Source organism: Neofelis nebulosa, chromosome 3, assembly GCF_028018385.1.
Source record: "Neofelis nebulosa isolate mNeoNeb1 chromosome 3, mNeoNeb1.pri, whole genome shotgun sequence".
In the NCBI taxonomy this organism is placed as follows: Eukaryota; Metazoa; Chordata; class Mammalia; order Carnivora; family Felidae; genus Neofelis; species Neofelis nebulosa.
The window spans coordinates 718,288-862,466 of record NC_080784.1 but is presented as its reverse complement, the minus strand read 5'-3'; the positions used below and the strand labels follow the sequence as shown (position 1 = coordinate 862,466).

At 43.5% G+C, this 144,179-nt stretch overlaps 1 long non-coding RNA gene across 1 annotated transcript; it reads left to right on the top strand.

The window, feature by feature from the left end:
• The first annotated feature begins 49,249 nt into the window (after positions 1-49,249).
• Positions 49,250-131,971, top strand: LOC131506288 (uncharacterized). Its single transcript, XR_009258833.1, has 6 exons — positions 49,250-49,723; positions 112,403-112,681; positions 114,926-114,949; positions 120,719-120,808; positions 129,350-129,487; positions 131,753-131,971. It is a non-coding gene; the product is annotated as an uncharacterized LOC131506288 (long non-coding RNA).
• The last annotated feature ends 12,208 nt before the right edge of the window (positions 131,972-144,179 follow it).

The following is a 144,179-nucleotide window of genomic DNA, read 5'->3' as shown; positions in this document are numbered from 1 at the left end:
TCCTCCTCTGGGATACCAATTATGCGTATATTATTTCTTTTTAGTGTATCACTTAGTTCTCTAATTTTCCCCTCATACTCCTGGATTTTTTTATCTCTCTTTCTTTCAGCTTCCTCTTTCTCCATAACTTTATCTTCTAGTTCACCTATTCTCTCCTCTGCCTCTTCAATCCGAGCCGTCGTGGTTTCCATTTTGTTTTGCATTTCGTTTAAAGCGTTTTTCAGCTCCTCGTGACTGTGCCTTAGTCCCTTGATCTCTGTAGCAAGAGATTCTCTGCTGTCCTGTATACTGTTTTCAAGCCCAGCGATTAATTTTATGACTATTATTCTAAATTCACTTTCTGTTATATTATTTAAATCCTTTTTGATCAGTTCATTAGCTGTTGTTATTTCCTGGAGATTCTTCTGAGGGGAATTCTTCCGTTTGGTCATTTTGGATAGTCCCTGGAGCGGTGAGGACCTGCAGGGCACTTCCCCCGTGCTGTGGTGTATAACTGGAGTTGGTGGGCGGGGCCGCAGTCCGACCTGATGTCTGCCCCCAGCCCACCGCTGGGGCCACAGTCAGACTGGTGTGTGCCTTCTCTTCCCCTCTCCTAGGGGCGGGATTCACTGTGGGGTGGTGTGGCCCGTTTGGTCTACTTGCACACTGCCAGGCTTGTGGTGCTGGGGAGCTGGCGTATTAGCTGGGGTGGTTAGGCAAGGTGCACGGGGGCGGGAGGGGCAGGCTTAGCTCGCTTCTCCTTAGGTGATCCACTTCAGGAGGCGCCCTGTGGCAGCGGGAGGGAGTCAGATCCACTGCCGGAGGTTTGGCTCCGCAGAAGCACAGAGTTGGGTGTTTGCGCGGAGCGAGCAAGTTCCCTGGCAGGAACTGGTTCTCTTTGGGATTTTGGCTGGGGGATGGGCGGGGAAGATGGTGCTGGCGAGAGCCTTTGTTCCCCGCCAAGCTGAGCTCTGCCGTCCGGGGGCTCAGCAGCTCTCCCTCCCTTTGTCCTCCAGCCTTCCTGCTTTCTGAGCAGAGCTGTTAACTTCTGACCTCCCAGACGCTAAGTCGAGCTTGCTGTCGGAACACAGTCCGTCCGGCCCCTCCGCTTTTGCCAGCCCGACTCGGGGGCTCTGCTTGGCTGGCGAGCCGCCCCTCCGCCCCGGCTCCCTCCCGCCAGTCCGTGGAGCGCGCACCGCCTCGCCGCCCTTCCTACCCTCTTCCGTGGGCCTCTCGTCTGCGCTTGGCTCCGGAGACTCCGTTCTGCTAATCCTCTGGCGGTTTTCTGGGTTATTTAGGCAGGTATAGGTGGAATCTAAGTGATCAGCAGGACGCGCGGTGAGCCCAGCGTCCTCCTACGCCGCCATCTTCCGGAACTCCTCTCTTATGGGGCCCCTCCCTGTTTTTATATTATTTTTGTTTCTCTTCCCTTATGTTTATCTGTTTTGTCTCTTAAAGTTCTCATATGAGTGAAGTCACATGATTTTTGTCTTGCACTGACTGACTAATTTCATTTAGCATAATACCCTCCAGTTCCATCTACGTAGTTGCAAATGGCAAGATTTCATTCTTTTTGATTGCTGAGTAATATTTCATTATATATATATATATATATACACATATACACATGTACATATATACATATATATATGTATATACACCACATCTTCTTTATCCATTCATCCATCGATGGTCATTTGGGCCCTTTCCATACTTTGGCTATTGTTGATAATACTTCTATAAACATGGGGGTGTATGTGTCCCTTTGAAACAGCACACCTGTATCCCTTGGATAAATGCCTAGTAGTGCAATTGCTGGGTCGTAGGGTAGTTCTCTTTGTAGTTTTTTGAGGAACCTCCACACTTTTCCAGAGAGGCTGCACCAGCTTGCTTTCCACCATTCATTCTTTAGTAGGATGTTCTTTTTTCTCCAAGTATTTATCTTTCCAAATTTTTTCTTGTGGTTGATTTCAAGTTTCATAGCGTTGTGGTCTGAAAATATTCATAGTATGATCTCGACCCTTTTGTACTTGGTGAAGGCTGATCTGTGTCCCAGTATGTGATCTATTCTGTAGATCTGTAGGTCTCTGTTAAGTCCAGAGTCTCACTCAAAGCCATTGTTTGTTTGTTGATTTTCTGTTTAGATGATCTTTCCATTGTTGTAAGTGGGGTGTTGGAGTCCCATACTATTATGGTATTATTATCAATGAGCTTCTTTATATTTGTGATTAGTTCATTTATATATTTGGGTGTTTTCACATTTGGAGCATAAATGTTTACAAATGTTAAGTATTTTGGTGGATAGACTCCCTTAATTATGATACAACACCATTCTTCATCTCTTGTTGTAGTCTTTATTTTAAAGTCTAGATTGTCTGATATGAGTAAGGCTACTCTGACTTTCTTTGGTGACCATTAGCATGATAGATGGTTCTCCATCCCCTTACTTTCAATCTGAAGGTGTCTTTAGGTCTAATGTGGGTCTCTTGTAAACAGCATATAGATGGATCTTGTTTTTTTTTTTCCCCACTCTGTTACCTGTGTCTTTTGATTGGAGCATTTAGTTCATTGACATTTAGTGTGAGTACTCAAAGATATGAGCTTATTGCCATTATGTTTCTTATAGAGTCGGAGTTTGTGGTGGTGTTTTCTTGTGCTTTCTAGTCTTTGGTGCTATTAGTATTTTTTGTCTTTTTTTCATTTTTTCACCCCTCAGAGAGTCCCCACGAAATTTCTTGAGAGCTTGTTTCGTGGTCACGAACTCCTTTAAGTTTTGTTTGTCTGCGAAACTTTTAATCTCTCCTTTTATTTTGAATGACAGCCTTGCTGGATAAGGAATTCTTGGCTGCATATTTTTCTGATTCAGCACATTGAATATATCTTGCCACTCCTTTCTGGCCTGCCAAGTTTCTGTGGATAGGTCCACTGCAAACCTGGTCTGTCTTTCCTTGTAGGTTAAGGACTTTTTTCCCTTGCATCCTTCCTGATTCTTTCCTTGCCTGAGTATTTTGTGAATTTGAATATGATATGCCTTTTCATGGTCAGTTTTTGTTGAATCTTACAGGAGTCCTCTGTGCTTCCTGGATTTTGATGTCTGTGCCTTCCCCCAGGTAAGGAAAGTTATCCACTATGATTTGCTGATGTAACCCTTCTACCCCTTTTTCTCTCCCTTCATCTTCTGGGACCCCTATGATTCTGATGTTCCTTTTCAATGAGTCACTGATTTCTCTAATTCTTTTTTTTTTTTTAATTTTTTTTCAACGTTTTTAAATTTATTTTTGGGACAGAGAGAGACAGAGCATGAATGGGGGAGGGGCAGAGAGAGAGGGAGACACAGAATCGGAAACAGGCTCCAGGCTCCGAGCCATCAGCCCAGAGCCTGACGCGGGGCTCGAACTCACGGACCGCGAGATCGTGACCTGGCTGAAGTCGGACGCTTAACCGACTGCGCCACCCAGGCGCCCCTTCTCTAATTCTTAAATCATGCTCTTTTGCCTTAGTGTCCCTCTTTTTTTCTGCTTCAGTATTCTCCATAAGTTTGTCCTCTCTAACACTGATTTCCTGATCTGCCTTATCCATCCTTGCCGCCGTGGCATCCATTCGAGATTGCAGCTCAGTTATAGCATTTTTTATTTCATCCTAACTAGATTTTACTTCTTTTATCTCCGCAGAGAGGGATTCTAACCTATTTTCGACCCCAGCTAGTATTCTTATTATCGTGCTGCTAAATTCTGGGTCAAACATCTTGCTTGTTTCTATGTTGATTATGTCCCTGACTGTCGTTTGTTCCTGCTGTTTCTTTTGGGGTGAATTCTTTTTTGTCATTTTGAAAGAAGAAAAGGAATTAATAAGGTAAAAAATTAAAATTAAAAAATTTAAAACACCACACACACACACACACACACACACACACACACACAAATCAAATAAATGATGATAATAGATCCTAGGTGTGTTTTTGTCTGGCTATTAAAAGTAACTTGGTAGATTAGATTAAACACGGGGGGAAAAAGGAAAACCTTTGAAAATTCGAGAAAATGAATACATTGAAATAAAATAAAATGAAATGAGGGATGTAAAATAGAATTTGAAAAAACTACAAAAAATTAAAAAATATAGCAGAAAAAATACAGAAAAAATCTTTTTAATAAAAAGTGACAATAGAAATATATATTTCTCTTTCTGTATTCAAGAAAAAGAAAAGAAATTAAAAAAAAGAAAACTGAATAGGTGGACCAGAGAACAGACTGAAATACGATTGAATTTACATTGCTTTCCCATAGAAGTCAAACGATGAAGCACTTTGTAGTCCATAAACTAAGCAGGTGGAGAGATTTGTTCAGGTGATCCTGAAGAGTGAGTTTGGCCCAGTCCAGCGGGGCTTAGTGTAACGGATCTATTCTCCACTAGATGGTGCTGCTTAGCTTACTGGGGTGGAATGTTGTGGTGCTGGTTGGTGTGTATGCACGTGAACGGGAATGGGGAAAATGGTGTCACCCAGCTACCCAGTTTCTAGTATCGGAACTCTGTGTTCTCCTTGACCAGCAATTGCACACCCATCCTTTGTCTCTGGTTTCTCTCTACTCCCCACTTTAACACTGTCCATGATGAAGACTGTAAGTTTCCAGGCGCCAACTCCTCCTGAATTTCATCAGTTGTGGCTGTGTTTCCTGACCCCTCACTTCTGAGGCACTGTGGGTTTTATCTGCTCAGATCCTCTGGGGGAGGGTCTCACTGAGCAATGGCTGGGTTCCAGGTGCACCCAGGACCTTGCTGCTGCCAATGCCCAGATCTGTGGCTGGGTGCCAGCCCGCCCCAGAAAATGTTCACCTGATCCTGTAGCAGTGGCATTTCAGGGATTATGGCAAATCACAACACACATCTGGCACCAGACTTCACCCTCAATGACCTTGTTCCAGCACCAGCGAATGTGGTTGTTCACTGGGGTCTGCTGGGACCAGGTGGCCACACAGCCGCTACCAAGTGTCCTTCCAGCAGTGGAACCGCTTCTCCATGGATGGCCTGAGGACCTCCCAGACCCCACTCTGCTCCTGGGGATTCACCCTTCCCTCCTGAACGTTACCAGCTATTGAGCTGTGGAGTTTCAGACTCTACACTCCCCCTGTTTATAGAGTCTTAATGGAATTTAAGCCTCCTCCTTTCTCCCTTTATAGTTCAGCCCCTGTGATGGTTGACACTTTTCAACTTTCTCTCTGGCTGCTTTGAAAGGGCAGCTTTTCCCATAATCTCCCCCCCCCCCCATCTCTGTCCTCTCTTCACAAGCAAAAACAGCTCCCAGCCCTCTGCGGCTTCTCTCTCCCCGTTCACCTATCTGCTCTGTGTACCTGCAGAGTTCTATTGTTTAGGTTATACAGATCATTGTGTTAATCTTCAAAGAAGTTTTCTAGGTGTTCAGGATGGTTCAGTGTTGATCTGGCTGTATTTCATGGATGCGAGACACGAAAAGAACTTCCATGCTGTTCCACCAGCTTGGCTCCTCCCCTACTTGGTTAGGTTTATAGAGCAAACTATATATTTTTTTGGTCATAAGCATGAGTTTTAGATACCACAAAGCCCATATCTCCACTAAAAACTTTTAGCCCATCATGTTCTTACCGACCAGAGTTTTCATTCTTGCAAGCCCAATTAAATTATGCCATTGCCCTGCTTGACAAGCAGGATTAGCTTCCCTTTATCTTGTAGGTTGGAGGATAAATCCTTAATAGGGTTTTTATACTGTTAACAAATCTTCCAACTCTTCACTCTTGCCTCTTCTGTCCCTATCTTTTCCAGCTGCTTGGTCTCATTGAAATTCCTAAGTGCTAATATTAAACTGGTGGTGGGGCCGCCCTGCTATCCTACTGCATTTCTCTGGTCCACCCACCTACATGACTGCTCCATAGCCTTCCTTCCCTCCTCCAATCTCTAATACATCAGTCTTTTTTAAAAATTTTAAATGTTTATTGATTATTTTTGAGAGAAAGTGAGAGAGAGAGCAAGCAGAAGAGGGGCAAAGACAGAGGAAGACACAGAATTTGAAGCAGGCTCCATGCTCTGGGCTATCAGCATAGAGCCCAACACAGGGCTTGAACCCATGGACCGTGAGATCATGACTTGAGCCAAAGTGGGTCGGTTAACCAACTGAGCCACCCAGGTGTCCCTCTAATACATCAGTCTTGATCATTCGTCTCAGCTGATTCCTTTGTTCTCTATTTCACTGAAAAAGCAGAATTAGTTAGTAGGTATATCTTGCTGCTCCTAGAGAGGAAGTGTCCATGCTCCTGCCCAAGGCCAGCCCCTCCAGCCTTACATTAGATCCCATTAGATTCACGACCTTCAATTCCTTCCCCCTTCCTTAGGATGTTGGCAACTCTCACCTCATTGGCATGGTCAATTTTCCCCTATTGACTGCATCATCCCCCAGAACATATAAACATGTTATTGCTTTTCCCCTAAGAAAAATATTCCTCTCCTGATCCCATTGGTCATTCTTAGATCCCATTCCATGTTTCTGTCCCCTTTCTCTGCCTAAACCAGAGATACATTCATTTTTTCCAGTTTCTCTCCTCCATGACCTCTAGAAGCTACTCAAATTAGGCTTCTTTTTTTTCAACGTCACCAAAGACCTCCATATTGCTAAGTCCCTTGGGCAATACTATTGGGCTTCTTTCTTTATTTTAGTCTTCATCTTACTTGACCTATCAATAATATTTTGATCAATGCAAATGTTCACTGTTAGGGACTGAATGTTTATGTCCTACCCTAAATTTATATGTTAAAACTCTACTCCCCAATATGATGGTATTAGGAGGTGGGACGTTCAGGAAATAATTAGGATTAGATGCCCTCATGAGGATGATGTCCTTAGGGATGGGATTAGTGCCCTTGTAATGAGTCATGAGAGAGCCTGCCTCCTTTCTCTGCTTCCTCACATGAGGAATACATGTCGATTCCTCGCATGAGATTACAAAGAGAAATCTGTACCCCAGAAAAGAGCTCTCACCAGAACCTGACCAAGATGCTCCTTGATCTTGGTCCTCTAGACTCCAGAACTTTGAGAATAAGTTTGTATTGTTTATAAGCCACCCATATGTGGTATTCTGTTATATTAATCAGAACTGACTAAGACACTTTCCTTGAATTAGCTTCATCACTTGGCTTGCAATATACCACATCGATCAAGTTTCTTCTACCTCAGTGTTTTCTTTGCTGGTTCCTGTTTCTCCCCAAACCCTAAATATTGGAGGCTCCCCATCTCAATCCTTACATCTCTTCTTTTCACTGTTATCACTCTCCTAAATACCTTTTCCCCTGATGATCCTCAAGTTTAAATCACCAGCCCAGACCTCCCCGTGAACTGCCATCTCTTATTTATCCACTTGATGCCCTTGCTTGTATGTCTAACAAATGTCTCAAACACATTATATTGAAAACCAAAATCATGATCCTCTTACAACCTTCTCATTCCACAGTCTTCTTCCCATAGTAAATATAAATTCTGGGGCACCTGGGTGGCTCAGTCGGTTAGGCGTCTGACTTCAGCTCAGGTCATGATCTCATGGTCATGAGTTCAAGCCCCACATTGGGCTCTGTGCTGACAGCTCAGAGCCTGGACCCTGCTTTGGAGTCTCTGTCTCCATCTCTCTGCATCTCCCCCACTCGAACTCTGTCTCTCTTTCTGTCTATTTCTCAAAAATAACCATTAAAAAATTTAAAAAAATATATGAATTCTACTTTTCCAGGTGTTGAGTTTTAATATCTTAGAGGTTTTTTTTTTGACTCCCCACTTTGTTTTATACCCTATCCTCATATCCAGCCTGTTATCAGGTACTGTTTGTCATACCTTTATAATATATCTAAATCAGACTCCTTTTCATCCTCTCTGAAATGACCAACCTGGTCCAAGCTACCATCATTATTCATCGAGAGCATTGTAGCTGCTTTCTCATTGTTATCCTGCTTTATCCCTCTTTGACTCATAATTTTATCATTATTATTTTAACCCAGAAGCTAAAATGGTCCTTTAAAAACTGAAGTATGACTATGTGACTGACTCTTCGACTCACAATTCTGCATTGTCTTCCAGCTCTCTTGGGGTAAAACCCAAAGTCATTACCCTGTGGCTTACGAGATCTTATATTATCTGCCCCCATCCTTGCTAATATTTGACCTTAGATGCTTGACCTGAGTTTTTTCTTGCTTTATTGAGATATAATTGACAAATAACATTATGTACAATGTGATGATTTGGTACACATATATATTGTGAAATATATATTACCAAGTAAGGTTGGTCAACACATCCAACACCTCACATTGTTGCCTATTTGTGTATGTGGGGTTGGGGGTGGTAAAAATACTTACTCTATTAGCAACTGTCATGTACACAGTACAGTATTGTTAACCATTGTCTCCATGTGACACAATCCACAGAACTTACTCATCTTATACTTGAAGGTTTGTGCACTTTGACCAACATCTTTCCATCCCTAGCCCTTGGCAATCACCAATTTGCTCTCGGTTTCTATGAGTGAATATGACTTTTTGAGATTCATAAATAAGTGGTATTATACAAGACTTGTCTTTCTCTGTCTGACTTATTTCACTTAACATTTTGTTCTCAAGATCCATCCAGGTTGTCACATATGGGAGGATTTCCTTCTGTTATGGCTGAAGAATATTTCATTATATATATGATACTCATATTACATATCATATATCCATATGATATATGATATATCATATGATATCATATGACGTATCATATAAATATATATATATATATATATATATATAAATCACACATACACATATATATATACACACACATATATATATGAGTGTGTGTGTGTGCGCACACATACATACACATATACACATACGTCTTCTTTATCCATTCATGTATTGGCTATTTTGAGTAATACTGCAGTGAACATGTAAGGGTGGATATCTCTTTGGGGTAGTGATTTTGTTTCCTAAGAGAAAAACAGTTTCGGTTGTATATCCAGAGTGGGTTTGCTGGATCATATGGTAGTTCTATTTTTTTAAGTTTGTTTGTTTGTTTCTTTTTTTGTTTGTTCATCCCATCTCTACACCCAGCATGGGACTCAAACTCATGACCCTGAGATCAAGAGTTGGGTGCTCCACTGACTGAGTCAGCCAAGTGCCCTGGTAGTTCTATTTTCAATATTTGGAGGATCCTCCATACTGTTTGCCATAGTGGACATACTAATTTATATTCTTACCAGCAGTGCACAAAGGTTCCCTTTTCTGTACATTCTCACCAACACTTGTTATTGCTTGTCTTTTTTAATAATAAGAATCCTAACAGGTGTGAGACAATATCTCATTATGATTTTGATTTGCACTTTCCTGATGTTAGTGATGTGGAGCACCTTTCATGTGCCTATAGGCCATTGTGTATCTTTGGCAACATCTTTGGGAAAATGTCTATTTAAGTTCTTTGCCCATTTTTAAATTGGGTTATTTGTGGGTTCTGCTATTGAGTGATAGGAGTTCTTTATATATTTTGGATATAACCTGTAATTGGACATATGATTTGCAAATATTTCCTCTTGTTCTATAGGTTCACATTTGATTTTGTTGACAATTTCCTTTGCTGTGAGATGCTTCTTAGTTTCATGTAGTTCCACTTGTTTATTTAATTTTTATTGCTTGTGCTTTTGGTGTCACATCCAAAAAATGTTGTCAAGACCAATATTAAGTGGCTTTTCCTGTTGGTTTTCTTCTAGGAGTTTTACAGTTTCATGTACAACATTTAAATCCTTTGAGTTAATTTTTGTGACTAGTATAAAATGTGAGTTCAATTTCATCCTTCTGCATGTAGCTAGTCAGTTTTTCCAGCACCGTTTATGGGAGAGACTGTCCTTTACCCATTGTATATTCTTGCCTTCTTTGTTATAAATTAACTGACCACATATGCATGGGTTTATTTTTGGGCTCTTTATTCTGTTGCCCTATGTGTCTTTTTTTATGCCAGTACCATAATGTTTTGATTGCTGTAACTTTGTGATACAATTTCAATCAGGAAGCATGATGCCTCTAGCTTTATATACTTCCTCAAATTGATTTGGCTATTTGGAATCTTTTGTGGTTCCATACTGTTACAGAACCAGGCTGGAAGGCTGGAGAAAAAACCAAGTGGCACTCAGAGATCTTGGTGGATTGGAGATTTATTTAACACCGGTGGGCTCAGAGGAGACCGTTTCTCCAAAAATCTGAGCGCTGAATGCCAGTGGGGAGGGTAATTTATAGTCATCAGCTTCCACATCTGTGGGGGCTTTCCCGTGAGCAGCAAAGGAAGAACATAGAGGAGGGGTCTCCAAGCCAGAGACCAGAGTCTGTTTTAGCCCCATTGGCCATCTTTGGCATACTTTATTCACTTCTGCAACAATACAAATTTTAGAGCTGTTTTTTTTCTACTATGTGAAAATGCCATTGGAACCTTGATAGAGATTGCATTCACCTACAGATGGCTTTAGGTACTATGGACATTTCAATGATATTAATTCTTCTGATCCATGAACATAGGATATCTTTTCATTTGTTTCTGTCTTCATTAATTTTTCTAAATTTTTTTTTCAACGTTTTTTATTTATTTTTGGGACAGAGAGAGACAAAGCATGAACGGGGCAGGGGCAGAGAGAGAGGGAGACACAGAATCTGAAACAGGCTCCAGGCTCCGAGCCATCAGCCCAGAGCCTGACGCGGGGCTCAAACTCACGGACCGCGAGATCGTGACCTGGCTGAAGTCGGACGCTTAACCGACTGCGCCACCCAGGCACCCCTGTCTTCATTAATTTTTCATCAAAGTTTTATAAGTTTCCATGTGCAGCCCACTGTCTCCAGAAATGTGGGTGCTACTGGGTCCTATAAAATATGTAGATCCTTCAAATGCCCCCACTCTTATTTGTGTTGTGGCCCCTGTGGCCTATAGAGGAAATGGGGGAAATATCCTCTGAAGCCTAATATACAGACAGGTATAGTTGGGGAAACCCACACAAAGGAACTCAAGTTGCTATTCAACCCAACACTGACATCATCTAGATGGAAACAGGAACAAGCTAAGCAGTCACTGGGTTGAACTCAGAGGGGTTTCACTAGTGGTCACTCATGAGCTCTAGTAATTAACCCTTTGCACTGAGAAGTAGACTGTTCTAAAGAGATTAACCTAGAATTTAGACACTGGGAAGCCAAAGGGCAGATTATCATAACTAAGCCCTGTGGTATCAGGATATGGTATCAGGATATTTGGGCTCACCTGCAAGAGCCTGAGGTGACCCCAGCCACTCTTCATGGAATTCCCTAGGCCCCCTTATAGTCAGGGACTCTCTCCCATTCACTTTTGGATCAGTCAGACTCCACCCCCTCTGTAGCTGGCTTCTCCTTGTATAACCAGGAGAGCCCAACACTGGGCCTCTTTAGGCAGGCAGCAGGATCTAAAGGGAATGCAACACTATTGGTTTTTCACTCATGTTTTGTTTTGGTTTTGGTTTTCGTTGTTTTGTATGCTTTCTTTATACTTAGGTTGGAGACCTTGCTTTGCTATTTTAGCAGTGCCAGAGTGCTTCCTGTTACAACTAATTTACATAACAATAAAAGTGAAGGGATTTAGAACAATGATTTTCAGATGATTGAATCAATCATTGAGTCAATCATGTAGAGAAACTATTTAGGAAGCTCAGCTCAGGACAGAGCCCAGGAGAGATGATCACGGTAGGTTTGTCTAGTCACCTGGGCCCCGGTGCCTGCCCACGTGCTTGGCTCTCCCCGCCCAGCACACCAGGCGCTGCCAACAATCTGGGTGTTGTCGCGGGTCCCCCAGGAGAGAAGCTGATGAACTGTTTCTCTTAAAATGCTGTCATTCCTGGAGATCGCAGGAGATCCCTATTGAGTCAGCTGGATTTCTTCTCTGACGACCCCCCCCCCCCCGTAAGTTCATAATGTACAGCCCATGCCAATAGGTAGGAGGGTCACACAGATAAGTGACGGATCTACCACTATTTGTGGTGCTAAAGTGTCTAGGTCAATTAGAGATGATTTGGGGACCAGACAATCTTCTCCCACCAATATTCCAGGATATTGCTGACCAGGAGATATTTTGGATTACAATTTTATCATGCTTCTATCATTCAGGTCAAATATAGCTCTGTTTCTTTTGGATTTCTTGACTCATATTCTACTTCTAGAGGAATTTCTCAATTTCTTTTATTTTTAAAATTTTTTTTTCAACGTTTTTTATTTATTTTTGGGACACAGAGAGACAGAGCATGAACGGGGGAGGGGCAGAGAGAGAGGGAGACACAGAATCGGAAACAGGCTCCAGGCTCCGAGCCATCAGCCCAGAGCCTGACGCGGGGCTCGAACTCATGGACCGCGAGATCGTGACCTGGCTGAAGTCGGACGCTTAACCGACTGCGCCACCCAGGCGCCCCGGGAATTTCTCAATTTCTAAACATATGGGAATTTCTAGTTACCTCTTTATTAGTGATTTCTAGCACATTCTAATACCAAACCATGCTTTGTGTGATTTCCTTCCTCTCAAATCATTTCATTCCTTTGAAATTTCCCTTATGGCCATAATAAATAGGGTGAATGTTTGTAACTGTATCCTCTGTGCCTAAGGTGAATGTGTCGTCTGCAGTGTTATGGCCATGTGTACACATATATGGATATAGCTGTGGGATTCAGATGGTTTGCTATCTAGATCTCTGTCTTATGGATGTTCCATCTGTTTTGACTTACTGAGAGAGGGTTAGACCTTCCTGTCTGTTTGCATATTTGATTGTTCTCGCAGTTCTGTCCTCCTTTACTTCCTCGGATGTTTAGCTATTGCCCATGGGAGATGGGAGTTCAGAAAGGAAGTAGAGAGCACTCAGAAGAGGTCACAGGTAGCTGGGTTAGGAGGTCCCAGAAACCAGAAGGTCAGCCAAGTTTCCAGAGAGGAACTGTCGTTGGGATGGCATGTGGTGGTGCACCAGGTGGGAAGCGGCTTTTTAAAAATGGGGTCACATGGGGTGTCTATATTGCTCTACCAGGCTGGTCGAGAGAGAGTATAAATGTTCCGAGTTGCTAAGGCAACATCCAGACAGGTGAGGGCTTGGAAGAAGAAGGATCTTCCTCTGCTCCACCTGCTCCTGAGAGTCCACTTCACCTGCTGTTTGTGTCCTGCTCACCTAGTGATTTACTGACCTGCTAACCTACTAACCTGTCTGAACCCTCCTCCCTCCCCTCTTGTACTTGATCTGATCCTGGTACTGTGTCTGACCCCCTTCTTCTCTTGACACTTCCCTTCCCTAACCCCACCCTGTTTTTATACTCCTCCCACATCCCAAATTACCACCCTCCCTCGTTTCCCACCCCTCCCCACTCCTCCCTTGCCCTCCTACACCCTATCCCCCATGTCCCCCTCCTGCATGGAACCCTAGAGTCCCCTTAAAGGACAGGGACACGAAGGTGCAGAGGCTGTGTTTCTAGCTCCTTGTGCTTGGGTGTCCTGGTTCCCCAAACACAAATGTGAGTAAACATGGGACATTGGTGGATTCTTCCTTCCTATTGGGTTCTTTCACACAGGTTAAACAACAGCTTTTCTATGGGGTTTTTGATGGGAACTTCAGAAGAACTTCATTTCTTCCTGAAGACTGAGGACCACAGGGCAGGTTTCTCCACCAGCCTGGAGTGGTTGCGGCCACAGCTGTTCACATCAAATTCTGGGTCCTGTCTGTGCTGCTTGGTCCAAAAAGAGCAGTGTTGACAGGATGTAAACCCGAATATAGTAGGTTTATAGTGTCAAGAAAGAAGGATTTGTGAAGATACTATAAACTTTTGAGCTGATTGGCCGAAATAGGTGTTTCTATGATGTGAGAATTATTTCATTAAAGTGTTTTTTAAAAATGTCAACAACTCTTATTTAATAGGAACTATGGGGTATGGGACTGGCTCCTGGAAGCCCTGTCAAAATTCTGCTTCAAGCTTTGAAAGCTTAGTGTCCATCTTATATGTAGTTCATTTTCCTATCAGCACATTGTTCATATTTGTGATGTTTGGTAGGCCTGGGAACAGTGATCACTGGATTGGGGTTAGTACTAGAGTGTTAAAAAGTGAAATGTCTTTGGTATCTGTACTTCCTGGTTTGTTGACTTTTAGCAACTTCTGTGTCATCCCTTTGCCTCTGGTCTTGGAAGCTGCCCCCAGGGACTCTGTGTCCAACTGTGTTGTTGGGAACCAAGTAAACACAGCAGAAACTAAGTGACTGCATCTTGCTTGGACATTTACGATAAGAAAATCACTAGGAGCAACATGATCAGTAAGTGAATATATTGTTGTCCTTTCTTTAGCTAAGTATGTGCAGAGTGTTTACTCAAAACAAGAAGGGTTTTGAATGTCCTTGGGATTGTCCAAATAAAATGAAATACCTTGTTCCCATTGTGACTAATCAAAACTCATACCCCTTGGAGAGTGAGAGAGGCAGACAGACAGGAACACCATAGAGATAAGTAGATTTCTTTAGATTGGCATGAACCAGATCCTTGGAGCGGGACCTGAAAAGTCTCAGTAGTCAGGAACAACCTTAGCACTGAGGCAGAATCATTCCACATGAATGCCTCCAATCTAAATAGAATCAATTCTCTTTCTTTTGAGACTGAAGGAGGAAAATTCTTGATTGTCTTTATTAGAATTTCCCCCTGTACCTAGGCTGCCTCTCACAGATTGGTTCAACTCTCTATCCCCACATCATCTCTGAATTCTTCCACCAACTAACTTGTCTTGCATTTCCCACCTCCACCTACTCATGGCCATTAACTGTGAGAACCTAGTGTTATTGGCCCCATTGGATATAATCTAGTCTAGTGTCAATTACTGATATCAGCAGCCAGACAGCTGCCAGATGCACCAAGAGTGCCCACAACTGAAGATGTTTTACCTTCATGACAAGGTGGCCTGTGTCTTTGGTGCATTTGAGCCCCATGACCAACCATTGTGCTGACAGCTACTGCTTTCTTTCAGACAGTGGCTAGACAAAGACAGTGTATACTGCCCACCATTACACATTTTTGTGACCTCATCTGTGAGAGCTGAAGATGAAAATGTTACAGATTTCAGAGGCTACTTTCTAGACATGTTCATTTGCACAAAATTAAGCTTGGTATGTGAATTAGTGTGAATTGCATTGTGAGTGTTTTGCTCCTAAAGTGCTTCTAAGTCCAGTTTTTGTAGAATGATATGTGTTCTGTTCTTTTGGTGACCATATCCCAGAATTTTGTATTCTTTATTTATTTTTTATTAAAAATTTTTTTAATGTTTATTTATTTTTGAGAGACAGAGACAGAGTGTGAGCAGGGGAGGGACAGAGAGAGAAGGAGACACAGAATGTGAAGCAGGCTCCAGGCTGTGAGCGGTCAATACAATGCCCGATGTGGGGCTTGAACTCACAGACTGCGAGATCATTACCTGAGCCAAAGTCAGTTGCTGAACCAACTGAGCCACCCAGGCGCCCCTGTGTTCTTTTAGAGATCAATTTTCAGAGTTGCTATTGATTGATTTTGGCACAATGCCATGAAATAGAAACATGAATTCCTTTCACTGGCTATTTGGAGATGTGTGTTCAGGTAACTTAAAATCCCACAGATATTATCAAAATATACAAGATCACCTGATTATGCAAATCTTTTTGTACCTCAGAAATCTGACATTTTGAGCTGTGATTCAGAATCAAAGTGAACATTGAAAGAAAACATCAAAAAGTGAATGCTAATGTGTAATTCCTTTTCTTGGAAAAATAATCCCATATTATTATAATAGCAGTTGCCCATTTCTCTCAGATATATCTGTATCTGTAAACATCTTTCTCTAGAACAATCTCATTTGTATCTCTAGTACATTTTGTGTTTTTACTTTCTTCCATTCTTCCATGAATTTTGGGCATAGTTTGGAGATATTCCAAAGGATTTTATCCAGGTACTTCGTGAATGTACAATAGAAGTCATTGACTTCTTATCTACTATAAATTTGCATTTTCTTAATTATTCTATTTTACATTGGCTTACAAATTCTTACTATTAAAACACAGTTGCAATATGTTTGTTAGCAAAATAAAACTTCTCAGTGTTGCCTATTACATCTTTCCAACAGCTTCAGTGTCGTATATTCCCAAACAAAAACTGAAGGAATTCGTCACCACTAAACCAGCCTAAAAGAGATCCTAAGGGGGGTCCTGTGAGACAAAGTACCAGAGACTTTGCTACAAGCATAAAACATACAGACATCACAATGACTCTAAACCCGTGTCTTTCTATAATAACACTGAATGTAAATGGATTAAATGCACCAACCAAAAGACATAGGGTATCAGAATGGATAAAAAAACAAGACCCATCTATTTGCAGTCTACAAGAGACTCATTTTAGACCTGAGGACACCTTTAGATTGAGAGTGAGGGGATGGAGAACTATTTATCATGCTACTGGAAGCCAAAAGAAAGCTGGAGTAGCCATACTTATATCAGACAAACTAGACTTTAAATTAAAGGCTGTAACAAGAGATGAAGAAGGGCATTATATAATAATTACAGGGTCTATCCATCAGGAAGAGCTAACAATTATAAATGTCTATGCGCCGAATACTGGAGCCCCCAAATATATAAAACAATTACTCACAAACATAAGCAACCTTATTGGTAAGAATGTGGTAATTTCAGGGGACTTTAACACTCCACTTACAGAAATGGATAGATCATCTAGACACATGGTCAATAAAGAAACAAGGGCCCTGGATGATACATTGGATCAGATGGACTTGACAGATATATTTAGAACTCTGCATCCCAAAGCAACAGAATATACTTTCTTCTCAAGTGCACATGGAACATTCTCCAAGATAGATCATATACTGGGTCAGAAAACAGCCCTTCATAAGTATACAAGAATTGAAATCATACCAGGCATACTTTCAGACCACAATGCTATGAAGCTTGAAATCAACCACAGGAAAAAGTCTGGAAAACCTCCAAAAGCATGGAGGTTAAAGAACACCCTACTAAAGAATGAGTGGGTCAACCAGGCAATTAGAGAAGAAATTAAAAAATATATGGAAACAAACGAAAATGAAAATACAACAATCCAAACGCTTTGGGACGCAGTGAAGGCAGTCCTGAGAGGAAAATACATTGCAATCCAGGCCTATCTCAAGAAACAAGAAAAATCCCAAATACAAAATCTAACAGCACATCTAAAGGAAATAGAAGCAGAACAGCAAAGGCAGCCTAAACCCAGCAGAAGAAGAGAAATAATAAAGATCAGAGCAGAAATAAACAATATAGAATCTAGAATAACAATACCTTTTTAAAGAATACAATTCATTGATATTTGACAAATGTAAGCAGCAATGAAACCATGACCACAGTAACATAGCAAACACAGTCATCACCCCCATAGGTTTGTTCCTGCTCCTTGGTAACCCATCTTTCCTTTGCTCTTTCATGAGGAGATATTTGAGAGGTGTGCTTATTAACCTCCTGGAGGCTGGTAGAGGGTTCTTGTTCCAGTGGGTGTCATTGTTTGGTCTCATGCCAACAGTCCCAGGTGGTTACTAGAGGGCACAGGTTGTCTCACAGTGGTGACAGGACACTGATTCCCTCAGATGCCCCAGCCAGCAGGGCTTTTTGGGTCTGTCCCTTGTGTGTGGTGGAGCTCACACCCCTCCACTGACTGTGGGCCCCCCTGCAACCTCCCGGTTACACTTAACTGGAGAATGGGTGCTAGAATGATCATGGGTCAGCGCCCTTTCCACCTTGAGACAATGTTGAAGGCTTTTTCTTTTGTTTCACATGAATAACGTGAACAACAGCATGAATTGGAGGCTGTATGTCCTGATGAGCTTTCTTGATTTCCTTTTGGATAGATGCCCCATAGAAAATATGCTTTGTATAAAGAAAACAGACATTTCTTCCTCTGTTTAGAGGTCCCTTTATTCTTTAATTATTTTTTGTATTGTGAACTATAGTACTCCATTAGTAAAGTAAACTCTTGTGAAATTTCACTCCTCTAATGTTATTTTATTAGTGTAACTCTGAAACTTTGCAGGTCATTCCACATAGCATTAACCTTTTCCTTCTTCATTACTATAGTATTAGTCCCTTCAAGGTCATTTCTTTTCATGAATACTTACATAATCCCTTGTCAGATACATAAGGCAGATGATATATACAGTACACCACTTGAAAAATCTCACACATGCCTTGTAGAAAAGGACAGTGTGCTGTTCATGCTGACATTTACTGACATTATCCTAACTAAGCCATTCATATTTTAATTTCTAATCTGTGATAAATTGTCATTTCCCATGATGTGTATTAGGAAACCCTTCTTTTAGTGTTGATTTCCAATGAATTGAGCCCTGACCTGTCTGCAGTTGGTTGATTACCAAATATCCAAACAAAGCCTTTTGGTGCCTTCCTCAAGGCTCCCTTGAGTCCCAAGGGGTCACCTTAGCCATGTGGAAAACCCTCTGTTTCTGGTAAGGGACCTGACTGTAGGAAGCAGTGCATGATGGTGGAGGAAGGCACGGAGGTTTTTTTTTTTTTTTTTCCACCCAGTCTATGCAAATCGGAATAAACCTCCATCCATTCTTTGGCCTCTATCACAAACGCAGAACCTGGTGCAGCTTCTGTGAGGAACAAGAATTCTGTCCCTACTATGGACACAGAGAAGGTCAAGGGAGATGAGGTGACCATTTTCAGTTGTAACTCTCTCTCTGGAATCTTTTGTCTCTTTATACAGCACTCTCTCCTGATCTTGTCTCTAGGTTGTGTGTTCTGAGATATATCTATGGTGTTATCTACTTTACAAGAGTAAAACTCTTTCCCAAGAGCCTGCAGGCATCTCTGTTGTTAGCTTGTTTGTCATCTTTGGTGGTGCCTCCAGCAGCCAAAAGCGTTTAGAGGCTGAGGACCACAGGGCAGTCACTGTGTGTTTGTGGAAATAACATGAGGAGGATGGCATCTCACTCCACACTTACATCTCCTGGCCTGGCTCACTTTCTCCAGACCTCCTTTCATGGGAATATTCCTGAAAACTGAAACAGTATTATTGTTGTTATTTTACTCTTTTTTTGTACAGAGTTAGTCATTAACCTGTTTAGAACATTGGTTGCGATTCTCACTAACTGAAAAACATGAAAAGTCCTACTTTCTGAGATGTGTTTAGCAATTTTGAATGCTCTTATTCAAAAGTTATTTTTTCCCAAATTTCATAATTCATCAGTTTTCCCATCTCTGGGAAATGTGCTTTTGCAGAGTCACTGCAGCTGTTCATGTAGTAAAAATGTTATGAATTCTCAGGGAAGACATGTTTGCAGTAGAACACTGCAATGTTTGCAGTGAGGAAACCCTGCATTGATCCAGATGTTGTGGACTTTTCCCAACTACCAGCTACCTCGCAGTAGCACCAATCCAGGTGGGAGCTGAGGTAGACTTATGGTAGTAGTCTTTGGGGTGAGACTTATGAGGTCTCATATTCCTCCCAGTGTTTTCTTTATTTTTTCTTTTCTTTTTTTTTTTTTAAATTTTTTTTCAACATTTTTTTTTTAAATTGTTAAATTTTATTAGATATAAATTTATAACACTATGGCAAAATAAGCATAAAACTGATGACTACAAATTAAGATAATTCTGAGACTAACTTGGAAAAGGTGCAAATGGCAGAAACCCAATTTGAACTAATTTAAGCAAAACAGGATTTCCAGGTTCATTAAGTGGGTTGTTATTTATCCCACTCAATATTGTGATTCTCCCATCTAAAGACTCAGAGTGTTCATTCTGGCCATAATTGCTGATTAGTTCCAGAAATTATTTTGGTGATTCTTACAGATTATAAATGATTATTTCATTTGTGAAGAAAGACCAGTTTTTCTTCACAATCTATATAACTATTTCCTTTTTTTTGGCGGGGGTCTTACTGCATTGTTTGGACTTGTAGTATGATGAGTATGATGTTTTATTTATTTATTTATTTATTTATTTATTTATTTTTTAATATATGAAATTTACTGTCAAATTGGTTTCCATACAACACCCAGTGCTCATCCCAAAAGGTGCCCTCCTCAATACCCATCACCCACCCTGCCCTCCCTCCCACCCCCCATCAACCCTCAGTTTGTTCTCAGTTTTTAACAGTCTCTTATGCTTTGGCTCTCTCCCACTCTAACCTCTTTTTTTTTTTTTTTTTCCCTTCCCCTCCCCCATGGGTTTCTGTTACGTTTCTCAGGATCCACATAAGAGTGAAACCATATGGTATCTGTCTTTCTCTGTATGGCTTATTTCACTTAGCATCACACTCTCCAGTTCCATCCACGTTGCTACAAAAGGCCATATTTCATTCTTTCTCATTGCCACGTAGTATTCCATTGTGTATATAAACCACAATTTCTTTATCCATTCATCAGTTGATGGACATTTAGGCTCTTTCCATAATTTGGCGATTGTTGAGAGTGCTGCTATAAACATTGGGGTACAAGTGCCCCTATGCATCAGTACTCCTGTATCCCTTGGATAAATTCCTAGCAGTGCTATTGCTGGGTCATAGGGTAGGTCTATTTTTAATTTTCTGAGGAACCTCCACACTGCTTTCCAGAGCGGCTGCACCAATTTGCATTCCCACCAACAGTGCAAGAGGGTTCCCGTCTCTCCACATCCTCTCCAGCATCTATAGTCTCCTGATTTCTTCATTTTGGCCACTCTGACTGGCGTGAGGTGGTATCTGAGTGTGGTTTTGATTTGTATTTCCCTGATGAGGAGCGACGTTGAACATCTTTTCATGTGCCTGTTGGCCATCCGGATGTCTTCTTTAGAGAAGTGTCTATTCATGTTTTCTGCCCATTTCTTCACTGGGTTATTTGTTTTTCGGGTGTGGAGTTTGATGAGCTCTTTATAGATTTTGGATACTAGCCCTTTGTCCGATGTGTCATTTGCAAATATCTTTTCCCATTCCGTTGGTTGCCTTTTAGTTTTGTTGGTTGTTTCCTTTGCTGTGCAGAAGCTTTTTATCTTCATAAGGTCCCAGTAATTCACTTTTGCTTTTAATTCCCTTGCCTTTGGGGATGTGCCGAGTAAGAGATTGCTACGGCTGAGGTCAGAGAGGTCTTTTCCTGCTTTCTCCTCTAAGGTTTTGATGGTTTCCTGTCTCACATTCAGGTCCTTTATCCATTTTGAGTTTATTTTTGTGAATGGTGTGAGAAAGTGGTCTAGTTTCAACCTTCTGCATGTTGCTGTCCAGTTCTCCCAGCACCATTTGTTAAAGAGACTGTCTTTTTTCCATTGGATGTTCTTTCCTGCTCTGTCAAAAATGAGTTGGCCATACGTTTGTGGGTCTAGTTCTGGGGTTTCTATTCGATTCCATTGGTCTATGTGTCTGTTTTTATGCCAATACCATGCTGTCTTGATGATGACAGCTTTGTAGTAGAGGCTAAAGTCTGGGATTGTGATGCCTCCTGCTTTGGTCTTCTTCTTCAAAATTACTTTGGCTATTCAGGGCCTTTTGTGGTTCCATATGAATTTTAGGATTGCTTGTTCTAGTTTCGAGAAGAATGCTGGTGCAATTTTGATTGGGATTGCATTGAATGTGTAGATAGCTTTGGGTAGTATTGACATTTTGACAATATTTATTCTTCCAATCCATGAGCAGGGAATGTCTTTCCATTTCTTTATATCTTCTTCAATTACCTGCATAAGCTTTCTATAGTTTTCAGCATACAGATCTTTTACATCTTTGGTTAGATTTATTCCTAGGTATTTTATGCTTCTTGGTGCAATTGTGAATGGGATCAGTTTCTTTATTTGTCTTTCTGTTGCTTCATTGTTAGTGTATAAGAATGCAACTGATTTCTGTACATTGATTTTGTATCCGGCAACTTTGCTGAATTCATGTATCAGTTCTAGCAGACTTTTGGTGGAGTCTATCGGATTTTCCATGTATAATATCATGTCATCTGCAAAAAGCGAAAGCTTGACTTCATCTTTGCCAATTTGGATGCCTTTGATTTCCTTTTGTTGTCTGATTGCTGATGCTAGAACTTCCAGCACTATATTAAACAGCAGCGGTGAGAGTGGGCATCCCTGTCGTGTTCCTGATCTCAGGGAAAAAGCTCTCAGTTTTTCCCCATTGAGGATGATGTTAGCTGTGGGCTTTTCATAAATGGCTTTTATGATCTTTAAGTATGTTCCTTCTATCCCGACTTTCTCAAGGGTTTTTATTAAGAAAGGGTGCTGGATTTTGTCAAAGGCCTTTTCTGCATCGATTGACAGGATCATATGGTTCTTCTCTTTTTTTTTGTTAATGTGATGTATCACGTTGATCGATTTGCGAATGTTGAACCAGCCCTGCATCCCAGGAATGAATCCCACTTGATCATGGTGAATAATTCTTTTTATATGCTGTTGAATTCGATTTGCTAGTATCTTATTGAGAATTTTTGCATCCATATTCATCAGGGATATTGGCCTGTAGTTCTCTTTTTTTACTGGGTCTCTGTCTGGTTTAGGAATCAAAGTAATACTGGCTTCATAGAATGAGTCTGGAAGTTTTCCTTCCCTTTCTATTTCTTGGAATAGCTTGAGAAGGATAGGTATTATCTCTGCTTTAAACGTCTGGTAGAACTCCCCTGGGAAGCCATCTGGTCCTGGACTCTTATTTGTTGGGAGATTTTTGATAACCGATTCAATTTCTTCGCTGGTTATGGGTCTGTTCAAGCTTTCTATTTCCTCCTGATTGAGTTTTGGAAGAGTGTGGGTGTTTAGGAATTTGTCCATTTCTTCAAGGTTGTCCAATTTGTTGGCATATAATTTTTCATAGTATTCCCTGATAATTGTTTGTATCTCTGAGGGATTGGTTGTAATAATTCCATTTTCATTCATGATTTTATCTATTTGGGTCATCTCCCTTTTCTTTTTGAGAAGCCTGGCTAGAGGTTTGTCAATTTTGTTTATTTTTTCAAAAAACCAACTCTTGGTTTCGTTGATCTGCTCTACAGTTTTTTTAGATTCTATATTGTTTATTTCTGCTCTGATCTTTATGATTTCTCTTCTTCTGCTGGGTTTAGGCTGCCTTTGCTGTTCTGCTTCTATTTCCTTTAGGTGTGCTGTTAGATTTTGTATTTGGGATTTTTCTTGTTTCTTGAGATAGGCCTGGATTGCAATGTATTTCCCTCTCAGGACTGCCTTCACTGCGTCCCAAAGCGTTTGGATTGTTGTATTTTCATTTTCGTTTGTTTCCATATATTTTTTAATTTCTTCTCTAATTGCCTGGTTGACCCACTCATTCGTTAGTAGGGTGTTCTTTAACCTCCATGCTTTTGGAGGTTTTCCAGACTTTTTCCTGTGGTTGATTTCAAGCTTCATAGCATTGTGGTCTGAAAGTATGCATGGTATAATTTCAATTCTTGTAAACTTATGAAGGGCTGTTTTGTGACCCAGTATATGATCTATCTTGGAGAATGTTCCATGTGCACTCGAGAAGAAAGTATATTCTGTTGCTTTGGGATGCAGAGTTCTAAATATATCTGTCAAGTCCATCTGATCCAATGTATCATTCAGGGCCCTTGTTTCTTTATTGACTGTGTGTCTAGATGATCTATCCATTTCTGTAAGTGGTGTGTTAAAGTCCCCTGCAATGACCACATTCTTATCAATAAGGTTGCTTATGTTTATGAGTAACTGTTTTATATATCTGGGGGCTCCGGTATTTGGCGCATAGACATTTATAATTGTTAGCTCTTCCTGATGGATAGACCCTGTAATTATTATATAATGCCCTTCTTCATCTCTTGTTACAGCCTTTAATTTAAAGTCTAGTTTGTCTGATATAAGTATGGCTACTCCAGCTTTCTTTTGGCTTCCAGTAGCATGATAAATAGTTCTCCATCCCCTCACTCTCAATCTAAAGGTGTCCTCAGATCTAAAATGAGTCTCTTGTAGACAGCAAATAGATGGGTCTTGTTTTTTTATCCATTCTGATACCCTATGTCTTTTGGTTGGCGCATTTAATCCATTTACATTCAGTGTTATTATAGAAAGATACGGGTTTAGAGTCATTGTGATGTCTGTATGTTTTATGCTTGTAGTGATGTCTCTGGTACTTTGTCTCACAGGATCCCCCTTAGGATCTCTTGTAGGGCTGGTTTCGTGGTGACAAATTCCTTCAGTTTTTGTTTGTTTGGGAAGACCTTTATCTCTCCTTCTATTCTAAATGACAGACTTGCTGGATAAAGGATTCTCGGCTGCATATTTTTTCTGTTTAGCACACTGAAGATATCGTGCCAAGCCTTTCTGGCCTGCCAAGTTTCAAAGGAGAGATCAGTCACGAGTCTTATAGGTCTCCCTTTATATGTGAGGGCACGTTTATCCCTTGCTGCTTTCAGAATTTTCTCTTTATCCTTGTATTTTGCCAGTTTCACTATGATATGTCGTGCAGAAGATCGATTCAAGTTACGTCTGAAGGGAGTTCTCTGTGCCTCTTGGATTTCAATGCCTTTTTCCTTCCCCAGTTCAGGGAAGTTCTCAGCTATAATTTCTTCAAGTACCCCTTCAGCACCTTTCCCTCTCTCTTCCTCCTCTGGGATACCAATTATGCGTATATTATTTCTTTTTAGTGTATCACTTAGTTCTCTAATTTTCCCCTCATACTCCTGGATTTTTTTATCTCTCTTTCTTTCAGCTTCCTCTTTCTCCATAACTTTATCTTCTAGTTCACCTATTCTCTCCTCTGCCTCTTCAATCCGAGCCGTGGTGGTTTCCATTTTGTTTTGCATTTCGTTTAAAGCGTTTTTCAGCTCCTCGTGACTGTTCCTTAGTCCCTTGATCTCTGTAGCAAGAGATTCTCTGCTGTCCTGTATACTGTTTTCAAGCCCAGCGATTAATTTTATGACTATTATTCTAAATTCACTTTCTGTTATATTATTTAAATCCTTTTTGATCAGTTCATTAGCTGTTGTTATTTCCTGGAGATTCTTCTGAGGGGAATTCTTCCGTTTGGTCATTTTGGACAGTCCCTGGAGTGGTGAGGACCCGCAGGGCACTTCCCCCGTGCTGTGGTGTATAACTGGAGTTGGTGGGTGGGGCCGCAGTCCGACCTGATGTCTGCCCCCAGCCCACCGCTGGGGCCACAGTCAGACTGGTGTGTGCCTTCTCTTCCCCTCTCCTAGGGGCGGGATTCACTGTGGGGTGGTGTGGCCCGTCTGGTCTACTTGCACACTGCCAGGCTTGTGGTGCTGGGGAGCTGGCGTATTAGCTGGGGTGGGTAGGCAAGGTGCACGGGGGCGGGAGGGGCAGGCTTAGCTCGCTTCTCCTTAGGTGATCCACTTCAGGAGGGGCCCTGTGGCAGCGGGAGGGAGTCAGATCCGCTGCCGGAGGTTTGGCTCCGCAGAAGCACAGAGTTGGGTGTTTGCGCGGAGCGAGCAAGTTCCCTGGCAGGAACTGGTTCTCTTTGGGATTTTGGCTGGGGGATGGGCGGGGGAGATGGCGCTGGCGAGCGCCTTTGTTCCCCGCCAAGCTGAGCTCTGCCGCCCGGGGGCTCAGCAGCTCTCCCTCCCTTTGTCCTCCAGCCTTCCCGCTTTCTGAGCAGAGCTGTTAACTTCTGACCTCCCAGACGCTAAGTCGAGCTTGCTGTCGGAACACAGTCCGTCCGGCCCCTCCGCTTTTGCCAGCCCGACTCGGGGGCTCTGCTTGGCCGGCGAGCCGCCCCTCCGCCCCGGCTCCCTCCCACCAGTCCGTGGAGCGCGCACAGCCTCGCCGCCCTTCCTACCCTCTTCCGTGGGCCTCTCGTCTGCGCTTGGCTCCGGAGACTCCGTTCTGCTAATCCTCTGGCGGTTTTCTGGGTTCTTTAGGCAGGTGTAGGTGGAATCTAAGTGATCAGCAGGACGCGCGGTGAGCCCAGCGTCCTCCTACGCCGCCATCTTCCGGAACTCTATCTCCTCAACATTTTTTATTTATTTTTGGGACAGAGAGAGACAGAGCATGAACGGGGGAGGGGCAGAGAGAGAGGGAGACACAGAATCGGAAACAGGCTCCAGGCTCCGAGCCATCAGCCCAGAGCCTGACGCGGGGCTCGAACTCACGGACCGCGAGATCGTGACCTGGCTGAAGTCGGACGCTTAACCGACTGCGCCACCCAGGCGCCCCATTTTCTTTTCTTTTTTTTGCAATGGTTGTTTATTTTTTGAGCAGGAGAGAGACAGAACACAAGCGAGAGAGGGGCAGAGGGAGAGAGGGAGACACAGAATCCAAGGCAGTCTCTAGGCTCTGAGCTGTAGCCCAGATCCTGATGAGAGGTTCAAACTGACAACTCATGAGATCTCGAACTGAGCCAAAGTCAGACACTTACCTGACTGAGCCACCCAGGTGCCCCTCCTCCCACTGTTTTCTTAGTGATGGATGGGCAGGGCAGAGGTCGAAGACGTGATACCCTTTCCTCCCTCACTACCAAGGAGGGGGTTTGTTGTAAGCATCGGGCTCTGTCCAGGTCTTCAAAGCCCATGCATTCTACCCTTGAGCCCCTGATGCCTGCAGGGCCCTCCTTCCTCCCAGGTTGTGGAGGCAACCAGCCCTCCAGCAACTTTGGGGTCATGGCTGGGCCACCAAGGCGTCAAGGTCTGGCTGTCCAGACGCTTCCCAGGAGTGGCTTGGAATAGCAATGCTGAAGTACAGGTCAGCATGAGCAGCTTCTGTAAACAGGATTCACATACACTGCGATCAGGGCTTGAGCTAAAACATGACAGGAGACAGGGAGACACAGGACATGTGGTGCCATGCTTCATGGACAGGGCTGCATAAAGCAGAAGGATGAGGGCCTGGGGAGGGGCAGAGAAAGAGACAGGCAGGGAGAGAGACACTGAGTCAGTGAAGGGGGAATTGGGCATGTCTGAGAGAGTGAGAGGAAGAAACAGAGGGAGACAGGAGTAGAGAGAAGCAGAGACAAAGAGGAGACAAGGAGGAAAGGATGGAGCAGGTCACAGTGTGTGGAGGCGGCGATGGGCCATACAGGAAGGACTCTGTGATGATGCTCTTAGTGTTGGAGGCAGAAAGTGTAGGAACCCTGGGCATGACAGTTCCCTGAGTGCAAGGCTCCAATCTCACTGGGGTAACCTCAGTACAGGCCATTGCCCTTGGGAAGATGGGTCCCCCTCATTTTGCCTGGCATGTTGGGGCACAGTCTCAGTATTGGTCATGGAGAGAAATGGCTTGAGGCAGAGTGTGCAGCTCCTTAGTAGGTAAGGTTCAGAGTGTGCCCCCATGGGGAGATAATCATCATCTGTCTCCCCCACTGCCCCCAGTCCCTGCTCCATTCCCCTGTGCTTGATCACAACCTTCCTTATATTCCAAAACTAGGCATCAGGCATTGTGCTGCCCCCAAAGCCTGCAGCCTGGAACTTGCAAAGATGTATTATTGATCTCAACCAAAAGTATTTGCGAATAAGGTCTGTATTCTTCTTCTGTAACTGTGACGGAACCAGGCTGGAACGTTGGTAGAAAAACCAAGTGGCACTCAGAGATATTGGTGGATTGGAGATTAATTTAACACCGGAGGGCTCAGAGGAGACCATTTCTCCAAAGATCTGATCCCCAAATGCGAGCTGGAAGGGTAATTTATCATTATCAGCCTCCATATTTGTGTGTGGGAGGGCGATATTCACATGTGCAGCAAACAAGAAAGAAGACCCCAGAGGAGGGGTCTCTAAGCTAGAGACCAGAGTTTGTTTTAGTCAAATCAGCCATCTTTGGTGTACTTTATCCACTTCTTCAACATTCCCCCCATTGATGCCTTAAAAAAACCCCAAACTTTTAGTAGGCATCACCTTTCAGTTTTATAGGTTTGTACTCTCAGAAGTCTAAGATATGTGCAGTAGTTTGGTGAGCAACAGTGTTTTCAATAAAATGTACCAGAACATTCAGTATACAGGGGCCAATGGATACAAGTAAAATTATGGAGAGGAAGGGCCCCACCAGGGCAGGAAGCCAGGATGCCCAATCTGTGAGATCCCATCCTTTCCATTGATTGATATTCTCCTGTTGTCTATGTTGAATTCTTTCCTTGAGTTCCTTTACATTAGTTGTAACTATTCCTGACTGGTTTATGAAATAGTGACCTTCCTCCTCCCAAAAGATGCAAGTCTCTCTTTTTCTGAAGTGAGGAGGTCGAGGGCTCACCTAGTTTGGAGAGTCACTGCCGCCAGAGAGTTTATTTGGCTTGGTAAGGTTACCAGAGAATCTGCCACCCATTCCATGTCTTCACTTAGCTCTTGAGATAGTCTATGGTATAGTCCTATGGATGAACCTATGCCCCCTCTTCCAGTTCCTATTCCCATTTTAATTCCTGCACCTATCAGAACGGGTAGCGGGATTGCCAGTTTAGCCCGGGACTTGGGGCTAAAGTCTGTTAGGAGCTGATCTTCAGTGTACACGGATATCTCTGGGGTTAGGAAGATGGAATAACATATCAAAGTCCAGTTGGTCTCTAAGCATCGGTAGGCCGAATTAGAACATATATAGAACACCCCAGGGGTTGAACATAGGGTTGTATTCCTCTTTAAGGTTATATTTCTTCCATATAGAGAGGTACCATTCATACCTTCAGGGACCATAAAAATTAGATTGTTGGCATTTGTGAGATGGATTCCAGTGGCCAGGGGTCCAATTAAGACAGAGGTGTTGGTTTTGAGATTTTCAGGAGCTTCCCAGGTCAAAGGGAGAGGAGTGGCTAAATAAGCCCTCTGGCTGAGGGGCAAGCACATCCAGCAGGTTTGGGTGTGATTATGTATTTTAGGACTTCTAGAGTAGTGTTAGTCCAATGCTGGAGTGGGGACTTGGTAAGCATCTGATTGAAGGTTGAAAGTCTCAAACCCTGGTAGGCTGCCGGAGGAGTGGTCACCTTTATGGCTTATATTAACCTGTCCTGAGTGTCATTTATAACCATTTGAAGGGCCCTGTCTTGCATCCCTTCCCCGTCTGAGATCCCCCATTGAGAAAGATAAGTGTAGCAAGCTTGCTTCCCTCTCTGGAGGCCCTTGTTGTGACATGGGCTCCTGACATTTTGGGTTATCTCTAAAGTCCAATACTTAGTCCTTGGGGCACCAGGTGACTGACAGAGAGTGGATGTTCTTCCCTTGTAGCAATCTTTGTGGAGGGAGGTAATGGCGCTGAATGCCCTTGACCCCCTTATTGTCATATAACAATCCTGGGGGCAAAGTGGGTAAGCAGCAGTTGTTAGGGTGACAGGGGTTATCATAATATACAGGGAATACTTAATAATCCTCCCATCCAGAGGAGGTATGTGAGATACAGCATGCATCTTTTGTCCCATGTCCAGCTTGTTGGTGCAGTCTCTATCAGCCCAACAGTAAGAAGTAAGATCAGGACTATGACACCAGTGAGGGGCAAAAGCTGGCAGAGTTGCATCCAAACCCCTGGGCTCAGTCTACATGTTGATTCCTCACGTTTTTGCCATGCGCAGGTCAGCCAGTTTCTGGGGTGTGGCTGGAGCAGGGCTGGAGGTCTCAGGGGCCAGTGTCTTTTTGAGGGTCATTTTAAGTGGGTTGACTGGATCTGGATCACTTCACCAGGTTGAGGATTCCTCTGAATTGGCCATCTTAGCTCTGGAGTGATGGACCCACGGGTGATACCTGAAACTGAATCCTCTATTTGGTTGTATGCCTGTAAAGTCCACCTCCAAGTCTTCAAAAGGGGCGGGTTTCTGGTAACTGTCAGATCAGGTTTAGGGAAGATATGGTTTGCATATTTAGAGATCCATCCTGTTCTCCAGTTGTTTAAATAATCATATATCCATGGGGTTTTATTATTATACCCATAGTTTAACAAGCACAGAAGATTGCCTATATATGAAATACTGTGACAATTTTCTGAAGTTTACCTCAAGTTGTCTAGTTTAGGCAAACAACAAACTTTTAAAGCCAATCATAACTAGAACTTAACATCCATAGTGGTGCATTGTTGAAACACAGTTTTTCACTCTACCTACCCCCCTTTCCCGTGATAGCCAAATTGAGACCAATATATTTGTAGAACAAATCCAGTCTTAACAAATCTGGCCTAATTATTTACATTAGCTCAGCAAGAATAGGAAGTGATCATGAGGATCTTTTAAAGTTTGCTTTGTTGGAACCTTTTATAAGGAATCTCTGGGTTGAACTTTCAGTAGCCTCTCCAGGCCAGAAGCCAAGCCAAATACTTGCCATCAGAGAGGCCTGCAATACCTGTAGAATTGGGTGAATTCCTCTTCATGAGTTCCCCAAGATATCCTGAGGTTCCTGCACTGGCCAGGAAGTGATCTTCTTTACTTACCTGGTGAGGCTTCTGGGAACTCTGTAAGCAAGGCACAAAGCCAACATTTCCAAGGGACTTTATGGCTCCATGTTTTATAAAGCCAACCCTAATTCCTTAAAGCTGTCTGGTCATATCTGAGTCTATGAATGTCATCCTCAAACATGACATTCCAGTCAAAGCCTTGGTAAAATAACCAGTATTTCCAAATGGTGACCTGTTATAAGATGAACAGATTCTTACTGAACTTATACAAAAATTGTAATTGCCATGAAAGAAAGAATACTCATTCAGAGTTTTGAATTTCAGGGGAATTATGTAGAAAGAAAAGATAAATGCTTCAGTTTACAAATGCATATTTTATGACATTTTTGTATATCCTAGATATCTTAAGAGAAAGTTTCATTAATCTGGAAGAGGAAACATTAGGGAACAAGCAATATTTTCAACAAGAATCACAAAACTATAATCTTCCTCAGTTCATTTAATCCCATGTTCCTAATTCTTGTTCAATTTGAATACAGCCTTTTAGTTCTGGAAATTTTTACCCATTTTGGTATTAATCTGAAAGATGTCAAATACCTGTATTTACCCTTTATAAATACCTTGTATTTATAAAAAGTCCTTTTTATAAATCTTCTTGAAGAAGAAACACGTTTTGTGAGAGAATAAGAACAATTATAAACGGCAAAATCTCAGAAATAGACATCGTTAAAGATCTGATGAGAGTTCATTATGATGCAATTGACAAAGAAATTCGGTTATTTCTGTGACACGTAACATCTCAAGTAATCAGAATATTAAGTGATCACCTTATATCAAAACATTAAAATTTTAGGAATTGCATATATTCAGGCAGTTACAGCATTTACCTCTGCAATACAATCTAAGGTTTACCATCGTATGACCGAGCTTTTCCAAGTAACTTCACATCCCAAATAAAAGGGCCTAATTGGTCAAGAAGACTTCATTTACCATTTAAATCCTGAGAAGTTTGTTAAAACCCCAGAAGTCATAGGTGCATCCTAAATAGGATTACAGATCATTACAAATCTTATAATTTTATATATTCAACCAAAGTGGCAATAAAATATCCCAAAGGTAAATGTACAGCATTATATAGTTTTTATCAAAACCTAGCTCCTTTAACATTCAGAAGTTTTAACCACGTAATCACAGACCTGATACAGTTGAGACCTAAAAATTTGATTTTCCCAGGGGATAAACCTTTGTTTGCATTGTCTTATCAAGGGCAGATCAACAGTTCAAGAAAACTTTCTCATTTGAGCAGAAAGAAAAGCAGGATTTCAACCTCATATTAGTGTATTTTTAAAATTCCATTCATCTCAACCTTCTGTAACATTCTTTTGCTTATAAATTTTGTCCCAAAGCCATTTCTTTCCAAATAACCAGTCTCATTTAGGACAAAATTACTTTCTTCTACCCTCAATGAAACGGTATTTCCATTCCTTATATCTTTCTTATATACCTCCTATTTTCCTACATACAGAGCTGCTTTCTTTATTTTCATCAGTCTTAAGTACATTTAGCAGAATTTTAACTCTTAGGAAACCTTACTCTCCAACTGAGGACATAGTAACCAATTGAGAGGTGTTTACATCAGAATTTTGTTAGATGGTAAATTCATGAACCAATTAAGTACAAAGCATATTTTCCAATAGGTCCAAATAGCCTTAATTTCTCAGCAATCGGAAGTTAAAAACACAAACCTATGTTCAATAAGCAAAGCTTTAGCATTCCATCCTATTTGGAAAGTTCAGGTTACCAAGGACCTTGAAAGTTATCTTAACAATTACCCATGAAAACTTTGAGAAAGACAAAATTAACTATCATTAACAAATTGCAACAGAGATAACATGAGCTTATTTGACCCTTGCCGATAATTTTAAAGACAGGTCCAATAAACTTAAATTAGTTTAAACTTTGAATATGTTTCACCACCTAAAATCAATCAATTCTTCCCCATTGTCAATTTTCATTTGGGGCACCAGTGAAGGTATCTGAAATGGGTGGTCCAAGGAGGGTGCACTTTGCTCCTTGACTTGGATGGTGGGAGGAGGAACCGATGGTGCCTGAGACACTGAGGATGGTATAGGACCACACCCAAGTTGGTGCCGAAACATGAGGGGGAGGGGAAGGCAGAAGCAACAACTTCTTGGGAATATTCCTTAAAGTCCCTGTCCCAAGGTAGACTAACCACAGTTGGCTCCAATTATAGCTGTTAACCTGGGAAATGAGGGAGAATCCCTCACATCTATTAAGCAGAGAGACAGGGAGAGAGAGTCAGTGTCCCCTTTTTAGTCAGGTTCTATCTCAGCTAGACCAATAAGGTCCTCTTCTGGAGGTTCCTTCTGATATCCGCTGGGTTTTTGGGACTTTCCCTGGTAGGCACACTTATTCTTTCTAATTCCTTTCCCATTGCAGTAGGATCATTGACCCCTTGCTAAGGAGGTTCTGGGCCTTCCCCTTTGCTGCTAGGCATATTTATGGCCTTATAAGCCCCCTGTTGTGATCTCCCTGAGACCCTCTTGATATCAGCAGATGTGGACCGGCATCTGGAGAGCACCTGCACCTGGCCAAGGGCACAATCTGGCCACAGGGCCTTGTGGGGGAGGGTCGTCTGGCATGGAGGGGAGGAAAATGGGTGGCTGCAGTGGCAGCGCCCTGGCTGGGGAGGCTGCAGCAGTGGCAGCAGTGGCAGCAGCCAGCCCACCGGGGGAGGAGTTTCAAGGGAGGGGAGGGGAGCCTAAAGTGTCATGAAGAGGGGAACATTAGGGGAGCAGTCTGTCGCTTCTTTGGCTCCCTGGGTGAGTCTCCGGATAAAGCAGCTAAAACCTTTGCCTGGCTCTTCTTGCTCCATCCCGACTCCACAATTCTCCCATGAGGCAGAGGCACAAAGACAGAGAGACAGGGGAGCCCCCTCCAATGAGGAGACCAGCCACATGCCTGCCTGGCCATGTCCCAAAGGAACCCAGGTGACGCTCAGCCCCACAGGTCCCAGCCCTGTGACACACGATCAGAAACCATTCTGATATCACCACAGACCTAGTGCCATTCATTATGGAATCACAGACAGGCCCACTCAGACTCCATGGGCCCCTGGGGACCCCAAGGGTGCCTGTCTGTGGAGCCACAGAATCGAACTTGGCAGGCAAGCTAGACTGAATCGTACATTCACATACACACCAGAGGTTATTATATTCCCTACCATAGATTCCCTACCTGTGAGACTTTTGAAGTCTCGGGGAGTGATCAAGTCCCCCTTCCACTCTTGCGAGTGGGTCTGACTAGATTGGGCCCCAGCCTTACCAGTTCCAACTTTTGGGTCCAGGACTTCACCTGCCAAGTCTCCTCAAGTCCGTGGGAACGATGGAGAGGTGCTGGCCTGAATGGGACAGAGAAGGAGACTGCCAATATTTAGGCAGGTTGCTCACTCTACCTTGTGATCCCTCATTCCGTCACTGCCTCGCTGTTCTCCCAAACCGGTAGCAACAATGAGCCAGCGTCGTTGGGTTTCCTGCTCAGGGAACCAGATTTGTTATGGAACCAGGCTAGAACGCTGGCGGAAAACCAAGTGGCACCCAGAGATCTTGGTGGATTGGAGATTTATTTAACACTAGCGGGCTCAGAGGAGACCATATGTCTCCAAAGATGTGAGCCCCGAATGCGAGCAGGAAAAGTAATTTATAGGTATCAGCCTCCATATTTGTGAGTGTGGATGGGGTGGTTTTCAAATGTGCAGCAAACAAAGGAAGAAGAGCCCAGAGGAGGGGTCTCTAAGCTAGAGACCAGAGTTTGTTTTAGTCCAATCAGCCATCTTTAGTGTACTTTCTCCACTTCTCCAACAGAACTAGTTATGTGCAACATGATAGTGCATTGCTATTCTTACATCTACTGCTGATCTCTGGATTCTGGGTTGTAAGTGAGCAATTTAAAACACCACCACCTTCTCTTACATGAAAAGAGAAACCTATGTCTTCACCCAGACTTCCTCTGATTGTGAAGACATGGCAATTATTATTTGAAGGCACAATTATCTACCTATGAGTCTGATGGAAATTATTCCATCCATCTTCAACCCTAAAGCACTTTTCATAGAAAATATTACCCCTATAGAGGCAGGAAATTCATAACAGATGTGTAGCTCCCTCTAGGTATGCATTCTGACCTTGTCACATTTGTGTCATCAAACAAATTACTGACAACATGAAAAATAAGCTCTCAACAAGATGATGATATTAGAGAATATGGTATAAAAGGAATTTCATATGTTCTCAATTAGAAATAAATTTTAATGGTGAAGGAGAAAGTTAAAGTATTGTCATATTTTATTGACATATAGTAGACAAACCGTGTTGTGTTAGTTTCAGGCATATATCACAGTGATTCCGTGTGTATACATTATGCTCTCCATATACCTAGACAAGCGTAGCTATCATGTGAAAGCATGCGGCACGTTCTTACAGGATTGACTATATTCCATAATCTGTACCTTGTATCCCAATGACGTATTCATTCCATAGCTGGAAGCCTGTATCTCTTTCTCAAGGGTGTCAATTTTTTTATTCAACCCAAGTATTTTCATGGTAAACACCACTGCCTGTGGTTCCATTCAGCATGTGCCAATTTGCAGTCTGTATTTCTGGGAATGCTCCTTAAGGCATTACAAATTATATCATTATATCAATAAATTCAGTTTCATTATTCATTCAGTAAAAAGGAGAAGGAAAAGATTTCTTTGTGTCCCAGGCCCTGTCACTAAGACCCTTCCCAATCTGGAGGACAGGCTTAACTGGGCCAGCTACACCCTCAGTACCTCCAGCTGAGCGGCCCTGGCCTTGAGCATTGCAGGAATTCCCACGGTGGCCAGCAGAGGGAGCGCACACAGCATGCCCATGGAGGGGCCTGTCCTCTGCAAGCGCAGCGATGGTCAGAGAAAGCGCGCATTCGGCTTTTCTGATCCAGGGTGCCTCAGAGCTGGAAAGGCTTCCTTGCTTCTGAGGACCCAGTGCCTCTGAGTGTGGGCAAAGAGCCAGAGCTGGGTTTCCAGTAGGCTCCGCCCCCGGGCCTGGGGGAGACGCTGGAGGCTTCCCAGCCACTTGGTGTCTCCTCAGTGGTGGGGCTGAGTACTGAGGCGGGGTGCTGGGCAGCTTCCCGGAAGCTCTGGATGGTCAGTGAGCAGCACAGTCCCTTGCATTTTCAGGGCTGTTCCGTGGTTTGTTCCTCATTTCCCATGCCGGTATGTGAAGAAGATGTATTTCACTCAAGGATCTGTGGATTCAGGAGGTCCTGCGATGCCACGTCAGAGAGGCTGAGGTTGGTTTGTTCCAGGTTCAGGATTGTTTTGGGGGAGAAATCCTGTCACAAATTCGGAGGAACAGGAGTCGCATTCAGTTTGGAAGTAAAGACACCAAATGTTGACTCTCGGGACCTTCTAGAAGAATCAGCTGGGACCCACTCTCTCAGTCCTGCTGGAACCAGAGCCAGAGGTAAAAACACAATGTGCCCTCCACATCATACATACTTTTATTAATTTTCAGTGGGTATTTTTCCACCAACAATGTTGTAGTCGCTGAAAACAACTGAAAACCTGACTGGTACCTTGTGTCAAGCACCTCCTGTTATTTGAATGTTCCGTATTATTCCTGTGACAGAATTTGTTACAGTTATCCTTTCTTGTCTTTGTTGGAAGGAATCTCATCAATAATATCTTAAAAACATACTAGTTACCTTATCTCCTTTCCAGTTGAGATTTGGCATGTTTTCTAATTTCTCATGAACTTGTGAAAAACTGAAATACTTTTAAATTGATTGCAGTTTTTATTAAAAGCTGATGCACAGCATCCCTCTGAGACTGCTGCTGGACAAAGAACTTACCAAGGCACTTCTCAGTGTGGGCAAGATTGTACGAAGCAAACATTGTGAATCAATTTTAGAAGAAAAAGCCTGAAGATAGTTTGTCTTTATGAAAATTGATGCTTAGATCCCCTGTCTGATACATTTCCACTTTTTAAAAAAATTTTCTTTTTTCCCATTTTCTCATTCAGAGATTCATAGACCTGCCTCAGTTTTACATTCACCACCCACTTTATGCTGGTGGACTATTTTTTGAATACGTTGTTAGATTCTGTTTGCCAAATCTTGGTTGAGGACATTTGCATCTGTATGGTGAACGGTATGGACCTGTAGTTTTGTTTTTTCGTGGTGTCTTTATCTGGTTTTGGTATCAGGGTAATGCTGAATTAATTTGGATATTTTCTTTCCTGTTCTATTTTCTGGAATATTTTGACAAGTATAGGCATCAACTTTTCTTCAGATGTTTGATAGAATGTGCTTGTGAAGTCGTCCGGTCCTGGTCTGTTAGGTGATTTTTGATTATTGAGTCTGTCTCCTTGCTAGTAAACCATCTGTTCAAATTTTCAATTTCATTCTGCTTCAGTTTTGGTAGGTTCCATGTTTTTAGGAATTGATGATATAATCCAGTTTGTCCAGCTTGTTGGCATATAGTTTCTCATAATATTCTCTTACAATTGTTTGTATTTCTGTGGTGTTGGTTGTTCTCTGTCATTGTTATTTATATGTGTCATTTCTGTTTTCTGATTAGTCTGGCTAGGGCTTATCAATTTAATTGTTCTTTTCATGGAAGCAGCTCCTAATTTCATTTACCTTGTTCTACTGTAGTTTTAATTTCTATATCATTTATTTTTCCTCTGCTTTTAATTATTTTCTTCATTCTGCTGTTTGGGGGTTTTGTTTGTTGTCCTTTGTCTGGCTTTTATAGTTATAAGGTTATGGAGTTTAATTCGGGCTTTTTTTTTTTTTTTTTTTTTCCTGAGGCAGACCTGTATTGCCATAAACTTCCCTGTTAGAACCAGTTTGCTGCTTTACAGAAGTTTGGATTGTTGTGTTTTCATATTCATTTGTTTCCATGTCATTTTGGATTTTCTTTGATTTCTTGGTTTACCCATTGATTATTTAGGAGCATGTTATTTAACTTCCATGTTTTATGCCTTTTCCAGATTTTTTTTCCTTGTTGTAGACTTCTACTTTCATAGCATTGTGGTCTGAAAAGACACATGGTATGACATCGATCGGTTTGATTTTGTTCTGGCTTGTTTTATGACCTAATATCAAGTGTGGGGAATGTTCCATGTGCACGTGAAAAGGATGTGTATTGTCCTGTTTTAGGATGGAATGTTCTAAATATATAGGTTAAGTCTATCTGGTCTACTCTATCATTCAAAGTCACTAATTAGTTGTTGATTTTCTGATGGAATGATCTCTCCATTGATTTCATTGGGGGTTTTAAAGTGCCCTACTATGATTGTATGACTATCAGTTCTTTAGTTTTGGACTGTTTTGTGTATTTGGATCCTCTCCGGTTGAGCGCATATATTATTACAATTGTTCTATCTTTTTGTTGGATTGTACCTTTTGTTATTATAGTGTCCTCTTTGTCTCTTGTTACAGTTTTATTTTTAAATCTATTTTGTCTGATATAGGTATGGCTACTACAGTTTTCTTTTGATACTTTAGTTCTATAATTAGTCTCTTGTAGGTAGAACATAGATGGGTCCTATATTTTATTCATTCTTTCACCCAGTGCCTTTTATTATGAAGAGAAAGAGCACAGGCATGGGAGGGCAGGGTGGGGGGGATTGGGGAGAGAGGGAGAGAGAGAGAGAGAGAGAGAGAGAGAGAGAGAGAGAGAGAGAGAATGAGAATGTATCTTAAACAATTTCCATGCTCAGTGCAGAGCCCAATTGGGGCTCAATCCGATGATCCTGGCATCATAGCCTGAGCTGAAATCAAGAGTGGAAATCTCAAGCAATTGAGCCATCCAGGTGCTCCTACTGTCACCCAGTGCCTTTTATTTGAGTATTTATTCTGTTTCCATTCAAAGTAGTTGATAGAAATGGACTTGTTCTTTTATTACTTGATGTTGGTTGTTTCTGAATCTTTCTGATCCTTTATTCTCTTTCTCTTTTTTATGGTTTGCTGGGTTTCTTTAGTAGCAGTTGAAATTGCTTGTCTTTATACTCTGCGTATGTATTAGTGGTGTTAGATTTGTGGTTATTATTAGGTTTGTACCTAACCACCTCTGCATATAGGAGTCTATATTAAGTTGATAGTTGTTGAAGTTTGAACCAGTTCTTTACTCCTCTCCTCCCCGTGTTGTAGCTATGTAGTGTCATATTTCAAAACCTTTCATATCGTGAATACCTTGGCTGATGTTTTACAGATATACTCATTTTTATTGCTTTTGCAGTTCGCACTTTAATACTGTTACTTTAGGTGTTTCTTTACCACTTAAAGAGTCCCCTTCAACATTTCTTGCAGGTATGGTTTGTTGGTTGTGAACTCGCTTAGTATTTATTTGGGAACCTCTTGATCTCTCCTTCCATCTGAATGATAGTGTTCTGGATAGACTCTCTTTGGCTGCAGATATTTTCCATTCAGCACCTTTGCCATACCATACTGTTCACTTAGGGTTTCAAAGTTTCTTCTGAAAAACATCCAGTGATAACCTTATGGGGTTTACCTTGTATGTAACTGTCATCTTTTGTTTTCCTGCTGTTAAAATTTTTCTTTATCATGACATTTTGCGTTTTAATTACTATATGACTTGGTGTGGATCTGCTTCTGTTGAATATATTGGGGGTTCTTTGTGCCTCCTGCTCTGGATCTGTTTCCTTCCCCATATTAGGGAAGTTTTCATCTATTGTGTCTTCAAATAAATTTTCTGGTTCTATTTCTCAGAGTTCTGAGAATGAGAAATAGGACAGGAAAGACCTATTGAAGGTTCTCTGATGAGTCACTGGATTTGCATGCGTGGAGGATAGATTTGGGACTCAAATGAACAACCTACCTTTAACTTCAAAGAACTAGAAAAAAAACAACAATCTACCAGTGTCCAATGTTCTCAAAAGGGAGAAAGTAATACATATGAGAGTGGAAACCAATGAAACTGAGACCATGAAATCAATAGAAAATATGAAGAAGACCAAAAGTAGGTTCTCTGAAGAGTGAAACAAAATTGTCAAGACTATACATAGACTATGCTAAGACAGAGAGAGGACCCAATTCAAAAGAATTATAAATAAAAGAGAAGACATTACATCTGATACCACAGAAACATAAAGGAGACAGAGAGGCGACTATGGCCAATTTAGGTGCCAGCAAGCCGCCTACCTAGAAGAAATTGTTAGGTTCTTAGAAACACACAACCTACCAAGACTGTATCAGGAAGATATAGAACGTTTGCACAGACCCATTAAAGGAAGACTGTATGAATACAAGAAGATAACCAATGCAAGTAAATTGAATCAGTAATTGAAATTCTCTCAGGGAAGAAAAACCCAGGACCAGGTGGATTCACTGGTGAATTTGACCAAACGTTTGTAGAAGAAACTAACAGCAGTCCTCTCACTGATTCAAAAGGAATGAACACCACCAAACTCATTTCATGAGACTGGAATTACCCTGGTAGCAAGCCAGAAAAGGACACTACCTGAACAGAAATCTATAGGCCAGTATCTCCGTGATGAATATAGATGAATAATTCCCAGTAATATACAGGCAAACCAAATTCAGCATCACATTAAAAGGATCATTGACTGTGATGAAGGTTTTTTTCCCCGTAAAGGAAGGATGTTTCAGAAATACAAATCAATAAATGTGACCCCTCACATAATTGAATGAAAGAAAAATCAACCAGAAACCAGACTCTTAACTATAAATGGCAAAGGGAGGGTTACTAGAAGGGAGGTGGGCAGGGGATGGGTTAAATGGATGATGGGCTAAGGAGGGCGCTAGTAGTGAGGAATACTGGGTGTTGTATGTAAGTGATGGATGACTACATTCTATACCTGAAACTAACATTACACTGTATGTTAACCAACTGGAACTTAAATAAAAACTTGAAAAAATAAATACTAAAGAAATACATAAATAAATTTAACCTAAAATAAATAAATACATTCTAAAAAATAAAAAGGAAACTCATGTGATGATGTCAATAGACACAGAAAAAGAGTTATGAGAAATTTTGGTATCCATTTGTGCTAAAAAACTCTTTAAAATTCAGTGTAGAAGGAATATATCTCAACATAAGAAAGGCCATGTATGTGAAGCCCACAGCTAATATCATACTCAATAGTGAAATTGTGAAAGATTTTCCACTAAAATCAGGCACAAGACAAGGATGCCCTAGATATGTGAAGGGGATTGGGTGAGGCAGGCTTCTGGTTATGCAATGAATAAGTCACAGATAGAAGATATAGCATAAGGAACATAGAGAGTGGTACTGGAATAGTGATGCATGGTGACAGATGGTAGCTACACCTGTGTTAGTGTAGCAGAATGTATACACTTGTCCAGTCACTATGTTGTTCATCTGCAACTAATGTAACATAGTGTATCAGCTATTCCCAAATAACATGACTTAAAAAAAATAAGGTAAATGAATGAAATAAAAAGTTTAATGTAAAAGAACCTGTTAATATCTAATCAAGAAATGCAGTAAAGTTGCAAAATAGAAAGTCACCATATCAAATTCTATAGCATTCCTATACACTAACAAAGTTATCTAAGAAGAAGAAAACAATCCCATTTACAATACCATCAAAAACAATAAACTTTATAGGAATAAATTTAGCCAAGGAAGTGAAAGATCTCTTTACAGAAAACTATAAAGCCTGTGTGGAGAAATGGAGAAATTCAATTTGGATGAAAGAAACAGGAGAACACACAAGTCAGTGAAAAGCCATCTCATGTCCATCTGTCAGAGGAATTAATATAGATACAATGTCCATAATATCCAAAACCGTCTAGAGATTCAGTGCAATCTCTATCAAGACTCTGATGCAATTTTTATGCAATTAGAAAATCATAACCTAAAATGTATTTGGAATCACAAAAAGACCCCAAGTAGCCAATGCAAGAAAGAACAAAACAGGAGGTATCACACTTCTTGATTTCAAGCTGCATTCTAACACAAAGAAATCAGTTATGTTACTGGCATAAGCACACACACATAAGACAATGGAACAGAAATTGAGAGCCCAAACTAAACCTATGCATGCACAGTCAACTAGTATTTGACAAGGGAGTCAAGAATACACAGTGGAGAAGAGTAATCTCTTGAATAACTGGTGCTGGGAAAATTGGATATTCACATGTATAAGAATAAAGCTTAGCACCTTATGTTATAGCACTCCAAGAATTAACTTGAAATGGATTAAAGATGTAAATGAGTGATACGGAAACAAAATTCTTCCTCATCATTTCAGCTCCTATTATTCCAAGATGGAGCTGTTGAAGTGGTGAAGGGCTGGGTGGACAGTAGTCCTGGAAATAGAAGCTTGTGTGTATGAAACAGACTTTCTTTAATAGTCTGCAATTATCCCCTGATCCCTTAAGACTAGCCACTTCCTTCCCTACATTTGCAGGCACAACTACTACCATGCTTGCTGCCAGCAATGCACTGCTTTGTCTCCTCAAACCCCTAGAAGCTCTAGGTGGGACCCAGTGGGAAGAGTGGAGTTTTGTGGCACTGATGCTGCCCTGTTGAAACCAGGTGGAGGGGAAGGAGACAGGTACCGTTCCGGGTTCATTGGGGTTCAGCTATGTTAGTGTTGGTTTAGGATTTTTCACCTTTTACCCTAATACATCTCAAAAGTTTAATTTCTGTCCTGCAGGTCAAAGTGGCTTCCAGAACATTTCCTCCTTTCCCAGAAGTGCCTTCCATGTCAAACCCCATGGGCTGCCCTTTATCACCATCCATGGGCTTTGGGCCACCCTCACCTTCTCCAAACTGGTGACCTCTGGGACCTCACCCTCTACCTCCACCACCTGGAAAGATGATCTGGCCAGTATGAGTTGACTTATAAAACACGTTTTGTCTTTTTGCTTGTTGAGTGTTTGGAGAAGATGCAGTGATGGCCCTACAGGGCTTCCAGGTCAGTCTGAGTGAGGACGTTGTAACGTGCTTCAAGTTTCTCAGGACATGCATAAAATGGGCAGTCATTTCCACATTGTGAGCTGGGTAACACGTGTCTCTGATACAGAAGGAAAGAGGCCTTATACAGGCTGACAGACTTAGCACTCCCTAGGATGTAGCTTGTACAGAGACCATGTGCTGTGTTCTCTAAGGGATTAGACACACCCCTAACTTTATTTATAGCTAGTTGAAACCTGAACTGTTCACAGCTGCTTGATTAGTTATAAAAACACCTGAACCAGGGTCACGTAACCTTCCTCAAGGGACGGGATCAGATCTCCCTCTTGTCCTCAAGGGTCACCCGAGGCACCTGAAAAACTCTCTGCCCCTGGTACGGGACGTGTGAAAGAATTGAATATAATGAGACATGTTGCGGACGGTTTGTTTTTCTTCCACACGGTCTATGCAAGTCAGAATCAACTTCCATCCACCTCCATCCTCTATGAGACCTAGGATGTGGTGCAGCTCCCATGGGGAATATCAGTTGTGTCTCTACCAATGATGCAGAGAAAGACAAGGTAAATTCTGTTGCCCGTTTCAGTTGCAATGATTTCTGGAAACTTTTATCTGGCCTTGCCTGGTTTTCTATGTCCTCTGGTGTCTTTACTGTTTGATTTATGTCCTCACAAGCCTCCAGACTTCTCCAGTTTAAGATCATCATGTTAGCTAGTGGCTCTGGAAGCCACAAGTGTGTGGAGGCTGAGGACCACGTGGCTCTCACTTTGTGTTTGTGGAAATAACTTGATGAGGATGACACTTCACTGCACCCTCAAGTCTTCTGGAGCGTCTGACCCCTTCCACACCTTCTTTACATGGGATTATCATTATTATTTTCATTTTTTCTTATTTCAGTGTAGGCGATGAACTTGTTCCAAATGTCTGCGATGAGCCTCGTGACTGGAAAAGATGAAAACTCTTTCCAACTTTATATTGTGTGATTTGTGCAGTGCTGAGTGTTCTTAGATAAATTTCAGAATTCATTACTGGTCCTTTTGTGTTGGTAAATGTGTGATAGAGAATTTCTCCAGTTGTCCCCTAAGTGGAAATACTCTGAATTTTTAGAAGCGGCACGTGTACTTGAAAATGTACGTGGATCTGCAGTTGTGAAGGGAGAGAATCAGTGATTACTTGCAGGGCCAGTACCTCACAGAGGTCTTCAGGTGTGTTTATATGAGCAGGTTTTCTTGTGTCCCGGGAGCAGTTGTAACTGGTACTTTGTCTCATGATGCCTTATGGGAGTTTTACACCTGAAATCGAGACATGTTTCTGTTCATTCTTTTGTGTAGAATTTCTAGCTCCCTTTTACAACTTGACAAAATAGCTCTGCAACTCTTATTGTATTTAAAAGCTGAATTACCTGTGAATTAAGATAAACATACCTGGGACCAATGAATGTGGACAGATAATGTGTTTCTCTCAGAAAACACATTTCTAGGCCCCCTGCAGGACTCCAGGAATCTCCATCTCCTCAGAGGTCTCTGTGGCCTTGCACAGAAAATGTCTTTGTCAGGGAGGGAAGCAGAGTGAGGACAGGCATGGGATGGCAGGTTGAGCTTTGACCCTGGGGTGGCCCTGAATCTCTGTGTGGTTTTGGGCTTTTCTTTCATTACTTCATGTTCTGTCTATTCTCAGTCTGCAAATAAAAAGTCTGCAGATCTGGTGGAAGAGGACAACCAGAGGGGTCCAGGACACAGATGCCTGAATCTCTGGAATACGCTCCTTTATTAGACTGGCATTACTGCCATCGATCTAGAATAGGATCCCTTAGCTTTCTGCATTTGTAAACGTGGGCAGTGACATGTGGAGACAGTAGTTTTTCCTTATGCCATCTGGTACCTTCAGGCTGTAGGTGGGACCTCGTGGGAGGGTAGAGTTTTCTGGCACTGATGCTATGTTCTACTAGAACCCATGACTGAAGAAGGGGCCAGGTGCCAACACCTGTTTCATTGTGTTTCAGCTCCTGTGGGCGTTCTGCTTCTGTGTGTCATACCAACATACCTGTCACTTCTGTTCTGCAGGTCCCTATGGATGCAAGAGGTCCTCCTTCTGTACCAGATCCACCCTGTAGGCCCTTCTGCACAGATCCCCTTTATCACTGTTCATGGACTCTATGAGCCACCTCCAGCTCCTTGGTGTCCTCAGGGATAGGACCCACCACCTCCACCTTGACAATTTGTAAGATGATATGAACAGTATGAGTTGACATGTTCAGCATGTTCGTCTTCTGTCTTGTTGAGTCTTTGAGAAGATGTAGAGATGGCCTCACAGGCTTTGCAATACAAGGGTGCTGCTGGCTGAGGACACTGTTAAGATGCCTCAAGTTTCTCAGGACATACATATGTTGGTCTGTGTCATTTTCTAATACTGAGCTGGGCTGCAGGTGTCTCTTTTGGAGAAAGAAAGAATCTTCATAGAAAGGCAGGTGTATCAGTTCTGCAGATGTGCCTTTTACAGAGTCCATGTTCTTGGCTCTGTGAGGGACGAAGCAAACCCTTACCATCAGGGGCCTCAAGTGTCCTAACGGGGAGAGAGTCACATGCATTAAATGACCTGGGGCTTCTGATCTACAATAGTAGCAGCTCCAGTAATGGGTCCTCAAGTACAAGAGACAGAGACATGAATCTCATGGGAACGAATTGGAGGAAGAGCTGAGATGGTGCAGAGGGGAGGGTGTTGGAGTCAGTGAGATGGAGTTGTAGGTCATTTCTGGTAGGGCCCACAACCTGGGCAGGGAGAGTGAGTGCAGCATGAGGTCCACACAGAGCTGCTGCATGGGTTCAAGGACAGTTCATGCAGGTATCATCTCTGAAATGTCATTGTGACCAAAGTGCACCTAGTTCATCATCTAAATAAAGACTGTTGTTTCCCTTGGTTTTCTGAAGGTTTTGGATCTGTGTGAAAGAATGCCCTGGAGAATCGTAGTTTAACATGGTTCTTATGGGATGCTTGTCTGCCTAAGTTTGTGTGTCTCTGTGAGACTAAATGCGATGAAAGGTTGTAGATCAGCTGTGGCTTCCTTGGACTTCAACCTGAGGCAGACTCTTAGCGGGGAATTCCGGTTTGACCAGGAAATGCCCCTGCTGGACTCTTGTCACTGCACCCCTGAACCTGCTTTCACCACCCTGCCTGAAGGTTTTCAATTCCGAGACTTCCCTCACAATTTCCTGAGGCTTTGCGTGTGTTCCTGCTGTCTCAGCCCTAATGCCAGCTCTCACTGGGGCCATCTCAGAGCCTCAGCTTTGTAATCTGAGAAGCAGGGACAATGTTGATCTCTGAGGTCAGTGCAATGAAGAGGTGGTTAAGCACATAAGGAATTTGTAAAATGTATGGGATGAGTGGGCACTCACTCTTCTCAGGGTGGAAATGAATGTATCTGCACACAGAAGATCATCAACAGATGTTCATTCAATTTCATGAAACTAAGAGTATAATGTCTGAGGCTGGGAGATTGGCAATTCCTGTTTCAAAAGATACAACAAACACCCCTGTGTGTTTTCTATTAAAATTCAGGTCCTCCTTTACAAAGAAGGAAAAGATAAGTAGGAGAATGTGTACATTCAGGGATCCATCTCTAAGATCTAAGGATAATCTTCTTCCATTACAGGTAGACACACAAATGCAGCCACACAAATATGGGCTCATCCAAGGCCATAGATGTATTGTAGAAGACAAAACACACAGAGGAGAATAGAAGATCCCTTTACAATAACTCAAAATCATCTTGATGTAGAGGGCAGTCAGTTTGAAATTTGAAGAGGACACTGAACCATTACAAACCAGCTGTGGTTATTATATATTTAGAGATGGTGTCTAATCTGCCCCTTGGTCTGAATGCTTTCCCTGCCCACCCCATCTCCTCCACTGTGTCCTTCCTAATGTCCCCTAATACACTGGTCACAGTTGTGTTTCTGTGTCAGGTTCTGCTTCCAGGAAAATCGACACTCATTCCTCATCAAGTGTACACTTTAGGGTTCCTGTATATGCAGTTAACAAACACATAGTATGTACAGTATTGGTGGAAGAAAACAGATCATTCTTTGGGTTTGTATTGCCTGGAAGGGACCTATAGTTCCATCTGAGGAGTTGGATACACCCTTTAGGGAGCTCTGGTGGTGGTTGTTAATTTGTAGATAGATATTCATGAGCAACGGCATGTGTGCTAGATGATGAGGTTTGTGCTGATGAACAGGGCAGGTATCTGTCTCCAGGAAAGGATCTATTCTGATGGTGAGGAATGGATTCAGGAGAACAGTAAGGAGGCCCTGCATTAACTCAGCTCTTGTGCCCTTGTGCATCTTACCAGCTGCTCCCAATAGCACCAATCCAGGTGGCCTCCAAGGGGGAAAATGGCACAACTTTTGTGGTGAGTCACATGATGTCCCATAAAGCTTCCCTTGTTGCCTTATTGAGGGATGGGGAGGGCAGAGGTCCATGGTCTGAGATAGGTTCCTTCGACACCACCCAGGAGAGTTGGATGTAAGTATATGGCTCCTTGTACATTGGCCAATCCAATCCACTTTGCCCCAGGGACCCTGAACCCTCTGAGCCCCTTTTTCCTCCCAGCTTAGGGAAGCAGCAAGCCCTCCAGAAGCTTTTGGGTCATGGCTGGGCCACTAACGGTAAGTGTCTGGCTGTCCACATGCTGCCAGCATTGCTATAGCAAATGTCAATGTGAGCAGCTGTTGTACAGGGTATTCTCCTCCATTGTGATCAGGGCCTGGGATGAAACATGACAGGACAGAGGGAGAGACAGGAGTGCCCTGTGCTCCTGGACAGGGCTGCATGCACAGAGTACATAGCCTGAAGCCTGGGGAGAGGTAGAGAAAGAGACAGGCAGGGAGAGAGACCCTGGATGAGTGATAGGGGAATTGGGCAAGTCCTAGAGAGTAAAAGGAATTATCAGAGAGAGGGAGATGTGGTTAGAGAGAAACAGAGACAAAGAGGAAGTACAAGGAGGAAAGTAGAGACCTGGTTCAGGTATGTGGACGGGGTGACATGGGCCAGGAGAGAGGGGATGTATGAAGTGGCTCTAAGTGCTGGGGCAGAAAGGGCTGGCATCATGGGCATCAGAGTTCTGTGACTCCAAGACTCCAACATCCCTGGGACCAAGCTTTGCAGAGGCCATTGCATTTGAAAAGATGGGTATCCCTCATTTCTCCTGGAATTGTGAGGCTCAGTCTCATGTTCTGTCATGGAGAAGGATGTCTTGAGGGAGAGTGTGCTGCTCTTTGGCAGGTAAACTCCAGATCCTACCCTGTGGGGAGGTGACCCAGAGCCATCTCCCTCACTGCCCCAGGCCCTGTTGGATTCCCCCCCCCCCCCGCCCCTACCAGCTGGCCTTCCTCATGTTCTAATCACAGGCATCAGGCATTGTGTTGCCCCCAGTTCTGGCAGTCTGGACCTGGCAGAGTTGAACTGCTGATATTGATAAAAAGTACTTGACAGTAAGGTCCATATCTCCCTCTGGAACTAGCGGTGTGCATCAGGATCATGGGTTGCTATCCTCCTGTCCACTGCCAAACTGGGATGCCAGATGGTAGGTGAACACTTTAAAACACCATAGTCTTCTCTTACATCAAATTCAAACACATTTTCTTGTCCCAGCTTTCTTTTAATTTTGAAGAGATGGCAATTAATAACTGAAGGCATAATGGTCCTATAGGAATTTGACCTATATGACTGATGGACATTATTTCATCCATCTGTATCCCTAAAGCACATTTCATTGGAAATATTAGCCAAGGATACATACAGTAAATTCATAACAGATGTGTAGCTCCCTGTAAGTTGCATTCTGACCTTGTCACATATGTGTCATCAAAGATATTATTAGTGACTTTTCAGATAAGCACTCAACATCAAGATGGTGATGTTAGAGAATCTGGTATAAATGGAATTTCACAGATTGTAAGTTAGGAATGATTTTTTTAAATTTATAATTTTTTTATAATTTATAATTTTTTTTTCTTTTTTTGAGAGAGCCTGAGTGTGGAAGCGGGGGAGAGAGCGGGAGACACTGAATCTGAGGCAAGCTCCAGGCTCTGAGCTGTCAGGACAGAGCCTGACACAGGGCTCAAACTCATGGGCTGCAAGATCATGACCTGAGTGGAAGTCAGACGCTTAACCAAGTAAGCCACCCAAGCACCCCAGGAATGGTAGTTTATTGGCAAAGAAAGAGAAATTAAAGAGTGTAAAGGATGTCGACTTTTAATTGAAATATTTTTTACACATTTGTTGTATTAGTTTTAGGCATACATTGTAGTCATTCCATATGTCTATAAATTATGTTATATTTAAGCACAAGTGTAGCTATCATGTGAAAGCACGCAACAGTATTATTACAGGATTGACTCTATTCCATTGGCTGTCCCTTGTATCCCTAGGACTCATTCATTCCATACCTGGAACCCAGTACCTCTCTCAAAGGTGTCCATTCTTTATCTAACCTAAACACTTAGGTGGTAAACACAATTACCTCATGTTCAGCATGTGTAAATTGGCGGTCTGTTTTTCTGGAAACATTGCTTAAAGCACTACAAATGATGTCATTACATTAATAAATTCGGTTTCATTCTTCATTCACAAGAAAGGAGAAGGGAAAGATTTCTTTGTGTCCCAGGCCCTGTCACTAAGACCCTTCCCAATGTGGAGAACAGGCTGAGTTGCCCAGAGCACCTCTGGTCCCTCAGCTGAGTGACCAGGGACTTCAACATTGCAGGAATTCCCATGGTGGCCAGCAGAGAGAGCTCGAGCACCACAGACCCGGAGGGGCGGTTCTTCTGCTGGGCAGTGATGGCCAGCAGAGGGCGCACCATCGGCTTTTCTGACCCAGGGCACTGAGAGCAGGAAGGGCTTCTGTTGCTCCCAGGGGACGCGGGGCCTCTGCTGCTGCCTCAGGACAGAGAGCAGAGATGTGTTTCCAGCAGGTTCTGCTGCCCGCCCCAGGGGTGACCTTGGGAGCTTTGCAGCAACTTGGTGTCTCCTAAGTCGCCAGAGAGAAGTTGCCTTGTTGTACTGAGTGCTGAGGAGGGGACACTGGGTGGCTTCCCTGGGCAAGCTAGTTGCTGAGCAGCACAGGCCCTTGCATTTTTCTGGGTTGTCCCCATGTTTCATTCCTCCCCTTCCCGGACAGTATTTGAACAATACGTATTTTACTAAAGGACTCACGGATTGCAGGGTCCCACAACATCACCTCATAGATGCAGTGGATAGTTTGTTCCAGATTCAGGCTTGTTTCCAGGAAGAAATCCTGACAGAAATTCAGAAGAACGGGAGCTGCATTCCGTTAGGACGTGAATACATGAAATGTTCGTCTCAGGACCTTCTAGAAGAATGAGCTGGGACCCACTTTCCGAGTCCTGCTGGAACCAGAGACCGAGGTAAGGGCACAAACTGTCCCCCACATCATACATGCTTTTAAAAAAAATTTAATTGTTATTTTTCCAACATAGTGAAGTGATTGAAAACTACAGAAAACCTGGTAGGTAGCTGTCATTAACCTTATTTTATCTTTGAATTTAAATTCCAGTGAGTGAAGATACAGTGTAATATTAGTTTCAGGTGTGCAATATAGAGCAACACTTCCACACGTCACCCGGTGCTCATCCCAGGTGCACTTCTTAATCCCCAGAAGCTGTTTCACCCATTTCCTCACCTCACTGTGGAAGCCCTCAGTTTGTTTCCTAGTTAAGAGTCTGTTTGTTTGTCATTGTCTCCTCCCCCCCACCTTTGTTTTGTTTTATTTTCATGTGTTAGTGAAATCATCTGGTATTTTTCTTTCTCTGACAGGCTTATTTCACCCAGCATTACATTCTCTTGCTCCATCCACCTCGTGGCAAATGACAAGATTTCATGTTTTTACGGTTAAGTAATATTACGTTCCATTTACTACATCTCAATTTATTCACCAGTTGATGGGTGCTTGGGCAGTTTCCGTAATTTGGCTGTTGTAGAAAATGTTGCTGTAAACATCAGGGTGCATGTATACCTTTGAAGAATTATTTTTGTATTCTTTCTGTAAATACCTCGTAGTGAAATTTCTGGATCAAAACGTAGTTCTATTTCCAGTTTTTTTTCTTTTGACAAATCTCCATGATGTTTTCCAGAGTGGCTGCACCAGTTTGCATTCCTACCCACAGTGCAAGAGTGTTTCTCTTTCCCCACATCTTTGGCAACACCTGCTGTTTCAGCCTTCATTGATTTTAGTCATTCTGACAGATGTGATGTGTTATCTCATTGTACTTTTGAATTGTATTTCCCTGAAGATCAGTATGGTTGAGCATCTTTTCATGTGTCTCTTGGCCATGTGTATGTCTTCCCTGGGAAAGTGTCCATTCATGTCTTCTGCCCATTTTAAATCGGATTTCTCATTTTTTGGGTGCTGTATAACTTTATATAGTTTGGACACTAACCCTTTATCAGATGTCGTTTGCAAATATCATTCTGTGAGTGTTTTGTTGATGATTTCCTTGGTGACAGAAGCTTTTTATTTTTAAGAAGTCCCATTATTTTTGCTTGTGTTTGCCTTATCTCAGGAGATATATCTACAAAGATGTTTGTACAGCCAATGTCAAATAAGATACTACCTGTGTTATCTCTGGGATTTTTATGGTTTCAGGTTTCAAACATAGGTCTTTATCCATGTTGGATTTATTTTTGTGTATGTTTTAAGAAAGTGGTCCATTGTTGTTTTTGTTTTGTTTTGCAGGTTGCTGTCTAGTTTTTCTAAAACCAATGTTAAGGAGACTTTTTTTAAAGTTTATTTATTTATTTTTGAGAGAGAGAGAGAGAGAGAGAGAGAGCGAGCATGCAGAAGAGGAGCAGAGAGAAATGGAGACAGAGAATCGCATGCATGCTCTGCACTGCCCTGAGATCATGACCTGAGCTGAATCCACCATCACATGCTCGGTGACTGAGACATCCACGTGTCCCAAGACTATCTTTTTTTTTTTTCCATTCGATATTCTTTCCTGCTTTGCTCAGCATTAACGACCATATAGGTGTGAGTTCATTTCTGGGTTTCCATTCTATTGATCTATGCCTCTGTGTTTTGTTGTTGTTGATGTTTTGCCAGTAGCATACTGTTCTGATCAGTACAGCTTTGTAATATAACCTGAAGTCTGGAACTGTGATGTCCAGCTTTAGTTTTCGTTTTCAGTTTTGTTTTGGCTGTTTGGGGTCTTTGTCGTTCCATACAAATTTTGGGATTATTTGTTCTAGTTCTGTGACAAATGTTTTTGTTAGTGTGATAAGGATTTCATTACATGTGCAGATTGTTTTGAGGAGTGTAGACATTTTAACAGTATTTTCTTCTTCCCATCCATGAACATGAAATATATTTCCTTTTCTTTGTGTCCTCTTCCATTTCTTTCATCAGTATTTCATAGCCTTTAGAATACAGGTCTTTCACCTCTTTGGTTAGGTTTATTCTAGGTATCTTGGGGTATTTGGTGCACCTGTCAATGGGATTGATCCCTTACTTTCTCTTTCTGTTAATTCATTATTCGTCTACAGAAATGCAATAGATTTATGTACATTGATTTCTGTATATTGTGATTTGTCGAATTCATATATCAATTTTAGCAATTTTTAAGGGAGTCTTTCATGTTTTTTATAGAGAGCATCATGTCAGTTCCATATAGCGAAAGTTCTACTTCTTCCTTGCCTATTTGGATGCCTCTTATTTCTTTTTGTTGTCTGATTGCTGTCACTAGGACTTCTAGTGCTATGTGGAATAACAGTGGTGAGAGGGATCATCCCTGTCTTGTCCCTGACCTTGGAGGAAAAACTTTCAATTTTTCCCCATTGAGGATGAGATGAGCTGTGGGTTTTTCCTAGATGACCTTTATATGTGCAGGTAGGCTGAGTCTCCATGTGCTTTGCTGAGGGTTTTTATCATGAATGGATGTGACATTTTGTCAAATGGTTTTCCTGCATCTGTTGAAAGCATCATATTGTTCTGATCCTTTCTTCTATTATTGTGGTGCATCATGTTGTTTGATCTGTGAATGTGGAATCACCCTCCCAGCCCAGGAATATATCCCACTTGATTATGGTAAATGATTCTATTAATGTATTGTTGACTTTAATTTGAAGGTATTTTAATGGGAATTTGGGCATACATACTCATCAGCCTATTGGTCTGCAGTTTTATTTAAAAAATTTGTAACATATTTTTAAATGTTTATTTACTTAGAGTACATAAAATTGAGGGAGAGGCAGAGAGACAGGGAGAGAGAGAATACAGCCATGCTCCACACTGTTAATGCAGGGTCCAACGTGGGACTCGAACCCACGCACCGCAAGATAATGTCCTAATCTGAAATTGAGGGTTGGACAGTAAACCGACCAAGCCACACAGGCGCCACTCCAGTTTTCGGTTTTAGTGGAGGCTGTATCTGGTTTTGGTATCAGGGTAATGATGGCCTCATAAGATGAATTTGTAGGTTTTCCTTCTTTTTTATTTTTTGTAATAATTCGAGGAGAATACATATTACCTCTTCCTTAAATGGATGGTAGAATTCATCAGTGAAGCCATCTGGCCCTGAACTCTTGTGTTGGGGGGTAGATTTTTTTAATTACTAATTTGATTTCTTTCTTTTTTCAGATTTTATGTTTCTTTCTGTTTCAGTTTTGGTATTTTGTGTGTTTCTAGGAATTTGTCCATTTTTCTCAGCGTGTCCAATTTGTTGCATGTAATTGTTCATAATATTCTAACTGTATTTTTGTGGTGTTGACTGTTATTTCTCCTTTGTTACTTGTGATTTTATTTATTTGAGTCCTTTCTGTCTTCTTTGTGAAAAGTCTGCCTAGGAGGTTTTCATGTTGATTACTGTTTTCAAAGAACCAGCCCCTGGTTTCATTGATTTGGCCTAGTGCCTTTTTGGTTTCTATATTCCTTATTTCTGCTTTAATCTCTATTATTTCCTTCCTTCTGCTGTTCTTTTTCTCATTCCTTTAGTAGTCAGTTAGGATAGTTTGAGATTTTTTTTTTTTTTTTTTTTAAATTTTTTTTTCAACGTTTTTTATTTATTTTTTTGGGACAGAGAGAGACAGAGCATGAACGGGGGGAGGGGCAGAGAGAGAGGGAGACACAGAATTGGAAACAGGCTCCAGGCTCCGAGCTGTCAGCACAGAGCCCGACGCGGGGCTCGAACTCACGGACCGCGAGATCGTGACCTGGCTGAAGTCGGCCGCTTAACCGACTGCGCCACCCAGGCGCCCCAAGTTTGAGATTTTTCTTGCTCCTTAAGGTAGGCTAGTATTGCTATATACTTCCATTGTAGACTGCTTTTGCTGCATTCCAAAGGTTTTTACCAGTGTATTTTCATTTTCATTTGTTTCAGTGTATTTTCTCACTGATTTCCTGTTTGACCCATTCATTTAGTAGCATGTTGTTTAACCTCCCTTTATCTGTGGCCTTCCCCCCCCCCCCCTTTTTTTTTCTGGTCAACTTCAAGTTTCCTAGCTTTGTGGTCAGAAATGATGCTTGGTCTGATCTCTCTTTGGGTACCTGTTGAGGCCTGATTTGTGACCTAGAATGTGATCAACTCTAGAGAATGCCCCATGTGCGCTTGAAAAGAATGTGTGCTCTGCCATTTTAGTATGGAGTGTTCTGAATATATCTGTTAAACCAATCTGGTCCGGAGTGGCATGCAAACCATTGTTTCCTTGTTGATTTTCTGTTTACAGGTTCTGTCCATTGATGTGAGTGATGTGTTAAAGTCCTCTACTATCGTTATATTATTATAAATGAGTTCTTTTATGGTTGTTGTTAAATGTTTTATATACTTGGTGATCGCATGTTGGGTGCATCAAAATTTAAAATCATTGGATATTCTTGTTTGGCTGTCCCCTTTAGTATGAGGGGACATCTTATTATGTCTTCCACTCTTGTTATAGCCTTATTTATTTATTTTTTAATATAAGTCTTAGTTGACATACGGTGCATTCTCGGATTCGGGAGTAGAATTCGGTGATTCATCCCTTACATACAACACCCAGTACTCATCACAACAAGTGCTCTCCTTAATACTCGTCCCCCATCTAGCGCAGTGCTCACCCATATCCCTCCATCAACCTTCAGTTTTTTCCTCTAACATTAGGAGACTCATGTGGTTTGTTACCACTCTTCTCTTTCCTGCCCCCTTCCCTCGTTTTCATCTTTTTCTTAAATTCCACGAGTGAAATCATATATTTATCTTTCTCTGATTGACATATTTCACTTAGCATAATACATTCTAGCTCCTTCCACATTGTTGCTAATGGTAAGATTTCATTCTTCTTGAAGCTGAGTTATATTTCATTGTATATGCATATGTATGTATGTATATATGAACATACACATATGTACATACGTATACACACACACACACACATACACACACACACACACAAACACACACACACCCCATAACTTCTTTATACCTTCATCAGTTGATGGATACTTGGGCTTTCTCCATAGTTTGGCTACGGTTGATAATGCTGCTATAAATATTGGATGTATGCAATTTCACTTTAGGTATTTACCCAAAGAGTACCAAAATAGAGTCTCAGTTTTAAAGTTTATTTTGCCTGATATAAGTATGGCTACTGGCTTTCTTTTGACATTATTGACATGATAAATGTTTCCTCATTTCCTCACTTTATTTTTTTTTTTTAATTTTTTTTTTTTTCAACGTTTTTTTTTATTTATTTTTGGGACAGAGAGAGACAGAGCATGAACGGGGGAGGGGCAGAGAGAGAGGGAGACACAGAATCGGAAACAGGCTCCAGGCTCCGAGCCATCAGCCCAGAGCCTGACGCGGGGCTCGAACTCACGGACCGCGAGATCGTGACCTGGCTGAAGTCGGACGCTTAACCGACTGCGCCACCCAGGCGCCCATCATTTCCTCACTTTAAATCTGCAGGTGACTTAAGTCCAAATAAGGCTTTATAGGGAACATCTAGATAGGTCTTGTTTTTTTTTTTGTTGTTTCTTTTCTTTTCCTTTCTTTTCTTTTTTTTTTTTTTGGCCATTCTGACAGCCTATCCAATGTCTTTTGATTGGAGCATTTAGTCCATGTACATTCAGAGTAATTATTGATAGGTATATATTTAGTGCCATTCTACTAGTTGTTTTGCCATTGTTTCTTGATGTTTTCTCTGATCCTTTCTTGTCTGTAACACTTTTGGTCTTTCATTTCCACTCAAAGAGTCCAATTTAAATATTCATTTCTTTTGACTGGTAGTACATTTCTTTACTTATTTTTAATATTTCTTCTTTTTTAAATTTAAGCCCAAGTTACCTTAAACTGGAATATTAGTTACTTTAAAGTGGAATAAAGTTTCAGGAGTAGAATTTAGTGATCCATCAAGTACAAAATATACGCAGTACTCATCCTAAGTGATCCTCCTAAATGCCCATCACCCATTTAGCCCATACCCCTATTCTGTAACCCTCCAGGATCCCTGAGTTTCTCCTCTGTTTTTAAGAGTCTCTTATCATTTGACTTCTTCTGTTTATATCTTATTTTTGCTTTCCTTTCACTACGTTCATCAGTTTTATTAAATTCCACATATGAGAGAAATCATATGATGTGTTTCTTTCTCTGACATATTTTGCTTAGCATAATAAAGTTTGGTTCCATCCACGCTGTTGCAAATAGCAAGATTTCACTCTTTTTAATCACCAAGTAATATTCCCTTGTAAAAATATACCACATCTTCTTTATCCATTCATCAGTCAATGGTCATTTGGGCTCTTTGCATAATTTAGCTATTGTTGATAATGCTGCTATAAACATTGGAGTGCATGTGCCACTTTGAGTCAGCGTTAGTGTATCCTTTGGATAAATACTTAGTAGTGCAATTGCTGGGTCCTAGTGTAGTTCTATTCTTGTTTTTTTGTGATAAATCTCCATACTATTTTCCAGATTGGCTACACGACTGCATTCCCACCAGCATTGCAAAAGTGTTCCCTTTCTCTGCATCTTTTCCAACATCTGTAATTTCCTGAGATGTTAATTTTAGCCATTCTGATAGGTGTGAGGGGTTATTTCATTGTGGTTTTGATTTGTATTTCAGTGATGACTAGTGAGATTGAGCATCTTTTCACGTGTGACCAATCTGGATGTCATCTTTGTTAAAGTGTTTCTTCATGTCTTTTGCCCATTTCTTCACTGGATTATTTGGTTTTTGGGTGTTGAGTATGATAAGTTCTTAATAGATTTTGGGTACTAACCCTTTATCTGATATGTTACCTGAAAATATCTTCTCCCATTTCATTTAGTTGCCTTTTAGTTTTGCCGATTGTGTCCTGTGCTGTGCAGAAGCTTTTTATCTTGAGGTCCCAATAGTTCATTTTGGTTTTTATTGTCCTTGCTTCTGGAGACATGACAATCAAGAAGTTGCTGCAGCCAGGATCAAGGAGGTAGATTGCGTCTTTTCTCCTCTAGGATTTTGATGGCTCCTGTCTTACATTTAGATCTTTCATTCATTTTGAGAGGTGTGTGTGTGTGTGTGCGTGTGTGTGTTTGCGTGTGTGTGTGTGTGTGCGTGGTTTAAGAACATAATCCAGGTTCATTCCTCTCACTGTCCAGTTTTCCCAGTACCATTTGCTGAAGAGACTCTTTTTTTCCATTGGATATTTTTTCTGGCGTTGTCAGAGATTACTCAGCCATATGTTTGAGGGTCAATTTCTGGGTCCCCTATTCCGTTCCATTGATGTCTGTGTCTGTTTTTGTGCTTGTACCATACTGTTTTGATGATTGCAGCTTTCTAATACACTATAAAGTCCAGAACTGTAATGTCTCCAAATTTGTTTTTCTTTTTCAACATGACTTTGGCTATTTGAGGTCTTTTCTGGTTCCTTACAAATTTTAGGGTTGCTTGTTCTAGCTTTGTGAAGAATGCTGGTGTTATTTTGATAGGAATTGCATCGAATGTATTGATTGCTTTGGTTAGTATTGACATTTTAACAATATTTCTTCTTCTAATCCATGAACATGGAATGTTTCTCCATTTCTTTGTGTTTCTTCAGTTTCTTTCATAGACGTTGTATGGTTTGTTCCTTTATTTTTTTTAATGTTTATTTTTGAGAGAGAGAAAGAGAGAGCACATGAGCAGGGGAGGGGCAGAGAGAGAGAGAGAGAGAGAGACAGACAGACTCTGAAGTAGGCTCCAGGCTCTGAGCTGTCAGCACAGAGCCTGTCGTGGGACTCCATCCCACAAATGCGGGATCATGACCTGAGCCGAAGTCAGTGCTTAACCGACTCAGCCACCCAGACGCCCTTCTATTGTTTTAAGTGTACTGCTCTTTTACCTTTTTGGTTATGCTTATCCCTGGGTATTTTATGATTTTCAGTGCAGTTGTAAATGAGATCAATTCCTTGATTTCTCTTTCTGCTGATTCATTATTGGTGTATAGAAGTGCAATCAACTTCTGTATATTGATTTTATATCCTGAGACTTTCCTGAATTCCTGTATCAGTACTAGCAGTTTTTCAGTGGAGTCTTTTGTATTTTCCATGCAAAGTATCATGTCTGCGAAGAGGGAAAGGTTGACTCCTCCTTGCCAATTTGGACACCTTGTATTTCTTTTTGTTGTCTGATTGCTGAGGTTAGGACTTCCAACAGTATGTTGAATAATAGTGGTGAAAGTGGATATCCCAGTCGTGTTCCTGACCTTAGGGAGAAAGATCTCAGTTTTTCCTCATTGAAAATGATAGTAGCTGTGGGTCTTTCATATCTGGACATACTGATATGAGGCACAATCCTTTTATCCCTCCTTTCATGAGGGTTTTTTGTTTTCATCAAGAATGGATGCTGCATTTTGTCAAATGCTTTTTCTGCATCTATTGAGAGGATCATATCGTTGTTATCCTTTCTTTTATCAATGTGATGTATCGCATCAGTTGATTTGCAGATATTGAATCTGTTGTGCATCCCAGGAATGAATCCAATTCATTGTGGTGAATAATTCTCTTTATGTATTGGTGGATCCGGTTTGCTAAGTTTTGTTGAGAATTTTTGCATCCAGGTTCATCAGGGAAATTGGCCTGTAGTTTTCCTTTTTAGTGGGGTCTTTGTCCAGTTTGGACTCAAGGCCAAGCTGGCCTCATAGAATGAGTTTGGAAGTGTTCCTTCCATTTCTCTGCCCATGACCTTATCTTGTTCTTTCATTTGGGATGCATTCCTCTTGTCTTGGCATTTTGGCTGAGTATTTGCCTTCTCTGTGTTACCAAAACTCATTATGTTAGCTGCCTGTGAGATGAATGGCTTTATGAAGAGGAGGTCATCTTGTGTCCAGGGTCTGGCACATCAGGGAATGTCTGTGGTATGTGTTGCATGCAGTGTTTTGTGTTCTGGCTGCACTATCCTTCAGGGCAGTTGTATGGGCAATGTATGGTCCTTGGCCAGAATGTGCTGAGTTTTATTTCGGTCTGCTCCGATCTGCTTGTTAAATGAGACTTGAAACGACTGCCACTTGAAGTGAAGCCCTGCAGAACTGTCTGGTCAAGAGAGGTGGTGTGGTCATGGGCTTCACCTGGTCTTCTGGGGAAGGGGCCAGCTCCATTGGGACTGAGGCAAGCTTGAAAGACCTAGAAGGCCAGTCTTGCCAGAGCACAGGAAGGTGGGGTTGGTGTAAGCAGCTTAGGCAGGCAGTGTGGGGATGACCTTGTTTCCAGGAGATGGCTCTCTGTTTATGCTGGGGGAAAGAGGAGGAAAATGGTGCCACCCAGCTCCTCTGTCCTAGCCCCTTTGTCCCCTCATTGTGAACACTGCCTCTCAGGGATGCTCTCCACGATGAGTGTATAATCTCCCCACTGTGTGCACCAGGTGATGTACAGATCACTGTTTCCATGCCGTCTGCCTGCAAGTCGTTTGCTGCATTCTCTTCAGGAGTAGGCCAGTGCCCTTATGGCTGTGTCCCAGCCAAGACCGCTAACCTTTAAAACTCCACATTCTCAGGGTGTCTGAATGGCTTGGTTAAGTGTCTAACTCTTGATCCTGGCTCAGATCATGACCTCGTTGTCGTGGGATTCTCTCTTTCCCTCTATTCCTGCCCCTCCCTTGCCTGTGCTCTTTTTCTCTCTCTCTCAATATAAACAAACTTAAAAAAATGGTGGCATGGAATATCTTATTTAGACAATATTACCTCCCTGAGGGGAATGGAAGTGATCTATCAGTTAAATTTCCAGCACTGACTAGGAAATTATTTGCTGACTGGTTAAAGGTTACATTCCTACAGGAATGAAATTAGGTTTAGTGACATGGGGCCTTAACATAAGTAACTCCATGACGAGTCTGTGATTTTTCTTAACATTCCAAACCCAAATTTTTACACATACATTTTTTAAATTAAAAACATAGCCCTAAATAATATTTTAGCCATCCTCTGCCAGCCCAATGATCATATCCTGTGAAACTGTGACCATCTCCTAATCATAGGTGAAGATCAACTCTGTGGCTCTAAGATCTTTGTGGCTCTAAGTTACTTTGATGTATGTTACTAAGATCTTTGTGAGTCTAGGTTACTGCTGGCCTTTTGAAGTCTTTGACCCAGGGACACCCAGCCAGGTTCCTGAGCCATCATTTAGGCACAGGAACACCCTTTCCAAGTCACCTCTTCCTAAAGCGTTGTCTTTCCCTCTTGTACTTCTGGGTCTTACCCTTTTGCAGATCACATGCTGTGATGGACATCCTCTCATGCAAATCTGTCAAAGTAGCCAAGAGAAAGCTGCTTGCCTGTGACTGCCACTTCATTGTCACATCTTTTCCTTCTGAAACCCCTTGAACTCCCTATCATTCTTCCAGTCTTTGGATATCTCTTTGATTTGAAATATTTGATTCTCGTGCATTCCTGCTAAAAACATGCGTGAAAATATTAAATCAAGGATTCTTTACAATAGGTGGGTGAGCCAGTCACAATGATTCATCTGGCCGTGTGTATATTTTTATTTTGACAATGTTCAGGCATGATTTGAAGTACATCCTGTAAAATCTGAGTATCATTCATTATCTAGGATAACCACCTTTATGGAAAGCCATTCAATGACATGCTCATTCAAGATCAGAAAAACACTTAATTTACATACCACACAATACAGTGGTATATACATACGTTATTATCTTAAAATATGTAACGTAGATGTTTCTATGATTTATATATCATGCATTCAGTTTTCTGTACCATGAATGCTATTATTTAAATTAAACATTAGTAAGAACAAGAATAGGTACACGTTCATCACTAGTAACTAATACTAGAACTAGTCATATAATATTATGTGTTGAAAACATAAAACCATGATTACTAATAATCTTTTCATTTGCGATGGGTTCCTAGTTACCAAAAAAATTGGGAAGGTATTACTGAGTCTCCACATACATCAGACTGTTTTCTGAATATTGATGTCCTATGAGTTGGTACATGATCACAATCAATATCCCAAAGAGATATGGTAGTATTAACTAAAGTTTATATTTGTATTCAGATCACTTTGGTTTTAACTTCTTCTGTTCCAGACTCATCCCAGCTGGCACATTACAGTCATCCTATCTCAGGCTCCACTTGGCCATGACAATTTTTAGATTTTCCATATTTTCATAATCTGCAAAGTTTTGAGGGTATGTTTGTAGAATGTATTTTGTAGAATGATCCTTGGTTGGGATATGTCTAACGTTTGTTCAAATACTTAGGCCAGAGTTACTGTGTTTTGGAGCAAAAGATCCAGGGGCATAATGCCATCCATAATTATCATTTCACATAAAGGTTGTTTACTCTGAAGGCTGGGGTCTTTTGTGGTTCCATACAAATTTTAGGACTCTTCTAGTTCTGTGAAAAATGCTGTTGGTTTTTTGATGGAGATTGCATTAAAAGTGTCAATTGCTTTGGGAAGTATAGACATTTTCATGAAATTTGTACTTCCAATCCACGAGTATGGAATGTCCTTCCATATCTTTGTGTCATCTTGAATTTCTCTCATCACTGTTTTATAGTTTTCAGAGTATAGGTCGCTCACCACTTTGGTTAGATTTATTCATAGATATCTTATTATTTGGTGTACAACTGTAAATGGGACTGTTTTCTTAATTTCTCTTTCTACTACTTCAGTATTTTCTAGAAACGCAACAGATTGCTGTACAATGATTTTGTATCCTGTGACATTGCTGAATTCATTTATGAGTTCTAGTGTTACTGGGTGGACTCTTTAGGGTTGTCTATATATAGTGTCATGTAATCTGCAAAGTGTGAAGATTTCACTTCTTCCATATTTGGATTTGTTTTTATTTATTTTATTTTATTTTATTTCTTTTGTTTTGGTTCATTTTGTTTCATTTCATTTATCTGCTGGCTGTGGCTTGGACTTCCAGTACTATGTTTATTAAAAGTGGTAAGAGTTTATGGCCTTTTGTAGCAACGTGGATGGAACTGGAGAGTGTGATGCTAAGTGAAATAAGCCATACAGAGAAAGACAGATACCATATGGTTTCACTCTTATGTGGATCCTGAGAAACTTAACAGAAACCCATGGGGGAGGGGAAGGAAAGAAAAAAAAAAAAAGAGGTTAGAGTGGGAGAGAGCCAAAGCATAGGAGACTGTTAAAAACTGAGAACAAACTGAGGGTTGATGGGGGGTGGGAGGGAGGGGAGGGTGGGTGATGGGTATTGAGGAGGGCACCTTTTGGGATGAGCACTGGGTGTTGTATGGAAACCAATTTGACAATAAATTTCATATATTGAAAAAAAAAAGTGGTAAGAGTAAACATCCTTGTATTCTTCCTGACCTTACAGCAAAAGCTCTCAGATTTTCCCCACTAAGGTTGATTATAACTGCAGGGTTTTCATAGATAACCTTTATTACATTGATATATGTTCCCCGTAAACCTAATTTAGGGGGTTATAATCATGAATGGATGTGTACCGTGTCAAATGCTTTTTTCTGCATGTATTGAAATGACCATATGGTTCTTTTCTTTTAAAGTTATTAATCTTGAGAGAGAGCGTGAGCATGGGAGGAGCAGAGACAGAGTGCGAGACACAGAATTCAAAGGAGGCTCTTGGCTCTGAGCTTTCAGCACAGAGTCCGATGTGGGACTTGAACTCACGAATCATGGGGTCATGACCTGAGCTGATGTCGGACTGTTACAGTATTGAGCCACCCATATGCCCTGATCATATGGTTCTTATCCTTTCTCCTGTTGATGTATTGTATCACATTGATTGATTTGCGAATATTGAACCACCTTTGTAGCTTGGGAATAAATCCCACTTAATTGTGGGATATATTTACAGATGTTAGATCTTCTTTTTGGATTGTACCCTTTACTGTTATATAGTGTCCTCCTCTGTCTCTTGTTATGTACTTTTTTTTAAAGTGTATTTTTTCTGATACAAACTTTGCTACTCCAGCTTTTGTTTTTTCATCCGTTCTTACACCCTATGTCTCTAGATTGGAGCATTCATTCCATTTACCAGAAATGATTGATATATATGTATGTATTGCCATTTTATTACCTGTTTTCTTGTGGTTTCTAATGATTTTCTCCGATCCTTTCTTGTCTGTCTTTCATGTTTTGCTTATTTTCTTTAGTGATCTATTTGATTTCTTTATCTTTATTCTTAGCATATTTATGACTGGTTTTAGTATATGGTTACTTTAGGTGTTTATATAACCTCTTCTGCATTTAGCAGTTTGTATTAAGTTGATGGTCATTTACCTTTGCACCCATTATTTTCTCCTCCCTAGGTTTTTGGTAGATGTTATTATATTTCAAATCCATTTCTCTGAGTTTCTTAACTGATTTTTTACAGAAATATTCATTTTTTACTTGATTTGTGTCTTCTACTCTATACTGTCACTTTGGTTTCTTCTTTCCACTCAGAGTCCCTCTTAATATTTCTTACAGGACTGGTTTAGTGGTACAAACACCTTTAGTTTTTGTTTGGGAAACTCTGTGTCTCCTTCCATTCTGAATGATAGCCTTGCTGGATAGAGTATTCTTGGCTGCTGATTTTTCCATTCAGTACTTTGAATATGTGATGTCACTCGCTTCTGGCTTGCCAAATTTCTGTTCAGAAATCTGTAGCTAGCCTTATGGGTCTTCCCTTCTAAGTTAAGGTCTCTTTGTCTTGCTGATTTTAAGAGTTTTTCTTTATTGTCACTGTAATTTGTAAGTTTGCTTACAATATGTTTGTGTGTTGGCCTGATTTTGTTGATTTTGATGGGAGTTCTCTAGTCTCCCGGGTGTGGATGTTTGTTTCCATCCCCCAATTAGGGATGTTTTCAGCTATTATTTCCTCAAATAAATTTTCTGCCCCCTTTTCTCTTTCTTCTGGGACTCCTACAATATGAATATTATTATGTTTGCTGTAGTCACTGAGTTCCCTTAGTCTCATCTCACATTGCAGAATTCTGTTCTCTCTCTTTGGTTCAGTGTGATTAATTTCCATTACTCAGTCTTTGAGGTCCCTGGTTTGTTCCTCTGCATCTTCCATCCCTCTGTTCATTCCAGCAAGCGTGTTTCTCCTTTATTGTGTCCTCAATGTCTACTGTATTATTTCTTATCTCTAGTCAGGGGTCTCACTCTTCTACTCATTTTGCAACTCCAATGAGTATCCTTATAATCATTGCTTTCAATTCTGTATCAGGTATGTTACTTATACCTCTTTGGCTTAGGTCTCTGGCTGTGGCTTTGACTAGGTCTTTCATTGTGGACAAACATCTCTGTGTGTCCATTTTGTCTGTCTCTCTGGCTCTATTTCTCTGTGTTAAGAATGTCAGCTATGCCTTCTGCTCTTGAAACTAATGACATTATGAAGAAGAGGTTCTGGAGACCTCCGTAGTGCATGTCTCCATTTATAGGACCTGGACCTTCAGGGGGATATCATATTGCTTTCGGCCTGATGTTGTGTCTGGGTTACTTTTCCTTTTAGTACAGGTGTCTGCACTGATTGCATGCCTGTTGTGGGCTGTGCTTGCTCTCATTGGTGTTAGTGGGACCCAGTCAGGCCATCTGCGGAGTGTTATGCCCGCTGGGTAACTTGGGAGCAGGGCAGGAGTGTTAGCAAACTTGCACAGGGCTACTAGTCCTATGCCATATTTCCCAATGTTTGGTGGCTGGGGCCAGGGGTGGAAGCTAGGGGCTTGAGGATATGCACAGAGCGTATCTATGCCTGAGGACATGTGGCTGGGTGAGACGGATGAGGGTGCCTGGATGTGCACAGCTGGGTGAGGTTCAGATGTGCACAGCATGCTGTGGCAGCTATGCATGCAAGTTGTCCGGCAGGGTGCCCTTGTGGTTTTAAGAATGTTTTCCCTGAGACCAGCAGTCTTGGTTTGGTGAGTCTCCCAGTGAACCCTTGGGACTGGCACACTGCTAGCGGGTTAGGTAGCAAGTGTCTGTGCAGCCTCACCCTCTGGTGGGTGCTTCTATGCTTATTCTGGGAGGCTGGGGAGAAGAATGGTGCCTGTGAGCGCCCTTATTGTTGGAGAAGTCCTCCAACACACTCAGGAATCAGCATGAATACATCTGTCTCCTGTGGCCTCGGCATTGTGTAAAATGCCATGTTCACATCGCCTCACTACACAGGCAGGGACCTGGCTATCACTCATCCTCCTGTATCACCCAGTGCTGGGTCAGCTGACCTCCAAAGCTCCAGGATCTAAACTCAAGGGAATTCAGCCCCTCTGGGTTTTAATGCCAAGTGTTATGGAGATTAGTCTTCCCTGTGTCAGCTCCCTGGTGTGAGCTCACTTTCTCTGCCCATTCTGCAGGCAGCCAGCCTCCACCTTTCTGACCTTCCTAACCTTTCTGATGCAGCTTCTCTCTATTTAGGTGTGGAGTTTGTTCTGCCAGTCTTTGGATCGCTCTCTGGTTCATGGACTTGGATGTGGATGTTATGTAGTTGAAAACATGGGGCAGGGTGAGCTCAGGGTCCTCTTATTCTGCTATTATTAATTTTTTAAATGTCTTATTATTTTGGATTTTTGAGACATGGGCAGACAGACTCATATCACTCATGCGCTTCAGGATTAAAAAGGAACTTTCCCACATTTTCTTCTAGTATTTTATGTTTTGAAACTCTCTTTAATGAGGTATAATTACATATAACAAATAGCCTCAAGTTAAAGGGTATAATTTGATGAGACTTGAGGGTACAGGACCTTGGGTACAGCACCATGAAATCATATGGTTTCCTCCTAAACCTTCCATCACAATCCCTTTGTCTAAGGCTAATGTTGCTTTTGAAGTAAGGAGTACTTTTTTTTCACGTTTTCAGATATTGCCCAGGTGTCTGAAAACCTGCCTTGTGGCACCTCCTTTTCCAATAGTCTATATTCTTATAAGTATTGCAGTCCGTCTACCTTTGGACTTCTGCTTCTAGTGTATCTCTCTGTATGTTCACATACTTTGCTCCACTGCTTTAATGTTGAGGCCTTCATCATTGCTTTAATTTTCACTAAATAGTATGAGCTGCAGTTCCACTTATGACAGAAAGCACAGGCTTCCTGTGTTAGGTGTTCAAGAGCAAGGCAGATATCCTGAGCACTTGAGCTGAGAATTTCACTGTGTCTTTTTTGCCAGCCCTCTTCCCTTCACTTGGAGACAGGAATCTCCTTTTGTTCACACAGAAATGTGGGTGAAGTCAGTAGAAAACATTCCCTTCTCTCCTCTTCCCTTTATCTCTCAAACTCCCTGTCGCTACCTTCTGCCTTTCCCTTTCTCTGACTCAATCTCCCAGGCCCACTGTTCCACTCCAGCCATGATCAGGGTGTCCTCCAGCTGCTGGCCTCTGCCCTGTCCATCCCTCAGTAAGGAATCTGGAGTAGGATTATGGAGTTCACAGGACTGATCAACAAATCTGTGATCCTCAGAGCCCTCCTGCACAAGGTTGCTCTCTTGTGGAGACATGGCATCCTGGGTGAGGATCTGACTCCATGTCTGGTCTCCTCACTCATCTCCCACAGTCACTGTTGGTCCCTGATCCTTACCCACCCTTAGAAACCAGCCATATGCTAGGGTCAGGTACCTGTCTATCTGACCCCAAGCACCAGGAGTCAGTGAATATTTCTAAAATAAATGAGCACAAGCACCCCATGCATCTAGATGTAGGAAGTTACCATCACCCCAGAAAACTCTCTTGGGCTCCTCTGCAAAAAGGGTTATCTTGCTACTATCCTCCATCACCTCAATTTCTGCTAGTTCATTACCGGTGTGTATAGGAACCGCACTGTGTGCATTCGATGGGCAGTGAGATTAGGTGCTCCTAGAAGCAGACACTGAAACAGAGACAGAGCAGTAAAAGTAGAATTAAGGGATACTAAGAAGGACAAAGTGGAGAGTGCAGGGTGGGCAGTGAAAGCATGCAGGCAGATCTGACACATTTTTAAGATATATAACCACCATAGTCTGTCACGTCACACAGTCCTCTTGAAATTTCAAAATAGGTGTCATATAAGGCAGTGAGATTTATGAGATTTGGGGTTATTTCCCTATGGTCTTATGTTTTCCTACATGCATTCCTCTTCAGTAGTTAATCAGTGGCCTCAGATGAACACTTTAGTGTGTGGATGCATCTGTGAGTCTATATGTAATGGAATATGATTGTCTTCAGATCTCAGATGTAGAACTCTGATATACATATAGATTCTCATAATTATCTTTTGCTTTCTTTGTCTTGTAGGGCCTGAATTTTAATAGAAAAAGTGTGTCTTTGTTTTATTGTTTAAAATGGCGATTCCCAATCCCTGGGCTGAGGCGCTAACAGTCTTAGTTTAATGTACTTCCGTGAACATCTTTTTTTGATGATCATTCGTGTGGAGATATCTTAATTGAAACTGTGAGAAGGGTGAGTGGACATTTCCCAGACATTTTGCAGATGCATTCTGTATTCAATGTCTTCTTTTTGTTATGTCCTTAGAAACAAATATTACCTCTGTTTCACAGATAACACAGCTCAGGCTCTGTGTAGGTCCCACTGAGAATTGGTATTCTGGCTGAGACAGCAGGAACACAGGCAAATCCTTGGGATATTGTGAGAGAAGTTTAAGGAGATAGATGCAAAGCTGTAGTCAGGGTGATGTCAGGGGTCCAGCAGGGGTGGCATCTGGGCATCCCTGAATTGTAGGTTGACCCAGGCTGAAGGCCAATGCAGGCACTCAGCTGATCTAGATCCTGTCTTCGCTTTTAGTCTCACTGAGGGATATGAACTTAGGCAGACAAGCATTTCCTTAAGACCAAGTTAAATTTCCTATATATCCAGGGCATTTTTTTCACCCATAAATATCCAGAACCTTAGAAAATGCAGGGAGACAACCACCCTTTTAGATGATCACCTAGGTGCACTTTGACAAAAATGACATTTTGGAGATGAACCCTGCATTGTGCACTGAGAGTGATTCCACATAACAGCTCTGTGTGGAACTCATGCTCCCTGCTCAGGCTGTGGTCAGGAATGGCCTGCAATTGCATCTCACTGAACCCAGGACCCTCCCCTCTGCACCTCCTCAAACTCTGCTTACTGTCTTCAACTTCCCTTCTATTCCTGTGTGATTCAAGTTTCCCCCACTCCTTCACTGGTGCTTCCATTATGGTGACCACAAGGTCTGTGTCATATAATGTATGTACCCTATTTCACACAGGACACCTGGAGCACCTACACTTAGGGGTGCATCTCATTCTTCACAGAACTCAAAACCTTGTGTCTGTAAAATATGCACCAGTACTCCCGATACATCTGCCTTTGTGTAAAAATCCTTTCTTTTGACCTCATTACAGGGAAATAACACAGTCCATTGTATATATGTACTGAGAAACTTGAGATATGTTACACTGTCCTCAGGCAGGTTTGCAGTTGAATTGCCAAGCCCTCACAACCATCTCTACAACATTCCCACCAAGTCTTTCATTAAGAAGATGAATATGCTTTACAAGACCCTCATCCAGTTCAGGTCATCTTACCAAATGGAGGAGATTGGGGTGAGTGGTTCATACCCCATGACTGGTGATGAAGGACGGTCCATGGAGTAGGACATGCAAAGCAGTCGTGGGTAAGGACCAGGCTCTCTTGTATACATAATGGCCCATAGAATATAAATTAAAGGTATAACATTTCCGAGGCTGTGTCATCCCCCTCTTTCCGATTACTAGGGTTAGGACTCTCATTTTTTTCGTAGAGCATTTAGGGGCTGAGCCTTAAGAGAGAAGTTTGGAATTCAGTTTTGAGAGTAGACAGCCAGTCCAAGAAAGCCTTGTAATTGGCTCTTAGTTTTAGGTTGTGAGAGATTGTGGATGCCTTGAGTCTGCCTGGATCTAGATGTGGGCCTTGTTCTGAGAACAGGTGAGCTAAATACCTAACCTGAGTTTGAGCAAACTGTAATATTTCTTTGGAGATTTTATGGGCATTTTAAAACCAAAAGTTTTCCTAGGGGGATGCTGTCTTCATGTGAAGAGGCATGAGCAGGGGAGCAGAGAAGCAAATCATCTACACATTGTAAAAAAGTAGAGCCTGCAGAACACTTTCCATCATCCAAATCAGCCTTTAAGGTTTGTGGGAAACATGAATCACTCTGTGAAACCTGTACATTTTAATTTCCTACTTAATTTCTTGGTTAGCCCATTCATTCTTTAGTAGGATGTTCTTTACTCTCCAAGTTTTTGTGGAGTTTCCAAATTTTATCTTATGATTGATTTTGAGATTCATAGAATTGTGATCTGAAATTATGCACAGTATGATCTTGATCCTTTTATACTTGTTGAGGGCTGATTTGTGACCCAGTAAAGTAATCCATTCTGGAGAATGTTCCATGTACACTGAAGAAGGATGTGTATTCTTGTGCTTTAGGAAGAAATGTTCTGAATATGTCTGTTAAGTCCATCTGGTCCAGTGTATCATTCAAAGCCATTGTTTCCTTGTTGATTTTCTACTTAGATGATCTGTCCATTGCTGTGAGTGGGGGGTTGAAGTTCCCTACTATTATGGTATTATTATCAAAAAGTGTCTTTGTATTTGTGATTAATTGGTTCACATATTTGGGTGCTCTCACGTTGGGGGCTTAAATGTTTACATTTGTTAGCTCTTCTTTGTGGGTAGACCTCTTAATTATGATATAATGCCCTTCTTCATCTCTTTGCACAGTCTTTATTTTAAAATCTAGTTTGTCTGATATCAGTATGGCTACTTGGTCTTTCTTTTGGCGACAACCAGCATGATAGATCCCCTTACTTTCTATCTGAAAGTGTTCTCCATCCCCTTACTTTCAATCTGAAGGTGTCTTTAGGTCTAAAATGGGTCTTTTGTAAACAGCCTATAGATAGATTTTGTTTTCTTATCTGTTCTGATACCCTGCATCTTTTGATTGGAGCGTTGAGTCCATTGACATTTAGAGTGAGTACTGAAAGATATAAATTTATTGCATTGTGTTGCCTGTAGAGTTGGAGTTTCTGGTGGTGGTCTCTGGTCCTTTCTAGTCTTTGTTGCTTTTGGTCTTTTTGTTCTGTTTCATCTTTTCTCCCCTCAGAGAGTCCCCCTTAACATTTCTTGCAAGGCTGGTTTGGTGGTCACAAACTCCTTTAGTTTTTGTTTGTCTGGAAAACCCTTTATTTCTCCTTTATCTTGACTTACAGCCTTTCTGGGGAAAGAATTCTTGGCTGCATATTTTTCTGATTCAGCACAGTGAATATATTCCGCCACTCTTTTCTGGCCTGCCAAGTTTCTGTTTAAAGGTCTGCTGCCAACCTGACCTGTCTTCCCTTGTAGGTTAAGGACATTTTTTTCCCTTGCTGCTTTCATATTTCTTTCCATTACTGAATTTGACTATGATATGTCTTTTTGATGGTCAGTTTTTGTTGATTCTAATGGGAGTTCTCTGTGCTCCTTGGATGGTGATGTCTGTGTCCATCCCAGATTAGAAAAGTTTTCCATTACAATTTGCTCACATAAACCTTCTGCCCTCTTTTCTCTCTTTTCATCTTCTGGGAGTCCTATGATTCAGATGTTATCCCTTTTTTTTTTTAAAAGACTGAGTTCTCTACTTCTTGTATTATGCTCTTTTGCCCTTGTTTCCCTATTTTTTTCCTGCTTAATTGTCCATAATTTTGTCTTCTGTGTTGCTGATTCACTCCTCTGTTTTGTCTACTTTTTCCACCATGGCATCCACTCAAGATTGCATCTTGGTTATAGTAGTTTTAATTTCATCCTAGAAATTTTACTAGGTTCACTAGATTTTGCTTCCTTTATCTCTGCAGGAAGGGAAATGGATTCTATGGTTTTCTCAACCTGTGCTAGTATTCTTATTATTGTGGTTCTAAATGCTAGTTCAGACATCTTGCCGTATCTGTGTTGAATAAGCCCCTGGCTGCCACTTCTTCCTGTTATTTCTTTTAGTTTGAATTCCTTCACTTTGTCATTTTGGAAGAAGAAAAAAACATTAATAAAATAAAAATTAAATTAAAAAATTAAAACAACACATAAAATCAAGTAAAGGTAGCTAGATCCTAGGTGTGTTTCAGTCTGGTGGTTGAAAGAAGTTTGATAGAATGGAGGAATAAAGGAAATAAGTAAAAAAAAGAAAAAAATAAAAAAGTAAGAAAAAGTTTAAAAATTAAAAACAAATATATACAACAAATACAATAAAATGAAATGAAGAAATTAAATAGAATAAAAATATTTACAAAAAATTTTTTAAAACATGGTAAAAATTTTTTTTTAAAAAAAGGAAAATAAAAATATTTTTTTCCTTTCTGTATGTAAGAAAAAGAAAAGAAAGGTGGAAAAGGCAAAAAAACAATAGAACACATGAACCAGCAGACAGAATGAAATCTGAATCAAGTTACATCCAGTTTCCCCTAGAACTCAAACTATGAAGCATTCTATAATCCATACTCTAAGCAGGCAGAGAGGTTTGTGGTCATCCTCTAGGGCATGTGCTTAGAGGGCATAGTTGGGCAGGGCTTGATATAATGGCTCCATTATCCACTAGGTGGTGCTGCTTAGCTTACTGGGCTGGATTGTTGTGGCATGTGAGCACATGCATGCACATGCATGAGACAGGTGAAACTGGCATCACCCAGCTTCCTAGTTTCTGGCACAGGAACCCTGTGCTCTCACCCACCCACAGTCAAGTATTCCTCCTTTTTCTCTGGCTTCCATCCACTCCCCGCTTCTACACTGTCCGTGTCCAAGCTGTCAGCCTGCCAGGTAGCACCTCTCTCTAGAATTTTATCTCAGATGGGGCTGTGTTTCCAAATCCCTCAGTTCTGAGAGCTCTGCTGCTTGGACCCACTCCGACCATCTGGGGGAGGGTCTCACTGAGCAGTGGCTGGATGCTAGCTTGCCCCAGAAAATATTCATGCGATCCTTCCAGTGGTAAAGGTTCAGAGATTATGGCAAATTACAACACATAGCTGGCACCAGGTTTCACTCCACTCTGGCATCTTTGTTCTAATACCAGCAAACATGGCTGCTCTCCAGGGTCCGCTGGGACCTTTGCCTGTGGGAAGACTGTATGGCCTCTACCAAATGCCCTCCAAGCAGGGGAACCACTTCTCCACATGTGGCCCACAGACCCCTCGGGCCTCGCTGTCTGCTATTGGGGATTCACCCGTCCCACCAGAGCACCACCAGCTATTGAGCTCTGGAATTTCCAACTTTGTGCTCCCCTGTTTATAGAGTCCTAATGGTATTGAAACCCTCTCCTTTCTCCCCATCAGTGGTTTTGGGGAACAGATTTCTTGTTCAGTCCATTATGGGTATTTCCACTCTTCCTCTTTCTCTCCAGCAGCTCAGGGGAGTGTTTTTCCTGTTCTCTCACAGTGCACCACACTCTCCCCCAGTTTCTCTGTCCTCTCTCCCCCAAAACAGCTCCTCACTGTCTGCGGCCTTTCTCTCCCCCACTTTACTTCTCTGCACCACGTACCTGAAAGTCCTGTGGCTCAAATTATGCACATTGTTGTGTTAATCCTCAGATCAATTTCCTAAGTGTGCAAAATGATTTGGGGCTGATCTAGCTGCATTTCAAGGATGAGAGAAACTGAGAACTTCCATGCTGCTCTGCCACCTTGGCCCCACCCTGAGAAGTTTCTCTGTTTCTCTAAATCTAGTTCAGGATGTTACCAGTGGGAGAGTTTTATGCAATATTTGGCCTAGCCCTCAGCAACAAGCATGTGAGCCAACTGATAAAAATCTGACAAACCAGGTTGGTAAGTTGGAATAAATATATTAAATTGTTCAGCAAACGTATCGCGGTCTTCAGTCACTTTAGGAAATGCTTTAACTCTGGCTTGAAATTCAGCTTTAGTCTTATGCACAAAAAATACTTGGGGTCTGTTTATTTTGATGAATTTCCAATAGTTTATTTTTGCTTTTGATTCCTTTGTCTTAGATGTATCTAGAAAAATGTTGCTGTAACTGATGTCAGAGAAATGACTGCCTGTGTTTTCTTCTAGGATTTGTATGGATTTATGTCTTTAATAAATTTTGAGTTTATTTTTGTGTATGGTGTTAGAAAGTAGCCCAGTTTAATTATTTTATATGTAGCTGTCTAGTTTCCCCAGCAGAAGTTATTGAAAAGACTGTCTTTTCCCTATTGTATATCCTTGTCTCCTTAGTCATAGATTGGCTGTCTACCTGTGGGTTTATTTCTGGGTTCTATATTCTGTTCCATTGATCTATGTGTCTGTTTTTGATCTAGTACTATCCTGCTTTGATTACTACAGCTTTAGAATATATCTTCAAATCTGGATTGTGCTATCTCCAGCTTTGTTCTTCTTTCTCATTTTTGCTTTGGCTACTTGGGGTTTTCTGTGGTTCCATATGTATTTTTGGATTGTTCTAGTTTTGCACAAAAATCCTTTTGTTATTTTGATAGGGGTTGCATTGAATCTGTAGATTGCTTTGGGTAATATGGAAGTCCCAACAATCTCATTATTCCAATCTATGAGCATGGAATATCATTCCATTTGTGTTATCTTTGATTTCATCAGTGTTTTATAGTTTTCAGAATGCATGTCTTTCACTTCTCATAAAGAACTTTTGCACTGCAAAGGATACCATCATCAAAACAAAACACAACCTACTGAATGGGATAAGGTATTTGCAAGTGATATATGTGATAGGACTTAATATCTAAAATATAAAAAGAACTCCTACAATTCAACACCAAAAAATGATCCAATTAAGAAATGGACAGAGGACCTGAAAAGACATTTTTCCAAAGAAGTCATACTGATGGCCAACAGACACATGCAAAGATCAGATGCTCAACATCATTCATCAACAGGGAAATGCAAATCAAAACTGCAATGTGATACCACCTCATGCCTGTTAGAATGGCTAAGATCAAGAACACAGAAAACAAGTGTTGGTGAGGATGTGGAGAAAGGAGAACCTTGTGCACTGTTGTTGGGAATGTAAGTTGGTACAGCCACTGGAGAAAACAGTATGGTCTTTACACGCAAAATTAACAACAGAAATACCACATGACCCAATAGTACCCCTATTTATCTTTACCCAGGGAAAAGGAAAACACTAACTAGAAAAGATACACACACCGTTATGTTTATTGCAGTGCTATTTACAATAGCCAAGATATGCAAGCAACATTAGTGCCCATTAGAACACAAACGGATAAGGGAAAATGGCATACATACATGATGGAACAATATACGGCTTTAAAAAGCATGAGATCATGCCATCTGAGACAACATAGAAGGACCCACAGGGCATTATACTGAGTGAAATAAGTCATGCTGAGAAAGACAAATACCATATGATTTCACTCATACATGGAGTCTAAAATAGTGAATAAGAAAACAAGCAGAATCAGAACTATAAATACAAAGAATAAAATGATGGTTGCCAGATGGCTGGGGGGTACAAAATGGAAGAAGGGGAGAAGGAGATACAGGCCTCCAGTTGTGAATGGAGTAAGTCATGGGAATAAAAAGCAGAGCATAAGGAATACTTATTATATTAATATAATATGTAATATATAATAATATGATATTGTAACAGTGATGTAATGGGATAGGTGGTAGCTATGTGGTAGAGGCCTTCTCAGAACAAAGGAAGGCAATGTGGCCCCATGAACTCCCACACATATATGCATAGCTCTGACATAACTCTGTAACTTGGAGTGGGTCCAATCAGACTATATGTGTCAGCACATATGGGAGACAAAGAAATAGAAATTGCATAAAAGGCTACATCACGCTGTACTTGGGGTTCAGTTTTTCAAGTATGAACCCACTGAGCCTGGGAAAGCATGACAACAAAAGTTGCTTCCAGGACAAAGAAAGCCTCAGTGTCTTGTCTCTCTGTGCAAGAATCCTGTTATATTTCTTGGGGGTTTGCTTGTGGGACTCAGGGATGGTGCATTTCCACCTCCTTTATCGCTGGGGTATGAACCTTGGAGCTCCAGGAGAAGTGACCTTGCCTGGTGCCATCAGACCACTTGATTCTTAGGAGACCAGCCCCTCCCGACACACTGGGGCAAGGGCCCCAGATACACAACAGAACATGGTGAGGCCCAGGAACGAGCTCAGGGAGCACCAGTGGTCAGACTGGTAAAAACCCAGGTTCGTTTTGGTAGACCTGCCCCTAAGAGGCAGAAGGGGAGCCTGATCACCTCCCAGAGATGCCTGAGTAGTTCCAAAAGAAATAAGGAATAAAGCCGCAACTCTAAGGTGCTGGTCACTGGGCGGCTGGTTGGAGTCACTCTATGACTGTGTGAATGAGGTGGACAGTGGAAAGGTTCCTACCTGATGAGGTGGCTGAAGCGAGTGCTGAATCCCAATCTGTAGTTCTTTGGTGACCCGTATGGCTTAAGGCAGTGTCAGAATTCCTCGTGAGTCTTATCCGGGTCAGGACTTGATAGTGGACCTGCCAATGCTAAGAGGTGCCTGAAATACCTTTTGGAGAATGGAGATGCCTGGTCTCCTGATGGAGGCATTCAGTCAGTACTATCTTAAAGTTTGATCTATATTGTAAAAGAGAGGGTACATGGTCAAAATTTCCTTATGTAAGAGTTGTAAGTTAGGTGCCAACCTTTTGGCCCTTAAAGGGGCTGAGAAAAGCAAGTTCTTGCAGACTTGCCCTCTGAGGGCTCTTCTCAGGGAAAGCCACCTGTTAGACCCTCATGCCCTCCTTATCCAGGATTGTCAGAGATGAAAAATCTTCCCCTCGAAAGGAAGGCACATTCCTTTGTATCTATTGACTAAAATGCTTCACGGTGAATTTGGTCCCATGAAGGTTCCATTTTCATTGCAATATTCTAAGCAAATAAAAGGACCTGAGCAAAGTTGCAGACAACCCTGAGCAATATATAGAAGTGTTCCAAAACCTAACCCAGGGTGCTGGGGAAAGAAAAAGGCACAGGCCATCCCTAACAAAGGGGACTCTAACACTCTTTCACTGTTTTTCCTAATACATTCCGGTTACTGTAACTGTATGTGGGGGCCTCTCCCTCATTTATTTCCTGGTTCAATGACTATGGTGATTAGAGCCAACTGTCTCTAGTTAGTCTACCTCTGAATGGAGGCTTTCAGGAATATTCCCAAGCTGCTGCCAAAACTCCTTTTAATTGGTGGGAAGTTCTCTGTCTTCTCTAGCCCGACATGGACTGCCTAATTTCTCTTGTTGGTGGAAAAAAAACCTGACGTCTGCTCATCTGTTCAAGTTGACAGACTTTAGGACCAGAAGATGTCTCTCTCTGCCCTCTAGGCTTTTATCTGCCTCAGGCTTTTAGGCAGAATCTTGCCTCTTCTGCCTTCCCCTCCTCCTCCTGTTTCTGCTCCACCTTGGGTGAGGCCTGCATAACTGGCTCCTATACCATCCTCAGTGCCTTAGGCACTATTGGCTTCTCCTCCCACCCTCTAATGTCAGGGAGTGAAGAGCATGACATTGGGCCACCCACTTCAGATCTCCCCACTAGTGTCCCAGGTAAAAACTGACAATAGGGAACAAATTGAGTGTCTTTTAAGTGGATGTAAGAGAAACTTAATTAGGTATGTAAACGAATTTAAGTTTGTTGGCTTAATTAAAAGTAGAGTTGTCAGCATTAAATAGAAAACTTTATTCTATCTAGGTTTACTAAAGGTCAAATAAGCTCATGTTATCTGTGTTGCAATTTGTTAGCAAAAAGGTAACTGAAAATGATGGTTAATTCTTTCTCAAAGTTTTCATGGGTAATTGTGAAGATGGCTTTCAAAGTCTTTGGTAACCTGAAATGTATAAGTTTTGCTAGGATGATAAATTGAAATTGAATTCATTGGACATCTAGGTCTTTTCCAAAAGAGATAAAGTGATAAAGCTTTGATTGCTAAACATAGGTTTGTGCTTTTGGCTTCTTATTGCACAGAAACAAAGGATATTTGGGTCTTTCAGAAAACATGCTTTTGCTTAATTGATAAACTTGCCATCTGCAGAATTCTTCTGTAACAGTTTACAATTGGTTACTACTTAGTTTTCACTGGAGACTAAGGTTTCTATGAATTAAAATTCTGCTTAATGTAATTAGATGGATAAAAATAAGAAAGTTATTATGTATAAAAGTAGAGATATGTAAGAAAGATATAAGGAATGGGAATAGATTTTTCTTGAAGGTGAAAGAAAGTAATTTTGTCCCAAATGAGACTGCTTGTTTGGAGAAAAGGGGCTTAGGTCATAATCTGAAAGCAAGAGAAAGTTGTAGAAGGTTTGTGAAGGGAAATATTTGGAAATAAATTTTATATGTGCTCAGGATGGACTAAGGTTCAAATAAATGGATTTTAAAAGTACAGTGGTATAAGATTAAAATTCTGCCCTAGTCTCTGTTATAAAAGCAAAGGTTTCTTGGATTGTTGGTATGCTTTTGATGAAAAGAAAAAGAAAAAAAGGTAAGGAAAGTTCCCCCCTCACACTTTTGTGCACACTTTTGTCTGCCCAAAAAGATGGAAAAAATGTGATTTTAACCAAAAGGGCAGGACAGCATGCCGTTTTGATTTGTTTTACTCAAGCCTTGGTTGAAATTTCCCCTTCTTTGATCCAAAGGCTGGGGAGATGGTGACAGTATCCTCGCTGCCAGACTCCAAATGCTCCACATTTGGGTTGTTTCTTTTTAGAACAGGAATGGATGCCTGTGCCACTTAAGGGATAGATCAATATTATATATAAAGGGCTTGTACTAAATACATAGGAGCCATTTTGCTACACTTAGCCCAGTGTCTGCCAATTTGTAACAACCTAGATACTCTAAATGGCTGGAACATATTTCTGTGGGCACTGCTGAAAAAGGCAAGGAAATAGACCTGTACTTTGGCCCTTTTAGCCCTCTTGGCTGCCGATTTTATCCTTACAAAAAATGGTTTTTGCAAGCCTTTCAAAATATATTTGTAAAGACGATTACTGTTGGGCCAAAATAAAATTAGTGCATCCTTCTACAACCAGGGAAGTCTTGCTTGGTCGTAGTCTATACCCCCAAAGTCCTGCAGGTGGAAAACGGAGGGATAGGAGAAATCAGGGAGGACAAGGTCCATTCTGGGAGGTAGGGTCAAGCCTGGATAAGAGTGACTGCTCCCAGCATCTCATGAGACTGACAAAGCTTCTGGTTGCCAGTCGAATAGCCAGACAAAATGCAGGGCCCAGAGATGAAGCTTCTTCTCCTGTCCAACTATCAGGGTCAGGACATGAGTATTCTTCTGGCCAGCTATGAAAAATTAAGATAAGGGATACCTCTTCCTGTTTTTCCTATAGATGGGCAATTCCCCAACCAAGGCCAATACTCCTGTGGGAGGCATTCTGAAAAGTTGGATGATTTTGACCCGTAAATTCTGAAAGAAAAACATAAAGACAACTCATTAATTATCATGGTGTTGCAGGCCCTATAGGGAACTTCCAGTTTCCTACTGGGGCCCAGGTAATTACATCCCAAGATCCTAATTGGGACTATGACCATCTCATTAAGAATGGTATTGCCACCACTTCTAAGCTTGTGCTTTAGAGACATTAAGGAGGTCTAAGGTTAAGCCCTTAAATTATGTTAAATTAGCCACAGTTTTACCAACACAAAATGGGAGCCCGATGGCCTTTCTAGAGAGGTTGAGGAAGGCTCTCTTTAAATATATGGCTATCTCCCCTGACACCCCTGAGGCTGAGATGATTTTAAATGACAAATTTGTCACTCAATTGCCCCCAGATATTCAGAGGAAGCTGAAAAAATTGAGTATTGGCCTGGAAGGGATGCTGGAGGTGGTCTTATGAGCTGCCAATTGGGGACATTACAACCAAGATAAAAACAAATCAAAACAAAACAACAGGAATGGAGCCTTAAGAGAAACCTGAGGCCTTAGTCATAGCCTTACACACTATGTCAGACAGAAGAAGGTGGGCACCAGAGGCAGGGCCTGAGGTGTGGCCTGAGCACAAGGTGGTTGCCTCCTCTCTGTAGACAGAGAAGGTGGGGGAAGGGACAAAGAGGACTCAGAAGCCCCGTTTTGTCTTTTTAATCTATGCTTGCGTCATTTAGTTTGTAAATTGTATTTGGAGAGATGGAATTTTTGATTCTTGATAGCATTTGGAAGCTTCAAAACACCTATTGAAATAGACATATCATTCAGTTTTGTCCATTTTAGAACCACAGTTGTTCAATTTAGCTTTGAGAAAATTAAGTTTGAGATGACCAAAAGTTCCCCATCATGGCCATTGAAGTTTTAAATTATTTCTGGTTAAGTCAGTCTATTAATTTATAAATGTGTATACAGAGAGGGACCACTGTTTTTTAAACATAAAACCATCCAGAGTCCCAGTAGGCAGGATGCCCTCAAAACATTTTGATGTCTGGGATCCCATTTCTTAGAAACTTTTCAGGGATAGCCTGTTTCCAGAAGGAATCAGACCCAGGCCAGCACAGTTCCAGAGAGAAGAGTCGAGTCCCAAACAGGTCATAGACTGAAAGCTAACACAGTTCCAACTAATAGAGTTCCAGTGGTAACAGTCCAGTCACAAAGAGGAATAGGAACAAAGGCCTTCACAATTCCGACTGGCACAATTCCAACTGGAAAGGTTTGATTGTGAAACGTACTCAGGCTGAGGGCTAGCCCAGTTCCATTAGGAGCAGTCTCATTCAAAACAGGAATTAGACCAAAAGCTAGCACAGTGCCTTTAGAATGAAGGCCAAACGAGTACCCCCCCCCCCCCCCCGAGATGATTAAAAAAAACCCAAACAAATCGTAAATAGATCCCAATTAAATCCTGGAGAACTGACACATGAGGTGTGGAGCTTGAAATCCAGGATAAAACTTGTACTTAAAACCCCAGGGTAGGCACGAAAGCAGCTCAAAAAGGTCCATGGGTACTGCACCCATTTGCTAGCCAGCTCTGGAGCAGTTGGGGTCTTCTCTGGAGCCCACTTCTGATCACCACTTCTGATTGTTAACCTTAAAAATAGAAACTGCCAGTTATTTTACCAGAAGAAGATGTTTTTATTGAGGAATGAAAGAGAATTGTAATCTGGGACATACAAGCTGTGCCAAAACCATAAGCAAGTACAGGAAACAAAGGAGGGGAATGCTTTTTTAAGGAGAAAAGGGGTAAGTAGGAAAGGCTGATGAAAAGTCCATTGGAGTAAAATGAGGGTTTGAAATGTGGTGGCTTCTCATTGTTTGAGCTGTTGCAGAGATGGTGGTGGTGAGGAAAGAGTTTCTTCGCTGTGGCTGGAGTAGTAGATTAGTATCCACATGCAAGGTCAAGTCTTTGTAAGGTCAAGGCCTTCTCTTCCTGTTGTGTCTACAATTAATTTGCCATGGTAGGGTGGGAGAGCTGCCCCTACCAAAACATCCTGTGTCCATTTTGTCATGTTTCCCATTACTAATTTTCACAAGTTCATACATGTTTTTAATGAAATGTGAAAAATTTTTTGAAGGTTTGGGTTTGAGCGAGCGAATGGCTAAGAAAGAATTCTTGAGATGTCTTTGGTGCAAAAATGTGATTTTTTTTTATAACACAGGGACAGGAACCATGGGCAGAAAGATCTGCACTGGGATTTTTAAAATTTTATTTTAAAGAGAGTGAACACAAGTTGTGGAAAGGGGAGAGAGAGAACCCCAAGGAGACTCCATGCTCTGCCTGGAGCCTGATTGAGCTGTTCTAATCTGGAAGAGCAAACATTAGAGAACAAATAATGTTTCAAACAAAAATCATAAAAATCATATATTTTTTTCAGTTCATTTAGTGTCATGTTACTCATCTTTTGTTCAGTTTGAATGTAGCTTCTTAGTTCTAGAAATTCTTGCCCATTTCACTTTTATGATTTTGAAGATATCAAAAAGCTGTATTTGTTTTTTTAAAGTTCTTTTTATGAATCTTCTTGAAGATGAAACTTATTTTGCAAATGACAAATGACTGTAAAGCACTTGACAAGAAAATTCAGTTATTTTTGTGACACAGAACACTTCAATAATCAGAATATCAAGTGATGACCTTATTATCAAAGCATATTAAAACCTCCGGAATTTCATATATATATATTTGAACACTTACAGAATTTACCCAAGCACTACAACCTAAGGTTTATCATTATTTGTTTGAGAGTTCTTTCCAAGTAATTTAACATACCAAATAAAAAAGCCTAATTAGTCAAAAAGACTTCATTTACAATTCACATCTTGAGGAAGTTTGTTAAAACCCTCTGAGAGTTTTACATTTATTTATTTTTGAGAGAGAGAGAGAGACAGAGCACAAGTGGGGGTGGGGCAGGGAGAGAAGGAGACAGAGAATCCAAAGCAGGGTCCAGGCTCTGAGCTGTCAGCACAAAGCCTGATGCGGGGCTCAAACTCACAAACCATGAGATCATGAACTAAGGTGAAGGTGGATGCTTAACTGAGTCACTCAGGCACCCCAACCCTTAGAAAGTTTAAACTACATGTCTAAATAGGATTATGGATCATTATAAAACTTAAAACTTAACTATTTATTTAACCAAGGTGGCAATAAGATTTTAAAGGCAAATATATAGGGTTATATAGCTGTGAGTAAAACTTAGCTCCTTTAATATTTAGAAGTTTTAACATTTTGTAAGTAACCAAAGACCTGATGAAGACAAAACATAGAAACTTTGGTTATCTAGGGAGACAAAAGAGAAGAAAAAAACAACCTTGTTTACATTTTTTCATCAAGAGCCGACCAACAATCCAAGAAACCTTTGTCTTTTTTAAAAGAGAGAAAAGCAGAATTTCAATCTTATACCAGTGTACTTGTTAAAATCCATTTATTTCAACCTTGTTCCAACAGCTTGTAAAATTCCTTTCCAAAGATTTCCCTTCATGAAACTTTTACAACCTTTTTTAAAAAAATTCAGAGTTGCTTTCCTTATTTCCATCAAAGTTAATTACATTTAGCAGAAGAATTTTAACTCTTAGAAACCTTAGTCTCCAGTGAAAACTAAGTAGTGACCAATTGTGAACTGTTACATCAGAATTTTTCTAGATCTGAATTTTAATACAGGGGTTTTTCCCTAGTACAATCTTTCAACGAAGCACGCAGCATATTTACCAACAAACCCAAGTATGCTCAGGTTCTGTGCAATAAGAAGCTGAAAGCACAAAACTACCTTCAGTAAACATTGTTTTTGTATTTTATCTCATTTGGAAAATACCAATGAATTCAACCCAATTTATCATTTAACTTAGCAAAACTACAAAGTTACAGGTTACCAAAGCTCTTGATAGCTATCTTAACAATTACTCATGAAAACTTTGAGACAGATGAAATTAACCATCATTTCAAGTCATCCCTTTGCTGACAAATGGCCACAGAGATAACAGGAGCTTATTTGACATTTAGCAAATGTTGGTAGAGTAAAGTTTCACATTTCATGCTGACAACTCCAAAGACATGTCTATCTAAATTAAACCATCAAACTTAAATTAGTTTAAATATTGAGTATGTTCCACCCGTGTCCACTTAAAAGTCAACCAATTTGTTCCCCATTGTCAATTTGTAGCTGGGACATTGGTGGGGAATCTGAAGTGAGCATTTAAAGTCCAAGGGGGTGTTCTTTGCTCTCTGACAGTGAAGGGAACAGGAGGAGCCAATGGTGCCAGAGACACCCAGGATGGTATAGGAACCAGCTAGGCAGGCAGTACCCAAGATGGTGCAGTAACAGGAGGAGGGGGACGGGAAGGCAGGGATGGGAGACCATCTTCCTACTGTCAGGAAGGCTGGAGGCAAGTCAAAGCCCAGAGGGTAGAGAAAGAGCTTTTCTGGTCCTAACGCCTGTCAGCTCAGACAGATGACCAGATGCAGATTTTTTCCCCCACCAACAAGGGGAAATGAGCAGTCCATATCTGGCCAGAGAAGACAGGGAATTTCCCTGAAACAAAAGGAGTTTTGGCAGCTGCTTGAGAATATTCCTTAAACTCCCTGTCCCAAGGTAGACTCACCAGAGACAATTGGGTCAATTATCATAGCCATTAACCTGGGAAATCAAAGAAGGAAACACTCCCACTTACACCTAGAGGAACCTGAGTCTGTAAGGAGGAACGAAGAATGTCAGCATCCCCTTTGTTAGGGATGGCCTGTGTTTCCTCCAGCAAGCTGGGTTTATTCAGAGGAGGCTTGTTGAGACAATCATCCAATATATCAGAAGGCAATTTATCAGCCTGGTTAGTGGCCAAACACATTCTGCAAGAGGCCCTTAGATTGGGCTCCTGATTTAGGACCACTCAGGCTTGGACATAGGGTACCTCAGTCCATGTGCCCTGTTTCCTGCAGAATAGACCTAACAGAAAGTTTATATTGAAGCTTAATGTCCGATTAACTGGCCATTTTTCCTCATGTCCTAAGGAATAATGAGGTCTTGCAGTGTTAGAGAAGACCAGTCCTTTTGTAAGCCTTGCAATCCTAATTGGTTCCAGTGGGTTGAAAGGTAGGCCAAAGGAGAGTCCTTGGGAACCAACGAAGCAGCTAGAGAAGGTCCATTACCAAAAATCCACACCATCCGTGCCCCCGCTCCTACCCCCCCTCCCAACTCCTGGGTGGAATCCCACACAGGATATGTCTTGGACACTAGGAACCTATGTATGACCTACCGTAGTTTTCATTTGGGTTCACTCTTGGATTGTACATTCTGTTGGATTGGACAATTTTTGATGACATGTATCCACCATTATACTATCATACCCACTAGTTTCACTGCCCTAAACGTCCTCTGTGCTGCACCTATTCATCCCTCCACTTCCCTCTGCCCTAAGTCTTGACAGTCACTGACCTTTTTACTATCTCCATCATCATTCCTTTTCTAGAATGTCATATAGTTGGAATCATAGTGTATGTAGCCTTTTCAGATTGGCTTCTTCCACCTAATAACATCTGTTTAGGTTTTCCTCCATGATTTTTCACAACTTGATACCTTATTTCTTTATAGCTCTGAATAATATTCCATTGTCCAGATGTACCACGGTTTTCTTTCTTTTTTTTCTTAAATTTTTATGTTTATTTTTCAGAGAGAGAGAGAGAGAGAGAGAGAGAGAGAGAGAGAGAGAGAGATAGAGATAGAGAGAGACAGAGCGTGAGAGGGAGAGGGTGAGAGAGAGAGGCAGACACAGAACCTGAAGCAGGCTCCAGTCTCTGAACTGTCAGCACAGAGCCTGCCACGGGGCTTGAACCCACAGAACACAAGATCATGACCTGAGCTGAAGTCAGACACCTCACCGACTGAGCCACCCAGGCGCCCCATGGATATACCACAGTTTTCTTTATCGTTCGCCTACTGACAGACACCTTCCCACTGTTGGAAATTATTATTAAAACCGCTCTTATCATCCATGTTCAGGGTTTTGTGTGGGTAAAAGTTTTCAACTTTTTGGATAAGTACCTGAGGAGCACAATTACTGGATTGTACGGTAAGTGTTTTGTAGAAACCACCCAACTCTCACCAAAGTGGCTATACCACCATTGTGCATTCCGTCCAGGAATGTATGAGTTTCTGTGGCTCCACATCCACAACAGCATTGGTGTAATCAGTGCCCTAGGTTCTGGCCATTCTAACAGGTGTAGTGGTATCTCACTGTTGTTTTAATTTGCATCTACCTTGTGACATATGATGTAGGGCACGTTTTCATATGCTTATTTATTACATGTTTATTATTTATTTATCTTCCTGTTGTGGCATCTGTTAAAGTCATAGCCCCATTTTTCTATCAGGTTGTTTGTTTTCTTACTGTTGAGTTTGAAGAGTACTTGGCATATTTTAGGTAACAGTCCTGTACAGGTGTCTGCTTTACAAATATTTTCTACCAGTGTGTGGCTTCTCTTTTTGTTCTTTGATGAGGATGACTTATTATTTGGTTTTGCTCCTAATTTTGTATTTGAAACATTGGAATCCAAAACTTAATACTAGTGTTGAGAAAAGAAAGCAAAACTGTTTGAGAATTAGCCCTGAAAACATCTTGTGTATTTTAGCTTACTTTGTGTAATAACATTGAAGCTATAGTTGCAACTATGTGCTCATTCCTGACATAAGGACTTACTGAGTCAAGTGTTGATGTAGGAGAGTTTGGATGCAAATTTTCTGACAAAAATTATGTGTCAACTATACTTTAATGTTTTGAAATCCATTCCTAATTGTACAATACTATCATGAAAATTGTTCTTTTTAAAAATTTTCTTGGAGAGACAGTGCACATGAGCAGGGGGAAGGAGCAGAGAGGGAGAGAGAGAGAATTCTAAGCACATTCCATGCTCAGTGTGGAGCCCAATGCAGGTCTCCATCCCATGACCCTGGGATCATGACGTGAGCCAAAATGAAGTCAGATGCTCAACAAACTGAGCCACTCAAGCAACCCCAAAATGGTTCTTGTTTAATGAAAAATATTTGAAGGCTTCAGAAATGTTCTCAGGATATGGAATCTGCTCGTTTTTTTTCTTAAAGAGCTTGTCACATCATTCCTCCTGTTCATTTTCTCTCCTTCAGATGTTTCTGATCTAACTCTCTGACATCCTCCTTTGTCATGTTATGAGTGATTTCAATACTTTCCAGCATCAGTCCTCTTAGCATCTTGAAATCTTATACCTCATAGACCATTGGAAGCAGAGGCCAGCTTCAAGAACGTTGCAAGGAGGGTGAGGAATGGCCACTTGAATGAATTAGAGAGGAATACGTGAGAACATTACCCAAGGACAAAAATTTCTAGGGAAAGAATTTAGTGTGTTTTCAGTTGTACAAGGTTTAGTTGGATCCTGGGGGAAGCATGACTTTGTCATTGAATTTGTGTGGAGGTTACATGTGGGTTTAGGAAATGTGTGTGGTGCTCTGCTGATGCATGACAAAGCCATCACAGTGATTAGTGGTACATGCAGCAGGTTCCTTAGGAAAATCATTGTGTTAGTGGCCAGTGCTGGTTCCCTCAGCATCATCCTAACCATGGATCCTAATGAGGATCTGGATGATCCCTTCCCCATGGTTCAGTCTGAAGCAACTGACTGTTCTAGGGCTAAGATGAAATTTTCTAATGCCCACACCACCAGGGCCATGATAGTTGCTACTTTCATCCCTTCTGAGATGGACAAGGCCTCTCAGAACTTTTGTACTCACTTCTGAGGAGGAAGCCTGTTTGAGGGATCAAGGGAGGATCTCATCAGCCCTTCTTTGCTGCATAACATGTGGGATCAACACCTGACCCTTCTAAGTCACTGCCTCTTGTTCTCTACTACAAGGGGCTTTAAGAATGGTTAGTGGTCATTCTGGGGGTGGGAATACCAAGTGGGAGAGGGCCTGGGGAGCCAACTAGGTGGCTGGAGGTGTCCTAAGAATCTTGATGTGGTAGGTGGTTACACAGATGAATGCACATTTACAAATTTCATTGATCTGTTTTACAGTATGTGTGCAAATTAAATTGTGTATTTTATAAACTCACATATTATTTTAAAATAATTTTGATAAGAACAAGGTGTACTTAAAAGCAAGTGCATCTAGCAGTGATGGTTGTAGAACCTTATGAATATACTAAAATCCACCATGATAAATTTCATGGTGTGCAAATATCTTTTTCTCTCATTTTCTAAAAAAAAATTAACTGAAGTATAAAATATCTACATAAGAGTGCTCAATGAAGTATCCCACAGTATGTCAATATCTCAATTAAAATATCCAACCCAGAGTGATTCTGTGATAATTACAAGTTGTTCAGCTTCTCTGGAACCTCAGATTATTCATCCTCCACTCAGCTTGTTGTCTTACTGTGACAGAGAATGGGGAATGGATGTTGGGTGACAGTTATCATCTTGGCTGTAAATGGTCTGGAAGGTCTAGACCAAGCCCACCTCTCAATGACCCCTGACATCCAACCCCCGACACTCAGTAGTGTGTGTATGACCCTTCTGAGCGTTCCTCCGGTGCAAGCTGCCCCCCTTCCAGGCACCCCACCTCACCTGGTAAAGTCCCATTTATCCTTCAGATGTCAGGGCAAGTAGGACTTTTTTTAGGGAAGGTATCATTTTTTTCCTAAAATAGGTAATTTCCTTCTAAATGTATATTCATGGCCTTATCCGGTCCTTCCCATAATAGCACTTATTTCAGTTTGTGGCTATATTCTTACCACATGGTTTTTAGGCTAAATTTTTTTCCTCTTCTGTATCTGATTCCCATGAAGCTGGGCCATGTGTTCTGTTTCACCACGATGTACTTTGCTTAGAAGAGAATAGGCTTATGATGGGGGAGTTGCCCAGCAAGGTGACCAGGTAGAAGTAAAGCACCTCCCAAAACAGAGGACCCTGAAGGGGACAAAAACCTGAGAACCCCAGCAAAACAAACGCAGTTACTGCTGTGCCATTGCCACTACCCATATCCTCAAGTCCAGACTGGAAGAAGGAGCTGGGCAGGGGCTCATGCAGCACCAGAAGGCAGCTAGTCAAAGGCAAAGGCTCCTGCTGCAGTAGGAAAGGCATGAAATAGTCTACAGGAACATTGCAGTTACCAGGAATGAGATGGGTGAGCACCTGAGTTGCCAACAATTCCCTCCCAGAAAATCCCTCAGAACAGAAAGAAGACAAAACAGAGGAATAGAGGGAGAATGGCAGGCCTTCCTCAAGCCTGGGAACTGAAAAAACATCAGGGTGGTTGTTCTACTCACTGAGTCTGGGTTCGAGGAGCAAAGAGCTGGTACAGGTAAAAGAACTCCCTTTGAGAAAGTCATGGTGAAAATGGGCAGAAAGATGGGTGAGCAGACAGAATAAACAAAGCTAGTAGCAAACTGGAAGAAAACGAGATCAACCATGAGGCAGAGGAAGAGCTGGAGTGAGAACAAGAGAAAGAAAGGAAAGCACAGAATCACAGGATAAAGAGAGAAGGCACAGGGTGCTTTTACCTCCAGATGAGTCCCCAGAGCCCTCAGGATGCCCTCCTTGGCAGCACATCAACAGGTGCTCTATCCCCCCAAGAGCCAGATTCCCAGAGGATAGGGAGGGAAAAGAGGCAACAGAAGCTAAGGAGGGGGAAGAGAGTTTTGTCTGGGGCCCAGGAATAAGGGAACAGTTTTCTGCTGCCCCATCACCATGCCTAAGCACCTCTGAATTCCCTGCTATCAAGCCTGGGGTCTGGATCCCACCCCAAGGACAGTGGAGAGACCACAGTGCAGACACGGTAGAATGTATCTAGGGTCCCTCTGCAAGGCCTGAATGAATCTTGGCTCAGAAACAAAGTGTTCTATCTCCCTGGCCAATGCCTCTCTGCTAAACTGTTCAGTCTGCTGCCCTAAAGGCTGCCCTCTGCCCGTGGCCCATTCCAAGAATCAGTCCTGGGCTTCTCCTATCCAGCACCTGGAAAGCAGTGAAAGCACTTTTTCAAAATCCCTTTGTAAAACAGTGCTAATACTCAAAGAAAAGAAATTGCTGAAATAGCAGCAGGTCTGACTTCTGGTAGAACTTCCCAAACCAGCCCAAGGATCCAGACCTGTCTCCAGCTGCTGAGGAAGGCTCTAGAAATAGGAAACACTCACCCAAATCTCAGCTGGGGCAAAATCGTCCCAACAGCTGGTGATGACAGAGATGGCCCAAGAGAGTGTCTGGAGCACTAATGGCCCAGTGAAGAAAGACCAGAGAGAAATTACAGATCCTTTGAATTATATGTTATCACTTAACCAGGAAAGAAGTCTTCTTCATTTCCATTGGTTCACGTCCTGTTTAGTGTTGTGTGGTATCCTTCTAATTCAAGGAAGTCTCTTGTTTGTTTGTGTTAGAGTCTTTCCTAGGCTGCAAAAAGTTTATTAAGAATTTCAAATAATTCATGTAAACAGTCCACCTTCAAGGAGGGGAAGGATAACTCCCTACTCCTTAAGTGTGGGCTACATATAGTGACTTTCTGGAAAGAAGGTGACAAAAGAGTAACTTTACAGTGGAGCAACCTCGCAAACACCACCTCAGCCAAGTGATAATCAGCTGTGTCAAATCATGTTGATAGTATGTACCTTTGATCTCGTGTGATGACAATGGCATGTCACTCCTGTGGCCTTTCTCCTGAAACCCATAACTCCAGACTAATCATAAGAAAAATGTCAGACAATTCCAATAGAGACACATGCTACAAAATATATGACCAATACTCCTCAAAACTGCCAAGGAAGGTCATCCAAAACAAGGAACATCTGAGAAACTACAGAGCATAACAACTAAATGAAATGTAGTATCCCTGAAGGGAGAAAAAAAAGAATATTGGGCCAAAACTAAGGAAATCTGAACAAAGCGTGAATCTTAGTTAATAATAACATATCAGTATTGGTTCACTACTTGTGAGAAATGTATCATACTAATTTAAGACGTTACTAATAAAGGAAACTGGACACGGAGTAAAAAAAAAAAAGAAGAGAATAGGCTTTCTGTTAGTATTCATGGAATGAATGAATCAGAAACTTGGATACAGACAAGGATGTAGGGGAACCTTTGCATGTTCCTTCAGTTGTTCCTTAGCACACGGGAAAACTAGGTCTTGGATCTCAAGTTCAGAGTATCTCCACATTATTTTAGAAAATCCTTCAAAGTATAAGAAATGTTGACTTTGTTCATACCTCTGTGTGTTATCTGCCTACACGTTGGAGCGAGCCATATTTTTTTTTAAAGTTTATTGGTTTATTTTGAGAGTGCGGGGAGAGGGAGGGGCACAGAGAGAGGAAGAGAGAGATAATCCCTAGCAGGCTCCACACTCAGCATAGAGCCTTATGTGGGGCTTGATCCTATGAACGTTAAGATCATGGCCTGAGCCGAAATCAAGGGTCGGACGTTTAATGGACTGAGCCACACAGGTGCCCCTAGAATGAGGCATTTTCATTAACCTGAAAACTCATAAGCTGAGATAGTAATACAATAGGACATGTAGGAGGCAGTCTTCAACTTCAGATCAGAAAATCTTATTGACTTTGTTACAATTACAGTCCATGTGCCAAAAAACATGCAGCCTGAACATTAGAATGAAACAGGTGATAATTCAACTCTGAGGCCCCAACACTAGCTGGTGACATGGGACAAATTACTTCACCATTTGAGTCTGTGTTACCTTAGAGAAACTGGGGAAGTAACTGTGTACTTTCTAATCCTTTATGAAGTGTAAGAGTCATGATGTGTGGAAATGAATCTGCACCACGCTTGCATACTGTAACAGCTTAATCTGTGGTAACCTTCTTATCATTGTGAGAATGTAACTTACTGAGAGTCTGTTTGTTCTCTACGGTGTCCCCAAGACCATGAATCATGTCTGACACATAGCAGGTACTTAACATTTGTTGAATGAATATTTGGCAGTCTTGGAGAGAAAGCAGAAGGAGGAATGGGACATATTTGTAAAATAAAGTGATTTTTCTAGGAAAAAGTTTACATTATCCTACAGCACCCCATTTCCATGTATATTTAGAAAATAGAGAGTCTTTTCTTCTTTTTCCCAAAACATGCTCATATAATGAGGAATAGGATGCAGAATTTTCCTGAAGGTTTCAGATGAAGCCCCAGAGCTCGGGGATGACTAAACATGTGTCCTCTTCCCTGACCAGAGGCAGTGAGGTAAAAAACTTTGGGGAGCATGTGACTATCATATTTCTTTTTTTTTAATCCTTATTTATTTTTGAGAGGGCAGAGAGAGTCAGAGTGTGAGAGGAGAACGGGCAGAAAGAGAGGGAGACACAGAATGTAAAGCAGGCTCCGGGCTCTGAGCTGTCAACACAGAATGCAATGCAGGGCTCAAACTCACAACCTGCCAGATCATGACCAGATCTGAAGTCGGATGCTTCACCCACTCAGCTACCCAGGTGCCCCATGACTGTCATATTTATTACATGGAGTGCCCATTCTTCATATCTGGGGCCCAAGACAGAGGCAGGTCACAGGTATCTGGGCTCCCTGAGACAGTTATCCTACATACCAAAGTAAGATGTGACACTCCAAAATATTACACTTTATGGCCTGGGTCACCCAGCCTTGCCAGTTGCTCAGAAGCTGACAAGGAGTCATTGATCCTTCAGGTGCTGAATTGGGCCAGTGAGGTGGAGAATGCCCTGATGGAATATCTGGAAGTAGCTGAATCAGCTGTGGTGAGCAGCTGCACCCAATTCAAAGGGAGGTAGGGACGAGGACACAGAGAGCATCATGTCTGTGTGTGGCACCCGGAAGGCAAGTGCAGGAAAAAGATTTTCCAGGCCATATCTCCCCAGCCTCCCACCTAAGGTGGAGGGAGGGCAAAGTGCATGTGCACATGCATTTACACTGTGTGGCCATCAGAATGTATTGTGGCCCTAACTGTGACAGAAAATGATGCTTGTGAATGCTGCTTCTGCTGCTGCTGCTGCCAATCTCCTACTGAATGAGACCTTACTATGTACAAGTTCATTTTCCCTTCACAACAGCCTAATTCATTAAGGATTCTGATACCCTTTTTTAATAGCAAAGAAGCATAAAGAGATTAAACAACTTGTCCAATCACAAAGCCCTTAAGTGGTGGAGGTGGAATGGGAATCTGAGAGGTCTGGCTTCCGAGCATGCATTCATTGATTCAACATGTGTGTGCTGAGTACTCACTATGTACAAGGCCCTGTGTCCATAAACCAGGTTTATGGTTGTAGGGTTATGGCTAGAGTTGGTATGAAGTTTAAGTTGAAGGGTATGTTTAGGGTCACGGTTACTGTTAGGGGTAGGACTCAGTAGGTTCCAGGTGGTGAACCCCTAGCAGTGCAGTTGTCTCCACTGAGGGCTGAGTGGAGGCTACATGGGAGCCTTCAGTTCAGACTTAGTCTTTTCATGCCAGGACCATAATCCCTTGTGTGTGACTCTTCAGTTGGGCCTCAGAAACCTCCTTGTGCAGCTCCATCCTGGCGGTTCAAATGACATGATGATGTTCCAATTCCATCCTGAACAATACAGCAGGGATTGGGTGCTATGTGCGTGGTGTTCTCAGAGTTAGGAACCGAATCCCCATTGGGAGAGAGCTATAGCTAGGGTGAGGGATGGTTCCAGGGACATAAGCACGGCCGAAGCCACACCAGTCCCGTTATCTACATGGAGGGCTGAATGAGGGCTCATGCACAGGTGTGTAGGGTTAGGGTTAGTGTTGGTGAGGTTGAGATTGATGTGTTTGGTTCTGGTGACTATTAGGTTTGGGATGACATCCCAGGCGGCTCCAGGTGATAAACCATCAGCAGTGCAGGGAGCTTCCTGGAGGGCTTAGTGGAGGGCACATTGGAGTTTGCCCATCATGGTTAGTCTTTGTGTGCAGGGGAAGCCTCCCTTGTGGGCCACTCTTTGGTTGAGCCTCAGCAACTGCTTCTGCAGCAACATCTGGGCTTTGGATATTACATGGTGATATTCTTTGTTCCACGCCAAGAAATCCTGCTCCTCTTCTGGACCCATTGTTTGTGGTATCCTCAGGCTTAAGAATTGGTTCACCATCAGGAGAGAGCCTTAGTTTGAGTTAGGGTTTGGTTCAGGGCCGTAATCAGGGCTGAAACAACACTACATCTGTTATCTACGTTGGGTGCTGAATAAGGGACCATGTGCGGGTGAGGGTCACATATAGGGTTAGCATTAGAGTTGGAGTGAAGTTCATGTTAAGGAGTACAGTGAGGGTCACAGTTAGGATTAGGATCCAGGAGGCCCTAGGTGCTGAAACCCAAGAAGTGCAGTGGTCCTCATAGAGGGCTGGCTGGACGGAGCATGGGAGGGTGCCGGTCAGGCTTAGTCTGAGGCTGAGCCTCAGCAACCCCCTTGTGCAGCTCCCTCTGGGCTTTGGAAATTACCAGGTCATGTTCCACGTTCCATGCCGAGGAATCCGGCTCCTCTTCTGAACCCCATGTGTGTGGTTTGCATAGAAGTAAGTATTGGGTCGCCATTGGGACACAGCCTTAAATGGAGTTAAGGTTTGGTCCAGGGACATAAGCAGGGCTGAAGTGACAGCAGTCCCGTGATCTCCCTGGAGGGTTGAAGTGAGGGCCCCTGCAAGGGTGTGGGTCAGTTGTAGGTTATGTTTAGAGTAGGGTTGATGTTTAGGTTGAGGGGTACTTTGAATGTCATGGTTAGTGCTAGGTTTCACAAGACCCCAGGCACAACAACCCCACCAGGGATGTGGTCTCCCAGAAGGGCTGAGTGGAGCCCACATGGGATTGTGCTGGTCAGGCTTTGTCTTTGAGTGCCAAGTCAGTCCTCTGGTGTAAGCCACTCTTCAGTTGTGCTTCAGGAACCCCCTTGTGCAGCTCCTTGTGGGCATTGGAAATGACATGATTATGTTCCAGGATCCATGCCGAGTAATCCTGCAAAGCTTTGGGCCCCATGTGTGTGGTCTCTCAGAGTTTGGCATTGGATTCCCATCAGGACTCAGACACAGCTAGGGTTAGTGTTTGGTCCAGGGAAGTAAGCAAGGCCAAAGCAACAACAATCCCATTACCTACACGGAGGTCTGAATGAGAGCCCATGCGAGGGTGAGGGTCAGGTGTAGGGTGTCAGGTGTAGCCTTGGAGGTGGGGTGAGGTTGAGGTTGAGGAATATGGTGATGATCATGGTTAGGGTTTGGGTTATGTTCCAGGAGGCACAAGGTGCTGAAACCCAAGCAGTGCAGTGGTCTCACTCGAGGACTCAATGGAGGTCGCATGATAGGGTGCCAGTCAGGCTTAGTCTTTGGGTGCTGAAGCCACCATTGGTTGTGGGCCAATCTTTGGTTGGGCCTCAGCAAACCCTTTGTGCAGCTTCCTTTGGACTTTGGAAATTACCTGTCAATGTTCCACGTTCTATGCGAGTAACGCTGCAGCGCTTCTGGATCCCATATGCATGGTGATTCAGACTTAGGAATTTGGTCCTCAATGGGAGAGAGCCATAGCTCGGGATAGGCATCGGCCCAGGGATGTAGATAGGGCCAAAAAAACATGAGTCCCATGATCACTCTGGAAGACTCAATAGGGCCCATGCTTGGGTGTGGGTCAGGTGTAGGGTTAGTGTTAGATTTGGTGTGAAGTTTAGGTTGAGGGGTATGGTGAGGGTCAAGTTTAGTGTTAGAGTTAGTTCCCAGGAGTTTCCAGAAGGGGAACCCCTAGCAACGCAGTGGTCTCCAAGGAGGGCTGAGTGGAAGCTGCATGGGAACCTACGTTTAGACTTAGTCTTTGTGTGCCAGGGCCAGCCTCCCATGAGTGGCATTCTTCAGTTGGGTCTCAGCCACCTCCTTCTGCAGCTCCATCTCAGCAGTGGAAATGAAATGATGATGTTCCAATTCCACACTGAAGAATACTGCAGGGGTTTGGGCCCTATGTGCATGGTATTCTCAGAGTTAGGAACTGGATCCCCATTGGGGGAGAGCCATAGCTAGGGTCAGGGTTCGGTCCAGGGACATAAGCAGGACCGAAGCGACACCAGTCCCATTACCTACATGGAGGGCTGAATGAGCGCCCATGCAGGGTTGCAGGTCAGGTGTAGGGTTACCTTTAGAGTTGGGGTGAGTTTGAGGATGATGTGTATGGTTCCGGTTAATATAATGGTTAGGTTATGTCCCAGGTGGTTCCAGGTGCTGAAGCACCAGCAGTGCAGTGGTCTCCCCAGAAGGCTCAATATTGGGCACATGGGAGGGTCTCAGTCATGCTTAGTCTTTGAGAGCCAGGGCGAGCCTCCTTCATGGGCCACACTTTAGTTGAGCCTCAGGAACCGCTTCTGAAACAACATTTGGGCTTTGGATATTACATGGCGATATTCCATGTTCCATGCCAAGTAATCCTGCTCTTCTTCTGGACTCCATGTGTGTGGTATCCTCACACTTAAGAATCAGGTCACCATCAGGAGAGAGCCTTAGGTAGAATTGGGTTTCGATCCAGGGCCATAAGCATGGTCGAAGCTACACCATTCTACTTACCTCCATGGGGTGATGAATGATGGCCAGTGTGCAGGTGAGGGTCAGTTGTAGGGTTAGCATTAGTGTTGGAGTGAGTTTTAGGTTCAGAGTATGGTGAGGATCACGGTTAGTGTTAACGTTAGGGCCCAGGAAATTCCAGGCAGTGAACCCTAAGCATCGCAGTGGTCTCCACAGAGGGCTTAATGGAGGCTGCATGGGAGCCTTCAGTTGAGACTTATTCTTTGTTTCAAGACCAGCCTCCCATGTGTGCCACGCTTCAGTTTGGCCTGAGCACCCTCTGTGGAAAGCTCCATCCCGGCACTGGAAATGAAATGATGATGTTCCAATTCCATACCAAATAATACTACTGAGGCTTTGGCCTATATGCGTGGTGTGTCAGAGTTAGGAACTGAATCCTCATTGGGAAACAGCCATAGATATGGTGAGGGTTCCGTCTAGGGACATAAGCAGGGCCAAGCGACACTAGTCCCAATATCTCCATAGAGGCCTGTATGAGGGCCAATGTGCGGGTGAGGGTCAGGTGTAGGGTTAGCATTAGAGTTGAGGTGAAGTATAGGTTGAGGAGTATGGGAAGGGTCACGCTTAGGGTTAGGGTTTGGTTCCAGGAGGCCTAACGTGCTGAAACCAAAGCAGTGCAGTTGTCTCCTTGGAGGACTCAGTGGATGGTGCATGGGAGGGTAATGGTCATGCTTAGTCTTTGGGTGCCACGACCAGGCTCGTGTGTGTGCCACTTTTCGTTTGGGCCTCAGCAAGCCCCTTGTGCACCTCCCTCGGGGCTTTGGACATGACATGGTGATGGTCGACGTTCCATGCGGAGTATCCTGCACTGCTTCTGGGCCCCATGTGCATAATGTTCTCCGAGTTAGGAATTGGGTCCCAATGGGAGTTAGCCATAGCTAGGGTAATGGTTTGATCCAGGGAAGTAAGCAAGGTCGAAACAACAATAATTCCCTTATCTCTGCGGAGGGCTCAATGAAAGCCCATTCACAGGTGCGCATTAGGTGTAGGGTTAGCGTTAGTGTTGGGGTGAGGTTTAGGTTGAGGAGTACGGTAAGGGTCATGGTTAGGGTTAGGGATAGCTCCAAGCAGCCCCCAGGTGCTGAATCCCAGTCAGTGCAGTGGTCTCCCTGGAAGGCTCAGTGGAGGGCACATGGGAAGGTGCTGGTCAGGCTTAGTCTTTGGGTGCCAGTGCCAGCATCATGTGTGGGTCACTCTATGGCTGGGCTTTAGCAAGACCTTTGTGCACCACCCTCTGAGCTTGGACATGACATGGTGATGTTCCCGTTCCATGCAGAGTAATCCTGCACTGCTTCTGGGCCCCATGTGTATGATGTTCTCCCAGTTAGGAATCGGGTCCCCATCAGGATTGAGCCATAGCTAGGGTTATGGTTTGATCCAGGGACATAAGCAAGGCCAAAGCAACAACAATCCAGTTATCTCCATGGAGGTCTGAATGAGGGCCCATGTGCGGTAGCAGGTCAGGCAGGTCTAGGGTTAGTTAGTGTTAGTGTTAGGGCGAGGTTTAGGATGAGGAATAGGGCAAGGTTCATGGTTAGGGTTTGGGTTAGGTTCTGAGAGGCTCTAAGTAGGGAAACCTGAGCAGTGCAGTGGTCTCCTGGAGTATTGAGTGGAGAGCGCATGGGAGGGTGCCAGTCAGGCTTAGTCTTTAGGTTCCAGGGCCAGCCTCAAGTGGGGCCAATCTTCAGTTGGGCCTCAGCAACACCCTTGTGAAGCTCCCTCTAGGCTCTGGAAATTACCGTGTCATGTTCCACATTCCATGCCGAGTAATCCTGCTCTTCTTCTGAACCACATGTGTGTGGTGTCCTCTGACTTAAGATCTGTGTCACCATCCTGAGAGAGCCTTTGCTAGAGTTCGGATTTGATCCAGAATGTAGATAATTCTGAAGCGACATGAGTCCCCTGAGGTGAGGGTCCATGCGTGGGTGAGGGTCAGGTGTAGGGTTAGCCTTAGAGTTGATGTGAGATTTAGGTTGAGCAGTATGATGAAACACATGGTGAGGGTTAGGGATAGGTCCAAGGAGGCCCCAATGATGAACCAAACGCAGTGAAGTGGTCTCACTGGAGGGCTCAGTGGAGGGCGCAAGGGAAGGTGCAGGGAAGGCTTAGTCTTTGGGTGTCAGGGCGGCTGCAGTTGTGAGCCACTCTTCGGCTTAGCCTCAGCAACCCCCTTGTGCAGCTCCCTCTGGGCTTTGGAAATGCCATGGTGATGTTCCACGTTCCCTGCCAAGTAATTTTGCACCACGTCTGGGCGCTACGTGCGTGGTGTTCTCTGAGTTAGGAATTGGGTCCCCATCGGGAGTGAGCCATAGCTAGGGTTATGGTTTGATCCAGGGATGTAAGCAAGGCAGGGGCAACAATTCAGTTATCTCCATGGAGGACTGAATGAAGGCCTATGCACGGGTGTGGGTCAGGTGTGGGGTTAGTGTTAGAGTTGGGGTGAGGTTTAGGTTGAGGAGTATGGTGAGGGTCATGTTTCAGGTTAGGGTTAGCTTCCAGGAGGCCCAAGGTCCTTAGAGCAAACCAGTGCAGTTGTCTCCCTGGAACACTTAGTGGAGGGCACATGGGAGGGTGCCGGTAATTCTTATTTTGGGTGCCAAGGCCTGCCTTGGGTGTGGGCCACTCTTCAGTTGGGCCTCAGCAAACCCACTGTGCAGCTCCCTCTGCGCTTTGGAAATTACCTGGTCATGATCCATGTTCCATACTGAGGAATACTGCTCCTCTTCTGAACTCCATGTGTGTGGTGTCCACAGACTTAAGAATTGTGTCACCATCAGGAGAGAGACTTACCTGGAGTTAGGGTTCGGTCCAGGGACGTAAGCAGGGCCGAAGCAACAGCAGTCCCTTGATCTCCCTGGAGTGTTGAAGTGAGGGGCCATGTGAGGGTGCGGGTCAGTTGCAGGGTTATGTTCAGTAGGGGTGATCTTTAGGTTTAGAGGTACGTTGAAGGTCATGGTTAGGGTTAGGTGCCAGGAGGCTCCAGGTGCCAAAACACCAGCAGGGATGTGGTCTCCAAGAAGGACTGAGTGGAGGCAACAGGGATCGTGCTGGTCAGGATTTGTCTTTGAGTGCCAGGGCAAGTCTCCGGTGTGGGCCACTCTTCAGTTGGGCCTCAGCAACCCCCTTGTGCAGCTCCATGCAGGCAGTTGAAATGACATTATGCTCCACGTCCCATGCCGTGTAATCCTGCACTGCTTTGGACCCCATGTGTGTGGTCTTCTCAGAGTTAGGAATTTGATCCCCATCATGAGGGAACCATACATAGGGTTGGGATTCGGTCAAGGGACATAAGCAGGGCTGAAGTGACACTAGTCCCATTAACTCCATGGAGTGCTGAATGAGGGCCCATGCATGGGTGCGGGTCATATTAGGGTTAGTGTTAGAGTTGAGGTGAGGTTGAGGATGATGTGTATGGTTTTGGTAATTATTAGGGTTGGGGTTACATCCGAGGTGGCCTCCTGTGCTGAACCAGCAGCAGTGCAGTGGTCTCCCCCAAGGGCACAGTGGAGGGCACATAGGAGGGTGTTGGTTGTGCTTAGTCTTTGAGTGCCAGGGAGAGCCTCCTTTGTGGACCACTCTTGGTTGAGCCTCAGCAGCCCCCTTCTGCAATGACATCTGGGATTTGGATATTACATGGTGATATTCCACATTCCATGCTGAGTAATCGTGCTCCTCTCCTGGATCCCATGTGTGTGGCATCCTCAGACTTAAGTACTGGGTCACCATCGGGAGAGAGTCTTAGCTAGAGTTAGGGTTCTGTCCAGGGACGTAAGCAGGGCTGAAGCAACAGCAGTCCTTTGATGTCCCTGGAATGTTGAAGTGAGGGCCCATGTGAGGGTGTGGGTCAGTTTTAGGGTAATGTTTAGATTAGGGTGATATTTAGATTGAGGAGTAGGTTGAAGGTCACTGTTAGTTTGGGTCTCAGGAGGCTCCAGGCGCAAAAACCTCAGCAGGGATGTGGTCTCCCAGAAGGGCTGAGTGGAAGCCACATGAAATTGTGCTGTTCAGGCTTTGTCTTTGAGTGCCAGGGCAAGCCTCTGGTGTGGGACACTCTTCAGTTGGGCCTCAGCAACCCCCTAGTGCAGCTCCATGCGGGCAGTGGAAATGACATGATTATGCTCCACATGTCATGCTGAGTAATCCTACACTGCTTTTTGCCCCACGTGTGTGCTCTTCTCAGATTTAGGAATTGGATCACCATCAGGAGTCAGCCATAGGTATTATTGGGGTTCGATCAGGGATCATAAGCAGGGCCAAAGCGACACAAGTCCTGTTATCTCCATGGAGGGCAAAATGAGGGCCCATGCAGGGGTTCGTGTCATCTGTAGGGTTAGTGTCAGAGTTGGGGTGAGGTGGACAATGATGTGTATGGTTCTGGAAATATTAGGGTTGGGTTTACATCCCGATTGGCCTCATGCGCTGAACCAGCAGCAGTACAGTGGTTTCCCTGGAGGGCTCAGTAGAGGGCACATGGGAAGGTGTTGGTCATGCTTAGTCTTTGAGTGCCAGGGCGTGCCACCTTTGTGGACCACCCTTGGGTTGCGCCTCAGCAACCCCTTCTGCAACTATATCTGGGCTTTGCATATTACATTTTGACATTCCACATTCCATGCCGAGTAATCCTGCTCCTCTTCTGGACCCCATGTGTGTGGTATCCTCAGACTTAAGAATCGGGTCACCATCGGGAGAGAGCCTTGTTGCATCCACATGACTCCTGAAACGGAATGCTACGGGCACCAGTGACAGTTGCAACAAAGTTTATTACAATGAGAGGCAAGGCCGACCGATCGGGACCAACACTCTTGATAAGAGTGTGGCCTCGAACAGCCGGGGTACAGAGTTTTTAAAGCCGATCACATCGTTTTATCATTATCTGGGAACAGAACAGAGAAACAGTTCCCAGATGAGTTAGAAACAGTTGCCAGATGAGTCAGAAACAGTTATCGAATGAGGTGATTATTTTAGACTTTCTGCCACTAAGTTTCAACCAGTGGATCTCCTTGACCTTGTCTCTGATGCTCTTTTTTGAGGTTTTGTTTCCTTCATTGGTAAAGCCTGATTCACAAGAGTATGAAGTATGATTTACAAGAGTAAAAGCAAGGTTGTTATCTTTTGACCTTCAGTGTCAGAACAAAGTTATCTTTCAAGCTAAGCGTTAGCCCTACAGTACAATTTAACCCTTACAGCCTTAGCTAGAGTTAGGGCTCAGTACAGTGACATAAGCATGGGTGAAGCTACACCAGCCCATTATCTCCATGCAGGTCTGTATGAGAGTCCATGTGTGGGTGAGGGTCAGGTGTAAGGTTAGCATTAGAGTTGGGGTGAAGTTTAACTTTTGGAGTATGGGGAGGGACACTCTTAGGGTTGGGGTTAGGTTCAAGGAGGCCCAAGGTGCTGAAACCAAAGCAGTGCAGTTGTTTCCCTGGAGGACTCAGAGGAGGGCACATGGGAGGGTGCAAGTAATGCTTAGTCTTTGGGTGCCAGGGCCAGCCTCGGGTGTGGGCCACTCTTTGGTTGGGACTCAGTGACCCCCTTGTGCATCTCACTAGGGGCTTTGATAATGACATGGTGATATTCCACGTTCCATGCCTAGTAATTCTGCACTGCCTCTGGGCCCTATATGCGTGGTGTTCTCCGGGTTAGGAATTGGGTCCCAATCGGAGGTGAGCCATAGCTTGGGTTACGGTTTGATCCAGTGACGTAAGCAAGGCCAAAGCCACAAAATCCAGTTTTCTCCATGGAGGGTTGAATGAGGGCCCATGCACGGGTGTGGGTCAGGTGTAGGGGTAGAGTTAGAGTTGGGTTGAGGTTTAGGTTGAGGATTATGGCATGGGTCATGGTTAGGGTTAGGGTTAGGTTCCAGGAGGCCCAACGTGCTGAAACCAAAGCATTGCAGTGGTCTCCCTGGAGTGCTCGGTGGAGGGCGCATGGAAGGGTGCCATTCAGGCTTACTCTTTTGGTGGCAGGGCCAGCCTTGTGTGTAAGCTACTCTTCAGCTGGGCCTCAGCAACCCCATTGTGCAGCTCTTGAGTGCATTGGAAATGACTTGTTTATGCTCCACCTTCCATGCCGAGTACTCCTGCACCACTTTGTGCCTCTTGTGTGTGGTCTCTCAGATTTCGGAATTGGATCCCCATTGGCAGTGAGCCATAGTAGGGTTAGGGTTTGGCCCAGGGACGTAGATAGGGCCACTCACTTGATTGCCCTTGAGGGCTGATGTGACGGCCCATGCGCAAATGCTTGTCAGGTGTAGGATTATGTTTCCAGTTGGTGTGAGATTAGGTTGAGGAGTATGGTGAGGGTCATGGTTAGGGTTAGGGGTAGGGCCAAGGAGGCTGCAGATGCGGAAATGCAAGCAGTGTAGTGTTCTGTATGGATTGGGAGAGAGCCCTAAGTAGTCTTGGGTTTCGGCCCAGGGACGTAGATAGGGCTGATCCATGGGGTGCTGAATGATGGCCAGTTCTCAGGTGAACGTCAGTTGTACGTTTAGCGTTAGTGTTGGAACGAGTTTTAGATAGAGGAATATGAAGAGGGTCATGGTTAGGGTTAGGGGTAGGTCCAAGGAGACAACAGATGCTAAACCCCAAGTAGTGCAGGGGTCTCCCTAAAGAGCTAACTGGAGGGCGCATGGTAGGGTGCCAGTCAGGCTTGGTCTTTGAATGCCAGGGCCAGCCTCGGTTTTGGGCCATTCTTTGCTTGGGCCTCAGCAAATCCCTTGTGCATCTCCCTCTGGGCTTCAGAAATTACCTGGTGATGTTCCACGTTCCATGGCGAGTAACATTGCACTGCTCTGGGCCCCATATGCGTGGTGATATTAGAGTTAGGAATTGGTCATAATGGGGAGAGAGCCTTAGCTAGAGTTAGGGTTTGGCCCAGGGATGTAGATAGGGCCGAAGCGACACGACTCCCATGATCACCCTGGAGGGCTGAAGTGAGGGCTCATGCAAGAAATGCGTGTCATGTGTAGGTTCACGGTTAGAGTTATTGTGAAGTTTAGGTCCAGGTTATGGTGAGGGTCACTGTCAGTGTTAGAGTTAGGTCCCAGGAGGTTCTAGGCGGTGAAACACTAGCAGTGCAGTGGTCTCCCCGTAGGGCTAAGTGTAGGGCACATTGGAGGGTGTCAGTCATTGTTAGTCTGAGTGACAGGGCAAACCTCCTTTGTGGGCCACTCTTTGGTTGAGCCTCAGCAACTGCTTCTGCAAGTACATCTGGGCTTTGGATATTACATGGTGATATTACATGTTCCATGCTGAGTAATCCTGCTCCTCTTCTGGACCCCATGTGTGTGGTATCTTCAGACTTAAGAATTGGGTCACCATTAGGAGAGAGCCTTTGATTGAGTTGGGGTTCTTTCCAGGGCCGTCAGCAGGGCCAAAGCTACACTAGTCCAGTTATCTCCATGGGGGACTGAATGAGGTCCCATGCAGGGGTGAGAGTCAGGTATAGGTTAGTGTTAGTGTTGGGGAGAGGTTTAGATTGAGGAGTATGGAGAGGGTCATGTTTAGGGTTATGGGTAAGTCCAAGGAGGCCCCATATGCTGAGGTCCAAGCAGTGCAATGGTCTCCCTGGAGGGCTGGGTTGAGGGCGCATGGTAGGGTGTCAGTCATGCTTAGTCTTTGGGTACCAAGGCCAGCATCAGGTGTATGTCACTCTTTGGTTGGGCCTCACAACTCCCTAGTGCACATCTGGGCTAGGACATGACATGGTGATGGTAACCTTCCATACGGAGTAATCCTGCACCAATTCTGGGTCCCATGTCTGTGATATTCTCCGAGTTAGGAATTGGGTCCCCATCAGGATTGAGCCATAGCTAGGGTTATGGTTTGATCCAGGGACATAAGCAAGGCAGAAACAACAACAATCCAGTAATCTCCATGGAGGTCTGAGAGAGGGCCCATGCCTGGTAGCATGGAGTATGTTCAGGGTCACGGTTAGGGTTAGGGGTAGATCCAAGGAGGCTCCAGATGCTGAATCCCAAGCAGTTCTATGGTCTCTACGGAGGGCTGAGAGGAGGCTGCATGGGAGCCTTCAGTTCAAACTTAGTCTTTGCGTGCCAGGACCAGCTTCCCATGTGGGTCACTCTTCAAGTGGGCCTCAACAACGTCCTTGTGCAGCTCCATTACAACAGTGGAAATGACATGATGATATTCCAATTCCATCCTGAACAATACTGCAGGGGTTTGGGCCCTATTTTCGTGTTGTTCTCAGAGTTAGGAACCGGATCCCCATTGGGAGAGAGCAATAACTATGGTGAGGGTTTGGCCCAGGGACATAAGAAGGGCTGAAGCGAATCCATTCCCGTTATCTCCATAGAGAGCATGCATGGGTGCAGGTCAGGTGTAGGGTTAGCGTTAGACCTGAGGTGAGGCTGAGGTTGATTTGTATGGTTATGGTCAATATTTTGTCCCCAGTGGATTCAGGCGCTGAAGCACCAGCAGTGTACTTATCTCCCCGGAGAGCTGAGTGGAGGGCACATGTTAGGTGCCAGTCAGGCTTGGTCTTTTGATGCCCGGGCCAGCCTTGGTGAGGGACACTCTTCGGTTGGGCCTCAGCAACCGCCTTGCTCTGCTCCCTCTGGAATTCAGAAATTACCTGGTGATGTGTCTCGTTCAATGGCAAGTAACACTGCATCGCTTATGGGCCCCATATGCGTGGTGATATCACGCATCATGGTGAGGGTCAGGGTTAGTGTTGGGATTAGGTCCCAGGAGGTTCTAGGCGGTGAACACCTAGCAGGGGAGTGGTCTCCACAGAGGGCTGAGTGGAGGCTACATGGGAGCTTTCAGTTAAGACTTAGTCTTTGCGTGCCAGTGCCAGCCTCCCTGATGGTCAACTCTTTAGTTAGGCCTCATCAACCGCCTTGTGCAGCTCCATTCTGGCAGTGGAAATGACATGATGATGTGCCAATTCCATACTGAATAATACTAAGGGGGTTTGGGCCCTATTTCCGTGTTGTTCTCAGAGTTAGGAGAACTCCCCCACTGGGAGAGCCATAGCTAGAGTGAGGGTTCATTCCAGGAATATAAGCAGGGTCGAAGTGACACCAGTCCCGTTATCTCCATGGAGGGCTGAATGAAGGCCCATGAACAGGTGTGGGTCAGGTGTAGGGTTAGCATTACAGTTGGGGTGAGTTTGAGGTTGATATGTATGTTTCTGGTCAGTACTAGGGTTAGGGTTACGTCCCAGGTGGCTCCAGGCACTGAACTGCCAGCAGTGCAGTGGTCTCCCCAGAGGGCACAGTGGGGGACACCTGGGAAGGTGTCGGTCATGCTTAGTCTTTGAGTGCCAGGGCAAGCCTCCTTTTTGGGCCAATCTTTGGTTGAGCCTCAGGAACCGCTTCTGTAAGTACACTTGGGCTTCAGATATTACATGGTGATATTCCACGTTCCATGCCGAGTAATCCTGCTTCTCTTCTGGACCCCATGTGTGTGGTATCCTCAGACTTAATAATTGGGTCATCATAGGGAGAGAGACTTTCTTAGAATTGGCGTTAGGTCCAGGGCCGTAAGCAGTGCCAAAACTACACCAGTCCAGTTATCTCAGTGGGGGCCTGAATGAGGGCCAATATGCAGGTGAGGGTCTGGTATAGGGTTAGCATTAGAGTTAGGGTGAGGTTTAGGTTGAGGAGTATGGTGAGGGTCACGGACAGGGTTAGGGGTAGTTCCAAGGAGGCCCCAGATACTGAAACCCAACCAGTGCAGTGGGTCTCCCTGGATGGCTGAGTGTAGAGAGCATACTAGGGTGCCGGTTAGGCTTAGTCTTTGGGTGCCAGGGCCAGCCTCAGGTGTGGGCCACTCTTCAGTTGGGCCTTAGCAAACCACTTGTGCAGCTCCCTCTCTGCTTTGGATAGTACCTGGTGATGTTCCATGTTCCATGACCAGTATTGCTGCACCGCTTCTGGGCCCAATATGCATGGTGATATCAGACTTAGGAATTTGGTCCTCATTGGGAGAGAGCCTTAGCTAGGGTTAGCGTACTTCTGAAGGATGTAGATAGGGCCATAGTGACATGAGTCCCGTTTTTGCCCTGAAGGGTTGAAGTGAGTGCTCTTGTGCGAGTGCGTGTCAGTTGTAGGGTTGTGTTTAGAGTTGGTGTGAAGTTTAGGTTGAGGGGTATGTTGAGGGTCACTGTTAGTGTTAGGGTTAGTTCCCAGGAGGTTCTAGGCCTAGGCAGTGAACTCCTAGCAGTGCAGTGGTCTCCACGGAGGGCGGTGTGGAGGCTGCATGGGAGTGTTCAGTTCAGACTTAGCCTTTCTGTGCCAGGGACAGCCTCCCGTGTGTGCCACTCTTCAGTTAAGTGTCAGCAACCTCCTTGTACAGCTCCATCCAGGCAATGGAAATGACATGATGATGATCCAATTCCATACCAAATAATACTACAGTGGTTTTCACTTTATGTGCATGGTGTTCTCAGACTTAAGAACTGGATCCTCATTGGGAGAGAGCCATAGCTAGGGTGAGGTTTTGGTTCAGGGACATAAGCAAGGCTGAAGAGACACCAATCCTGTTATCTCCTTGGAGGGCTGAATGAAAGCCCACGCACAGGTGTGGGTCAGCTATAGGGTTAGCGTTACAGTTGGGGTGAGTTTGACACCCCTCTGGTTATCTCCCTGGAGGGGTGAAATGAGGGTCCATGCGTGGGTGAGGGTAAGGTTTAGAGTAAGGGAGTAAGGGTGATGGTTAGGTTGAAGAGTAGGTTGAAGCTCACAGTTAGGGTTAGGGTTAGGTCCCAGGAAGCTCCAGACCCAGAAACCCCAGCAGGGATATGGTTTCCCCGAAGGTCTCTGTGGAGACCAAATGGCATCGTGCTGGTCAGTCTTTGTCTTTCAGTGCCAGGGCAAGCCTCTTGTATGGGCCACTCTTCAGTTGGGCGTGAGCAACCCCCTTGTACAGCTCCATCTGGGGTTTGGGCATGACATGGTGAAGTTCTATGATCCATGCTGTGTAATTTCTCACCACTTCAGGGCCCCATTTGCCTGGTGTTCTCAGACGTAGGTATTGGTTGCCCATCGGGAGAGAGTCTGAGATAATCTAGTGTTCTGTCCAGGGACATAGATAGGTCCAAAGCGACAGGAGTCCCGTGACTGCCCTCGAGTTCTGAAGTGAGGGCCCTTGCGCAGGTTCGAGTCAGGTGTAAGGTTAGGGTTAGAGTTAGGGTGAGGTTTAGGTTGACGGTTAATGTGCGGGTCAAGGTTAAGGTTAGGCTTAGGTCCGAGGAGGCTCCAGGCACTGAACCGCATCAGGGCAGTGGACTCCCCAGGGTCTGTGTGGAAGGCTGATGGGCGGGTGCCAGTCAGTCCTAGTCTTTGGGTGCAAGGGCCAGCCTTGGTTTTGGACCACTCTGCAGTTGTGCTGTAGCACCCCCTTTGTTCAACTCCATCCAGAATTTAGAAATGACACGGTCATGTTACATATTCCATGTTGAGAAAACCTGCATTTCTTCTCGACCCCACATGTGTGGTGTTCTCAGACTTCTTAATTGGGTCTCCATCGAAAGGGAGCCTTAGCTTGGGTTAGGGTTCAATCCATGCATGGCACCAGGGCCTACACGATACCAGTCCCGTGTTTTCCATGAGGGCTGAAGTGAGGACCTGTGCACCAGTGCGGTTCAGGTGTAGTGTGAGGGTACACTTGGGGTACCCTTGGGGTAGATTGAGGGGTATGGTGCGGGTCAAGGTTAGGGCTAGGGTTAGGTCCCAGGAGGCTCCAGGTGCTGAACCCCCATCTGGGAAGTGGTGATGTTCAACATTCAATGCCGAGTAATCCTGCACTGTGTCTGCGCCCCATGTGCGTGGTTCCCCTAATTCCAAAGGAGAGATCCTTAGCTAGGATTAGGGTTTGGTCAAGGACATAGATAGAGCCAAAGCAACACCATTCCCGTGATTTTCCTAGAGGGATGCTTTGAGGGCCTATGCGTGGGTGTGAGTCAGGTTTAGAGTTCGGGTGACGTTTAGCTTGAGGGATAAGATGCGGGTCATGTTTTGGGTTTGGGTTTGGTCCAAGGAGGCTCCAGGCACTTATACTGCAGCAGAGCAGTGACCTCTCCAGAGGGCTGAGTGTAGGGTGCATGAGAAGGTGCCAGTCAGGTTTAGTCTTTGGGTACCAGGGCCAGGATCGGGTGTGGGTCACTCTTTGGTTGAACCTCAGAAACTCCCTTGTACAGCTCCATCCAGGCTTTGTAAAAAAACATGGTGGTGTTCCATGTTCCATGTCAAGTAATCTTGCAAATCTTCTGGGACCCATGTTGGTGGTGATCTCAGACTCAGGAATTGGGTCCCCATCAGGAGAGAACCTTAGCTTGGGTTAGCGTTTGGTCCAGGGATATCACTAGGGCCAAAGCAACACCAGTCCCATGATCTCCCTGGAGGGCTGAAGTGAGGGTCCATGCGCTGGTGCGAGTCAGTTGTAGGGTTAAGGTTAGAGTTGGGGTGCAGTTTAGTTGAGTTCTATGGTGAGGGTCATGGTTAAGTTTAGGGTTAGGTCCCAGGAGACTGCTGGCGCTGAACACCCAGCAGGGAAGTGGTCTCCCTGGAAGGGTGAGTGGAGGGTACATCAGAAGGTGCCGGTAAGCTTAGTCTGTGGGTGCCAGCCCCAGTGTCTTGTGTGGGCCACTCATCATTTGGGCTTCAGAAACCTCCTTGTTTACCTCTGTCCAGGCTTTGGAAATGCCATGGCAATATTCCATGTTCCATGCCGAGTAATCTTGCTCCTCTTCTCAGCCCTATGTGAGTGGTGTTCTCTGATTTAGAAATTGGGTCCCCATTGGAAGAGATCATTACCTAGGGTTAGCGTTAGGTTCAGTGTTGTATATTGGGCCAAAGTGACACCAGTCCTGTTATCTCTCTGGAGGGCTGAAGTGAAGACCCATGCACGGGTGTGGCTCAGGTGTATGGTGAGGGTTACATTTGAGGTGAAGTTTAGGTTGAGAGGTACTATGAGGTTCAAGATTACAGTTAGGGTTAGGACCTAGGAGTCTCCAAGCCCCGAACCCCCATCAGGGCAGTGGTCTCCCAAGATGGCTGAGTGGAGGGTGCATGGAAGGGTGCCAGTCAGGCTTAGGCTTTGGGTGCCATGGCCAGCCTTGGGTGTGGGCCACTCTTCAGTTGGGCCTCTGCAAGCCCCTTGTCCAGCTCCATCTGGGGTTTGGAAATACCATGGTGATGTTACACATTCTACGCTGGAAAATCCTGCATTGCTTATGGGCCCCATGTGCTCGTGTTCTCACACTATGGAATTGGGTCCCCATCAGGAGAGAGCCTTAGCTAGGGTTAGGGTTCTGTCCATGGACGTCTTCAGGGCCAAAGCGACACCAGTCCCGTGATCTCCCTGAAGGGTTGAAGTGAGGGCCCATGCGCAGGTGCAGTCAGGTGTAGGGTTATGGTTACAGTTGGGGTGAGGTTTGTGTTTAGGGATAAGTTGCAGGTCAAGGTCAGGGTTAGAGATAGTTCCCAGGAGGCTCAGGAACCAAACCCCCAGCACTACATAGGTCTCTCTGGAGGCCTGAGTGAAGGCTGCATGGGAGGGTGCTGGGTCAGGCTTAGTCTTTCGTTGCCTCCGCCTGCCTCATATGTGGACCACTCTTCTGTTTGGCTTCACCAAACCCCTTGTTCAGCTCTGCCCCGGCAGTGGGAATGACATGGTGATGTTCTATGTTCTGTGTCAAGTTATCCTGCACCACTTCTGGGTCCCATGTGCGTTATGTTCTCAGCCTTAGGAATTGGGTCCCCTTCGGGAGAGATCTTTAGCTAGGCTTAGAGTTAGGTCCTAGGATGTTGCCAGAGCTGAAGTGACAATGGTCCTGTAATCTCCCTGGATGGCTGAAGTGATGGCCCATGCACAGGTGCGGGTCTGGTAAAGGGTTAGGGTTAGAGTTTGGGTGCGGTTTAGGTTGAGTTCTACTGTGAGAGTCAAGGTTAAGTTTAGGATTAGGTCCCAGGAGCCTCCAATTCCTGAATCCCCAGTAGGGCATGGTATCCCCGGAGGGCTGAGTGGAGGCTGTGTGGAAGGTGCCTGACAGGCTTAGTCTTTGCATGTCAACACCAACCTCTTGTGTGGGCCACTCTTTGTTTGGGCCTCAGCAATCCCCTTGTGTAACTCCATCTGGGCTTTGGATATAACATGGTAATATTCCACGTTCCATGCTGAGTAATTCTGCACTGCTCTTGGGCCCCATGATTGTGGTGTTCTCAGACTGAGGATTTGGGTCCCCACTGGGAGAGACCCTTAGCTAGGGTTAGGGATTGGACCAGGGATGTAGCAAAGGCGAAAGTGACAGCTGTCCTGAGATCTCCATGGAGGCTGAAGTTAGGGCCCATACACAGGTATGGGTCAGGTGTAGGGTGACGGTTAAGGTTGACGTGAGGTTTAGCTTCAGGTGTATACTGAGGGTCACATTTAAGGTTAGGGTTAGGTCCCAGGAGGCTCCAGACGCTGAACCCCCAGCAGGGCTGTCGTCTCTCCGGAGGGCTGTGTGGAGACCGCATTGGAGGGTGCTTGTCAGCTTAGTTTTTGGGTGCCTGTGCCAGCCTCAGGTGTGGGCCACTCTTTGGTTTGGCCTCAGCAACCCCTAGTGCTTCTCCTTCCAGGAGAATGTTGGAATGTTGGATTACTCGCCAGTGTTTCACATGGCGAGTAATCCTTCACGTCTTCTCGGCTCCATAATGGTGGTGTTTTCAGACTTTGGAATTGGGTCCTCCTTGGGAAAGACCCTTAGTTAGGATTAGGGTTCGGTCCAGGGATGTCTCCAGGGCCAAAACAACACCAGTTTGGTGATTTCCCTGGATTGATGAAGTAAGGGCCCATGTGCGGTGCGGGTCAGGTGTAGGGTGAGGGTTAAAGATGAGGTGAGGTTTAGGTTCACATGTATACTGAGGGTCACCATTAAGATTAGGATTTGGTCACAGGAGTCTTCTGGCACAATACCCCCAGTAGGGCAGTGGTCTCCCCACAGGGCTGAGTGGAGGGTTTTTTGGAGGGTCCCAGACAGGCTGAGTTTTGGGTGCCAGGGCCACTCCTCGGTTAGTCCTCAAGAAGTCCTCTGTGAATCTCCTTCTGGTCTTTGGAAATGACATGGTGATGTTCCAGGTTCTATGGTGAGTAATCCTCCTCTGCTTCTGGGCCCCATGTCCATCATGTCCTCAGACTTAGGAATTGGGTCCCCATTGGGAGAGAGCTTTAGCCAAGGTTACGGTTCGGTCCAGGGACGTTGCCAGGGCAGAAGCGACACCAGTGCCGTGATTACCCTGGAGGTCTGAATGAGGGTCCATGCCCAGGTGCGGGTCAGGTGTAGGGTTAAGTTTAGAGTTGGGGTGAGGTTTAGGTTGAGCGGTATGTTGAGTGTCACGGTTAAGCTTAGGGTTAGGTCCCAGGAAGCTTCAAGCGCTGAAACTCCAGCACAGTAGTGGTCTCCCCAGAGGATTGAGTGTAGGCCTCATCGGAGCAGGCTGTTCAGGCTTCGTCTTTTCGTGCCAGGGCCAGCCTAATGTGTGTGCCATCTTCAGTTGGGGCTCATCAACCACCTTGTGCAGCTCCATGCAGGCCTTGGAAATGTCATGATGATGTTCCCCGCTCCATGCCGAGTAATCCTGCACTGCTTTGGGCCCTTTGTGGTGTTCTCAGAGATAGGAATTGGGTCCCCATCCAGAGAGAGCATTAACTAGGGTTAATGTTTGGTCCAGGGACTTCACCAGTGCTGAAGTGACACCATTCCTGTGTGTCGTGGGCATTGGGTTAGGGTTTGGGTTTGGTGTTAGGGGTTAGCGTTAGGGATTAGAGTTAGGTTTATGCATTAGGGTTGGGCTTAGGGTTATGGTTAGTGTTTAGGATTATGGTTATGGGTTAGGGTTTGGAGTTAGAGTTAGGTTTAGGCATTAGGTTTGGGCTTGGTTTAGGCTTAGGTTTAGGGTTTGGGTTTGAGAGTTAGGATTATCGTTAGAGAGCTAGGTGTTAGCATTAGTGTTACGGTTTGCATTAGGTTAAGGGTTAAGTTTAGGGCTAGGTCTAGGACTTGGATTAGGGTTAGGGGTTAGGGATTTGAATTAGGGGTTATCATTAAGGTTACTGTTAGAGTGTTATGGTTCAGGTTAGTGTTAATTTTAGTTTTAGGGTTTGCGTGTTAGAGTTAGAGTATCAGGTTTAGGGTTTTAGGGTTAGAGTGATAGGGTTAGGGTTAGAGGGTTAATGTTAAGTTTAGGGTTAATTAGGTTATGTTTACATTTACGGTTAGTTAGAGTTAGAGATAGGGTTAGGGGTAGTGGTAGGGGTAGTGTCAGGGTTTAGCATTAGATTTATGGTTAGGATTAGGTGTTAGGTTTAGGTGTTGGGATTTTGGTTAGTGATAGGGTTAGTGTTAGGGCAAGGAGTAGGTCATGCTTGCACCCGCACTTAGAGTGGGAGGGTGTTCATGCCTGGATACCCCCCTCCATCTGTGAGGGAGTGTGTTCTTGATATTGCCCCAGTCTCTCTGCACTGGAGGTTGTTCTCGCCTCTCCTCAACCCAGCTTTGCTCTGGAGTGTTTCCCGCCGTCACTCCTCCTTCTCTTTGTATGGTAGGATTTTATGTGTCACCCCATCCCTTTTTGGTGCATGGGGTGGGTTCACACATGCCACCCTCTAATCCTTCTGCATGCGAAGGCATCACCCATGTCCTCACCACACCTTAGATTGGGATTAGTGATGTCAGTATTAAAACTGATGTTTCTTGGGGCGCCTGGGTGGCGCAGTCGGTTAAGCGTCCGACTTCAGCCAGGTCACGATCTCGCGGTCCGCAAGTTCGAGCCCCGCGTCAGGCTCTGGGCTGATGGCTCGGAGCCTGGAGCCTGTTTCCGATTCTGTGTCTCCCTCTCTCTCTGCCCCTCCCCCGTTCATGCTCTGTCTCTCTCTGTCCCAAAAATAAATAAAAAATGTTGAAAAAAAAATTAAAAAAAAAAAAAAACAAAAAAAAACCTGATGTTTCTTGAATGGCTATTTTCACTTTCACAGGTGAAGAGGCAGACATCTATTAAGGTAAGGGTTATGGTTAGGATTAATAATAGGTGTCAGTGTAAAGTTTAAGTCATGATCTCAATCCACCCTTAGTGTGCAAGGGCTTCATGAATGTGCCCCATTAGCTCTACTTTATCCGCGATGTAGCCGTGATACTCCTTTTAATTCAGATGTTTTCTTTGACTCCTAGGTGGCTCATTGGGTTAAGCGTCCCACTTCATCTTGGGTTGTGGTCTTTATGTTGCTGGTTTTGAGCCCTGGGTGGCCTCTGTGCTGATGGCTCTGAATCTGGAGCCTGGTTCAGATACTGTTTGTCTGTCTCTCTCTCTCTGCCCATGCCCCACTTATGTTCTGTCTTTTTCTCTTTCAAAAATTAATGTACCTAAAAGCATTTTCAATCAGACATTTCCTGGATGGCTCTTTTCACTTTCATTCCTGAAGAAGCAGGCATCTGTCTCATCCATTGTTCTTTTGTTATCTTTGGAATAGGTGAAGACATATACGACATTTCCCCAGCCAGCATCGGGGATGTGCAGCATTTGTTCTATCAGCTGGATACCTCTCATCCACTGAAATACTGCATTCCTCTATCACATCCTACATGCTCCCAGAAACTGGACTGTAACTGTGGATGGTAGCACTGTCCCATAGTCTTCTGATGGTATTTCAGGAGGCTCTTCATTCACATCTTTGAATACCTGAGTGTCTTCTGACATATTCTCTCATTTTTCCACTAGGCCGCTGCTATGACACCCGACAGGGAACCTGAAGTAGAGAGGGATCCAGGAGCAGCCCAGCTACTCTTGGCTCCCAAAAGTAGTCACCCTGCAACTCTTTATGAAAGAGGAGAAAACATCACCACCACCACCACCACCACTACCATTTCATAACCCTGCACTGAATGTGGATACAACAAGAACTCACTCCCAAAAGGAAACTCCAGCAGGGTACATGTACAGAACCTACAGTGTTGGTCAAGTATTTTGGATCACTAAGTGAGATTGTACTTTTGACTGGTAAGTGTACATCTAAATCTCTCGGAGGGGATTTTATTCTCCAAGGTCACCACAACCTAAATTGTTGGCCCATGGGGAGATGTGTTGTCCCTATTGGTTGTATTGATGTAGTCTCTTTGGGCCAGTGAATTAAAGCTCCATAGGGTCTTGTCCTATTCCCGCCTCTTCACGGGAAGGTCCATTTCACCGATTGGAAGAGACGGTAAAACCCTCGTGTGGCCATTCATATGAGTCACTATTTAGTGACTCATGTCACTAAACAAGTGATTATGCTACCTTTGCACGATCAGGATACCACGGCCATTTCACGAATGTCCCTGGGCAGGCAAGGCCTCTAATACTAGAAATGCTAGAGGTGATTTTACTGGTAAACAGGCGGGGTTTGTGTTCGCTGATTTCCTTTACTTCTTTTCATCTTTGTGTGATTGTCTATCTGTGTTGGGTCAGCAATTGGTTTGATATTGACTTTACAGTTAGGTAATTTTTATCTCATTGTTAACTATCCGTGGTTATCTGCTTTGATAGGAGCTTATGAAAGGCAAATATTTCTTGTTGCACATACTAGCATTATTGCTTCTATTGTGAAATTCACCTAGTCATAACTTAGGAGTTGGTTGTCTGGTTTTGGTATTCAGTTCTTAAGATAATATACCAATGCCTGAGCCCTACTATGAATGCTCATCGCCACAGCCCTAACAGCCACCTACAGTACACAAATCATATTTTTCGCCCCTCTAACAGCCTCAGTACACCTACTTGGCGATGCAGGGGTGTAATGCTCGAACCCCTCATTGGCGATGGAGGGGTGTCACACTTGCACCCCCCCCATCAGCAAGGAGGTAGTGATGCCACTACTAAACCTGACATTTTGTGAATAGCTTTTTTCACTGTCAGAACTGAAGAAGCAGTCATATGTTACAGTTAGGGTTAGGATTAGGATTAGAGTTAGAGTTAGGGGTTAGGGCAAAGGTTAGGTCACACTTACACCCTCCATTAGGTGTGGGAGGGAGACACCCATGCACCTTGCCACACCTCAGCATGGGAGGGGGTCATCAATATGCCGGGCCCCCCCTCAGTGAGGGAGTAGTGATGTCCCCCCTCTGCACGGGAGGGTGTTCATGTATGTGCATGAACCACCACCCCTGCCCCCCTGCCCAGCATGGGAGGTGGTTCACGCATGTGCCCTGCCCCCCTGTGGCACTGGAGGGGTCACCCATGCACAGCGCCACCACTCAGTGAGGGAGTAGTGATGCCACTATTAAATCTGATGTTTCATGGATGGCTGTTTTCACTTTCACAGCTTAAGAACACGCATCTGTTAAGGTAAGGGTAGGGTTACCATTACAGTTAGGGGTTAGGGTAAGGGTTAGGTCATGCTTGCTCACCGCCTCTGTGTGGGAGGTTTTCACGCATTACCCCACCATCCTCAGCATGGGAGGGTATACACCCTTTCTCCCTGCCCCGCCCCTCAGAGCGGGAAAATATTGAAGCATGTGCCCTGCTCCACTTCCGTGGGAGAGGGCGTTCACGCATGCACAGATCCCCCCTTGGGACAGAAGATTTTTCACACATGTGCACCACCACCCCTCGGTGCAGGAGTGTGTTCACTCATGGGCACACCCCACCTCCGCATGGGAGATGGTTCAGGCATGTGCCCCACCCGTCTCAGCATTGGAGAGTGTTTAGGCATGTGCACAGCCCCCCTCCGTGTGGGAGAAGGTCACCCATGTGGAGCGCCTCCAATGAGGCAATAGTGATGCCACTATTAAGTGTGACGTTTCATGAATGGTTCTTTTCACTTTCCCAGCTGAAGTAGCAGATATCTCTGAAGTAACGGTTAGGGTTAGCATTACCATTAACGGTTAGGGTAAGGGTTTGGTTGTGCTTCCACACCCCCTCATCGCCAGAGTGTATTCACGCAATAGCACCACCCCTCAGTGCGGGAGAATATGTACGCATGGGCCCTGCTCCCTTCAGCACAGGAGGGCGTTCACACATGCGCCCTGTCCCCTTCTGTTCTGAAGGGTGTTCATGCATTCCCACATTTGCACAGCCCCCCCACGGGGAGGGAGGGCGTTGGCACGTGTGCCCTCTCCCCCTCGGTATGGGAGGTGGTTCACACATGCTCCCCACCCCCTCAGCGAGGGAGGGTGTCACCGGTGAACAGCACCACCCCTGGGAGAGGGAGAAGTGTTGTCACTATTAAATGTGATATTTCATCAATGATTCTTTTCACTTTCACAGCTGAAGAAGCACGCATCACTTAAGGTAAGGGTTAGGATTAGCATTTCATTTAGGATTTAGGGTAAGGGTTAGGTCATGCTTGCTCCCCCTCTCTGCATGAGAGGTGTTTCACTCATGCTCCCTGCCCTGCTCGGCACGTGAGGGGTTCACGGATGCACACAGCCCTCCCTCGGGGTGGAAGGGTGTTCTCACGCACAACCCTTCTTGGCCACAGAGGGCGTTTTTGCATGCACCCTGCCTCACTAGCACAGGAGTTTGTTCTTGTGTAAGGCCCCCCTCCTGACGGAAGGGCGTTCACCCATGTGCACCACCCACCCCCTCCTTTGGCATGGGAAGGTGTTGACCTATGTGCCTTGACACGTCAGCATGGGAGAATATTCACGCATGGGCCCCGCCACCCTTGGGTGCAGAAGGGTGTTCGTGCATGCGCCCAACCCCCTTCGGCATTAGAGGTGGTTCCCGTATGCCTCTTCAACACTCTGGCGTGGGTGGGTGTTCATGCATGCAGACAAATCCCCTTCAGCGAGGGAGGGTGTTCATAGATGCACACAGCACCTCTCGTGGCAGAAGGGTTTTCACGCTTGCGAGCAACCCCTGCTTGGGGAGGGATGCCATTCGCGCATGGGCCCTGTGCCATACCACGGCGGGGGGGGGGGGGGGACTGTTCACACATGTGCACAGCTCTCCCTACTGGCGCAAGTGTGTTCACGCATGCACACAACTCCCGCTCCAGGAGGTAGCATGATTCCACATGCGCACAACCTCCCTCAGCGAGGGAGAGCATTCATGCATGCTCCCTGCCCTCTACTGCAGGAGGCTGTACACGCTTGCACACAGCCCACTCTACTGGCAGGTGTTCATGCATGCGCACAGCCCCCCTCAATGAGGAAAGTCATTTGCATATGCGCCCCACTCCTCTGGGTAAGGAAGGGTGTTCAGGCATGCGCAGAACCCCGACCTCAGTAAGGGAGGTTGTTCGCGCATGCGCCTTGCCCCACTTAGCACAGGAGGTGGTTCAGGCTTCCGCCTGGCCCTCTGTCAGCATGTGAGTCGGTCACCCATGCACAGTGCCACCCCTCAGGGAGGAAGTAGTGATGTCACTATTAAATGTCATGTTTCATGAAAGGTTCTTTTCACTTTCATAGCTGAAGAAACATGTGTCTCAAGGTAATGTTTAACGTTAACATTACTATCGGGTAGGGTTAGGGTTTGGTCAAGCTTCCTCTCCCCCTGGGCATGGATTTCCAAGCATTAGCGTGTCCCCCTTTGGCACGGGAGCATGTTCACCCATGTGCCGGACCCCACTTTGGCACAGGAGGATGTTGACCTATGCGCCCCACCCTCATATCGCAGGAGGCTATTCATACACGCACACTGCCACCCCTAGGGAGAGAAGGGAGTTCACACGTGTGCACAAACCCTCTCATTGAGGGATGGTGTTCATGCATGCGCCCAGCCCTCTCCACAAGGGAGATGGTTCTCATATGCACCCCACCCCTGTGTCAAAACGGGGTGTTCACACATGTGCAAAAACCCCCTCCTGGCGGAAGGGTGTTCAGGCATGCCTTCAACCCCTGCTCGGTGAGGTAGACCATTTTGACATGTGTACAACCCTCCCTCAGTGAGGGAGAGTGCTCGTGCTTGGCCCCACTCACCTCGGCAGGGAAGGGTGTTCACGCATGCACAGAACACCCCTTGGCGATGGAGGGTGTTCACCCTTGCACGCTGCCCCATTTGACACCAGAGGTTGTTCAGGATTCTGCCTCAACCCTGGTTGGCATGAATGCTCATGGCTGCATCACTAACAGCCCCTTCATGTCGCTAATCATATTTCTCGCCCTTCTTGGACAGCCTCGATATACCTACATTGGCGATGGAGGGGTCTGACGCTTGCTCCTCTTCTGTGCCCCTTCATCAGCCATGTAGATATGGCACGTCTGTGCACCTTTATGGGCCATGTAGGGGCGAGCTGCCTGTGCCTCTTCATGGGCTATGTAGGGGTGTGCCACCAGCACCCCTTCATGGCTACTATATGTACTGTCTGTGGTTTCAGGGACCCTCCTGGGGTCTCTGGACATATCCCCATGGATAATGTGGAGCCTCTGTAGTCGTGTTCCTCTGCATTACAACTACCCACAAGACCCTCATCTCCAGATAAATATTACAGGATCAGGAACCAATTTTCTTTGCACTTTCTTCTTAGTGGAAACATCTTGCTTTTCTTACCATGGCCGCGTTGCCCTTTCTTCCATCTCCAGGAGGTTCCCTTTACCTGCACTTCTCTTCACTCACTGCTTTTGGGTGTGCTGTCTGCCTCCTGTCCCAGTCCTGCACCAATGGTAGTTTGTACCATGAGTGGCTGTAGGAAACCGCCTATGGAACTGGGACTCTGGGACTGCACTGCTCTTCTCCCTGGTAGACATACAAGTAGCTTCCTTGATGGCAGAAGTGGATACTGGTCATTGGTGGCAAGAGGTGATTTCACATTTGCTCACATTTCCACTGGTGCTGGTGTTGAATGCTGGAGGACACCATGCTGGAGGATCACGGATGGAGTCATCACTGTGGCCATGGGGGGGCAGCTACAGAACCTGTCTGGGGTGAGTTTTGGGTGTATAGGGTATACGCAGGAAATAGGATGGGTTGAAAGCAAGGGCAACACATCAAAAAACATATGGCCTCATGAGTGGGTATCTTGTGTTTTGTTGCCAAGGGAAACGTCTCCCCCTCATCTGAGGAAAATAGTCTTACCCCACCCCCAGGACTCCTAGAGGATAGGTTTCAATGGCTTCACCTAAGACAATACAGTCGTGACAGAGAGCAGTGATCTTCAGGCTCCGAGTCTCTCATCTGTGTTTACTTCCTGGAAAATAATGGGATGCAAGTGTATTCCAAATGGAGGTACAGAATCGGGCCCACACAGGATCCGGTGCCCATGCAGGAGAGTTGCAGAGTATTACCACTTCGCGCTGGTAGGAGATGGGGGGACAAATATGGGAGTGGGTTCAAAGAGTATTACACCAAAGAGGGTGACATATGACAGGCCAGACATGGATACACGGTTCTTCCTGCAGGAAATGTAATTCAATGTGTTGCCTGGAGAACTGGGAATGGTCATAATAATGACTCAATGGCTGCCTGCAGTCAAGTAGATTGAAATGCCAGAGCTTCCCTGATTTTCTCAGGGAAGGAAGACTCCAAAGTCTGAGGGAGATGGAAATGGGGGCCTGTTGTGCACACACCTGCTCGTTTACCATAAACTTGGTGGTTTATGAGAACAAAATCATGTTCTCTCACAGTTCTGGAGTCCAGGAACCCAAAATTTGCTTCACTGAGCCTAAGGCGTCAGCAGGGCTGTACTCCCTCTGGAAACTCCAGGGCTCCAGGGGACAGTGTATCCCTTCCCTCTGGTATCTCCTGGTGGCCACCAACCTCCCTTGGCTTGTGTCCACATCACCCCGGTCTGTCTCCATGGACACAGTACTTCCTCTTTTGTCAACTCTCCCTTTGCCTCTCTAAGGATGCTCGTGATTCCATCTAGGGCTCACTCAGACAACCCAGGACTCAAGATCCTTAACTAGATCCCATCGATGGGAGTTAGATTCCAGCTATTAGGACTTGCTTTCTTTAATGGCCATTGCCCAGACTGGTACAACCTGTCCTTCCATAGGGAGACAGCCAAACCATGCTATCCCCATGTGGTGGGGCACTCACCGGTCAGCAGTCCCACGGCATGCACTGCTGATAGACATTGCAGCAGGACCAAATCTCCAGAGAATTATGCCCAGAGGGGAAAAGCAAATCCTAAAAAGTTCACATGCTTTTTTATTCCATTTGTATAATATTCTTGATGTGACAAAATCATAAAAATGGAAAGCAGATCAGGGATTGCCTGGCATCAGAGAGGTGATGGATGCAGGAAGGAGGTGGGAATATCTACTCTAAGAGGACAACTTGGGTGTCCCTATGGAAGGCTCGATGCTGTTTCTCATGTGCATCAGTATTGAAATGCTGGCCATGATCCTGTTCTACAGGCAGAGAGAACATAGGGCATCTTTATTGTGTTTTCCAATCACACACAGTACCAGCACCTCACAGCCATCCACCTTAGTACATCTATCCCCACGGCTCTGGCTGGTATCCCGTTGCCACAGTTGAGTCGTGTTCCTAGGGGAGGAAACCATGTCTCGCTAACAGGCCTCCCACACCGCTTCCCTCTCTCCTGCACACCGGGAGTTTCTTAGGGACCTGGCCATCCTGTGCACCTGCAGCTGTTTCTCCCAGCCCACAGGGAGCAATCACTTCCCATACAGCACCAACTGTTTGGTCTTCCTATGCCTAGCATTGCACATGCCGGCACCTGACGTCCTTACCTCGTTGTCTCTGTCAGCTGAGTCTGAGTGGGCTTCCTCTCCCACTCGTCCCTAGTTCTCATCTCATTAATGAACGACACTCACATCGCTGAAGCTCACAGTGAAGTCTCAACCCCCAGTATGTGGACTACGTGGCACCATTTTACAGACTCACTTGATTACTCCCTTTAAAAATTACTTCCTTCCTCCTCCCACCGTCTGGGCCGCTGCTCACCAATGTCTGTGTTGGTTGGTCCACATCTTCCCGCCCCCCATTTGCTTTCCATCTGCCCTTACTCTGGGGTGATCTCAGCCAGCCCCAGGCTTTTATATACCAGCAGCTGGGGCCTCCAAGTCTTTATGCACTGCCCCCAGCTCTTCATGTCTCCAGACGCCTGACTCCAACTGTGCATCACACAGGTGCTACCCTCCCCAGACTCTCCTACCTGCCTGAAGGTATCTCCTCTTCCCCTCCCCTTGTTTACTGGTCTGTGGCCACAGTGACCCCTCCCTGCTCCCTGAGGACGTCAGGCACATACATACTCCTGCTTCAGGTTTTTGCATTCACTTTTCAACTCTCTGTCCGGAATGTTCTCCCATATGCCAACATGACATACTCCATCATTTCCGTGATGCTTGCTCTGACATCTGCTCAGAGAAGATCTGTGGGGTCTCTGCTAGCACTCTATCTAAAACTGAAAACTGTTCATTCTCAGACCTGGACACCTGATATCACTTCCCTGCATTCTTTTTCTTCCCCGTCCTTGGCATCATGTTTTTCTTACTTGCTTGCTGTCTGTGGCCTGCTTCAGTCCCTGCCAGAATGTTGGCTCCATGGGGTCCAAAGACCAAACTAGCTTTGTTTAGGGTGTTTCATTAGGGCCCTAGAACAGTGCCAGACTTCTTCAAAGGCTCAAACACTATTCATTGAGGGAGTAAATGTTGGGATTTTGTATTAGTTGGTTGGGTCAGCCACCACAAAGTACCACAGACTGGGTGGCTTAAGCAACAGGAATTGATTTATTTATTTTCTCACACTTTAGATCAAGGTGTGGCCAGGGTGGGTCTCCTCTCTCGGTGACTGGTGGACGACCTCCTTCCCACTGTCTTCACGGGGTCTTCCTTTTGTGTTTGTAGGTGCCCATTCTCTTCTTATAGGACACCAGTTATCAGATTAGGGTCCTTCCCCCAAAATGAGCTATTTGAACCTCCACTTTACCTTTCAAGATCTGGTATCCACGTATAGTCACATGGGTAGTTAAGACTTCAACGTATCCATTTTGGGGGCAAATTCATTCCATAACAGGTTTCTGTCTGTTGTACCTAGTCACTACCTACATGGGTTTTTTTCCTGTATGCCCTTGTCCCCATTATTTGCTCACACACTGCTAATCCCAGTTTGCCCCTAGCCCAATTTATAACTGTTTATTTATTTGTATAGGCTTGCATCTTCCCTCTACCTCTATACTCCAAGTTCCTGGCTGGCACTGGAATTACATCCTTAGCATGGGCATCATGCCCTCCAGGTGAGGTAAGTATGATTACTCTCATTTTGAAAATTGACAATCTGAAGCTCAAAAGAGAGTAGGTCATGTTTCTGAGATCACAGTACTAGTAAGTGCTGTCCTTCTGATAATTTGTTCTCATAGTCTCCAAAGCCCATTTTTTTTCATCTATCACACTGTCCCCAAGATGAAAAGGGAAAGCCATACTTCAGCCTGATATATTATAAGCAATTGTACCTGTAAAGCTCATGTCACATTTCAGGAAATGGGTTTAAGTTTAGAATCTGAGTAATTATACCCACAGGTTGAATTTGAATCTGACATCCTTTAATTTTTTACTGCTGCAAGTTCTGTTATCTTTAATGATTATCTAAATGTACTCTTCCCTTTGCAAAATTTAGCCACTAAGAGTACTAAGAGAGTTTGTTTCCTTGTAAGAGGTCGGAATTATACAATGAATTCATAATGTCAAGGAAATAGCTGTTATTTTATCATAAAATATAGAGGAAAAGGTCATTGCCTTTGTTGTAAGAGTTTACCATGTGTTATTGATAACATGCCTGAGCTCTATTGGTGAAAACCATCGTAGTCTTTGAAAGTCAGTTATTTATAATTAAGAGAGTATTGTTCTCTCTTTGGGTGCAGCTGATTGTTTAAAATAGAACTTAGGATTTTTTTGCATAGATTTTATGTTTCAGAATGAGCTTTGGTTTAAAAAGTATGTTAAATTTGCATTCATGCAAGTTGTGCAATCATTAAATTGATGGGAAAGCAGTTATTAATAGTTTTCTTTTGAACATGTAGATGGAAATAATGTAGGTCATGTTGTTACTCCTTACACATGTTGAGCTCTGGTTTCGTTTGGCATTTCCAAACCATTGCCCTGAGCTTATGGATGTTGATCAAGTAGCCGTGTAATGGTTCTTTTAAATTGGTAACAGGGGTGTAGAGATGATTCTTAAGATGTGTATGAGGAATCTGTTGGTTTCTGCTTCTATGTCTGTGTAGCTCTTAAAAATAGAAGACTAGGGCATCTTATTGAAATTAATTTTGTTCAAAGTAAATGCACCTTGTGAATGAGCTAAAGGCTTAGATAATAGTCAATACTTTTGGAGTCTGATATTAATTTGCAAATTTAAAATAGGTCTAGGGGCATCTGTGTGGCTCAGTTGGTTAAGCATCTGACTTTGGCTCAGTTCATGTTCTCACTGCTCATGATTTTGAGCTCCGTGTTGGGCTCTGTGCTGGCAGCTGGGAGCCTAGAGCCTGATTCATATTCTGTCTCCCTCTCTCTGTCCCTCCCTGGCTCATGCTCACTGTCTGTCTCTGTCTCTGTCTCTCTCTCTCTCAAATATAAACTAAAACATAGAAAATAGGTCTAGGATAAATCTGTAGACAGTAACATACTTATAGTGACTGCTGGTTGGAACAAAGAAACAACCTGAAACTCCAAGCATAAATTACTGTTGTTTTCCTAGGAACCCATCATATATCAAGTTGACCATTAAGCTGAATACAAGCATTTATCTTTTAGAAACTTGGAAGAGATAAGCATACTATATTAGCTAGGAAGGTTTGGTATATGTCATTGTTGTAGACCTATTTTCTTTAATGATCAAAAAATTAATTTGAGATCTCTTTTACTTGGGTATTCAGGATTTAGATTAATAACCTGAGGCATATGAATTAAGACCATTTTAGAACTGACCTGGACTTAAAAATCCAGAGGATGGAGTCATGATAAAGATAGTTTGGGGGCGCCTGGGTGGCGCAGTCGGTTAAGCGTCCGACTTCAGCCAGGTCACGATCTCGCGGTCCGTGAGTTCGAGCCCCGCGTCAGGCTCTGGGCTGATGGCTCGGAGCCTGGAGCCTGTTTCCGATTCTGTGTCTCCCTCTCTCTCTGCCCCTCCCCCGTTCATGCTCTGTCTCTCTCTGTCCCAAAAATAAATAAAAAAACATTAAAAAAAATTAAAAAAAAAAAAGATAGTTTGAACATTCCATTTTATCAAAAAAAAAAAATTACAGCTCCTGGGTGACAATAATTATGTTGGAGAAGGGTTTCTGTGGTTCCCTCCACAAATGGTACATGATTTTGAGTCAAGGATACAGCCTCACTGACTGTACTTTTACTGAAATGATGGATCAGATAGCAACATTTCTGAATACCCTCTTTCTGAACCATAATCCCATTTGTATTTAGAGTTATTAAAAATAGTATTTCTGGGGGCGCCTGGGTGGCGCAGTCGGTTAAGCGTCCGACTTCAGCCAGGTCACGATCTCGCGGTCCGTGAGTTCGAGCCCCGCGTCGGGCTCTGGGCTTATGGCTCGGAGCCTGGAGCCCGGTTCCGATTCTGTGTCTCCCTCTCTCTCTGCCCCTCCCCCGTTCATGCTCTGTCTCTCTCTGTCCAAAAATAAATAAAAAACGTTGAAAAAAAAAAAAAGAAAAAAAAATAGTATTTCTGAAAATGCTTAATAAATTGGAAGTCAACCTAAATTTGCTTGTGAAGTTATCAAATGGAAAACTTCCCAAAGCAGTTATGTTACATTTTATAGGAAAAATAATCTTTTATGTCCTTACTGCATTTATATCATATTCACTTTTGTTTCATGCTATTTGTGTGTGTGTGCATTGTGTGTGTGCATGTGCACGTGTGTGTGTGATTAAGTGAAATGTGCAATATTTTGTCATTTAAAAAGCTTCACTAATTTAGGCAAAGTCAGCCAGAAACAAATGCAGTACATTATGTCGAAAGTAATCATGTAGATTCCCATCATGAGAAATAGTTGGTTTATCTCAAATGAATTTTCTTTCTTCTTTTCTTTTCCTTTTAACAATCCAAGTCATAGGACAATATTTTCTTTCTGCTAACCTTGAGACAGGGCAAGCGCAGATTTGTGTCAGAGCACATGGTCTGTATTTATGAGAAAGTAGGGAAATTAAGAGAACCACTTAGTTACAAAGCTTAGTGGGGACTCATGACTGACTCAGAGTTTTCAACATTATTCTGTGGGGAAGTCTTTTATTTACTTGTTAGTTTTTTTTTTAATTTTTACTTATTTTTTTAAGTTACATCCAAGTTAGCATAATATGCAAGAATGATTTCAGGCATAGATTCCTTAATTCCCCTTACACATTTAGCACATCACCCCTCCCAAATCCCTCCAGTAACCCTCTGTTTGTTCTCCACATTTAAGAGTTTCATATGTTTTTGTTCCCCTCCGTGTGTTTATATCATTTTTGTTTCCCTTCCCTTATGTTCATCTGTTTTGTATCTTAAAGTCCTGATATGAGTGAAGTCCTATGATATTTGTCTTTTCCTGACTAATTTCGCTTAGCATAATACCCTCTAGTTCCATCCATATAATTTCAAATGACAAGATTTTATTCTTTTTGATTGCTGAGTAATACTCCATTGTGTATGTATATATGGTATATATATGTGTGTGTGTATATATATATATATATATATATATATATATATATATATATATACCACATCTTCTTTATCCATTCATCCATCGATGGACATTTGGGCTTTTTCCATACTTTAGCTCTTGCTGATAGTGCTGCTATAAACTTTGGGGTTCACGTGTTCCTTTGAAACAGCATATCTGTATCCCTTGGATAAATACCTAGTAGTGCAACTGCTGGGTTGTAGGATAGTCCTCTTTTTCATTTTTTGAGGAACCTACTTACTGTTTTCCAGAGTGGCTGCACCAGTTTGCATTCCCACCAGCAGTGCAAGAGTTCGTCCTTCTCCATTTCCTCGCCAACATCTGTTGTTGCCTGAGTTGTTAATGTTAGCCATTCTCACAGGGGTGAGGGGGTGTTTTATGTGGTTTTGATTTGTATTTCCCTGATGATGAGTGATGTTGAGCATTTTTTCATGTGTCAGTTGGCCATCTGGATGTCTTTCTTGGAGAAGTGTTTGCTCATGTCTTTGCCCATTTCTTCACCGGATTACTTGTTTTTTGGGTGTTGAGTTTGATATGTTCTTTATAGATTTTGAATACTAATCCCTTATCTGATATATCGTTTGCAAACATCTTCTCCCATTCTGTTGGTTGCCTTTTAGTTTTGCTTATTGTTTCCTTCTCTGTGCAGAAGCTTTTTATTTTGATGAGGTCCTAATAGTTCATGTTTGCTTTTGTTTCCCTTGCCTCTGGAGATGTGTAGAGTAAGAAGTTGTGGAGGCCAACATTAAGAGGTTTTTGCCTGCTTTCTCCTTGAGGATTTTGATGGTTTTCTATCTTACATTTAGGTCTTTCGGCTGTTTTGAGTGTCATTTTGTGTGAGAAAGTGGTCCAGGCTCATTGTTCTGCATATCACTGTCTAGTTTTCCCAGGACATTTGCTGAGGAGACTGTCTTTATTCCACTGGATATTCTTAATTTTTGTCAAAGATTAGTTGGTGATACATCTGTGGTTCCATTTCTGTGTTTCTATTCTGTTCCATTGATCTGAGTGTCTGTTCTTGTGCCAGTACCATAGTGTCGTGATGATTACAACTTTGTAATATAGCTTGAAGTCCGGGATTGTGATGCCTCCTACTTTGGTTTTCTTTTCCAAGACTGCTTTGGCTATTCAGGGTCTTTTCTGGTTCCATACAAATTGAAGGATTGTTTGTTTTAGCTCTGTGAAGAATGATGGTGTTATTTCGATAGGTATTGCATTGAATATGTAGATTACTTTGGGTATTTTGACACTGTAACAATATTTGTTCTTCGTATCCAGGAGCATGGAATGTTTTTCTTTTTTGTGTGTTTGTCATCTTCAATTTCTTTCATAAGCTTTCTTTAGATTTCAGTGTATAGATTTTTCACCTCTTTGGTTAGAGTTATTCCTAGGTATTTTATGATTTTTGGTGCAATTGTAAATGGAATCGATTCTGTGTTTTCTCTTTCTGTTGCTTCATTGTGTACAGAAATGCAACTAATTTCTGTGCATTGATTTTATATCCTGCCACATTGGTGAATTCATGGTTCATTTCTAGCAGTTTTTTGGTGGACTATTTTGGGTTTTCCACACAGAGTTTCATGCCATCTTCAAAGAATGAAAGTTTGAGCTACTCCTGGATAATTTGGATGCCTTTTATGTCTTTGTGTTGTCTGATTGCTGAGGTTAAGACTTCCAATATTATGTTGAATAACAGTGGCGAGAGTAGACATCCTTGTCTTCTTCCTGACCTTAGGAGGAAAGCTCTCAGTTTTGCCCCATTGAGCATTTTAGTGTCGGGTCTTTCATATATAGTTTTTTTGATCTTGAGGTATGATCTTTCTATCCCTACTTTCTTGAGGATTTTTATCAAGAAACGATGCTGTATTTTGTCAAATGCTTTCTTTGCATCTTTTGAGAGCATCATGTGGTTCTTGTCCTTTCTTTTATTGATGTGATGAATCACATTGATTATTTTGCGGATATTGATCCAGCCTTACATTCTAGGTATAAATCCCACTTGGACGTGGTGAATAAAGTTTAAATGTATTGTTGGATCTGGTTGACTAATATCTTGTGGAAGATTTTTGCGTCCATGTTCATCATGAAAATTGGGCTATACTTCTTGTTTTTAGTGGGATCTTCATCTGGTTTTGGAATCCAGGTAATGCTGGCTTCATAGGAAGAGTTTGGAAGTTTTCCTTCCATTTCTATTTTTGGGACAGCTTCAAGAGCATAGGTGTTAACTCTTCCTTAAATGTTTGGTAGAATTCCCCTGGAAGGCCATCTGGCCATGGGCTTTGTTTTTTGGGAGATTTATGATTACTAATTCAATTTATTTACTGGTTATGGGTCTGTTCAAAATTTCTATTTCTTCCTCTTTCAGTTTTGGTAGTTTGTATATTTCTAGGAATTTGTGTATTTCTTCCCGATTTCCAATTTTAATGCATATAATTGCTGATAATATTCTCTTATTATTGTTTGTATTTCTGCTGTGTTGGTTGTGATCTCTCTTCTTTCATTCTTGATTTTATTTATTTGGGTCCTTTCCTTTTTCTTTTTTGATCCAACTGGCTAGTGGTTTATCAATTTTATTAATTATTTAAAGAACCAGCTTCTGGTTACTTTGATCTCTTCTACTGTGTTTGTTTTTTTGTGTGTGGGGGGGAGGTTTTGTTGTTGTTTTTTGTTTTTGATTTTGTTTTCAGTTTTGATAGCATTGATTGTTGTTGTAATCTTTATCATTTCTTGTCTTCTGCTGGATTTGGTTTTTATTTGTTGTTCTTTTTCCATCTGTTTAAGGTGTAAGGTTAGGTTGTGTATCTGAGACTTTTCTTCCCTCTTTAGGAAGGCCTGGATTGCTATAAACTTCTACTTATGACTACCTTTGCTGCATCCCAGAGGTTTTGGGTTGTGGTGTTATCATTTTCATTGGCTTCCATGTACTTTTCAATTTTCTCTTTAACTTCTTGGTTCACCCATTCATTCTTTTTTTAATTTTATTTTTTATTATTTACAATTTACATCCAAATTCGTTACCATATAGTGCAAGGGTTATTTCATGAGTAGATTCCTTAGTGTCCCTTACCCATTTAGCCCATCCCCCCCAAACCCTCCAGTAACCCTATGTTTGTTCTCCATATTTATGTATGTGCTTCTGTTTTGTACCCCTCCCTGTTTTTATATTATTTTTGTTTCCCTTCCATTATGTTCATCTGTTGTGTCTCTTAAAGTCCTCATATGAGTGAAGTCATATGATTTGTCTTTCTCTGACTACTAATTTCACTTAGCATAATACCCTCCAGTTCCATCCATGTAGTTGTAAATGGCATGACTTCATTATTTTTGATTGCTGAGTAATACTCCATATTATACACACACACCACATCTTTATCCATTTATCCATCAATGGACATTTGGGCTTTTTCCATACTTTGGCTATTGTTGATAGTGGTGCTATAATCATGGGGGTGAATGTGTCCCTTAGAAACAGCTCACCTTTATCACTTGGATAAATGCCTAGTACTGCACTGGCTGCATCATATGGTAGTTCTGTTTTTAGTTTTTTGAGGAACCTCCATACAGTTTTCCAGAATGGCTGCACCAGCTTGCATTCCACCATTCATCCTTTAGTAGGATGTTTTTTAGTCTCCAAGTATTTGTTATCTTTCCAAATTTTTTCTTGTGGTTGATTTCGAGTTTCATAGTGTTGGGTCTGAAAATATGCACGGTATGATCTCTATCTTTTTGTATTTGTTGAGTATAAGTAAACATAAAATTATTTATGTTTATTTATTTTTGAGAGCGAGAGAGAGACAGAGCATGAGTGGGGTAGGGACAGAGAGAGAGGGAGACACAGAATCCGAAGCAGGCCTCAGGCTCTGAGCTGTCAGCACAGAGTCCAACACAGGGCTCAAACTCACAAACCACGAGATGACGTCCTGAGCTGAAGTCTGATGCTTAACTGAGTGAGCCACCCAGGCACTCACTTTAATGAAATTTTAAATGACATCCTTCAAAGTGAAGTTGCTACCAAACTCAGAAAGAAAGAAATGAGAAGAATCAATAAGTGATAAGAGTTTACTGCTGAGTTTTACTGTAATTTGGCTTTGGAGGCTTTTTGTTCATTGGCTGAAGTGAGCACAGCATATTTGCTTGCCGTTTACCACAGTGGAGAGTGGGCCTCTGGGATCCAAACCTCTTTCTGACCAATGAGCTGGAATTTTATAGGACCACGAAGATGAGTTTTGCTATTTCAAGGACTAGGAGTTATCTTTTATTTTCACAACTAGGTAATTATCACATCATTCAACTCTGCCCTCCAAGATATGTACAAAATACCCAACTATAGTTGAGAGAAAAAGGGTGATAGCCAATGTGTATAATCCTTTCCCTTAAATTTTTTAAAAAATTATTCCTTATGAATTCTTAAAAAAAATTTTGTGAGAGAGGTCATGAGAGTGGGGGAGAGGGGCAGAGGGAAAGAGAGAGAATCTTAAGCAGGATTCATGCTCAGTGTGGAGCCCAACACATGTCTGGATCGCATGATCCTACAATCATGACCTGACCCAAAGTCAAGAGTCTGATGCTCAACTTACTGAGCCACCCAGATGCTCCATAGTCTCTTTCTCCCTGAATGCTGAATAGTGAATTTTCAATGTGAATGGGGGGATAAACACATACATACATACATACATACATACATATGTATACCACTAAGAAAGCCATTTATGAGTTGTTAGACATGAACTATTTTCCACCATCTTTGTCTTCTAGTTATATTCATGCCTCAAGGTGTTTGTTCATTGCAATGCACGATCTTGCTGTGTGAGGTACAAATTGTTGTGTGATCAGTTTTCCGTGAAAGTCTTTCCTCATATCTGCCTTAACCACAAGATGCAAATATTGAATTCGAGGATGTAGAGCTAAGAACCTTGAGGTCCAATAACCGTCAACTAGAAGGTATATTTTCTGTTGGGGAGAAATCCCCATATGATGGCAATGACTTTGCATTGGTAAGGGAAAGAATACCTTTATGCCTTCATGGTTCTTGCCCTTTTTCTGTCTCACCAAAATCAAGACTCAGGTCATGTGCATGTTTATCGAGAAAACACCTTTTTTTTCCCCCCCAGAAGATAAAAAGGTATTGGAAGACAAGTGTAATGCATTGAGGTCTGTGAAAGCCACAAAGGAACAAAAGTTAAACAGCTGAAGGAGAAAGCACATAACCTGGAAGAATTTTATGAACAAAGAAAAGTGCCTACAGAAAAGTAAGATGGGGTGCCTGGGTGGCTCCATCGGTTGAGTGTCCGACTTCAGCTCAGGTTACGATCTCACGGTCCATGAGTTCGAGCCCCATGTTGGGCTCTGTGCTGACAGTTCAGAGCCTGAAGCTTGCTTTGGATTCTCTATCTCCCTCTCTGCCCCTCCCCAACTCACGCTCTGTCTCTCTTTATCAAAAAATGAGTAAACGGTAAAAAAAAAATGTAGAAAAGTAAGATGTTCATGTGAGAACTGTCACAAGGACTGCGTTGTATGAGAGAACGTGGTGGCCAGTAGAGATAATTGTATTTCTTTTGGAAATGGGTCCAGAGCATTTTTGCCAAATACATTTAGTAGAATTGTGCCTGCCCTTCCTATCTTGCTTTCTGTAATGTAACCTGCATTTTCCTTTCTGTCCTAAGTGCTTGTCACACATTGGGTCATGTATTTGGGGTGGAAGAGGGAAGGTACCATCATGAATAACGTTGATACCTGGATCCACTCTGGATCCACCTACACTGTCCTATAGGTTTCAATCGCATCACACTGTTTTGTCATCCAGCAATTAGGTCATTTTTCTTCAGGACCAGACATGGGTCAAAAACGTGTGGGGAAAAAATTGAATTATCTTGCTGGAGAAACAATGGAAGTTGCTTTCTGGAAAGTGGGTAGGGTTGCCAGAAGTACTGGATCCCTATATCCATTCTGCCAGTGAGATTGTTCACTGCAGGCCCAATCCCTAAGAAAGTCAAGTTGTTTCCTGTCCCATGATTTTTTTAGTGTAACTTTTCTGAGTCTTGACCAAAGCCCGCAGCTTCACTAGGGCTCATCTTTGCTGGCCACCCCTGAACTACACTTGTTTACTTCTAAGTCTGTGCCCATAAAGTTGTCCAGCTTCTTTGCCATTCAAATGTATGTCCCCCATATCAGAAATGAGTTCTAGGGAGTTTGGGTCCAACTGCCAGGCTGGCTTTGTCCTGGGCTTGCCTCTTCTCCATCTTGGTGTTGTGTGTTTTCGTGGGGTTGTTAGATATTTGGTGCATTCAGTCACACGCTTCCTCCCTTGTACAGTATTTCCTTTTGTTCTCAGGAGGATATCGGGGACTTTAGAGTCCCTCACTCATTTTGGAAAGTGAAGTCTTCCTTCTCTTCCCTGGAGACTCACCTTTATGTTAGTCCTTCCCACACCTGGGGTTAGCACCTGCTCTGTCTCACTGGCATCTTGTTTTTGTTAATTCATAAGCTCTTTCTGTAAGTGGGTACAGCACCATGGCCACCTCTCTATCTTCAACCCCTTACAACAGAGCCACTACATTACAACCACTCCAGCAAGCATTTGCTGAAGGACTGCCTGAGGGGCCAGAAGGAAATGCATGTGACTTTCTCTGTCTAGTGCTTTTGTGTCTGTTTCTAAGAGATTTTCAATTTTGCATGTGATTCTTGAGAACATCAATGTCAAGTTGAAACCGTCTCAATCAACACCACAAACAAATTAGTCTGAGGGCAACACAGCCACCCAGCCTTGCCAAGCATTGCCTTTTGCTGCCTTCAATATCAATGGAATGAGTCTTGTTAAAGTAGATTTGGCTCCATGTAGTTGAGAGTTTTCCATCTGAAATCTGTTTCCTGGAAGTAAACCCAGACTGTGACACTTCATATCAGGTGGTATTTCAGGAGATGTTGTCACTCTAAGATTGGCCTTTTCCTCCACCAGGATAGGTGAAGGTGGAGGCAGGGGTTGCAATCTTGAATTCTAGCGATGTCTGGGAGTGAGCTGCAATGTTGGTGAAGCCATATCCTGGCAGGTCGTCTTTCAGGGTGATTGTCTGTGTCATGGTACAACTTTCGGCCTGAGAATTGGGGCTCCCCATGGAAGTCTAAGACTAGTGATGATCCCCTGCTTCATCCTAATGGGTACAGTTGGCCAGACATGGTTTTTCACTCACTGATGAAATGAGTCTTCACCATCTCAAACAAAAGACCAACTCTGGGAAGGCACAAAGTGCAATGTTATTTGATGACTTTATGATAAAGGAGAGGAAACAGAAAACTAGAAAGACAGTTCCCATAGCAGAGATGTGGCAGCAGACAGAAGTTTAATTTTCTTTAACTTAAATGGGGTGTTCACTTCATTTCTCTGATTGGGTTGTCAGTCGGTGCACTTATGGGAGAGGTGGGGGAAGGGATGTTTGCATAGGCCTTCAAGAGTGCTGGGAGGTAAAAAGGGGGATCTTCTGGACCTCCTTATTGTGTATATATCTTTCCCATCTTAGGAAGCTGAAAATGACACTGAACCAGCGGCAAAGAAGAATCAGCTGGCAGCTGCAGGTAAAACTTGAAAATAGCTACAGAAGGGGCGCCCGGGTGGCTCAGTTGTTTAAGCGTCCAACTTCAGCTCAGGTCATAATTTCACAGTCTGTGACTTCAAGCATCGTGTCAGGCTCTGTGCTGACAGGTCAGAGCCTGAAGCCAGCTTCGGATTCTGTTACCTCTCTCTCTTTGCCTCCCCCTCTCATGCGTGTGCTCTTTCTCTGTCTCAAAAATAAATAAACAGGGGCGCCTGGGTGGCGCGGTCGGTTAAGCGTCCGACTTCAGCCAGGTCACGATCTCGCGGTCCGTGAGTTCGAGCCCCGCGTCAGGCTCTGGGCCGATGGCTCGGAGCCTGGAGCCTGTTTCCGATTCTGTGTCTTCCTCTCTCTCTGCCCCTCCCCCGTTCATGCTCTGTCTCTCTCTGTCCCAAAAATAAATAAAAAAATGTTGAAAAAAAAAATTAAAAAAAAAAATAAAATAAACATTAAAAAAAGAAAATAGCTACAGAAGAAATAAACAAGTACAAGTGAGTTCAGCTATGAATTACCAACAGCTCATGAATCCACTGTTCATTTTTTTGTTTTTAATCTTTTTTGCAATGTTTAAAGTCAACATAGTAATATAAACAAAAATTCAGAGGACATATGCATAGAGTATTAACAGATAAAAAAGGTAAGTTTTAGAAAGAACAAAACAATTGAGTGTCTGAACATTTGCGGATCTCAAGTAGTGGGCAGACTGTGTGGAAACTTTGTCCATGCCAACATTCCTTGGGAGTGGTGTCAATTGTCACAATGTATAGGAAAACAGTGTGTCATACGATGAATCATATCCTTCAACATGGTAGTGCCATTTCATGGCCCTCATCTTTGCAACCCTGGGAAACATGGTAAGGATATAAGTTAATGAAGAATAGAGCTTTATGATAACAGACACTTGTCACATTATGAGTTATGGAAAGATTGAAAATGGGAAGGAATTCTATGAACTCTGAACCCTATGGGAATGGAATAATGAGTAGGGAAAGGATGTAACAATAGCTTTGATCCTACTGTACATTGATAATCATGTGCAAAGTGTTTCATGTATAAGAATAAATTGTATCAGGAGACAGATATGAGGTTGTTGGGAACGTGGGCAGATTATTTAAAATCATACCCAATATTGGGCCTTATCTGACAAGAGCAATTGTAACTCACAGGCAACAAATTGAACAAACACAGGAATAGTTGCAGCAGGCAGAGCTCACCTTTAGATACCATGTAACCTGAGTTCTGCCTGACATACTGAACCCTTAGCACCTCATGCGGGTGAGAGTAGTGGCCCTTGGGATCCCTAACCACGGGCTTTTCATTGTTGGCTTTTTCAAATCGCAGTTCATGAGAAGAATGCTCAGGACAACTAGGTAAGTGTTTTCTTGTTTCCTCCTCTTTCTTTGGTGCACAGTCTGGCACGACTGAAGGTAGATGTGTTTTTTCTCCCCCAGATCAAGACTCAGATCTGGGACAGGGAGATGGCGGAGCAGGGCAGGGAGGTCGCTTACTTGAAATACAGGTGTGGTCATTTGACTTGCGTTTTTATGGGTGTTTCCAGGGATGACACCTGCGCTGTTTGTTGTCTAGTAGACGACGTGGTGTTGCAACTCTTATAGAAGTCCATTATTTTTCTGTATCCAAGACTGAACGGGATGGGAGCAAAGAGGCTGCCTGAGGGATACACAAGGCAGAAACCAATGGCTGCAAGACCAGAGATGCAGAACCCTCCAAGGAGAGGTAAGGAGCACGTTGTGATGTGCCGCAGTTTAATTTCTGTTGTGCAGCCTGTTCCTGTTGATGATCATCGTGTGGTCTGGAAAGAATCACAAGCGCTAAGGACATCAGGTGGTCTGAAGGGGTGACAGAAGGGTGTTCTCCTCTGGTGCCGCAGGTAGTGAGGCACTTGTCCCTGTGACTGGTGGAACTCATGCCTCTCCTCTGACTGTGACCCTCCCACCTCCTCTAGAATCCCCCTGTCTGAAGAGCCTGGAAAGGATGACAGGACATGGGCCTCATCCTTCTTCCCACCCGGACTCAATGTGAAGACTTTGGTTTATTTGAGAAGAAGGTCATTTATTCACTATTTTTAACGGTCTTTATTTTTGTTTGTTTTGGGGAACTGTAGCCCTACATCCCTAAATTCAAGTTCCATAGAGCTTAGCTTAGTCCTCTGATGGTATCAGTGCAACTCTGCAGCTTCACTGCTAAATTCTCATAGTTTTCCTTTTCTCAATAGTGTAAAATTAGTCTTTCGTTATACAACTGCTCTCATGTGGAAGACAGCTTGTAGATAAGCTGAGAGATTGAACAATTTGCTGAAGTCTGAAGAAATGCACTTCTTCTTGAGGATTCATTGAGGATATACACCAAACCAGTATTCTCAATTTTATTCTTTTTTTTAATGCTTATTTATTTTGAGAGAGGCAGAGACAGAATGCCAAGCAGGCTCCACACTGTCAGTGAGGAACCCAACGCTGGGCTTGAATTCACAAGCTATGAGATCGTGACCTGAGCCAAAATCAAAAGTCGGATGCTTAATCCAAGCATCCTCATATTTGTTCTTGATCTGTAATAAAATCGTGATTTCCCATGAGGTTTACTGAGAAACCTCTGTTTTACTGATGAATTCTAAATTACTAGTTGTGCCTGACCTGTCCACAGTTATGTGATTAATTACGAAACAACATGAACTAGGGCACCATGAGGTCTTTATCAAGGTGAGGGGATGGTTCTCCCCCTTATCTTTGGGGGTCACCTGAGGCATGTGGGATACCCTCTGCCTCTGGTCAGGGACCTGCGTGTAGGGAAATTTTAAGATATTTGAAGAATGAGATGAGGGATTGTTTTCATTCTGCACAGTCCTCTAAAAGCAGAATAAACCTCTGTCCCTTCTAGGGTCTTTAGTAGATCGAGAAACTGCTGAAACCTCTGTGAGTTACAGCGGCTCTGACTGTACCAAGAATGTAGACAAGGACAAGGTAAATGCCAGGGCCATTATCAGTTGTAACTCTTTTGGGAAACCCTCATCTTTATGTATAGCATGCTTTCCCGGCCTTGTCTCGTTTTGCGTGTTGTGTTATATGTCTGTTTGTTCTTTGTTTTCCAAGTGCACACTCAACCCAGGGGCCCACAGGCTTCTCAATTTTTAGTCTGTCAGCTTTCTGTGGTAAGTTTAGAAGCCAAAAGTGCTTACAGACTGAGTACATTAAGGTTTTTCCATGAATTTCAGGAAATAATGAGAGGAGGATGACCTCACACTCCAAACAGAAGTCTCCTGGCCTGGGTGACCCCTTCGAGACCTCACCTCTGTGGGAACAGTGTGGTTGCTGCGTCTTCCTTTCTTGATTCTGGCTAGGAGATGAATCTGTTAGAAACAACATCATGACTCCAACTTTATATTTTGTGCCCTGTGCCATTTAGAGTGGTCCTAGATAAAGTCAATGTCATCACTCATCACCTTCCCGTCTTGGTTGGTAAATGATTTGTCTGGAATCCTTCCAGCTATACCATAGGTAAACATTGTTTGAACACTGTGTCCTTCAATTGTGTTTCTATAAGCAGTTTCTGGTTGTGTCCCCCATCACTATTAGAGTTGATACAGTCTCATGACACATACCAGGAGTTTTATACCAAAACACTTGCATAAAATCTGTTATGTGAATTTCTCCCTCTTTTTTTCTGTTGCACATAATTACTCTGTGTCCTGTAGTATGCTTAAAGTCAAAATTCCCTATGATTTAAGATGAACACATCTGAGCTTTGTAGACATTCACCACAAGTAACGTGTTCCTCACAGAAGACTCTCATTCCTTACAAGATTCCAGGCATCCTCCACTCCCCAGAGGTCTCAGAGGCCTGTGACAACACTTCAAGAGGGAAGACTCCTTTCTCAGGGAGAGGAGCAGAGGAGGCACAGTGAGGGTCAGGCTTCAGAACTTTTTGCCAGGAGTGGCTGTGATTCCATGAGCAGAATATGAGTCGTTTATTCCCACTCATTTTTTTGTGTTCTTAATATACCAAAAGCAGAGCATCTGGAGTCGCCATCGAGGAGGGATGAAGGGTGAACCTGGACATTGATGGCTGTCTGGAGAATGCTACTTCATTAGTCTGTAATTACTTCTGTTAAACCTCTAGGACAGGCCACTTGCCATTTTACTTCCACAGACCTGGGCAGTGATGTGTGGTGGCCATAGGTTAACCTCTTGCATCTACTACCCCAAGCTGTAGGTGGTATCCAGTGTCAGGGACAGAGTTTTCAGGTAGTGATGCTACTCTCTTGGATCCTGGTGGCAGAGAATGTGGCAGGTGCTGACGCATTCTTCTCTGGGTTACAGCTGCTTTTGGTATTGGTTCTCTTCTCTGGCATATGGATATAGCTGTCCCTTCTGCAGGGCAGTCTGGATCTTGGGGATCTCCTCTGTTAACTGGACGATTCTGCATGCCTTGCCCCCATGGACTATTAGGCACATCCACCTCCTGAACCTTGGTGGCCCTGAGGCCACCCGGAACCCCTCCACCTGCAACACTTGGTAAGATGATCTGAGCACTAGAAGTTGACTTGTAAAACACACTCACCTTATTTTTGTTGCTGTTAAGTCTTGGGCCAAGGTGCAGAGGCGGTACCACAGACCATTGTGATGCAAGGGGAATGTGTCTGTTGCCATTACCACATTCCTCAAGTTTCTTAGGATCTCATCTTTGTCATTTCCCCCCACCATGTGTTGGTACAGGTGTCTCTTGTGGAGAAGGAATGGGGCTGTATGCAGAAAAGCAGACAGAGTGCTTCAGCAGAAATGCCCTGTACACAGTCCACGTGCTGGAATCTGTGAGGCCTGAGGTACAACGTTACGTATGTCCATCCAGTTGTGCCCCAAGCCATCCATAGTTGTTCGATGAATGATGAATACATCTGAATCAGGGCTTTTAGGGGTCTTCATCAAGTTATACAGGATGGTTCTTCAAGTTTTTCTTGGGGATCACTGGAGGCATGTGGGATACCCTGTGCATGTGATTTGGGATCTGACTGGGGCAAAGAGTTTAAGTTGTCAGAAGTATGAGGGGAGGGTGTTTTCTTTTTGATCTCCAAACAGTCTACTCAAATCAGAATAAACCTCCATCCCTTCTAGGGCTTTTTGCAGGTCCAGAAGCAGGTGTCACACCTAAGAGTGACATCGACACTGGCTCTGCCAGAACCGCCAAGAAGCACAAAGTAAATTCTGTGGCCCTTTTCAGTTCTAAGTCTTTATGGAGAGCCACATACTTCTGTACAGGACACTCTCCTGCCATTGTCTCTGGTTTGTGTGTTGTATGGTAGGTCTGCTGTTTTTGTTTTTTTCCCAAATGCAAAACCTTTACCCCTGAGTCTTCGGGCTTCCCTGTTTTCCACCTGGCATCTGTTTGTGGTAACTTGAGCAGCTAAGCGTGCCTAAGGGTGGGGACCATAGGGCTTTTCCAATGTCTTCCAGGAATAAATCAAGGAGGATGACACCACACTCCACTTGGAAGTCTCCTACCTTGCCTCATTCTTTGTGGATCTCCTCAATGTGGAATCATTGCTCTTGCTGTTTCTTCCCCTCCTGTTTCCTTCTATTGAGGGTTTTACTGTGGTCAGAAAAATCTGTGGGTATCCTTACAATTTGAAAAGGCGAACTCCCTTCACTCCAACTTTTATTTTTGTATGTGTCATTTAGAATGGTCTTAGACAAAGTAAATTTCATACCCATCAGCATTTTGGTAAACATGCTGCCCAGAATCCCTTCAGGTGTGCCCTGGGCATAAATACTCTGAACTATAAGATGTGGCATATTTGTCATAGAAAACATGCACTGAAACTTAAGTTGTGAAGAGAAAAAATTCAAAATTACTTGTGTGGCAAGTCCCCACCGTGTCCTTCACTTGTGTTCACATGAGCACGTTCTCTCGTGTCCTGTGTCACAGGTACAGCTAAAACATGGAAACTTACACCAGACATCAAAGTGCATTTGTGTTAATTTTGTCTTTTAGAATTTCAGCTTTTTCCAGAGGACACAATTACCCTGCAAAGTGTACTGCACTTAAGCTGAGAAGTACCTCCGAAGTAAAATAAATTAGCTGAAACCAACTAACATGTATAGGTTACCCGTTTCTCTAAGAGCATGCTTTCCCAGGTCCTCTGCAGGTCCTCAGGATCTCCATCTCCCCATGTGTCTCTGTGCCCATGGATAGCACTTGCAGAGAGGAGGAGAACCCATTGTTGGGACATAAGTAGTTTGGACACAGGCAGGGGCTTAGAGGCAGAGCTTTGAGCCACGAGGGCTATGATTCCATGTGTGGACACTGGCATTGTCATTCCTTCTCATTCTGTAGTTCTTCAGATACACCATAAACAGCCTCTGTGGTGGAGCGGGATGAAGGGTGGATGGTGATCCTGGACACAGATGTCTTCCTATCTGGAATATGTTACTTTGTTAATTTGGGGTTCAGTCTATAAATCTTCTAGGACAAGGACCCTTGCTGTTTCTACCTTTCCAGACACGTGGAGACACTAGTTTATCCCAATCACATCCATTCCCCACCCCAAAGCTGTAAGTGGAACCCAAAGTATGGGTAGAGATTTTGGCGCTGCTGTTGCCCTCTTGGAACCTGGTGGTGGGGAAGCTAGTAGGATATGAGCACTGTTTCTTTGGGCTTCCACTTTTTGCTGGTGTTGGCGCTCTGTTTGGTCCTATGAACATACCTCTCATTTCTTTTCCGCAGGGCATTTTGTATGCAAGAAGGCCTGGTCCTTTCCCAGGATCGCCTTGCAGGCTGTACCCCATGGACCACCCTTCACCACCAGTCATGGGCTATAGGCCACATCCCCCTCCTCTACCAGCTCCTCCACCTACTCTATTTGTTAAGATGACCTGAACTGGATGAGTGGCTGGTAAAGTATATTCATCTTCTTTATGATTGACTTTGTGGCAATGATGTAGCGATGGCTGTAGGTCTTGGCAATCCAACTACAAACTGCCTGAGGACACTGTAGCATATCTCAAGTTTCTCAGGACATACATACAATGGGCAGTGTCATGTCCCTGTAATACAGTGAGCTATACGTTTCTCTTGTCAAATGAAAGAGGATGTTTTACACAAAAGCAGACTTATCAGCAGTACTGGTGCGTATTTTGGAGACACAGTGTTTTGAGTTCTGTAAAGAATGAGGCGCCCCCCTAACTTTTAGAGCATCAGGTTTCCTGTGTGAAAGAGGGACAGTCATTAAACGATGCAGACCTTGTGATCACCATAATGGAAACACCAGTGAAGGATCCAGTGCAAAAACGGGGGAACCTTGCATCATACAGGAATAGAAGGGAAGTTGAGCACAGTAAGCAGAGTTTGAGGAGGTGCAAGAGAGGAGGGTATTGGGGTCAGCGAGATGCAGTTGGAGGTCATTCCTGGCCACAGCCTGAGCAGGGAGTGTGAGGTCCATACAGAACTGCTATGTGGGATCGCTCAGTGCACAATGCAGTGTTCATCTCCAAAATGTCAGTGTGTTGCCAAAGTGCACGCAGGTAGTCATCTAAAAAGATTGTTGTCTCCCTGGATTTTCCTGAAGGTTCTGGATATTTGTGGGGGGAAAAACTCTGGAGATATGGGGAATTTAACTTGGTCTTATGAAAATGCTGTATGCCCAAGTTCATATCCGTCAGTGAGACTCAAAGTGGAGACTGAACCTAGACCAGCTGAGTGCCTGCATTGGCCTTCAGCCTGGGTCAACCTACAGTTCAGGGCTGGCCAGATGCCACCCCTGCTGGGCCCCTGTCATCACCCTGACTACAGCTTTGTGTCTCCTCAAACTTCTCTCACAATATCCTGAGGCTTTGCCTGTGTTCCTGCGGTCTCAGCCCTAATACCAATTGTCAGTGGGACCTACACAGAGCTTCAGCTGTGTTATCTGTGAAAACAGGGATAATATTTGTTTCTAAGAACAAGAGAAAAAGAAGACATTCAGTGCATAAAGCATCTGCAAAATCTCTGGGAAGTGTCCCCTCATGCTTCTCACAGTTTCAATTAAGATATCTCCACACAATGATCCTTCAAAAAAGATGGTCACAGGAGTTCATTAAACTAAGGCTGTTAGCTCAGGGAGTGGGAATCACTGTTTTAAAAAATAAGACGATGTCCCTCATTTTTCTATTAAAATTTGGGCCTTGTCACACAGTGAAAGAAAAGATAATTATGAGAATGTGTACATTCAGAGACCTAGATCTGAAGACAATCATTTTCTAGTACACGTAATCTCACAGATGCAGCCACACACTAAAGTATTCATTTGATACCGCAGATAAACTACAGAAGACAGAATGCATGTAGGAAAACATAAGATCACAGGGAAATAAACCAAAATCTCTTTGCCTTATAGGACAACGCTCTTGAAATTTGAAGAGGACTGTGCACGGTGACAGACTATGGTGATTATATACACATTTTAAGAAGATGTCAGATCTACCTAAATGCTTTCCCTGCTCATCATGTCCCCTCCAGTTTGTCCTTCCTACTGTCCCCTAATCCACCTTTCATCGTTTTGTCTCTGTGTCAGCGTGTGCTTCTGGGACCATCTACTCTCACTCCCCCATTGAGTGCACACAGTGGGGTTCCTGTACACACAGGTAACAAAGTGGAAGAAATGGTGGTGATGGAGGATAGAAGCAAGATCACCCTTTGTGCAGGGGAGCCCGAGGGAGTTTTCCGGGGTGATGGGAACTTCCTATATCTAGATTGATGGGGTGCTTATGCTCAATTATTTTGGAAATATTCCCTGACTCCATGGTGACTTGGGATCAGATAGACAGGTATCTGTCCTTAGGAAATGGCTATGTTCTAATGGTGGAGAAGGATGAGTGGTGGAGAAGGTGGAAAAGGTGGAAATGGTGGAGAAGGATGACCAGCAGTGACTGTGAAGAGGAGTGAGGGTCAGACCCACGCCCAGGATGCCAGGTCTCCACAGACAGCACCACGTGTAGGAAGACTCTGAGGAGTAGAGATTTCTTGATCAGACCCATGAAGCACATAATCCTCCTGCAGTTTCCTCACTGAGCGATGGCTAGAGCAGAGGCCAGCAGCTGGAGGACACCCTGATCATGGCTGGAGTGGAGCAGTGGGTTTGGGGGATTGAGTCAGGGAAAGGGACAGGCAGAAGGTAGTGACAGGGAGTTTGAGAGACGAACCGAAGAGAAGGGACCCTTCTCTGCTGACTTCACTGACATTTCTGTGTAACCAAAAGAGATCCTTGTCTCCCAGGGAAGGGAAGAGGGCTGGCAAATAGAGTGACATTCTTAGCTCAACTGCCCAGGTTATCTGCCTTGTTCTTGAGTACCTAACACAGGGAGCACGTGCTTTCTGTCATGACTGGAACAGCAGCTCGTACCATTTAGTGAAAATCAATCCAATTATGAATCCCTCAGCATTGAAGAACTGCAATGAAATTAAGTGAACAGACTGAAGATACAACACAGGATAAAGTCCAAAGGTTGACCAACTGCAATACTTACGGGAATACAGTCTATCAGAAAAGGAGGTAGGTACCCCAGTGCAGGCATTCAGATACATGGGCAATATCTGAAAATGTAAATTATATATATATATATATATATATATATATATATATATATATACACACACACACACACACACACACACACACACACCTTACTTCAAAAGCAACACTAGCGCTAGACACAAAGGGATCAAGATTTAAGGTTTAGAGAGAAACCATATGACTTCATGGTGCTGTACCCATGAGATCAAGTCTCATCAGATCATACCCTTTAATTTGAGGCTATTTGTTATATGTAAATTATACCTTATTAAAGAGAGTTTGAAAACACTAGAAGCAAATGTGGGAACGTTCCTTTCTAATCCTGAAGTGCATGTGTGATATGAGTCTTTCTGCCCATGTCTCAAAAATCCAAAATAATAAGACATTTAAAACATTAATAATAGCAGAGTAGCGGACCCTTATCTCACCCTGTCCCATATGTTCAACTACATAATATCCACATCCAAGTCCATGAAACAGAGAGCAATCCAAAGACTCGCAGAACAAACTCCACACCTAAATAGAGAGAAGCTGCATCAGAAAGGTTAGGAAGGTAAGAAAGGTGGAGGCTGGCTGCCTGCAGAAGGGGAGAGAAAGTGAGCCATCATGCAAGGAGGCTGACACAGGGAAGACTAATCTCCATAACATTGGGCATTAAAACCCAGAGGGGCTGAATTCACTTGAGTTTAGATCATGGAGCTTTGGAGGTCAGCTGACCCAGCACTGGGTGATCCAGGGGGATGAGTGATAGCCAGGTCCCTGCCTGTGTAGAGAGGCAATCTAAACATGGCATTTTACACAATACTGAGGCTACAGCAGACAGATGTATTCATGCTGATTCCTGAGTGTGTTGGAGGACTTCTCCAACAGTGAGGGAGCTATCAGGCACCATTCTTCTCCCCCAGCCTCCCAGAATAAGCATAGAAGCACCCACCAGAGGGTGAGGCTGCACAGACACTTGCTACCTAACCCGTTAGCAGTGCACCAGTCCCAAGGGTTCACTGGGGAACTCACCACAGCATGCCTGCTGGTCTCAGGGCAAACATTCTTAAAACCACAAGGGCACCCTCTCCGACAAGCTGCATACAGAGCTGCCACAGCACGCTGGGCACATCTGCACCTCACCCAGCTGTGCACATCCAGGCACCCTCATCCGTCTCACCCAGCCACATGTCCCCGGGCACTGACAAGCTCTGTGCATATCCTCAAGCCCCTAGCTTCCACCGCTAGTCCACAGCCCCCAGCCACCAAAGCATATCGGGAAACCTGGAATAGTGCTAGTAGTCCTGTGCAATTTTGCTAACACTCCTGCCCTGCTCCCATGTTACCCAGCGTGCATAACACCGCACAACTGGCCTTCCTGGGTCCCACTAACACCACTGAGAGCAGGCACAGCCCACAACAGGCACACAATCAGTGCAGACATCTGCACTGAAAGGAAAAGTAACCCAGACACAACTGAAGGCCGTGAGCAATACCCATACAATATCCTCCTGAATATCCAGGTCCTGTAAATGGAGACATGTACTGCTGAGGACTCCAGGACCTCTTCTTCATAACGTCCTTAATTTCAAGGTCAGAAGGCACAGATGACTTTCTTAACACAGAGAAACAGAGCCAGAGAGACAGACAAAATGGACACACAGAGATGTTTATCCACAATGAAAGACCTAGTCAAAGCCACAGCCAGAGATCTAAGCCAAAGAGATATAAGTATCATACCTGATAAAGAATTTAAAGCAATGATCATAAGGATACTCATTGGAGTTGTGAAATGAGTAGAACAGTGAGACCCCTGACAGTGATATAACACAGTAGACATTGAGGACACAATAAAGGAGAAACACGCTTGCTGGAATGAACAGAGGAATGGAAGAAGCAGCGGAACAAACTAGTGACCTCGAAACTGAGTGATGGAAATTAATCACACTGAACCAAAGAGAGAGCACAGAATTCTGGAATGTGAGATGAGACTAAGGGAACTCAGTGACTACATCAAACATAATAGTATTCATATTGTAGGAGTCCCAGAAGGAAGAGAAAATGGGGCAGAAAATTTATTTGAGGAAATAATAGCAGAAAACATCCCTAGTTGGGGAAGGGAAACAAACACCCACATGCGGGAGACTAGAAAACTCCCATCAAAATCAACAAAATCAGGCCAACACACAAACATATTGTAAGGAAACTTGCAAATTACAGTGACAATAAAGAAAATCTGTTAACAGCAGCAAAAGAGTCCTGAACTTAGAAGGGAAGACCCATAAAGCTAGCTACAGATTTCTGAACAGAAACTAGGCAAGCCAGAAGCAGGTGACATCACATATTCAAAGTGCTGAATGGAAAAATCAGCAGCCAAGAATACTCTATCCAGCAACACTATCATTCAAAATGAAGGAGACACAGAGTTTCCCAAACTAAAGGAGTTTGTACCACTAAACCAGTGCTGCAAGAAATATTAAGAGGGATTCTTTGAGTGGAAAGGAGAGACCAACAGTGACAGTATAGAGGTAGAAGACACATCAAGTAAAAAAATAAATATTTCTGTAAAAAATCAGTTAAGGAACTCAGAGAAATGGATTTGAAATATAATAACATCTACCAAAAACCTAGGGAGGAGAAAATAATGGAGGCAAAGATAAATGACCATCAACTTAATAGAAACTGATAAATGCAGAAGAGGTTATATAAACACCTAACAGTAACTATATACTAAAACCAGTCACAAATATGCTAAGGATAGAGATAAAGAAATCAAAATATATCACTAAAGAAAATAAGCAAAACATGAAAGAA